Here is a 144179-nt window from a genome sequence, read left to right as displayed (position 1 = left end):
ATCCTATCTTTCTTCTGGCTCTGAATTGCTTCCTCATTAAAGGAGACCTGGGGCAAGATAAAAGACGCTATCTCCCCTCCCTAATAGCCCACTAAGCTCCCTCCTTTACCACAGCCAAGGGCACTATTTCTGGAGGCCCAGCAATTCCCACTGCCACCCAGAATCTGCCTCAGGAGTTCGGCTTCCTCTCCTGTTTCACACGGCTTCCATCTTTTAGTTGGAGAGCTAGAGACTGGAGAGGCATTGATGTTCTGGGGAGGGGGGCGCAGAAGGAATGCTGGCATGCGGTCAGGTCCCACTTCTGCATCTGGGCAAGTCACCAACTGTTAAGATAAACAAGTTGGACTGGAGCAGAATTCCCTAGATATGGTCAAACCCTGCTACATAGATACGTGTGTCCAAACGACAAAGACAGTTTCTTTTTGCTCGTCCTCCGGTTGTTTTCATTCTAGAAAGGGAGGAAATCCTTGTTTTTATGGGGATAAGTCTTTGCTGTTTCTAAATCTTCAAACCTCCCTTCTAACAAAGAAAGAACCCAAGACCCTAGGAATACAGGCGACATTGGGTGACTAAAACATAATAACACTATGTTCATGTTTGCTAACAATTTCAGTTTTCCTTTCAAACTAGTGATATAAATGAATAAAACACTTGACTTTAAAACTATTAAGCATTTGGTTAGATGGAGACAGACGCTGGGTTTGATGGGTAAAGGATGGTCCTGCTCCAGCGTCCCGGGGTCCAAGTTCCTCTCATGGAGACACCTAAGCCAGCTTCAAATTCTTGAATGTCTCTCTGCCCGTTCTGAAGCAGAGCTGCCTTGACATTTCCTTCTCACCATCATCTGTCCATTTACTCAAGGAAGAAGGCATTCACCAAGAGCACACAAAAGGCCGCTGTGCTCTGTGTATGAAACACTGGAGATTTTGTGTGGCACTGTATCATTCATAGAACATCACTTCTAAAAGTCACCGTAAACGCTGGAAATTGTTATTTCAGCGTTTAAAATCATCATTTACAAAGAATATAAGAAATGGCAACAATCCATTTGATGTAATTGTATCGTAGGTTGTATATACTTGATAATATTTCCCTATGATTGGCTGGCTATGAAGAAAAGGAAGAGCTATATAATTCATGTTCCCATCAGACCATTTAAAACTTGTCAGCTTTGGAAGATAGGTTGAAGATGACGGTTTGAAAAAACAGCAATTAAAGAATTTGAATGAAAATAAGGAAAAACCGTATCTTAGAAATCGGTCTTAGCGTTGCCGGGTAGAACTAGACAATAACTGAGTGCCACACAACAGGCTGGCAGGCAGGCGGGTGTGCAGGCTTGCTTGTGTCTTTCTAGGTTTCTCTATAACTAGAGTGAGAAGCACAACCATGTTCAAAGTATTTTTACAAAACTTTAATTTCATTAGATTTAAATGAAGCAAAGAGTACTGCAAGAAATTCATTTTGTTCATTTGTTCAGTTGAGAAATATGTTCTGAAATATTTGGCCTGGTCAATATGTATCAGGACTCCTGAGGCCTCCCACTCAGATCTGCCCTTGACGTGGGTTGGGAATGGCCGCATCCTACCTGCCAGCTGTGCACACAGGAAACCAAGGCTTTAGGCCTCAGCTACTAGAGACCGGGGCACTGTGCTGGACAGTCAGCACCTGGGTTTTTTGGTATGAGTGGGGTTGTGTTTGAATCAAAGATCAGAACACAAAATGCACCTGTATATCTTACTTCTTTTCTAATGACAAAAAATGAACCTAGTATCTCGCTGGCCTAACAGCACAACCTTGCCCTGTCCTACGTTGGTATGGCCTCTGCTGGCATGGCTCTAAGGTTCCATACATGCTGCTTTTGTGGAACCTGGTAGTGCCCCCGTCCCCCTCCAAGACACACACACACACACACACACACACACACACGCTCATGATACAAACACACCACACACAAAGCTGCATACTACATAGTGACCCTCTGAGCTATTTTCGTAAATACTTAAGGCATCTCCTTACAAATGAACACCACGCCAGTTGTCTGTGGAGCTCGGAGAAGCCCTGCCAGTCGAAAGATCTATAAGCAAACACGGCAGAAGCCAGAGTGGCAGTTTCCCTCACCTCCACTGGCATTGTTATGTTTTTCTAGAACATTCCCCAAATGTTAACTGAACTTACATCATTCTTGTCCTTCGGTTATAAAAAAAGCAGGAATTGGAAGGTAGGTGGGTGGCTGTGGAGCTAAAGTGAGCTCATGACCTGTAACCAACCTTGAAATTACCGAACTATGCATAGTTTCATTGTGAAGTCTGAGAAAATGAGTTAGGTGTTCTCTCTCTCTCTCTCTCTCTCTCTCTCTCTCTCTCTCTCTCTCTCTCTCTCTCTCTCTCTCTCTCTCTCTCTCTCTCATCTCTGACCCCATACAGGCCCCTGAAGCTCAGCCCGAAGGTCAGAACTCTCTGAGATAGATTAGGCTGACGTGAGCCAGGAAAAACAGCAAGGGTAGGTACTTGCAAGGTGGCCTTTGAAGCCCTGACCTAGGTTCTTTTTTTAGGTCCCAACCTCCTCTTCCCACGCCTAAGAGTCTCAGTGACTTCTAACTGTTTGTCTGTTTGGTCATTGCCCCCTGTACTCTCTTTAATGCCTGGAAAATGTTAATCTCTCAGGGCCCAGTGGGACAACCAATTAATTTGATCAACTCATTCACTTTAGCAAAGGTCCATTTAGAAACCTTGGACTTGACTCAAAGTTGAGCGTCTTTAATAATACGATGGAAAGTAGATTGATAAAGGGGATAGCTGGGGGGCAAGGCAGACATTTCAGTTCTTAACAGTATCGGGTAATAAATCCCCGACATCCACACTCCAGGCAGGGCAATGCAGCCGACTTTTTGGAGAAAGATCTTGGTCTCATCATAAGGCGATCTGTAGGCAATAGAGTCTGCATTTCTTCTTGTGCTCAGCTCACTGCTGCGCCCTACAGACAGATCCTGGATATCTCGTTCTTTACTCCTTCCAGTGGCAGATTGGAGGAAACTTAAGAAAGGCAATGCTTTTAAAGGATGCGTGATCATAAAGTAAGAAGTTAAAGTGTGGATTTCCTTCTTTCCACTCTTATCTTCAAAAACCCATTTTCTCTGGCCAGGAATGACACTCTGTAGCAAAATGACTACCTACCATGTGTATGTCACTAGGTTTAATCTCCAGCCTACCAAAAATTTGAAGAAAACAAAACAAAAATGTAAAATGCCCTGTTGTAAAATGAATTGTGGCAACACCATTGTTTTAACTTTCGGAAAGATATTACCAGAATCTGGGAAAGAAACTCCAACATTAGTGTAAAGAGAAGGAAAGGAAGTCCCAGGTACGTGTTCAGTATGGAAGACATAAATCCTAGACAAATCCGCACTAGGCAAATAAAGTGAGGAGTACCAGGAGGTGACAGGGGATGTCTATACTTTCTCAGGCTTACCCCTCACCAAAGCCCTTTAAACTACACAATCAAGTCCTCGTTTTACAAGTGAAGAGACTCAGGTTGGGCATCCTGTTCTTGATTGGAGCCCACATAGCGTTCTCAAGCTGAGCCAAGATAGAAAATATGAGATGCTACTGTTTTAAGAGAAAACAGTTGGGTTTGCTGGTACGCTGTAATCCCTGCACTCGGACGCTAGCCTCAAGAGAAAGGAGGGAAGGATGGACCTGGAGAAGACTGACTTCAGGGAGCCCCCACTGTCAAGTAGGAAGGGCAGTGCCACCAGAGGTATCTTCTTTACCTGCATTGCCGCATTGCCGTTGCCCAGCCCTGTAAATACTATATCCTCAGGCCCCATGTTTTTCCTCCCGTTTTGGCCCCATCGTCCTTGCCATGAGATCAGACCAAAACCAGCATATAATAAATGGCCAAAGACACAGTCATTTGTCAAAGCAATGACAGTACTGGGCTAGGTTATCACAGGACCTTGATAGGGAGGTCATACGGTGGTCAGGAGGTGAGTTAAAAGGCATCTGATACAGGATTTTCTTATCATCTGTTTCAAGGAAAACTTTCAAAGCATTCAACGTGTGCATGCATGTTTAGCAGTGTGAACAGAGTATGTTTGTGGGGGTAGCTCCACTGTAGAGCATTTGACTGCAGAATGTGTTTCTGGAACAACCACCTAAGAGGAAATTCATTTATTTTGTTTCTCTCCCCCAGACTTTTGCATTTTGCATTTGTAGAAAGGGAGGTGAGGGTTCAACAATAAAAATATCGCAGCATAATAGTAATATATTGTTAGGCGCTCTTGTATTGAGTGCACTATGGTGTCATGGAAATTTTCCCAAGAATAGGAACAAAAGATTCCTGGCGTCTTATCAGTGAGTAGCATGCTGGGCATTATTTAATAATTCATCCCCACCCTGAGAAATGTCTGGTTCTTCTAGAAGGGTCACTAGTCACTACTGAACAGGTTCTCTTAGTCATTAATTATTATTATTGAGCCTCGTTTTATGGAAGAGGAACCGAGGCAGAATGATTAACTTCTCAAGGTCATGCTGGAGGAGCCAGAACTTAGACCCAGCTCCTACTCCCTGTAATTCATACCCATGACCATGACACATTAGTGTTCCTCTTTTCTATTTATTCCTTTCAGGGTGATAACACATGACCAAAGCTAGGATGGCTGTTCCCACTCTGGACTCCAAAACCTGGCAGGCTTTGGTAGCGCTCTCAAGAGGCGCTACCTTGGATGCGGTCCCAGATCTTTTGCCTATTCACTTTAAATACTATCAGATTAGGGAGTGGCTGCCCTAACATACTTAATTTGACCTCAGTAAACTCCCATTGAATAAAAGAAGTTTTTATTATAAAACCTATGATAAATGGTACTTAACCCATGCTGGTTTTAAGACAGATCATATCTGGCTGAGTGTGGTGGCACTAGCTTTTTGATCCCAGCACAGAGAAGTAGATGCAAATGGATCTCTGTGAGTTCTAGACCAGCCTTGTCTACATAGTAAGACCCTCTAGCAAAACAATAAAAAAGACCATGTACCCCACTAGTGAACTTGACTAACATTTAGGACTCTTTATGTGATATGGATTAAAATAATGTGATGTAAAGTTGCTTTATGTGATTCACCTATTCTGTAAGATAGGATGTTTTTTAAAATTCATTTTAAGGTGGGGTATTTTTCAAACTGGAACTCAAAAATAGAACATACCACCTACAGCTCTCCAAAGCTGTAACCCAATGCCCCACTCCTTTTCAGATACACTGTAAAGCAAAATAAAGCACTTTCTATTTGCTTAAGAATGACTACAGTCAAGCAAAGGAAAATGGCTCTGGGCTCTGATTCTTCTTCATGGACGGGCTCTGTGGGAGCCTTCTCAGCTTGGTCGATCACCTTCCTGGACCTGGGGGGAGTTGGGAGGACCTTGGTCTTAGCATAGAGTGGGGAACCCTGATGGCTCCTTGGCCTTGAGAGGGAGGGAGGGGAGGTATGGGTGGAGGGGAGGGGAGGGAAGGGGGAGAAGGAGGGGAGAGAAAGGGGAGAAGGAGGGGAGGGAGGGGGGGAGGAGGAGGGAAGGAGATGGAAATTTTTAAATATAAAAAAAAATAAACCATGAGAAAAAAAAAAAAAAAAAAAAAAAAAAATAAAATGAAGTTACATAAAGATGAAAAAAAAAAAAAAAAAAAAAAAAAAAAAAAAAAAAAAAAAAGAATGACTACAGTCCTCTCTTTTATCACATTTCTTCCCTTCTTGAGAGGAAACATTTCCATGAAGTCAGTGAATGCCAGATCCATAAATTTTAAAATTTTTTTTTCCTACCAAAAATTTCAAATGACTTAGATGAAGAGTGTTCAACATGGCCGTCCCGTGTGACTGAGGAAGTGGAAAAGGGCCTCTTCTATTCAAAATAGGACCGTATTCCAAAGAACTGATACAAAAAGACATATATTTTTATTCTGATTACATGTTGAAATAACATATTAAATATGCAAAATTAAACAAAATAACTGATAAAGTTAATATCTTCCGTCTCTTTCTTTAAGCTAGAACATTTACATTATATATGAGATATCGTCATAGACAGAGGTGGTCTAGGAGAAGTTCAAATGCCTATGTTTTGATAAAAGGGGACACTGCCCTCTCGTTGATGGTTTTTGTTAACCTGGTTTCTCATTCGCCTAAATGGGGAGGTGTCTGCTCTGTGCTCACTCTTTGCCACAATCCTCTCACACTTTAGGTAAAAATTATATACGAACACCCTCTCAAAATAACTTTTATCTCTTTTTTTCTAGTCAGGGTTTCCTGTATCTCGGGCTGATTTAAACTTGACATATAGCCAAGTAAAACTTTTAATTTCTGAGCCTCCTGCTGCCACTTCCGGGAGCATGAATTATAGGCATGCATCATTGTGCCCAGTTTTCAAAAATACGTAAAATAGCATTCGTTGGATTTTAAAGGAAATTCATTATATTAGAGGATTCAAAAACAAAATGTTAAAACAGCTAATGCACGAAATGTCAATAGAAGTGCTTTTTTACTTACTAACACAGTGAATAAAATTAGATGTGGTATCAAGTCTATCAGAATTTCAAATTAGTGACAGGCAGTGATAATGGTTGCAAAGCTATAATGTGGAAAGATCTACAGGCAGTTCAAGAACAGCCTGGGCTACTGAAGTCCCCATCTTGAAGGGAAGGGGGACATCCTACTGCTGACAACATCACCAGTACAGGCTCACCTTGTGTCTGATCAAACATGGTAAAATGTTTAGAACTGGTACCCAAACTCCTTTACCCAGATCTCTCAGGAGGAATAGTATGAGTTGAATTTTTCCTTTCACTACCCCCTGGGTGTGGAAATCCTGGGCTATTTTAGCTGAAGAAGCCTATTAGATCTGTGGAGTCATTGTTTGGTCCAGTGCTGCTGAGGGTGCATCAACAAGGTCTCCTAAGAGACCAATTTCTTTTCCTGGAAAAGGGACTCTTTTTTAAATACAATTCAAAGACCCCCTATATGTTCAATCAGTAATAGTTTAATGACTTCTGTCTACAATAGGCCAATGCAGAGAGATCAAGTAAGCAGAAAGCTATTTTCATTTTAATTTTATCTCATGTCTCTGAGAAAACCAATTTTATTCACAAGAAAACTTGAAAATTATACACTGTTCAGCGCTGGTGGTCATGGGGTGTGGGTGTGTTACACATTTACATTACTACATAGGTAGTAGGTGGATTTTCCAGACCATCCCATACCTTTCTCTATAAGAGAATGAGACAGCATAAGAAAAAGCTGCCCTGAAGGTAAGATTTCCCTCCCCATGCTGAGCATGCTACCCATTCCTAGAGTTGAACTAGCTGTGTGCAAACTGAATGGTGACTTTGCTGGAGGTGGCAGGGGATGCTGCAAAATCAGAAAATAAGCTGCTTAAGTGAGTTCCCATGTACCCAGCATGTTCTCATAGGGGTTCACAAAAAACTCACAGGATTCAGTAAGAACCATAAATATCTCAAGAAAGAGGAAAACAGAGTACAGAATTGCCTCTTATTTTCCCAAAAACCAGAATAAAGGCTCCAACAAAACCACCTACCAACATTAATACCCAAACATGTACTTATATACACACAGTTAACACATTTATATATACATCGTGTTGTAGAAAACAAATTTAAGAACCTTTTAGCTGGAATGTTTATCGCAGCCACTTATTTTTAAATGTACTCGTGTTTCTTCGGTATTGGTGGTTTAGTTGCTATATGTACTCTGCACCACTAAGAGATTAAAGTCTCTTTCATGTCAGTTTGGACACACGTACTTCCCTTTATTTTGAAAGAGGGCTTCTCTGTGTAACTCTGAATGACCCGCAGCTGACAGCACAGAGCAGGCTGGTCTTCAACTCCCAAAGATCTGTCTGCCTCTGCCTCTGCCTCTGCCTCTGAGTTGAGTGCTGAGATTAAAGGTGTGACCCCTCCCACACTCAGCCCATGCTATTTCTAATTACTATTTGGAATAGAGATTGTAGAAGTTCTACATATTTCTAATCCTAAACATTTTGTCTGTAAACAGGAGATAGCAATCCTCCAGGATGGCTTCTACCATTTGCATTCTAAATTCAATTTTGATATTACTACTGAAAAACCATCTCATCCGATCTATATTACCAATTATTCTCGTCACATAAAACTATCTTGAAGCTGGGCAGTGGTGGTTCACGCCTTTAATCCCAGCACTCAAGAGGCAGGTGGATCTCTGTAAGTTTGAGGCCAGCCTGGTCTACAAGAGCTAGTTCCTGGACAGTCTCCAAAGCTACAGAGAAACCCTGTCTTGAAAAACACAAACAAACAAACAAACAAATCTTGAACTGGAATTGTTGAGATTGTTTAACGTAAAAGAGAAAGCTTCCAACGGGTGAAGAGCTGTCGAGTCCGTCTTCAGATAATTTAAGAGCCGCCATCATAGATAAGTAAGATAGTTTTACATCTTTTTGTCCACAGGGAGTGTACCTAGAGCCAGAGTGGAGACCCTCTCGACTTCTAGTCTCCAGCAGCATAAGCAGGATCTGTGTGCCACATAGTACACTTGGCCAGAAAAATTAACCCAAGATGCTTTTCTTCTGTAACAGATTGGCCTTACATATTGATCCTGTAAATTTTATTCCTTTTTCATTTTTTTTGAAACAGGGTTTCCCAGCAGCTATGGAGCCAGTCCTAGACCTCGCTCTATAGACCAGACTGGCCTTGAATTTACAGAGATCTACCTGCCCCTGACTCCTGAATGCTGGGGTTAAAGGCATACACCACCACCACCTGGAAATTATGTGTGTGTGTGTAAATATGCATATACATTCAAACCTATATATTTAGACTTTTATATAAATATATTCAGACATATATTTATATAGATTCACATGAGTGTATAATGTGAAGGTACAGACAGTGTTGCGTTCTTCAATCACTGAATAAGTGAAAAGACAGGAGTGGAGTAACGTGAGTCACAAAGCTTCATCTCAGAGAGCTGTAGGTCCCATCTGTAATTACAAATGATTCCTACCCTATGGTCGTCATGTTTAGCATCAGGCTGGGCAGGTTTGCTGGGTGGTGTAACTGAGCATGAATAATCTCCACACGGTCTAAGAACTTTCTTGTCTCTCCTCCCTTTCAGATGTTCACCTCCACATTGTTTGCTGTGATTGGATTCTTGGGTGCCGGGTACTCATTTGTCGTCTCAGCTGTCTCCATCAACAAGGGGCCTAAATGCTTGATGTCCAATAATACGTGGGGATACCCCTTTCACAACGGGTAAGGCTCGCTGTACAATGCACACAATGTCATGGCCTCTTCAGTATGTACTCGCAAAATGTCGCCCCTCAAGGCAAAGCTGACTCTGTGGTTAGGAGCAGTTGCATAACCCTCACTTCTAGGTCATTTTTGACAAACACAGGAGAAACAACTAGAAGAGGATGCCTTAGTTGTCCAGAGAAAATTAGTTGTATCACAGCTCACATCCAAACATTAGCAGATTATAGTTAATATTTTTGTCCTCAAAGGGTGTACCTAGGACCAGAGTGTAGAACCTCTAGATTCCTAGTCTTCAGTAACATGAGCAGAATTCTCCTGCCACATAGAACACCATAGCGACAGCCCCAGCTGAATAAATGAATTCTACAATATTTGATTTAATTCCACAATTTCACTAGCCATATTTCGAGTACTCACTAGATGCTTGTGGCTTGCAGCTACTGTGCTGAATAGTGAAGATATAGAACATTCTCATTGTAGTAGATGCTCTATTAGATAACTACACTCTCCTCTGAGAAGCTTGGACCATTTCTCATTTGTTCATTATCTCAGACCCTCTATTTTGCACAGTGGCAGAACGTCCTTGGAGATCAGAAAGTATGACTGTTGGATCTTCTAGCACATAGAGAATGGGTCCGTTAAAAAAAAAACTAAGCAGTATACTAATAAAGAGTTGTCCTTCCTCATCCACGGAGGCTCCAGGACATCTGTAGTTATTGATGCACAAGTACCCTGCACAGACTTGCAACAGTATTTGCATATTGCTTATAATACTTGACGCAATGTAAATGCTATGCAAACAGCTGATACACTGTTTTGCTTAGAGAACAATGACATGTTCATTACGGATGCAATTGTAGCAGTTATTTATGATCAAATTTACGTATGTGATACCTGAACACGCAGAGGGATGGCTGTACTAACTTGTTTGTTCATTTACAATAAGATCCTTAGAAACTTCAAGAACTTCAGACTGGGGAGGTGGGAGGCACTGGCTCTGATCTGATGGTCTTGGTGTGTTCACAGGCACCAAGTACCCCAACCCAATTCTCATAACTAAACAAGCATAGATCTGTCATCTTTGCATCATATAGAGTGACTCCAAGATGTTTCTTTTACTATGGAAAACCCTCATACCTTGCAGTGAACTGTTGAGGCTCCATCACCATGGGGTTGGATTGAGGAACATAGAATTCAGAAACCAACACGTTGAGTCTTCTCTAGAGATGTTCTGTTAGTGGTTCAGTTTCTCCCACAGTAAGAGTCAGGAAAGCAGTGGGTAATGTCTTTCTGAAAAACTCTTCTGCTATTCCTTCCGTCAACAGCATCCATGCAGTGTTAGCTATGGCTTATTGTTGTGTTGTGCTGTGTGATGAACATTGCCTTCCATGACTTAACGTCAATTAGCCTAAATGCTGTGTCAAAAACGAATGAGAGAGAGGGAAGGGAACACAATAGGGGCTGTACCACTCCAAAGCAATACAACAGCCAGTGGTTGTGACAGGGAAGGCCTCTCACACTCCCCTGGAATAGGTAAGCTCATGCCCTGATTGGGATGGCAGGGAATCAATGGCCGAGGTAAGGAGAGTGACCATTGCACCTGTAGATAACACCAGAAATGCTGACTAAGATAAAAGCCGGAAAACAGAAAACCACGTTTCAGAGGGCTGTGTACTCGGGCTTTGGATGAGGCCTGTTTCCCTCACAGTTGCTTCTGGTGTGTTACTCTCACACATGCTCCCATCTTATGTCTTGCTATCCGTTCCTCACAGTGACCACTCATCTACCAATAGTGTCAGGTGATAGCTTCACAGTGAGAACAACATAGAGTCTTTATTGGAAGGATCAAGATTTCATGAATTCTCCCATCTCTGTTCACTGTACATTAAGAAATTACCCAGGATTAGGAGTGAAGAGAAAAGGCAAATGGTACCAAGCTGGCCTCTAAGATTCCAGCTTGTCCCATGCAAGCTCCCTGGTTGTCAGTTTAGTCTCTGTGAGCCCCGATAAGCCCAGGTTAGTTGATTCTGTGGGTTTTCTTGTGGTGTCCTTGACCCCTCTGACTCCTACAATCTTTCCTCCTCCTCTTCCTCAGGATTCCTTGAGCTTCACCTCATGTTTGTCTGTGGGTCTCTACATCGGTTTCCATCAGTTGCTGAATGAAGCCTCTCTAATGACAATTTGGGCTAGGCACCAATCTATGAATATAGCAGAATATTTTTAGGCAACATTACATTGACATTTTTTTCCCAGTTGTGTTTGGTTCTCTCCTAGGTCTCTGGGCTATCTGTCCTCTGGGTCCTGGCCCTCCAGGCAGGGCCAGGGGTGGGCTCCCTCTCCTGGCATGGGTCTCAGGCTGGACCAGTCATTGGTTGGCCACTCCCACAATTTCTGTACCACCCCGGCACATCTTGTAGGCAAGACAAATTGTAGATTGAAGGTTATATGGCTGGGCTGGTGTCCCAGTCCCTCCTCTGGAAGTCTTGCCTAGACACAGGAGATAGCCAGTTCAAGCTATATATCCCCTATTGCTAGCAGTCTTAGCTTGGATCACAAGTCTTAGCTTGTAGATTCCTGGAAGTTTCCATGACACTCAGTTTCTACCTCACCCTGAAATGTTCCCCTTTTCCAGTTATCTCTTCCAGTACTCTCCCCCTCCACCTCCTGATCCCTCCTGTTTCCATCTCCACACCCCCCATCCACCCACGAAATCTATTCTATTTCCCCTTCCCAGGGAGACCCACCTTGATACTTAGCTTCTCTGGGTCTGTGAATTGTAACATGCTTATACTTTACAGTTAATACCCACTAATGAGTAAATACATCCCATGTTTGTCTTTCTGAGTCTGGGTTACCACAGTCAGAATGATTCTAGTTCCATTCATTTGCCAGCAAATTTCCTATTGTCATTGTTTTTAACAGCTGAGTAATACTCGATTGTGTAAGTGTACCACATTTTCTTTATCCATCTTTATCTTTGGTTGAGAAACATCTAGGTTGTTTCCAGCTTCTGGCAATTACAAATAAAGCTACTATGAACATAACTGAACAAGGTCCTTGTAGTATGACAGAACATCCTTTAGGTTTATGCCCAAGAGTGGCATAGCTGGATCTTGAGGTAAATCGATTCCCAATTTTCTAAGAAACTGCCATATTGATTTCCAAAGTGGCTCCCACCAGCAATGGAGGACTGTTCCCCTTGCTCCACACCCTAACAAAAATGAGCTATTGCTTATGTTTTTTTTTTTAATCTCAGCCATCCTGACAGGTGTAAGATAGAATCTTAGAGCCATTTTGATTTGCATTTCCCTGATGGCTAAGGATGTTGAACAGTTCTTTAAGTGTTTCTTAACTATTTGAGATTCCTTTACTGAGAATTCTCTGTTTAAATCTATACCTCATTTTTAAATTGGATTATTTGGGGGTTTTGATATCTAGTTTCTTGAATTCTGTATATATTTTGGACATGAGCCTTCTGTTAGATGTGGGGTTGGTGAAAATCTTTTCCCATTTTGTGAAGTGCTGTTTTGTCTTATTGATAGTGTCCTTTGCCTTACAGAAGCTTTTTGGTTTCATGAGGTCTCACTTAGCAATTGTCCATCTTAGTGCCTGTGCTGTTGGTATTCTGCTCAGGAAGCAGTCTCATGCTATTTGTTTGGTTTTAAGACAGGCTATCACACTATATCTTTGGACTTGCCTCAAACTAAAGGCATTCCTCCTGCCTCAGCCTCCCAAGTGCTGAGATTACATATGTCAGTCATCACACTTGGCTGACAGACTTCTTTTTAGTCATGTGACATGACCTATTTTATGCAGTTGTGGATGGCCACTTGATAAGTTGTGACAATTGAACTGGTCTCTAACAATTATAACTAGGGCAAAGGCCATCAACATGCATGTAGTGCTGCCCTGGTGCAGCCCCAGATTCCCCTTCTTTATAAATGTCTGTGTGCTTATTTGTCCTCTTGGCCAGCCCACAAAAATCTCTCTGTCACTTAGTAGTTTATGACTGGGACAAAGCACATAAATTCTCTGAGCCTCAGCATCCTTGTTTGCGGAAAGGAAAAAGCCCTGGGTTTCTGTGGGAAATTGACGGATGAAGACATGAAATGTCTGGGATGACAGCCTGCATGGGAGATGCAGAAGAACCTGGGGTGTTGCGGGAGCTCCTTCTGCTCCTTCAGCCAATAGCCTTTAAGATACCAGCCCACTTAGGCATGGTCTCTTTTGCTTTAAAAAGCAGCGGTAGCCCTGCCCCCCCTCCTCTCTCTCTCTCCCGGCTACTAGACTCTGTTCCTGGTCGCATAGAGGGCTGTTGTCTAGGATAGTGATCCATAAGTTTTCCCCTTAAATAAACAACCCTTTTATTAATTATAATTCCAAACTGGTGTGGGATTGTTTTGTGACTTACACCTACACCGGGGAGATGTGCTTGGGTTCTTTCTACTGATATTACCGGGTGTTTCATTATAGGGCTTGTTTTGCACAAGAGAACTGGTAATGGCTACTTGCTAGAGTAGAGGTTCATGCACGTTTGACAAATGTCGCCTTCCTGCCTGTTTCCCTGTCACCCGCAGTGATTATCTTAATGACCAAGCCTTGTGGAACAAGTGCACAGAGCCCAAGGATGTGGTCCCCTGGAACCTGACCCTCTTCTCCATTCTGCTGGTCATTGGAGGCATCCAGATGGTTCTCTGTGCCATCCAGGTGGTCAATGGCCTCCTGGGAACCCTCTGTGGGGACTGTCAGTGCTGCGGCTGCTGCGGGGTAAGTTAGGATCCTGCTGTTTCTTCTCAGAGCAGAGGAGGCCAAGTTAGGCCGCCGTCACCATGAGATGATGGCAGTGAGTATGGCCACCTGGGAGAAACCTGGCCACTCGAGGGTTCCGCCCAGCTCATATGAACAGCACCATTGTCTTATTGTGTTTGTAGTGAGCAGTGTGCCCAGACTGAAGCTGACCACACTCCCCAGCCCCACAGCCAGCTACACATGGAGATACAGAACTATAGCATTAATAGAAGGGCTTCAGGAAGTGTTTGCCAGATGGGCATGTTCCTAGCAACCATACATCACATCCGGCCGAGAATTCTCACTGCCTCCGATGAAGAGGATCAGTGCAAAGCCTAGACAGTTTCTGATACAAGAAGAGAAAGAAGGGAAATTAGTCAAGATGGCTTTTCAAAGTCCACCATAAAATATCAATAACAAAATACAAAAAGTAAGAACAAATCTATAGGTAATAAAACAGTCTGATGACTTCAGCACATAACCAATTAGATCAGGCAACTATACATCCACACACATTTATTATAAACAGATTGAAACATGAATAAAACAGTAACATTTTTACATTTCAAATAAGCAATATACATATGAAAATATATGCGAAGACCCCAGTAACATGGTTCAGAAAGAGCCCACTTCCACATCCACTAGTCACGGGATGTGAGCAAGTTGATTGATTTCTCAGCATCCTGCTGTCCCAGCGGCCTGTGGTCTCGCCTATGTAAAGCTGTGCAGGTCAACTTCTGTCCACGCAAGCTGAGAGCCTCCAGAGTCTGGCGTGGTTCTTAAATAAAGTGTCAGAAGGGAAGTCTCCTTAATATCCAAGCTGTGAGAACTGGGTGGGTGGCCAACGGGTGGCCAGGTGCCCTGAGTTGTTTACCTATGAAGTAGGAGCATTAACTCCACTGCTAATATTACGGGCTCAGGGTCTACTACAGGGTAATAGCTACACATCGATTTTTGCACACTCATGAGATTCGGCAAATGGTGCCTGTAATTGTCCCCTCGCCGTATGGCATAGGCTCAGTGGATGGAGCACTACATGGGTTCTGGATTCATTGTAGCTTTCAAAAAAAACCACTCTTTTCACCACAAGTGGCTTTACTAATCAATAATAATAATTAAAAAGAAAGAAGTTTCCATGCCATTAACTGAAAACAAATAAGTCACAGAATAAAGTCTGAAACTTAAGTCAACAGCTGAAGAAAGCATTTAGTAGGAAACCATTCGTGCATGGACAAGAGAAGTCAAAAGGAAGAAGTTAGGGGAGGGTGAGATAGAGCAGCGAGACAGATGAAAAACAAAGCAGGCATCTTAATTAATTTTCTTTTCCTCCCCTCTAGGGCAATGGAACAGTCTAACAGGTGTGGCCAGCTCCTCCAACCTTACAGCACTTCCTGTGGGAAGATAGACGTGCCACGGACACGCCCCAGACCCAGCCTTGCTAATTCTTGCCTGCTTCCTCCCAGGCAGAGCTTGGGAGGCAGGAGGGATTCTTTTCTCTCTCCGCATAACTTTGCTCAACCTAGAAATTTGGTGGGTTGTTTTGTTTTTTCAAAAAAAAATTAATAATAATTGGGTAACTTTACAAATTAGCCCCCCTTTTAGAAATCCAGAAGAAGTTAAAAGCAGATTTTTCATGACTTCCTTTAAATAATGTAACCAGAACGAAGTCATTTCTCCTACCGCGCCGCTTCTTTGTATATAAAGATGTTCCTATTTTTGGAAGATCTGCATAACTCAAAGGGAAAAAACATTAACGTGAAAACCAGTTTTCCAGGATGCATGGATAAGGAGTAATTGCTGTATGATACATAATTTTTATGGGAAGCCTGTTTTGGCTAACTTGTCTGGACTGCTTGTGACTAGTTTTATGAGGCTGTCATCATTAGCCAGGGCTCCCACATGTATATTAAATTAAATTATTTAAATTCAGAATTAAAATAATAAACACGGTGTGTGTGTGCCAGGGAGGAAGAAGAAAGAGAATGAATCATATCTGTTTGTCCTTTCTTTTTTTCTTTTCTTTTTTTTGGGGGGGGGGTGTTGTTTTGTTTTGTTTTGTTTGTTTCTTTTTTTTTTCTGAGACAGGGCTTCTCTGTGTAACAGCCCTAGCTGTACTGGAACTGGCTCTGTAGACTTTGAACTTACAGAGATCCTCTTGCCTCTGCCTCCTGAGTGCTGGGATTAAAGATGTACGCCACCCTCACCTGGCTTCTGCTTGTCTCTTTTTATAAATACATTCTTTTTTTTTCCATTTCTCCATTCCTTCTTTGCTTTTTGTTTGTTTATTGTTTGACTTTTTCAGCTTTTTTTCTCCCCCAGCTCTTAAAGACTTGCTATGTAACCTAAGCTGCTAGAGAAATCCTGACCTTCCCACACCCACTCTCTCAGGGTGGGCATTACAAACATATGCCACCATGCCTGGCCAACTATGTTGTTTGCTCAAGCATTTAAAAAGTCACAAGAAGCTGATTGGATAATATTTTCTCAGCCTATTAGGCAAGACTGATTTAAGAGGTCATGCTAATTCCACACGCTGTGATGTTAATAAGTTAATTTTGGCTTCATTGGTCAGGCACTGATGTGAAATCAAATTCGTTTGGCTTCTAATTTCACTTCTTCAATACACCAGCTTAGAGGGCCTGAAAGTGGATTTGTAAGCCTCAGTTTCCCCATCTTAAAGAAGCGTTGAAGCACATTCATCTGGGGTGATCTGAAGTTAAGTTTGAAACAAAGGCAACACTGTCAGTGTAACTTGTGCGCCAAACAGGAACTCAGAGGGAATCACCATCCCATCCTACTTCCCTACCCACCAACCAGGTGTACGGCACCGCGTGGGTTAGGTACTCACCACCTGTCTTAGCCAGGGTTTCTATTGCTGCAACCAAACACCATGACCAAAAGTCAAGTTGGGGAGAAAAGAGTTTACTTGGCTTCCAGTTCCATATTGTAGTTCATCATTGAAGGAAGTCAGGACAGAAACTCAAACAGGGCAGGATCTAGGATACAGGAGCTGATGCAGAAGCCATGGAGGGGTGCTGCTTACTGATTTGCTTCCCCTGGCTTGCTGAGCCCGCTTTCTTAAAGAACCCAGGACCACCAGCCCAGGGATGGCACCACCCACAATGGCCTGGGTCCTCCTCTAATTGAGAAAATGCCTGACAGCTGGATCTCATGGAGGCGATTCCTCTACTAAGGCTCCTTCCTCTCTAATGACTCTAGCTTATGTCAATTGACACAGAACCAACCAGTACACACCTATTGTGTGCTAGCCACCTAGAGATCGGGCACTGAAGATGCAAAGTACCATGGGCTATTTTTGCTCTTATCGTAGTATTGCAATAAACTCTGTGAGCAAAGTGATTATATCCAAGACCTGAAATTCAGTTGACAGAAGGAATATGGCCCATTTGGCCAGGCAGATGGGTCCCTGGGGTCTTCTGGGAGATTTAACACACACACACACACGTTCACACACACACACACACACACACACACACTTCAATTCAGTTTATACCATTGGTTCTGAAAGGTGGTTGAATATCAAATTTACCCAGGAAATCCTCTATAATTGCATGTTTCCAAACCCTACTTAAGTTGAACACTCAGGTGATGCTGGGACCAACCACATTGCGCCACCATTGTCTTAGATGATAGCCTGTCAACCAGGATAAAGTGCCATCAGGCCAAATCAACACTACTAGGAGCTCCACCTGCTTGGAGCGCATGCACATCAGCCCGGTCTAATGACTGCGCTCAGGACAGCGCCTGTCCATCATAGCAAATTCACAAGGTCTTTGATAGGAAAATGAAAACGGGCATCCAAGAACCAGTTATGTGGGGCTTTCACTGACTCTGTCTTAGAAGAACAACGGACTCATGTAGTCATCATCATATCTGGTCTCATTGCTTTACACATGAAGAACTGAAACAAGTATTTGGCAAGCTCTCATCTAGGACATGCTTCCAATCCTGTTTCCACAAGATCAGATAAGTAGACTTAGAAGTGGGAGCTAGAAGATGATGAGAGGAATTGTCCCTGGAGAGATCCCTCTCCACACACGTGTACATGTTTCTGACCTTCCCTTTCTTCCTCTCTCCTTCCCTCCCTCCTTCTACCTCTGGCTCTTTGTGGGGGGCGCGGAGGGGTATTCAGAGACTCCAGAAACTTTCCTTCTCATAGCAGCAAACTTGGTGTTGCTTACTCGAGTGCCTGAGTCTGCTACACTTAGTATTCAAGTGGAGACTGTCCTAGGTATTTTTCTATTGCCCTAACCAAAAACCATGACCAAGACAGCTTTAGAAAATGTTCAGTTTGGACTCACAGTCGCAGAGGGTTAGAGTCTGTTGCCATCATGGCGGGGAGCCTGGCAACGTTCACACAGGCGTGGCACTAGAGCAGTAACTGAGATTTACATCCTTATCTGCAGGTAGGCGGCAGAGAGAGAGAGAGAGAGAGAGAGAGAGAGGGAGGGAGGGAGGGAGGGAGGGAGGGAGGGAGGGAGGGAGGGAGGGAGGGAGGGAGGGAGGGAGGGAGGGAGGGAGGGAGAGAAAGAGAGACCAGGAAAGGTGTGGCTTTTGAAAGCTCAAAGCCCACCCCCAGTGACACACCACTCTTCCTAATGCTTCCCAAGCAGTTCAACCAATGGGGGACCATATATTCAAGTTCATGAGCCTATGAGGGCCATTCTCATTCAAACCACCACGGAGGCAAGGACAGCATCTGACAAACACATGCTTGAGAGGCCACTGTGGGGTCTTGACACAATTGAAAGGACGACTTCATGAGCAGGGGTGCAGAGTTCCTGCTTTCCATTCTATCACATTCCTTGCGAGATGGAAACTGTGACCCTAAAGTAACACGTAGGGGGACTCCACAGATGAGTAGAAAGAACAGATGAGGATTAAGCATTCTTGTCACAATTAAGGCTGGAGTGATCTTAGTGTGCTGCACTACTGATATTAAAATGTAACATTTAGACATTCACAAAACTGTGCTCTCCAGCCTCATTTGGTTTCTAACCCTGAATACCACAGTATTCTTCTTTGCTGTGGGCTGTTCTTGGGGTTGTCTAGTGTGCCTTAGCATCATACTGTGCCAATGAGCATGAGATCAATTGCACAGGGGAAGGGAAATGTTAGGAGAGGGGATAAACTTAGTTAAAACATGCACTAGTGGCATCCACATAATCCGTGAAACCCAGACTATTGGTGGCAATGGAGGCAGAGAAGGGAATGGCTTTGGAGACTTCAGCCAATCAGACCAGACATACACTCCGCCATAGGCATGAGGTTGTCAAGAGGGGCTAAGTAAAGCAAATGTCAAGTATAGCGAATCTAGCTCCTCCTGCTGCTGTCCAAACCGTGGTGGTGTTTACCCAGGAGTGAGATCTGCTCTGCCCCGAACAACTCAAGGAGGACACGAAGGCTCCACGAGGTCTCAAGATGGGCAAAAAACAAATGCTCAGATAGAACACCTCAAGACAGACACCAGTCTTCAGTCTACCAAGACCCAGGTGGCAGCAAGAAAGGGCTGAAGGCTATGGGTTGAACATGTGGCACATTGCAAGTTATTCACCAAGTCATAGGATGCTTGGAACACAACCCTTGGGAAACAGGAAAGAAAATTCTAGGACATTGTGCAGTCTGTGGACGCTAACCATCCAAGAGGGAAGAGAGGGCACAAACTCACTATGGAGGCAGGGAAGGAAAGAAGGGAGACTAAGAAAGCACAGAGAATGGGAACTCGAGAGATAACTTGGTGGTTGAGACCACTGTTCAAGACAACCTTGATTCAATTCCCAGCACCCACACGACGGCTTCACAGCCATTTCTAACTCCAGTTCCAGAAGATCCAATGACCTTTTCCAGCTTCCAAGGGGCACCAGGCATGCATACAGTGCACAGACACACATCTATGCAAAACAGCTATACACATAAAAAGTAAATCTTTAAAAAGCTAACATTGTGCAGGAAAACAGAAGAGAGAGAAAGAGAATTCCTGACAATGTTGCTGAAGCAAAAATAAAACCTCCACAGAGGCTCATGCTGCTTCCTACTGCCTGCTGGAAAAACAAAATCCTGACAACAGCGGAATGGAGGACCACTTAGACAGCATTAATCAATACTTGTTCTTGTTCTTTTTTGTTGTTGTTGTTTAATGGTTTCTTTATTATTATGTATACAGTATTCTGCCTGCATGTACACCTGCAGGCCAGAAGAGGGTATCAGATCTCATTACAGATGGTTGTGAGCCACCATGTGGTTGCTGGGAATTGAACTCAGAACCTTTGGAAGAGCAGGCAGTGATCATTACCTCTGAGCCATCTCTCAAGCCCACTTGTTCTTGTTCTTGCCACTGTCCTCCAGATGCGATATGGAAAGTTGACATGTGATTTTAATATGGTGTTTGTGATTTTAATTCCTATGTTTATAAATGTTTTATAATAAATTCAATCATTTAGAACAGCCATAGCTGTGTATAAAGTTATAAACTAAACAGTAGGCAACCAAACATATGCATGTCTGGCCTCAGCAAGGATCATGGTTCTCAAACACAAGGGCAGTCCAGCTGGCTCACTAAATGCAGATTCCCAGCCCTTGGCCTCCTGCAGCCTCCTCAAGAAGTCTGAGAAAGTCTAAGCTTAGAGCTAACAAATTAAGATGTCTACGGTGGACCAGCCATTTGCTCTGCTATAAGCGACTCTTTTAATACCTTGAGTCCTTCCTAGTTTGTCTTTAATAACTTCATTATCACTAAAATCCCACAGATCTCTCCATCAAAGGATGCAGGATAAAAGCAAAGGAGGAAGCCGAAATGTCTGCCCTACACATCTTTCCTTTTTCCGCTTTTATGATGCCCTAGCCTGTGCTCTAAGCCGGAGCTGTCACCACACCCAGACAAACCATCTGCTGCCCTCTAGTGACAATTTGGCTCATCCACTATATAACGGGTGGCTGCAATTGTTTCCAGGCAGGGAGGGTTTGGTTAACCTTCCTGCAGAGTTCAACTTTTCTCCAATAGCTTCTCATGAAGAAACATTTTTCAAAAAGAAAACAAACAAACAAACAAACAAAAAACCCAACAACTTCAAAGTAAGCATCTAGCCTGGGATGAACGGGGAATATTCAAAAGGAAAGAGGGTGTGTATTGACCACCTGTCAATCACTTCTCTTCATCTTTCTCACGTTCTCATTGCCCACCCCCTTTTTAATAGACCAATTTTATATATAAAAAAACTAAACTTTAAGAAACCTAACTAAGACCCCCCACTGTAACAACTGCATGGCGCTGAATGTCTTAAAAAGCTATGTGATGCAGCCCAGGGGTGGTTACAAAGGAGCCGGCCTTTAAACGCCCTCTCTGTTAATTAGGGTTCTACTCCTGTGAAGAGACCTTGACCAAGGAAACCCTTACAAAGGAAAGGTTTAGTTGGGGCTGGCTTAGAGTTTCAGAGGTTTAATTCATTATCATCATGGTGGGAATCATGGCAGCATGCAGGCAGATGTGGTACTGGAGCAGATCCACGGGCAGCAGGAAGAGACCATGAGCCACCAGGCCTGGCTTGAGCTTCTGAAATCCCCCCCGCCAACGACACATTCTCCAATAAGATCATATCTACTCCAACAAGACCACACCGCCAATAATGCTAATCTGTGCGTCCATGGGGGCCATTTCCACTCAGACAACCACACCCTTCATTAAGACTTACACACCCACTCTCTACACAAATCCGCATGCTGCATGGAATGTTCTGGACCTCTCTTTTTCCCTTAATATTGAATGCTTGGGCCTCAGCTGGTAGAAATGTTTGGGAAGAATTAAGAGGTGTGGCCTTGTTGGAGGAGGTGTGTCACTGTGGGGTGGGTTTTGAGGTTTCAAAAGCCTACACCAGTTCCACTTAGGCACCTCCCCACCCCCAGCCAGGTGCTTGTGGATTAGATGTAAGCTCTCAGCCACTGCTCCGAAGTCATGCCTGTTTGCCAGCTTCCATGCTCCCCACCTTGATGGCTACGGACTAAGGAACCATGAGCCTCAAATTAAATGTGTGTGTGTGTGTGTGTGTGTGTGTGTGTGTGTGTTTTAATGAGTTGCCTTGGTCATGGTGTTTTGTCAGAGCTGGGACGTGGTGATTGACACAACAGAGTTGGTTGCCAGTTACATGGAAGTTACATATATAGTTCCTGTATCCACTTACACAGCCGCCAATGCTGCAGTGAGTATTCCTCTTTTCCCACATGCTAGCCAGCACCTAATGCTACTAGCCTTTGGAATTTTAAAGTTTATCAGAGGTGAAATAGTGAGTAATTCCTAAACTTCTGATTAGTAATCAGACTGTAAATGAATCATCACATCCAGTTTTTCCTTTCATGTATTATGGTTGGGCCATTTTTCTTATCGATTTGTAAGTACCCGTTGCACATTCTGGATATCATAGTTCTGGTTTCCAGAATCAATCACTGACACAGGACTCGTGCAGCATAAGTAGGAAAGGATTTCTCAAGGAAGATGGTGGGTTTAGCTATGGGCTATCTCCTCAAAGCTTTCCTGCTGAGGGCTTGTTCTCTGGCTGTAGGTATTGTTGCTAAGTGTTAAGATACTGATAGCACTATTTTCATGGATCCACTATGAGTTCAGAGTTTCCTGGACTGTTAGGCAGTGGGACCTAGACGGATAGTGATTAGGAGGATGTCTTGGGAGGGTAGATCTTGTCCCTGAACCCTTCCTTTCTCTGTTTTCTGGCCACCAGAAGATAAACAACATTCCCCGACTATGTCTTTTGCCCATGTTTCAGCCTGTCAATAGAACCAGCCAAACCATGGAAATAAAACTGTTGTGGGATATTATTTTAAGATGTGTTACATTTGTTTATGCTGTGGAACATTTGTTTTAATGATGCAAAGATGTGTTCATTCTTTTATGCTACATTTGTTTAATTCTGTGAAGCTGTGTTATTTTGCCTGTCTAAAACACCTGATTGTTCTAATAGAGCTGAACAGCCAATAGCAAGACAGGAAAAAGGATAAGTGGGGCTGGCAGGCAGAGAATAAATAGGGGGAGAAATCTAGGAAGAGAGAGGAAGAAACAAGACAGAACAAAAAGAGGAGGACATCGGAGACCAGCTGCCCAGCTACACAGTAAGCCATGGAGAAAGAAGTAAAGAAAGATAAAAGCCCAGAGACAAAAGATAGACAGGATAATTTAACATAAGAAAAGCTGGCTAGAAACAAGTCATGCTAAAGCCAGATATTTATAAGAAAGAATAAGACTCCATGTATGATTTATTTCTGAGCTGGGTGGCAGGTCCCCGTAAAAGAGTAAAACAACCAACCATATAAAAATTCCTTAGTCAAACTAATTTTTCCCACTTCTCTCCTCTAAACATATCTCTATCACTTTGTCACAGCAAGAAAAGTTAATACAGGGGCTGGAGAGATGGCTCAGTGGTTAAGAGCACTGGCTGCTCTTCCAGAGGTCCTGAGTTCAATTTCCAGCAACCACATGGTGGCTCACAACCATCTGTAATGAGATCTGGCGCCCTCTTCTGGCATGCAGGCATACATGGAGGCAGAATGTTGTATACATAATAAATAAATAAAATCTTTTTTAAAAAAAAAGTTAATACAGTGGGTAAGGAAGATGGGTAAGACAGTAGGAAAAGCAGGAAAGGAAACTGCGTGGTTTGAGGCTGTGTCCCCATAGTCTAGGGTATTTAAATATGTGGCCCCCAATTAATAGTGCGGTTTGGAAAGTTTTAAGTGTGGCCTTGAGAACAAGCTGTGATTCAGATCGTGTGCCCTCAGCTTCCTGCTCCTGCCAGCATGCCTACTTCCATGCCTTCCTGCTAAAACAGACGGATTCATGCTTCTCAAACAGTAAACCCAAATGTAAAAACAGTAAACTTCTATAAGTTGCATTGGTCATGCTGCTTTAACCCAGCAATAAAAAAGTAACTATTACAGGAAGAAACAAAGCCAGGGCATGCTCTCAGGCAGAAGTCCAAAGGAGGGTTCTACTGGATCCCCAATGAACTCTGCATAGGAGTTACACACCCCGTTAGCGGCTAAGGGCATTTCTAGCTCTTGGCTTGTGAGGAGTCCAATGAACTTGCGGGAGAGGCTAAGGCAGGATTTAGGTGAGCTGGGAAACTGACATCATGCACTAAAGAAACAGTATGTATCCTGTTGTCAGTAGTAATACAAGAAACACACTGCATATGGGTAAAATACTTTGCATCTGTCATATCTGCAAAGATTTAAGAGGTACACAATGCCAAATTCTAGACCAGCTATGGTGACAAGCGTTTTGTTGTTTGTTTGTTTTTACAAGACAAGAGTTTCTCTGTGTAAGGGTCCTGAAGTTCAATTTGTAAGCCAGGCTGGCCTCGAACTCACAGAGATCTACCTGCCTCTGCCTCCCGAGTGCTGGGATTAAAGGTGTGCGCCACCACCTCCCTGCAATGACAAGGGTTTTTGCATACATGTAGTGTGTTGTAGGCTGGCAGCCATTTTTAAGAAAAACAGTAGAATCTATCAATACATACATTTTGAAGGATTCTGTCCCAGGAACTTTCTCCTGGCCACAAGCTGACAGTTCACTGCAGCACAGAAAACAATGAGGGACACCCCTACAAAAATACGTATTTAAAATACCAAAGCACGGCAGGGAGAGCGGCTCCTGAGACACTGGCTGTGTACTGCATGACCCTGTGTGAATTAACTGCTTCACACAGTGACACCTTCATCTGCAGCCATGTGAGAAAAGTGGCATTGCTGGAAAGGGACTTAGATGGCACTGGACAATCCGCTTTAGTGCTTTGCAAATGGTCAGTGTGTAGCGCATGCTCAATATGCTTTAGCAATGCCATGCTAATGCTAAGCAAGAAGTTGGAACTGTTTTTGTTTTAAAAAGGCCTTATAACCTTAAAAGTAAGGGGGCTGGCTGGAGGGAACAGCTTGGCGGTAGAGCATCTACCTAACACGTGCAAAGACTCTGACTTCATCCTCGGCACAGCACAGAAAACACGTGAAGAAACATGACAGTAAAGCTCTGTTTAAAACTGGCACATAAGACCAGTTCTGGGGTGATGGTAAGTTAGCTGCTCCCCCCTGCCCCGCCCCATACAGCGAGCAGGTAGGTAGGGGAAACCACAGTATCCACGGGAAGCAAAGCCAGAGCCCAGATTCGGAATTAATGACAGCATGTCGCAGTGTGTTTACTTATAGCAGCGGGAAAAGGCACACCCTGTTGTTAAAAACATAATTCTGCTGAGGGTATAGGAAGGCTGAGGGTTTGGCTGTTGTTGTTTGTTTTTTAAATACACACCTTTAAAAGGATATTTGCCTACAGAATCTGTCTTCCTGCCTCTCTCACTGACTGCCAGGGGTTATGGAAGCCTCTCTACTTCTACCCAAAGCCCCCAGTAAACAACCAAACCACATGACAGAGACAAAGGCCCAAGTGGAAGTTCAATCGTATTTATTTTTTTATACAGAATTGAGAATTAAAACCTGTAACAAACTCCAGATAAAATGGCTTGATTTGATGGATTTGGCTGCATGTTTCCCATATGCAGAACACACTGGGTTAGAAATCAACAACACAGGTCTCATTTGATAAAATGTAGAAGTTAAAAAAAAATTAAGTTAAAGTATTAGCACGTGTATAATACAGTATCAGGGAAATGGTCTCTGTCAATCACCCTTTTCCCATTAAATTAATCTATAGCTTTCCTTTTTTTCCTTTTTTTTTTAATGGCTTGTTTCCCACCCCCCATTTTTTCCCAAAAGTTGTACTTTCAGAAGTTGCTTCTAATTACATTGTAAGAACACAGCACTCAGTGACTCCGTCAGCCACTTCACGTCACCTCCTGCAAATTCCTTTCTGCTGAGCAGTGCCCAGGGGGCTAAAGCTAGTTCTGTTTTATGTGCTTCTCACACACTGGGAAATCACTGAAAGAAATACATCTTACATCCTAGATACTACAGTTAAACACTGCCTGAAAGAGAAATCCCCAATGCTAACAAAATGGCAGGATTCTTTCACTATCGAAATGCTCCAATAAAGTGTATCATATCGGGAAAAGCTTCTTCTTCTTCTTAAATCCAACTTTTAAAGTTGCCTATTTTATGACAAAATTTGAAGATGATATGGTAAAAAATGTATTGATTTAGGACAAAGAAAGACTATCTAGTCTGACAGTTTGTCTTATAGTATGAGATAGTATACGAATAGCACCTTATTATGAATTCTTAGAGAGTATTAATACTTACAGTAATACTAAAGAACCACTGAGAGATTGTTCTTAGGGCTGGGGATGGAGCTCAGCGGCAAGGCACTTGCCTAACACACATGGAGTCTTGAGTTCAATCAGAACTAGAAAGAAAAAAAAGTCTGACTTCTGATTTCTAGGTTTAGCTCTCTTTAAAAAGCCATATTTTATAGTCTTAAAAACAACAGAAATTATATCTGGCTTTATCTATTAGTAAACAGTCAGGGACCATATTTTATTCTAGAAAAATACTATATTCATTAAAAAGGTTTAAGCTAATTTACTAAAAAAATTACTCTAATATTTCATAATGCCACAAGCTTATTATAAAATGGCTTCTAAAACTTGGCAACATAAACCATCAATGATTTAACTATTTTTTTTTAAAAAGAGTATCTTTTTTTACATTTAATAGCCTAAAATGCATGTATAAAAATATTTTTAAATACAGTAACACTGTCGAGTTTTGTTAGGTCCCTTGTGTTTTGGTTTGTTTTTGATTTTCCTCAGAAAGAATGTACAACTCTTTTTGCAATTTTTGCTAACAAAAGAGAAAAAGAAAGAGTGCTCCCTTTCAACCTAGTAGCAACATAAATACCAACTCGCCTCTCTCAGAGTGCTCAGCGAGAGCAAGGAGTTAACTGGGCATTAATTGGGGCTCGTCCAAGAAAAGAGAAATCATTTCAGAGTGCTGGATGCAACAGCGGCCCATGCTCTTGTCTGCTGACGTGTTTAGCAAGCACAGAGACAGAGCATCAGAGTGCCACACCCTGCCCCTTCCTCCTCTCTGCCCCTCCCCAGTAAAGTGCACCCTAACCCTCTTCTCTCTGACAGCAGGGTCTTTTGGTATGAAGGCTGAGAGAAAATTGCTGCTTTGTTCTTTGAGGGCACTTCTCGCCCGTCTTGCTTGCCTCACTTTTGAGGGGTTCTGATGAGTCTGGCTCATTTCCCATCGACTGGCCTTTCTGGCATACTCCACAGCTTCATCTCTGACCCTTCACTTGCCTCTTCCCACCACGACCAAATGTACTCTGTGCATCTATATTCCAATGGACCAAAGGGATCTTATTAAAGATCCTCAACGATAAAGCCCTCACCCTCATGGACACTGAAAGTTTCCTCTCGGATTCTTGATGTCTTTCAAAAAAATAAAAATAAAAAAGGAGATTAAATTCATACACTATAAATAATGTCAGTTCAAAATAATAAAGAGCTAAGGACTTCATTGCTAGCGTGGGCAGCCCGCCTGCTAAACGAACATGATGCTCTCAGTCCTTAAGAGCTAATAAAAAAAAAGTTGGTTACATAAGAGGTATTGAGTACATATCTTATGCCTTTCTGTACCAACTTAGCAAAGGGGTTAGGATAACATACTTAGGGATCAGTTTTACTCTGCTCAGAAGCACAAATCTAGACGACATGCCCTGTCAAGGCCTTTCTGTGTACACAGTCAGACATCTGTTTTGTTCTTCAAACACTTCTACAGACAGGATCATTTTTAAGCGCTTGAAACCTCGAAAGCAGAATTGATAATGCCTCAAGAGTACAAAATGCAACAGCTACTTTGCGTGTCGTCAGGCTGAGATCTATGCTGGCCTGATGTTTTCAGAATAGGTCAAAAGACAAAAATAGTTGCCACTGATTCATCAAAAAACATTCGGCGGCCCTTTGTCATAAGCCACAAAATGACAGTGTTTCATAAAACAAACAGCAAATTCCAAGCTGCATTTTGCAAAGAATACAGGTTGCAATTTAAAAAAAAAAAATTGTTTGGCTTCATAATTGTTCATCTCAGTACCAAACTGGTCTCTTTCACATGACCTGTCATGCAAGACCTGTGACAAATACCGCAGTGGCCCTTCTGCACGCAGCACCGAGCCGCTGGGTGCTCCGCAGTCAAATGACAAAGAGTGGTGGCATTAGAGGACTCTGTGCCTTTGTAAATACAGAATGAGAGTAGACATCGGAGCCAGCATGGACTCCAAACTGCGTTGTATTCCACACAACAGAAATTTACTATCTATACAATGATTTTTTTTTTTTTTAAAGATCAAGTTAAATAAGTTTTAAAGCATTTGTTACTAGGGTTATCAGTACAGTTTTTGAAACTGTAAATTGGTTCTTGGTGCACATTTCTTGGACCAAGCTGCCAGTCAGAATTCACTGCCTGGGGTCAGCTTTTATGGCTTAGAATCAATGGACATATGAATTTTAGCTAATACCTATAAAGCTAAGCCACTGGGTAGCAGGGATTTTTAAGAAGTTATTCTGCATGATCAATTCTGTACTATCTGTCATGGAAATGCAGGCTGGCAGAAAAATGAAGAGAACGTTTATTTATGTGTAACTTAAGTTCTTGTAAGTCAAACCCAGGCAATGATTAGCTGGCTGCATGGACCGGGAGTGTGGGTATGGAGGCCGAGAGCAGTACACCGGTGGACCTGCTTCGCTCCGTCGCTTGTTCCATGAGGCCCAGGATAGGTCGGGTCACAGCTGCAACACATGACCATGGGAGTGATCACAGCCAGGTTAGAAAGGGCTCGCTTTTGTTCAGAGCGGACTCGACATCATTGAAGAGGGGGATCAGATCTTCAGACTCCAAAGTCCCTAGGTCAACGTTGGTTCCTGGAAGGCAGTCAAGGAAATCAGGGAAGCGGGTCTGCTGGGGATTGACCGCCATGGGTGTCTGACCTGCATTTTCTCCTGTAATAGAAGGAAGGACAGTTGTTATTTCCTTCTTAAATTTTTAAAATTTTGTTTGTTTCTTTGCTGTTATTTTTGAGAAAGGGTCTCACTATGTAGCTCTGGCTTTCCTGGAATTCACTATGTAGACCATGCTGGTCTCATACTCACAGAGATCCACCTGCCTCTGCCTCCTAAGTACTGGGATTAAAGGTGTGTGCCACTATGCCTGGCTACATTTTCTTTTATATGGGTATTGGGCCTGCATGTTTTGTCTGTGCAACACGTGCGTGCCTGAGAGGACCAGGAGAGGGCATAAGTGTATCCACAGGACTAGAGAAACAGACAGTGGCGAGCAATCATGTAGGCAGTGAGACTCAAGCCTATGTCCTCTAGAGGAGCAGCCAGGGCTCGTAAGCACTGAGCCATCTCTCCAGCCTTTTCTCATAAGTTCTTGACAAGAGGGCAGAATAGTTCAAGTGCTAACATAACCCACATTTCCATGCCCACGGACACCACATTAGCGACCTCAACCTGTTTTGGAAGACTGTTTACCCCAGGAACGCTCGAGTTCTGCAGAACATGGTGGAGGAAAATGCTAGAAAGGTAAGCACCTGGAATTTGACTGGGAATACGTGCTTTACGTAACAGTATTATGGGAACCACATGGAGACCTGATATCATTCGACAGGTCCTTTACGATATGGCCGTAGGCATGCTTAATTTGTCTCATTCCCATTTGACCTCCTGGGTCTCCTGCACATGTTAGGAAGAAGCAACATAGGTGCCCTACTTAAGGCTATGCCATCTGTCCACTAAAGTTATCATTATAGATGCTGGAGGGATGGCTCAGTGGTCGGTCAGCAGAGGTCCTGAGCTCAAGTTCCAGCACCCGCACTGTGGCCCACAAACCCCTGTAACATCAACTTCAAAAAATCCGATGCCCTCTGGCCTCAAGACTCCTGCTCACGTGGTACACGTAAACTCACACGGGCACACACAGGCACAAAAATTTAAAAGTTCAAAATATCATTACAATCTTCCAATTCTTGAAAATACGTATTTTAGCCAAACAAAATCTCTCTTTTTTAAAAAGAATTCTTCAAATTCTTTCTCACCGGAAATGAAAGCATGGGTTGACGTTTCTTCATCAAGGTTAACAATCTCAAAGCATTTCTCTTGGCAGTAGCTCTATAATGTCCTTGTGGTCTTTTTAGCCTTTGTCATTTAGCTACTGAAGTTCACCACTTAAGCTACTTTAGGATTAAAGGGGAAGGGGGGCCGTCAATTCTTCCAGGGGTGTCGTTTTCATGGAACATTCTGGAAGGAGGAATGACTGCGTAGCCTTTACTTATCATGTTAATATCCCTTGGTTCCATCTTCACACAAGTCCAGCTGTGTGTGCTCGTTGCAAAGGGAGAGGGTTCTCAGCCAGCTTGCTCCTGGCAAGTGGTCAATGTGATTGGCAGACTGAACAATCTTTTCCAGCCACCAATGAGCTCTGCCTGCCCCTCAGCCCCTCCTCAGCTAATGACTAAGTATTACTAAATATTACATGACTGACTCTCTTTAACAATGTATGCCCGTTTCCTACAAACACCTCACAGGAGCGACCCTAAACTCAATGAGATGACACGCATTTAAGCAGATTACTAAAAACACAGTGTTTATCAAATCCGTGTTTATCAAACCCACTTCATCGGTATCCTTCTTCAGGGGAGGAGCAGAGGTGGTGACACTCACTATTCTCCTTTCACCAGTGAGAGGTTGAGGCCCACAGAGCTCCCTAGAGAACACTGTTACCAGGGACTGAGAAACAAAGATTCAACTCGGGCTGAACGTTGCCACTGTTCTTTTCAAGACACCTCCCACCCCCATTTACCCAGTGGACTTAAAAAGCCCACACCTATATGAAGCCATCTATTTGCATAAACTCTGAGAAGTCTGCTATGTAGTAGCAGTGCCTGTGGATTGAGTGGGCTTTTAGCTGGTATTTTGTGTCCAGGGTTTGTTTCCCATTGGATTTTCGGATTGCAATAACCAAGGAGACAATCTAAAAATGGAAACACACTGCAGATATTCCAAGGCTGGGTGCCCACCTGTTTCCATCTCGTCCATGTTGCTGAGGAAGTCCTCTGGAGTTGTGGGGACACTGTAGCACCCCAACCCCAGGCCACTGTCTGTACTCTGCTCCCTTGAATGATAGGGTCCCCTGCAGAGGAGAAGGAAAGAAAGGAAAATAAGTGAAGACCTTAACATGAGTCCAGTAAATAAACATCACAGTTAGAACGCAGTCACAGGACTCAGGCGGTGAGAGAGACAAATGCTACCAGGCCTTTTAACTTTGAAAGGTATAACTGATCTTAAGTAATTATATGCAAATTATATTAATCATATGCAAATAAAATCATATGCAAATAAAACTGGCTGCTCACCATATACATGGGGGCTGATTTCCTTGCCTCAAAATAACCATTTGAGCCCTATTCTATGTTCAGATTAGGCTACCTGATACTACTTATGTGAAAATTGAAAACCCAGGAAAATAGTGCTGAATAACGCTTATAGAGATACACATTAATGATAAAAGAAGTATGTATATAGCCAGTCATGGTGGTCCATGCCTACAGTCCCAACACTCAAGAGGCTGGGGGAAAGGGTTCCAGAAAACTAGCTAAGTTCCCTGGGACGGCCACACACCACTTTCCGAGGAGGGGCTGTGCCTGGGGAAAGAATGGAGGGAAGGAAGCAACCTAGTGGTGGTAGAGATGGGGCTCAAACAGTGCTTGGCATACAGCAAGCCTGGATGGCGGGTACCTTGGTTTTCTTTCTACTTTTCTAGTCTTTAAAATACAGCACAGGAGAAAATTAACACTATTAGCTAAACTTTGAAACCTTACTTACCTTTCCCCATAAATACCTCTGAATTTTCTTGTCCTTTTTGCCATGATATGCTTTTAACCTCATCCTTCCTCCCAGGACCATCAAAACTCTTGCAAGTGATTACCAAATCTCACTGTCCTGTTTAAATTTGAAGCTCATCCTCGTATGCAAATCACTGGCTGAATAAACTCCATGGCACGTGACTAGGTTTTGGAACTGAGATGCTTTCTAAAAGCTTCCTTTTCCTCTCTTCTCTCAGCTCTCCCCCTCCTCTCCCCATCCCTGAAAGAACCCTGCCCCTTCTCCATGCAAACGAACCACCCACACATCCTAAACCATAGGTAAGAAGGCAAAAGCCAGCGGTCCCCAGTGTGGACTTACCCATTGAGGAAAGGATCTGAGCTGTTGTTGGTGATGGACCGCATATCCGTGGTCATGGCAGGCGGGTTGACAGAGGCCATGGTCTCCTCCATGGGGAGCTGTCTGCAGAGGGCAGCTTCCTACAGAGTCAGAGGGAAAGGGGGTCAGTCAGTTGTCACAAAGGGTTGCATCGTAATACAGTTCATATGAAGACTGTTCACCAAACACAAAAAGAACTTTGTGCCTATTTTAGTAGGTCAAGGCCATCGGGAGGTTAGTATTCTTTCTCCCCAGACAGCCCTGGCTGGACTAGCGTACACACGCTAGTCTCTTCAGTTTACACGCCAGTGTGAATGGGAGGTTTAGACCCTTAAATAAAATTACACTTAGCAGCTGCTGTTAATCACCAGATGAATAAGACAACCAGTTAAACCATTTGCTGATAGATAGATAGATAGATAGATAGATAGATAGATAGATAGATAGATAGATAGATAGGTAGATAGGTAGGTAGATAGATAGGTAGGTAGGTAGGTAGGTAGGTAGGTAGGTAGGTAGGTAGGTAGGTTGCTCTGTTGGTATAGGCTTTTACGCATTTACCACCAAGCTTGACAACCCAAGTTCTTTTCCCAGGATCTGCACAGTGGAAGAACCAACTTCTACAAGTTGTTCTCTGACTGCCATCTGAATGCTCATCATGGATGCACATGTACAGAATAAATAAATATCGTATCAGAGCCGGTGAGATGGCTCAGTGGGTAAAGGTGCTTACTGCATAAGCTTAGCATCTTGAATTAAATCTCCAGGGGGTAACACATAAGAGTGGACGGGGAGAGCTGACTCCACAAAATGGTCCTCTAACCTCTACATACAAGTCTTGGCACAAGCATTCCTGCACTTATGTACAGACATCATACACACTCACATGTACACATGATAATAATAATGTTGAGTTGACTACAGCTGGGGGAAACTGGAGTTCCAAACCAAATCCCACAGACAACTAGATGTTTGATGGGTTATGGATTTTTTTAATTTATTTATTAATTATGTATACAGTTTTCCCTGCATGTATGCTGCAGGCCAGAAGAGGGCACCAGATCTCATTACAGATGGTTGTGAGCCACCATATGGTTGCTGGGAATTGAACTCAGGACCTCTGGAAGAACAGTCAGTGCTCTTAACCTCTGAGCCATCTCTCCAGCCCCTGGGTTATGGATTTTTTTAAGGCTAGCAGTAATAGCAAGAAGAATAAATTCAAAATGTTATGAACCTGACTTCAGTGACACACTCCGGCATCAGACTTATTTCAAGCTGATGGCAATTTCCAGAAGAATACTCTCAGACGTTTCTGCTTATACCTAAAACCAAGGCTGGGTCCTGGACATATTTATGCCTATTGGTTTTTCATTTCCAAGCTGAAGTCATTGATCTCATAGCCTTAAAATCCCTAAACCATGGCTGCAATGACGAACAGAACATTCCAGCAGTGTGAGCTGCAAGATGCTGGTTAGATCTCTTTCAGCCCTTCACGTGATGGATCAAAGTACTGCAGTCTGGGCAGTGACCCTGGAAAACTGTTGGTTACTGCGCTCACTGTGTGGTTACTTGCCACACCAACTCCAGTGTCGTCTGTGTGACATGACATATGTCATTATGCCGGACGGGAGCTACGTGTCCTATGGGACTAGGCTTCCTGGAGGTCAATGGCAGACGGCCGGGTATTAGCCACCGCTGAGGCATAGACAGGTTTCTCGAGTAGCTGGCTATGCGGGATATGAGCTTTGCACAATTTCTTTCATAATAATGATTGTCTTTATATATACAAGACAAGGATCATTCTCTTCAGGAACAGCTCTGAGATAGGGAATCACAGTATGGGAATGTATAAGACTACAGCAGAACCTTTGTCATACAGAGTCTCAATACATAGCCTAGGCCAGTCCTGAACTTGTGATTCTTCTGCCTCAGCCTCCTGAGAGCTGGGATCACAGATGGCGCCACTCTGTACAGTAATCAATACCCTTTTATAAACACAAAAGGTTACAGCAGGGGCTGAGGACATGGCTTAAAAGTACCTGCCACACAAGCACAGAGACCTACCTGAGTTCAGCTTACTACTGCCTATGTAGAGCTGAGCCAGCAGTGCACACATGTAACACAGAGCTAGGGGAGGAGGGGGAACAGACAGGTGATCCCTGGAGTCCCCTGGCTAGTCAGGCAGAATCAGTGAGCTCCAGTCCAGTGAGAGAGATTCTGTGTCAAACACCAAGGCAGAAAGCAACTGAGGAAGCCACTTGGCATCAAGCGCTGGCCTGGACACACATGCACACACAGGCATGTCTACCTGCGCGCGCGCACACACACACACACATCCAAGTTTACAAGGTAACTGCATTTCTTACAGTTCCATGAGATGTTCATTTTTATTTAACTTGCTTACCCATAGAATATCTCAAAAATAAATTTTTTTAAAAAATGTGATTGTTTGTGGCAGAATAAAATTTAAAAACCTTCATATGTCATGAAAGGAGGGGGCAGCAAGGCAGCTCCGTGGGTACAAACACTTCCATAAAAGCCTGATGAGGTCTTGAACCCACATTTAAAAAAAAAAATAAAAAAGCAGGTGAAGTGGTGTGCATGGGAGGCAGAGACAGGAGAGTTGCCTGGAACACAGAGCACTGCAGAAATATCGAGAAACTCTACCTCAGCACAGTGGAGATAATCAAATCCTGATCGCTGCCCTCCATGTGTGCACCATGGCACAAGTGTGCTCGCACACGCAAAAAAATAAAAAAAAAAAAATTTAAAAAGTAAAAACGCTTTTAAAATCGGGAAAGGGAACTATGTGGAGGGAAGGAAGAGACAATTATAAGGGGAAGAAGAAAGATGGTGGAGGATGGTGACTGGTGAATAAGAAAAAAGCATAACAATATATATGTATGAAAACTTCACAGTGAAATCTGTTTCTTTGTATGCTAACCGAGGACAAAATTAAAGACTATATGATGAAGGATATGTAGCACGCTAAGGGAAATGCTCACTGCCGTTTCCTGTCTATTCTCTGGATTTCAGAGCCAAGAGGAGTGCCCACTCCAGCACTGCATCCTAACTGAAGCCAATCTCCAAATCACCAAAAGAGGAAATGCTGCATTCTGCCGGTAGAGGGCACACAGGACCACGTTTTCCACCTCCTTCAAATGACTCAGAAAATTCAAGAGACCACAAGGGGTGTTTTAGCCCTAATGGCTTTAAAAAATAAATCGGATCATTTAGTATTAACAATGCAATGACCTGTTTAAGATTCCTGTAGGACCATTCTTGGGTCGGAGATCATTTCAAAGAGCAGCGAAATACAAGGTAGACTTCTACTTCCTCCCCAGCTCCACGGGAATGGACAGTGGAGGGAGTTATATCCCTGTAGCCCAGGCATCTACCCACAACTCCAGTCTGACAACTCATGGTCTTCCAGGCTTAGCGTCCGCCTCTGCGGTTGCTTCCACCTCCTGAATCTGTACAACTGGTCCCTCTGTCTGGAACACAATCCTGAGACCTTCCCCCAAGCGTCCATTTCCTTCACTTACTAACCTACAAATGCTACTTCTCAGAGACAATCCCCCTGCCACTGTCTAAAGGAGCACCCCCAACCCATCACCACCCAACTATTTATGTGTTTGTTTTCTTTGTTTGTTTGTTTTTATGTGCATTGGTGTTTGGCCTGCAGGTGTGTCTGTGTGAGGGTGTCGGAACTTTGAGTTACAAAGAGTTGTGAGTTGACATGTGGGGATGCTGGGAATTGAACCTGGGTCCTGTGGAAGAGCAGTCGGTGCTCCTAACTATTGAGCCATCTCTCCGCCCCTACTGTTTGTCTCTTAACCTTCATTTTTTTTTCTTCACAGCAACTTTTTAAAAAAATATTTATTTATTTATTATGTATACAATATTCTGTCTACATGTGTGTCTACAGGCCAGAAGAGGGCATCAGACCTCATTACAGATGGTTGTGAGCCACCATGTGGTTGCTGGGAATTGAACTCAGGACCTCTGGAAGAACAGGCAATGCTCTTAACCACTGAGCCATCTCTCCAGCCCCCCTTCACAGCAACTTTTATGTTTTATCTTGTCCTCCCCAATGGAATGTTAAATTCCACAAAGGAAGGAACCTTCTTTACTGTGTTCATGCCTATATTCCCACTCCCCGTAACCACACTAACTATGCAGTAGATACTCGAAGAAAAAATACTAAGTAAATGAGAAATAGTACATACTCAAATAGAAACATTTTAAATTATGCTAGTAACAAAAAATAAGAAAAAAATCACACCTTTAACCACAAATGAGTCTATATACATCTTTTTTGCTTTTGTTTTTCAGGAAACTCCTGGAGGCTGTCCTGGAACTTGCTCTATAGACCAGGCTGGCCTCGAATTCACAGAGTTCCACCCGCCTCTGCCTCCTGAGTGCTGGGATTAAAGGTGTGTGCTACCACTGCCTGCCTTAAATGAGTCTATATGCATCTTAACCAGCCAGACACATGCTTCCCTTAGTTAACCTGAATCCTCTTCCTGTGTCCTAACACAAAATGAACAGAGCTAAAGGGCCAGTAGCAGAAACAGGGGCACCAAATACTAGGAACTGAATCCCAGCCCTGCTGTCTCCCAGTGGGTTATTTCACAATTTTGCCATTTCCCAGTGAGGATAATAAAACCACGTGTGCAAGGGACGGCGGTGATGACAAAGATGCTCAGAAGAGCGCCTCCTCCAGAAGTCACCGCGTAGACGGCTAGCTGTCACTGCACCGTGTGTGCCTGTACCAATCTCAAAAGCACACGTTAAAAGTCCAAATACGCACATTAGCGGTAGAGCAGTCCCCTAACAAGCCAAGGCCCTGGGCCCCATCCCCAGGACCACAAGAATCAATGTAATAAAGAGACAGCTTTAAAAATCTTCTGTTATGTGGAAGTGATCCACTTTGACACCTAGAAATTTCTTCCTAGTCAACTTGGACCTTTTAACTATAGAACGGTTGAGAGTTACATTTTATAATATAATAGTTCTACATTGACAACGTTAAAAATTCCACCTGCCGGGTTTTCTGTTGTGCTCTGCTTTGGTTTTCTTTCCACTTTGGTGCATGGTAAATTATCTGAAAAGAGGAATCTCACTGGAGAAAATGCCCCCATCAGACAGCTTATAAGCAAGACTGGAGGGAATTTTCTTAATTGATAATTGATGTGGGAGAGCCCAGCTCACTGGGGACGACGCTACCCCCAGATGGTCCTAGGTTGTACAAGAAAGCAGGCTGGGTGAGCCAATAAACAGCATTCCTCCAGTTCCTGCCTGTGGGCTCCTGCCTGTGGGCTCCTGCCCTGACTGCCTTCAGGAATGGACATTAGAAGATGAACTAAACCCTGTCCTTCCCGAATTGCTTTTGGTGCATGGTGTTTTATCCTAGCAACAGAAACCCAAGTAAGACACTACCGCTTTGAAAATTAAAAAAAAAAAATCTCCCCGTATCTGCCCACAGATTTGGGAGTGGGCAAATACAACACCAAAGGCTAAAAGCAGCTTGTCACCAGCCTGTCCTTATCAAAGCAGGAGGATGTGAAACTCTGTAGTTAATTGATGTTGTCTTTTAATAAATTTAGACGTAAAATTAAAGTTTAGATCAGTATGACTGACAGTCATGTGACACCCATGACCTTTCTTTAAGCACCAAGGCAAACATCCAACTTTACCTAGACCAAGAAAAGCACTGATTATCAGCTTCTCTAGTCTAAGCAGGTGTGCCGGTCAGCTTATGTCAACTTGACACAAACCACAGTCACCTGGGAAGAGGAGACTGCCTCCACGAGACTGGCCTACGGGCACACCCTCCGGGCATTTTCTTGATTCATGACAGATGTGGCAGTGCCATCCCTGGGTTGGTGGTCCTGGGTTATATAAGAAAACAAGCTGACGGAGGCAAGTGGAGCTTAGGTTCCTACCGTGAGTTCCAGCTACAGCCTCCCTAAATGACGGTCAGCAGCTGGGAAGACACTCTCCGTCCTCGAGTTGCTTTTGGTCCACGTTTCATTACAACAGAAAAGCAAACTAGCCCAGGTGGACAGCTGGTGAGAGCTGCGGGCAACACTACAACCTACGGTTGTTTTACTTCCCGCTTCCATTCTAGAGGAGCAGGCCTACTCACAGGCCCTACCAGTCCTGTCACTTCCCTCCCGGGCCTCTAAGACAGGCCTTTGATTTCTCCACAACTCTGTATCAGGTTTCTCTTCCCCAAAACACATCCTACCCAGCTTTAACAGCCATATTACACAGCCACATTCCAGATGTTCCTCCTGACCATCACAGCCACATCAGGTCAAGACATTCCCAGACTCTGCGCTTCAAACACACCTAACCGATTGCGCCTAGTTGGTCCTCAAAAGTACACATGCCTAATATTGGCTGGGCTCAGAACAGCTCCCCCTAGCATCTTCAGGGTTTCCTAATGTTATTACCCCTCCAGCTTCCAACCTAACTGGGACTGTCAATTGGACAGGATTTAGAATGCCCTGGAGACAGGCCTCTTGTCAGAGGGAAGAATCACCTACAGTTAAATTAGCCTCTGGGCTGTGAGAATGATCTAGGTTAAGGGAGGTGGAGAGATGTACCCTGAAGGTGGGCAGTACCAATTCATGGGCTGGGATCCTCGACTACACAGAAAACGAGAAGCCAGCTGTGCTCCACCCACCTCTCTCCACTTCCTGAAGAGACACAATGGGACCGGGTGCCTTCTGCCACCATGCCTTCCATACTGTGATGAGCTGTACTGTATCACCTGGACCCAAAATAAACCCAACACATCAGGTACTTATTCTCAGCAACAGTTGCTAAGACCCTCCCCCATCTTCCCGCGAGTCTGGAGAGGGGCAGGCAGACCATCACAGGGAACAGACAATGGCTAGGTTCTGTGCTGTTCGTCTAACCCCCACGTTACTGTCCTCCAATCTTACACCCATCTCAAGTACCAGGTCATCATTACATCTGTAGGTACTCCAACCGACTCCCCTGTCATGCCATCAACCCATGTGTATCAGGCTTTGGGGCAGGTTTCAAGTCACACAGAGCGTGACCACTGAAGAAAACAGGGTCTGGGAAGAGTCAGGATATCATAAAACTCAAAGCCTCACAATGGCTCTTAAACTACTAATACCCAAAAGATCCCTCCAGTCACAGATCTGGGGCCAGAGGGGAAGAACTGTCTAGTCTGTGACCAGTTCAATTAAGGTACTGCCTGCTTCTCAGTTCGCTGGGCTACTGGCCAACGGAACTCTCAAGAAGTAGGCAAGGATTCAATGCTGTTGGATCTGCCCTGAGCTTGGCGCAGAGAGAGAGAGAGGAAGAGAGGAAGAGAGGAGAGAGAGAGAGAGAGAGAGAGAGAGAGAGAGAGAGAGAGAGAGAGAGAGAGAGAGAGAGAGAGAGAGAGAACAATGCAGTGCAGGGTAGTGATGTTAAAATAAGAATGACGAGTTCAAATCAGTTCGGTAGCAATATAGCTATGAAAATTTGGATGACATTCTCTTATTTATTATTATGTGCATGTGTGTTTTCCCCAAATGTATGTCTATGCACCAAGTGTATGCTGTGCCTAAGACGTCCAAAGGAGGGCATGGAATCTCCCCGGGAACTAGGATTCTAGATGGTTGCGAACCACCATGTGGGTGCTGAGATTTGAGCTCTGGGTTTTTTGGAAAAGCAGTCAGTACTCTTAGTCATCTCTCCAGCCCCTTGGACTAAATTTTCGACAGTTCATTAAAATGGTTTATAAAACCTATCTTGTTGGGCAGGCTGGAGAGATCAAAAAGCAGAGCGGGACATGCATTCAAAGGAGTGTCCGATGGCATGAAAGACTGGAGGAGGAGAGACGGAAGTATTAGCCCAGACTTTGCATTTTGCTTTCTACATGGAAAGCCTGAACACAGGACCCAATTAATTTATTTTACTAATGAAACTGGGGGACCAAGAGAATACGTGACTTTCCCAGGGCCCTACAGCTGACAATAGGGAGAGCCGGGATCCACATCCAGGCCAGTTGACTTCTGAGTCTATTCTGGGACGGTCCACAGCATAGCAGAGAGAAGGAAGTGAGGGCTGAAGTTGGCAGAGCTCAAATTCAGACCCTTTCACCTAGTCCTGGCCATGAGACTTGGGCAAGTTTCTTCATTTCTCTGATCCTGTTTTCCCAGCTATAAAATGGAAATACCAACCCCATGACCTCATTCAGCCTGTTTAGAAAAAAAAAATTTTAATGAACTAGCCTATTCAACAGTACTGAGCGCAGCTTTCCCTCCACGAATGGGAGGAAGATGGCACTGGAAATGTTTTAGGATCCGTTTCAATGTATATGGGTGGGGCTAGAGTCCTGGGAATTCACACCACATTTCGAGAAGTTTCAAGTTCAGATCTTAAAGGCTAGTTTCACAAAGTCCTGAAAAGCTGCCGCGGCAGGCCTGCTCCAGCTCTCCCCCTGCCCACCAGCTTTCGTTTCTGTTTTTTGTTTTTTGTTTTTTTCTCCACATAAAAGTTGGGAATGGAAAACCTCTGTCCAACAGGGGCTCTGGAATCTCTGTGAGTTTGTGGTCATCTGTCAGTTCCCTGAGACAACAACAAAAATCGTTTGTGGATTTGAAATGGCTGGGAGGCTGTGTGGTGGAAGGCCTAACTGGAGGGGATAATGAAAGACACCCGAGGAGTGAGGGCGTTCTGGAAGACAGCCTCAAGCTTCCTTCCCCACTAGCCTGCAGTTCTCCTGTGGAATAAATCAACAGAAGAGGCAAGAAAGTAAACAGCGGTAGAAAGCATCCCTGTGTTGGCGGCTCCCAGGGCTCCTCCCTCCAGCCAGCCCCTGCCCTCGCTGGAATGTACTTCAAAGGGAACGGAACGATAATAACCCCTTCTGAAGGTGCTCAGCTTGACTGAAGTGTGTAGCCAGGATTCTACAAAAATGGAAGACTGGATTGTTTTAATTATAAAGGGTGGGGTGAGTAGGGGAAAAGAAAAGAACAATGAAAACAATATTTTAAAATCCTACCATTAAACAGTTATTTTAGTGCAGAGATGCAGCTCAGTCTCTCACTGTCAAAACGGGGGGGGGGAGGGAGTGTTATTTCAGAAGCAGAATGCTTTGGGGGTTCTGATGGCAATCTCTTTTAAAGCCCGAGCCAAGAGATTCTAGAAATTCCCTGCCACACTTCCTGGGGCTTCTCTCTGAAACACCTTATCACACTCAGCTGCCAGGCTGTCTCTATAAAAGTGCAGACTCGAAACTCTGAGACTTGGGAGAAAACATTTGTGCGAGTCCGTAATTATTATCCACGGCCCTCTGCTGCTCCTTTGATTCAAGATGCACGCAGCAGTCTCGTGTTAGCCCACCGTCTGTTTCTGTTCTCGCCTAGAATCACATAAAGGAAGACAGGATTGAGACATTCTTTTTACTGAACGCAAAAAGGTGAGGTGGATTTCTGAAACGGGAGTACTTCCTCATACCTCTGCGGTCTAGCTTTCCTTAGTGAAAAGCGAGCCTCCATTTTAAAACAATGCCCAATTTATTTCCAAAAGGACGTTTTTATTACGTGTGTATTTATTTAAAGGGACAAATAAATACTGTACTTATGACGAGGGGTGGGGGAGTCCTTTATAAAAGATTTGAACCGGAACTCTTTCTTTTCTCCTCATTTCCCTACCCCACCCCCAAAGTCTCACTATGTAGCCCTGGCTGGCCTAAAACTTGCTGTGGAGACCAAGCTGCCCTGAAGCTGGCAGTGGTCCTTTGCTTCCTAAGGGCTGACACAGATCACAGGTATATGCCATCACACCCTGTGGTACCGGTCAATAAAGGAAGACAGCAGATGCCCTCAACTCCTACACAATCCAACACTTGCTAGAAACTGAGATGGAAGCTGCAGTCTCACTCCCTGCCAAACATGTGTGATGAGAACATTGAGCATAAATAAAAGAATGAATTTAAACAGCCATTTCTCTATAGATGATTTAGGTGCGTGGTGAATGTCGGATGGCAGGAGCCCGTCAAACGCCTTAGTCAACTCTGAAACCTAACTCTACACCGTGGGTTCTGAAAAGTTAGAACCTGTGTTCCAGAGGCTGCGAACTGGCCACTGTTTACCTACCCTACACGCTTTGCTAAGTATGTTTTTAACTTTCCTAAAAAGCTCTTAAAATACTCAAGACATAAAGCAGCCCTCAAGCAGCACTCTGAATTCTGTGTCCCTATCCAAGGAACCGTGGATCAGGAATGGCCTTGTGAAGCTGGTCAGCTTGGCCTGCCCTCCCCCCCCCGCCCCCGACAGTGCCTGTCAAGCTTGACCAAAATCTGTAAGACCAGCTAAAAGAATTCTGAGCCTGCCTCCCTCCGTCTGTGTCCCTGTGTCACCCTGGAAACCAAAGGCTAAGCTTAGTCAGCATCTTTGTTCACAAGCTATATTCTCCTACTCACCCCCCTCCCCGACGTTCCAATTAAAGAGAGGCTAGAGGTAAAACAGTATGGAATTCGCTTGGAAATAGTAACAGTCTCTCCACAGTGCAGGCCCTGACAAGTTCAATTCTGCTGCTTCAGCAGACAATGCTAAATTTAGGGACCACATTTAAGGAAATTTTCCCAGCTCGGGGGAGGGAGTGATACAGAGGTTAAACCTAAGGTCATGCATGCCAGGCAAATCATCTACCACGATTCCATATCCTGAGTCCTTTTAAAGAATGTGTAGCCGGGCGGTGGTGGCGCACGCCTTTAATCCCAGCACTTGGGAGGCAGAGGCAGGCGGATCTCTGTGAGTTCGAGGTCAGCCTGATCTACAAGAGCTAGTTCCAGGACAGGTTCCAAAGCTACAGAGAAACCCTGCCTCGAAAAACCGAAAAAAAAAAAAAAAAAAAAAAAAAGAATGTGTAATACATGGCTATATGCATAAGTGTATATGTGCATGGTGTGTGTGCATCCCACCTACGCATGCATGCACACCACTGCACATGCAGGAAGATCAGGAGAACTTGTAGTAGATGCTTCTTTCTGCCTTGTGATTTCTGGCAGACTTGAGGGCGAGTGCCTGTTCTCCCTCTCCCACGTCCCTCTTTTTATGTTCTTATTTTGAGAAAACTAACCCAGGCTGGCTTTGAACTCCCGTTGGTAGCTCACCCTTACCTACCTCTCAATTGTCCTGCCTTAGCCTCCCAAGCAGTTAGGATTAGAGGCCTGCTACCGTCAGGCCTCACCTAGTTAGGACGCTGAATCTGTGGAGATGTTGCCACTTTGTTCCAGTCTAGTAGTTGGTGGGCAGCTTGCTGGCCAGGAGGCATAGTGAACGGAAAGAGATAAAGGAAAATACTATATTCTCACAGAAAGTGAATTTATGTGGGCTCAGGGACAATAATAAAGGTCAAAGAGGTAACCACTAGGACCCCAAGGAGGTAACGGTGTTAATGTTCCCTTTGACCCACAACTTGGAAGTAATTATTTCGTCTTCTCTGCGACCACAGAAGCTATATAAAGCCAGCCATGCTCTTTTTATCTTTCTATTACTTCCAATTCCATAAATATTGGCTAGGGGAATCAATGAGGAGATAAAGGAAGAAAGGGGGAAATCAAGTTTCTACCCTGAATCAATGCAAACTCACATTAGAACTGCAATCACACTGTCCCTAAATTGATTTTGTTAATGCCCTGAGTGACTTTAGCACCAATGAGCTAACACAGGACAACACAGGGACAGCGGTCAGAGAGTACAGGCCAGGTGGTCATGCAGTACAGTTGAGGAGTGGCTTCCCTGTTGGGGCAACATCAAACTGTACATTAATAAAAAGAATAACAGAAGGAGACAAGCTGTACCATTAGAGATCTCCTGCAGACAGGAGAGGCAGGCTGGCTACAGAACTCCCAGTGAGCAAGGGATATTCAGGCTGGTGACTGAGACTGAGAAAACCAATAGAAGTTACAGAAATATGACACATCTCATCTGGAAACACCAGCCCTTTCTCACCACAAATTCCTGTTTGGTGCTAGAAAATACCTGAACAGGTGGATGGAAGACCTGATTTACTTTGAATCTTTTCCTGCCCCTACCCTGGCTAAGACTCAAATAACAAAGTGAGAAATCACCAGAAGAAGCCAAAAAGGCTACCAGGGACAGGCAGTGTGGCTCAGTGGGTAAGGGTGCATGTTGAGCAAGCCTGGCCACCTGCAGTCAATCCCCAGCTCCTGTAGGGGAAGGAGAAAACTGACTCCTGATGATGGTACTCAGAGCAACATGTGTGCACATACATAGTAATAACAAAAGCCTGCCAAGGGGCTGGAACAATAACTTAGCAAGTAAGAGCATTTGCTGTTCTCACAGACGGTACAGGCTCAGTTCCCAGGACCCGCCTGGTGGTTCACAACCATCCTGAATTCCAGTTCCAGGGGATCCAATGACCTCTTCTGACTTTTCAAGGAGCCAGGCATGCCTCTGGTGCACATGCATACATGCATGCAAAACATTCACAACACATGTAAAATAAGATATGTCTTTAAAAAAATTGAAGCCCATCAAAATGATATTCAAGACATCCTGGAAATGCTCCCAGAAAACACTCCCATGCCATTATCATATGGCCTTATTACGTATGACTAGGGAACATGATGGTTGGTGGGGGGAGGGAGATCAAACTTCCATGATTATTAGATCTCTTCAGACATTTTGCCCCTACACTCCAGTGTCAAAATAATAATTAAAAAAGCCATCAAAACCATCCATCCTGTCTCCTAACTGGACACACACACACACACACACACACAGAGTCAGAGCTGAGCCACATTGCCAGCCTTTCGCCTTGCTGTGCCCTGTGAAGGACTGTACACTGGGGCTGCCCTAGAATGCACCAAGCTCCCCAGCTGCCGGGGATCAGCACTGAAGGAACTATGCTGGCATTTCTGTAATATGAACCATCAAAAGTATCTGTGGCTCAAAGGCACCTACAGTGAGCCTCAAGGAAGCAATCCCGGGCACTTTTCCCCACCCTTTTGAGAAATTCCTTCTGTGGGAAAGGAGGAGACGGGACAAAAGAAAGAGTTATATAAGAGGAAGAAACAGAAACACATCATTCCTAGCAGAAGAGCTATTAAAAAAAAAACAAACAAACAAAATAACACCATTTAAGATCACTGAAATACAAAACTGGGGAGAACTTATAAATGAGACCATAATACTGTATAATTCACATTATATTTCCAAATAAGAAATTGGTCAATTCCAAGTAGAAATATCCTAGGCAGTGGTGGTGCTCGCCTTTAATCCCAGCACTTGGGAGGCAGACAGATCTCTGTAAATTTGAGGCCAGTCTGATCTACACAGTAGTTCCAGGGACAGCCAGGGCTACACAGAGACACACTGACTCAAAAAATAAAAAAAAAAAAACAAGAAGAGGAGAGGAGGAGGAGGGGAAAGAAGAGGATGGGGAGGAGGAGGAGGAGGAGGAAGGAACCGAGGAGAAGATAGCCTTTTGCTTCTTTTTGCTTATTTTCTTCGGCTTCTTCTCCCTCCTCCTCCTGCCTCCTCCTCCTCCTCAATGCTCACCCTCCCTCCTCCTCGAGAAAGAAGAAGAGAAGAAGAAGAACTTGCTCACTAAATAGAATATCCAAAACATTGACAAACAACAATATTTTGCCAAGAAACATTATTATGGTGCATCCAAGAAAGCAGAGATTTAGGTTGTAAGAGAAGAAGCCACCACTATAGTTCTCTAATTGCTGTCTTCCTTAACTTAATATTCATCTCTTTTACATCTGAGATGTATTTGATGAGCACGACATTATCGTTGATAGAATGATGTATAGAGTTTAAAATAACAACTGTAACTTGGGGAAAGTATTTACCCAATAACACTCCCACGCTTCCTTCCAAAAACACTCTTTGACAGTTGAAACCATTTTTTTAAAGTGGCAAAATGACTCAAACTCAGTCAGGTGGCTCCCTTTCTCCCTCCCTCTCTCCCCCTCCTCTTATCCTCCTCCTTCCTCCAGTCCCCCCCCCCCCATTTCTCTGTGCTAAGGACTAGTACATGCTAGGCAAGTACTCCACCACTGAGACACGCCCCCAGCTCTAGGGCCTCAAACTCTCAAGCACTCTGAGTCAGTCTTCCAAGTTCTGGGTTGAAGGTGTGCATCACCATGCCTGGCTTTTTTCCTTTGTTTCTAAAGAACAACACTGAGCCCCCAGAAGACACACAGCAGTGTCCTGTCGACCAAATGAATGTACATAGTATGGCGCACATTAACCAGACTGAGCCAGACAAAGAGGCACATCCCTATCCCAGGACTCAGGAGCTGAGGCAGGAAGATAGCAAGTTTGATACCAATCTGGGATTCACAGCAGGACAATTTTTTTTTTCTTTTGATGCAGGGTCTCTGGCTGTCCTGGAACTCACTTTGTAGGCCAGGCTGGTTTTTGAACTCACATGGATTCACCTACTTTTCTCTCAAGTGCTGGGATTAAAGGCTTGTGCCACTATGCCCAGATATAACAAGATATAGTCCTAAAACAAAAGTCTGATACCCATGCAGCTCTGTAGAACATTCTGACTAAATCCATATCCAGACCAGTTTCCTTTCCATTCTGCTCTGTCTGCATCCTTTTTCATGCTCGACAGTAGAACAAGATGGTTGGCCACAGAGGACATGTTTTATGGAATACCTCTCTGCTGTCTCCTTAAGGGAAAGGGGACAAAGTTGACTTCATTTCTAGAGCCAGGCCCTAAGACACTGGCAGCTTCTAACCCCCATGGCTTCCAATATTTTCTCTTGGAGGATTGCTGCTATCTGTCCTGGTATACTTGAGACTGCCATGCTTAATGTGATCCCAACTAAGCTAAACCTGCCAGCAATCCTCGCCATGAGCTTACATTGTTCCGAACCTTGCAAACCACCTGCCAGATGACTACCACGGAGTGGCCTTAAGGACACAGAAACCCTTTCTAAATTCTTGACCTACAAAACTGCAATTAAATTAAATGATTACTTCAAATCCCTGAGTTTGGAGAATAATCTGTTACAGAGTAATAGCTAGCTAATTGGAGTGTGTTCTTAATTTTTTTCTTTCTCTTCTCTTAAACATTATCAGTGGAAGCGAAGGCAGCCATGCCAAAAGACATGTCCTGGAACTCCTAAGTTTAGCCCTGAAGATAGTTCAGGATGAGAGAGTTGGGAGAAGAGCCTGAACAGGAGGCTTTGACCTCATCCTGAAGGCAAATAGCCACCCAAGGCCACAGGGCCTCCACAGGGTACCACAGAAGACCATACCTGCCTCAGGAGCTCCTCTTGACGCATCCTGATCCTCTCTCTCTCCATCTGGATCCTCTGGAGTCGCAGTTTCTGCTGCTGCTGCTGCTGAGTGGTCAGCGCATTGGGCACGCTCATGAGCCCCGTGGGTGGGTTCGGGGCTGGGTGGTTCTGTGGACTCAGGTTACTGGGCACGACTTGTTGCTGGTGCTGGTGATTCATCACTACAGGGGGGAAGAACACACAGATCAATGACCAGGGCCTAGGATTCCTTATCATAAAAGGATCAGAACGCTTTGTGCTTTGGAGTATAGATTCTGAATTCCTTCTGAGTACTTTATTATTAATCATTACTATTTTAAAATTATGCCCTTAGTTCTACTCACAACGGTACAAGTATTAGCCCCACACCTAAGTCATCTAGTCTTAGCTTTCTGTGCTCCTAAAAATTTTATTTCAGCCACGCAGTGGTGGTGCACACCTTTAACCCCAGCACTCAGGAGGCAGAGGTAGGAGGATCTCTGTGAGTTCAAGGCCAGCTTGATCTACAGAGTGAGTTCCAGAACAGCCAGGACTGTTTCACAGAGAAACCTTGTCTCAAAAAACCAAAAGCAAACAAACGAAAAAATTATTTCACATTTCCTGTGCCTAAGATACATTTTTATTACACTTACTTATTTTTTTTTGGGGGGGGGGTGCATATTGGTACGCGCAAGCCACAGCATACAAGCATAGGTCATAGCTGGTTCTCTGCTTCCACCACGTGGGTCCCAGAGTTGCACCCAAGTTGTTAGGCATATAGCGAATACCCTTACCCACTGAGCCATCTCTCACAAGCCCCATTCTAGGATATATACTAACAGTAAGATAAAACAAAATGGTAAAAAAATAAGTCCTATAGAGACTGTCGCAGCTTAAAAGGGATTTTTCTCCAGGACACCTGGGAGTGTGTGCATGTTTTCGGATGCCCTGAATATCTATCTGCACAGCAGCATCACAGAAGGCCTGCCATCAGTGCTCAATAACCAGTGGGTAGACACGAACACTCAGGATGCATGAGCGAACTGAGAACAACGGGAAAAACCAGGCCTCAATCCTAAGAGGGGGACTGGTCACACTTTGTTAAAGAGGAATAACTCCTGGGAATGGAAGTGTAGCTCGGTGAACAGAGCACCTGCTGAGCATCCAGGAGGCCCTGGGTACCATCCCCAGCGTCTTGTTCACCCTTATAGGAGACATCTGCGTCTGTGCCTACAGATGTTCACGCTTTCGGGAGACATCTGCTCCTAAAGGTGTTGTTCACTCTTTCGGGAGATGTCCGTGGAAGTAAAGGTAGAGCTGTTGAGTCTGGGAAAGCCTGGTCTTTAGACAATGGTTTTGTTTTCAAGACGGAAAGGAGGGGTGGGTTATGCATACACAGCTGTTGTGCTGGAATGGCCCTGAAACTGGTGACAACAGTACCCCTGGGGAGGAGCCTGGGTGTCACATATGGGGGACCCTCTTCCTACTCCGCATCATGCAAATTCTTCAAATGTGCCCACACAACTTATGTGGAACAAGGGTGAATAGTTTTTAATTAGAAATTCAAATAAGAGGGGCTGGGGAGATGGCTCAGCAGTGAAGAGCCACCGGTGCTCTTGCAGAGGTAGGGTCCCCAACACTGGCACAGCAACTTACAGCCCTCCGTAGCTCCAGTCCCAGGGGACCCAGGGCATTCTCCTGGCTTCCGTGGGCACCAGGTGTGCACGCTGTGCATACACACACACACACACACACACACACACACACACACACACACACACATGCATGCAAGCAAAACACTCACATACATAAAACCAATCTTTCTTCAAAAGTGAAAAAAGTGAACAGCATGGTCCTGCGAGTGTCAAACTCAGTATTTTTCTGGTGTGGTGAATTAAAATGACACGTTTGAAAAACAACAAATAAGGCTGAGAAAATCAGATCAGAACAAAGAGTCCACTTGATGCAATTGCTCATTACAGAAATGAGGAAAACAAGAGCAATAGAAAGCAGCCTAGAAGGCAGGGGTCAGTGATCCACTATCCAACTCCGCTTAATTAATTTGCAAGAGCTACTGAGCGGCATCAAGACTGGAGCTCATGACCTTCGTCTGGGCCTCCTTAAAGTCACTGCCTTTGGGTGTTGGGGGAACACAAGATGGTTACGGCAGAAAGGTCGCCAGGAAAACAAAGTCAAAAATCTGACTTTGCAACAGACAAAATATTCCTTGGGATGATATTCTAGAACATTCCTGAGAGGAGACGATGATCCCATTGTTAAAAAGCATACCACGGTGCAGTGTGAGACATAACTACCATGAACTGCCTCAGACAGACTGAAGACTTTGTGGGCTCAAGACCTTTGCCACCCCTAAAGAAAGAAATAATCCAAGTATATAATTTCTCTACTGACAGAAGAACGCAGCAAGTTCAAGTCGAGACATCTGTTTTTCCGCCTCCAAGAAAGTAAAATTATCTTTTTCATGCTTCGCTCTATTTTCACGTTGTTTCTGTTTTGTTCTATTTATTTATTTGCTTTTAATTGGTGCTACTCAATATAAAAGAAAACACCAGGGCAAACTCCACAGCCTGTGATATGTGATAACGATCGCAGTGTCCTTGACGAAGTGCTGGGGACGAGGGTTATTGAGGACGGACCCAGTCCTCTGACCACTGCTGCCCCGAGATGATGTACAAATGACACTCCATCACCCTTCCTAGCAAACACTCTTGATCATTTCTGCAAAGCCTTATGTGCAGAAATGAGCTCAAAGTGGAGAGGGTTCCTGAATTCAGTTCTATCTACGTGGGGGAAAGTCTTTAGTCTTGAAGTATTGCTTTGTGCGGTACCAGGAGGCGGACAGCATAGACAAAGTGTACAGGCAGCTTCCACAGTCCAAGAGCTGAGGAACGGGGGTGGGGGGAGGTTGCGGGAGGTGTGGCTGAGAACCAAAGGCTAGGAAGTGCAGGGCTCAAATGTTTGACAAATGCAGCCTCAGAGACATCCAGTGGCTTACTCTTCTGTAAGTAAACCTAGAGGTTTGCTTTCCTCCTGTCCAACAGCTTTTGGTTCAACATACACAAAAGGCCTAGTGGAGAAAACCAAACCATAAGGCAAGCAATAAGGTTAGGTGGATAATCAAAAGCCCTCCTAGGCAGGCACGGAGCTAGCAGACTTGCAAAGGGAAACAAACCAGTGCTCCAGTGGCCAGGAGCTACATGGAAGCCGAAGAAAGACACAGACGTGACTTTACACCCATCAGATCCTTCTCTACAAGTCCCACTTAATGTGAGAGAAAGCGCGGCGGGGCGCACATCCGTGGCCAGCAATGTCTCTTGGCAAGTTCTCGGCCTCTTCTCCCCTGCACACACCTGGAGTTTGAAGCTGAATTTTCCACCTCTCAGCAGCACAGTTCTGCTTGAGCGGGCGAGGCCGTCCTAAACTCTGAGACTTCCGGTCTGTGGTACCTGCTTCCTTTTGTACCCCCATGCCACCAAAAATGCAGACTTTCACCCTGAAAGTCACTGTGGCTCGTCGACTTAATAAAAAACACAATACCCATGGCACCTATACTGGTATAAAGAGATAGCTCGATGAATAAAGGGGCGAAGAGATGACTGTCTGGAACAGACATGCAGATAGTTCTTGAAAAAAGACAAGAGTCCCACAGAGGAAGGAGAAAGCTTTACTGTACAGAAACCTGAAAAACCTGTCCCTGGCCAGGTGACCAAGGTCGGCACTAAGTGACGAGATGCAGTAATGGTATATAACTTGACCTAACATGGGGAGAATGCTGCTCGTTGGCTTTTTTATTATTATTCTTTTTAATCTCATGGTCTTCTTTCCCAAAACCATTATGAAGTCTAACAGTGAAAGGGGGGGGGTCCATTTCTAATTCAGGGGGATTATATAAAACACCTTAAGTAGGGCTGGAGAGATGGCTCAGTGGTTAAGAGCATTGCCTGCTCTTCCAAAGGTCCTGAGTTCAATCCCCAGCAACCACATGGTGGCTCACAACCATCTGTAATGAGGTCTGGTGCCCTGGCCTGCAGGCATACACGCAGACAGAATATTGTATACATAATAAATAAATATTTTTAAAAAAATACCTAAGTAATACTTCTCAAAACCCTTGAGGTCATGTAGAAGAAGGGAACCTAGGGAACAGTGACAGCCAAACATGACAGACGCGGGTGCTATCTATGTGCTGTGTGAGGTGTGGAGCAGAGAAGGACATCGGATAGAAGCTAACGAAATCCAAATGAAGTGTGCACGTTTCTTATTTTTTCAATCCTTATTTAATTGTTTCTTTGGTCTTTTGAGACAGGATCTAACTGTGTATCTCTGGTATATAACCAGGGCTGGCCTCAAGGTTACAGTACCCATCCAACTTTGGGCCTCCTAAGTACATGAGTTACCACACCAGCTTAAAGCGTGGATTCTAATTAGTAATAATGAGCCAATGCTGTTCATTAGTTCTCACAAACATAGCACGTGAATGTGACATTTTACAGCGGGTCAAACTGGGTGTAGAGGTATATAGGAATCCTACAAATTTTTTTATAAGACTACAATTTCTAATTAGTGAGTATAATTAATACACAGACAGACACAGGAAAGGGCAAGTCTCTAACAAACTCCATGAAAGTAAACAGATACAAAGGAGCTGTTTCCAGGTGTGTTATGTTGTCCGTCAAGACTGTAAACTGTTGAACTAGAAGAACATATTTTACTACTGGATTTCTGTCTTGAATACACTCAAGGGTACCCTTTCCCTTTCGGAGAGGGACATAAAAGCACAAACACATCTATCTATCTTGCAGGACTCTCCCTCCTGAGTAGGAAAAACTAAGAAATGCCGGTCAACTACAATTTAGTAAATGTCTTGGCAAAGCACTGAATGATGAACAGGACTAAACATGAACCAACAATTAAGTTCCTACTACGCGCTTAGCTCTTTGAGGTTTAACAAGTTGCTTCTAACTCAAAGCCAGAGAAGGGAAGCAGCAGCCAATGATGTTGAACAAATAATTTCATGTGTCTAACGGCTGTGTGTCTGTCTAGCTGTTGAGCAAGACACAAAGTCACAGAAGAACAAAGCAAAACAAAATACATAAGTCTTGATGGGGGACAGGCTGAGGCAGGAGAATGACCTATGCCAAGCTAGAGCTCGAGACCACCTAGAATACTGCAAGACAGTCTGAAAAACAAAAACAAAAGAAACAAGAAAACAGGACAGGGGCTACAGAACATAAAAGTCGATCTATTCAGAGTCTCCACACACAAAATGTGGAGGAGTTGTGGAATCACCTAGATTGAAAACTCTACCCACAATCCTATTCTTTCTTCTCTTCACAAACATTGAAACTGAGGTCTGACCAGTCATCCTGACTTCCCTAGCAGTGAGGGGTTTCCTGGGACACAGGGCTAATTCAGGCAGCGCCTCTACCAGAGGTAATGGCTTGGGATGCTGGGCCTGTGACTCTCAGTAGCCCCAGGGCTTCCTCTTAACGACAGAATTCTTAGAGAACTAGATGTCATACCCTGTTGATATTTAAGACTAAGGCCAGCAATCCAGGATGGCAGTCAGTGTAGACCACAACACCCAGTCTTGGTAGAGGGCATATATTGTATTTACTCTGTGTGATGGGGTCTTAGTCCACTTAGACTGGTGCTTCTCAAATTTTTAGTGAAAGGTTTTTTCCCAGGAGCCCCTATCTAGCTTGGAGCCAGGGTGCCCTTTGTCGAGGGATCAGTCAGCAGTTTGTTAGGTGCCTGGGCTGCTGTCGATAGGGCAGCAGAACTCTACTCTCTAAATTCTCTTGGGATCACTTTCACCCTACAGGCATTTCCCAACCACCATGTTAAAACTTCACACTTAGGTTTAGAGACCATACACACTTTAGCTACTGCACGCATCCCTTAGGGTTCTAGTATTGGCCTTTGTACACACTTTAAAATGGATGATTTCCAACAATTCACTGATTTTTTGGAGCCGAAGGTTCCAAAATTTGGAAGGTTAAACGACTCAGCACAAATCACACACGCGTGCGCACACAGACCCCAACAAACCCAGGAAACCTGACCGTGCACGATGCACCAGAATGCTGCATAGGCATTGGCTGAGCACCCTCTATTTCTACTCTGTCCAAACCCAGAAGTCCGAAATAAGTGATACACTAACTTGAAGAGGATAGCTGGTTTCCCTTGTCCTGCCTCATAAAGAAGTCTCTTGCAGACTCATTTAGGGGGGAGAAAAAAAAGAACTTAATCACATTTTGATGGTGCCCTATTTGCGTGATCTAATTTTATACACGCAAACGTTACAACACTTTGTTCTGGAATAATAATACAAAACACACACACACACAAAAGCAAAAAAGCAAAAGCAGACATACTTTTGAAAGACTCTATTTCATGATTCACGTCACAGCTATAATAGTAGGCCTTCTGGCCATGTAATGATATGGAACTCCAAGAAGCCATGCCAAAACATACAGGTGTAGGTCGTTTCTGACTTCCATACGGATCCAGTGCACCAAGCCTGCAAAATATTCCAGCAGGAAGCTGGTCTGCGTGCAGCTGCAGGCCTTTCCCCAAACTCTGTTTGTGTGCTATGCATGGCTGAACTCGGGAACCAGCCGACCCCAGGTGTCACGCAGCCCAGTCTGATGGGAAACACGTGTCCACAGAGGAGGAAAGAAAACCCAGCCACAGGGCAGCCTTGACTCAGTCATGATCCAGTGACTGCAGACACATCGCTTGCCTTCCTGTGTGTCTCTTGGCTTCTGCCAACAAGGAGCCTCTTGTTTCTCTTATTTCCCAGAAACAGTATTAACCGGCCAACAAGGTCAGCAAAAATAAATAAATAAATGGGGTGGGGGGGGGCAGTTTTTCACTTCCAGGTGTGCTCAGCTCTAAACCTCTGTAAGTTTTAAGCCAAGAAGTTTCTCCATGCCAATTTCACACTGAAGCCTTTCTTCTAATTCTGGGTAAGAATACTATAAAGAAAATTCTCAACTGGCTCAGCTGATAAGCACGGAGCTCCGGGTCAATGTATACACGCCTAAACTTTTCTTGATTATCTATCTGTTCAAGCCTTCAAAGCATTTGCAGGAGTTCCAAGGGCCGACGACACAGGATTGCAAAGGTTCTCCAAAGGTTCCAGTTCCTTCTAGTAAAAGGGCTTGCAACCCAACCTGCATTTACTTCCCAGGCACCCTTGAAATTTTGGCATCAAGAAATTACTTTCCTGCTTGTAATCCCGCCTGGCCATTTAGGCAGTAATCTTGTCCATAGACCAGTATACAACAAGTAACTGGGCACATTTTCTCTGTTCAGGACGAAGACAAATGCTCGCTGGCTTTTATGTTCTCCTAGTGAGCAGGCTCTCTGGGTATATAAGTTATTAACTGTCAAAAGATCTGACTATAGGATCTAGACACTGGGTCTCATCATTGTAACATATCCAGAAAGATGTGAGCGTGGGCATGTGTGGAGGGGAGGGGAGCAACCCTCACATTTTCCTGCCATGTTAATTTCTCAATCCTTTGTGAGTGTGTCTGAGTGAGTGCGTGTGTGTGCGTGTGTGTGTGTGTGTGTGTGCGCGCGCGCGCGCACGTGTTCACCTAAAATGGTATTAGAATGTGCAACCCTAATTCCATCTAATTACTGGACTATCTCAAAATTTATCCAAACTGGTGTGTGTCAGGAAGCTCAGCTACAGACACCGCATTGAGCAAACAGTGTCTTATAGGGGACAGTAGAAATAAGAGCTTTTACTGGGCTGCCCCCCACAAGACATCTTTCTGACTTTAAATTTGTTTCCATGGCTGGACACTGTCAGAGAACATTGTTCTACTACCCTCAGAAAGCCAGCACACCTTTATCCCATCAGGAACCGGAAACTCTGATTTGTGTCATTTCTATTCGTTAACTGAGAAAGGTTATGATCACGTTGTAGTCGCCAGCTTTGCCAAACGGGCTTGCAAACGATTCCAGGTGCACGTCATTGCAGCCCAAGCTGAAGAGCAGAAAACGGGCACCCACACGGAGAAAATAAGATGCAGCCAGTGTGCTAGGTTTAATCTCCTTTTGGGATATTATTTATTCTAGTAAATACCCTTATTATTTAAAGAGGTCACACCATAGACCCCAAGACTGACGAGGTGGTCCAAGCATCTGGCCAGTTTATGAACAGGGGTTCAGGTAACAATCAAACACTGGAAATTATTGGCTCTGTGAAAAATCACAGACATTATGATGAGGCCTTAGCAAAGATAGCAATGGGACACGGGTGCTTTTCAGTTTAGAACCACGGTGGGGCGGGGCGGGGGACCAAACACAGGATTAGCAAACTATAATTCAACGCAGGGTATCAAGATGGAAAAAGCTGCTCAACCCTGTGGCTAGGCAGATGTGTGCATTTCACAGAAGACTGTACTTAGCTCTTAAGAGGACGTTGAGTAAAAGTCAACTGCATTGGAAATAAAAAGGATCAATACGAAGAGTGATGGCTCGGGGGTGTTAAGCTACCCCGATCCTTTCATCATTGTCTATGGTTTGGTTTGGTTTCCAGCTCGGTGATGGAAAAGACAGCTGGATCCCTTCCCCTCAGGAGACTCTAGTCTAGAGGGCAGACACACAAACAGCAAGTAAATGGTATCTATGCCTTGACTCAGGGACCACAGTCCAGGAGGGGATGTGAGAGGCCAGGGAGGACACCAGCCAACAGTGTGTGCCTCACGTGACAGGATGCTGCAATCAGGAACTCGGAGCCGCTGGAGCTGCCTGCACAAGCCAGATATCAGGCTGGCATGGAGTGGAAGGGGTTCCTGAGTTCCCACCCGAACTTAGGAGCTACAGGTAGTTGATGGCTTCCGTTTTCTTTAAGGGTGTAGCTCCTGGTAGGCTGATGGTCCACTGGACGGCCCCACAGAGGAGTATATGAACACACAAATTGGACTTGATGGGTTATTAAATTAAACCAAAGAAAAAGATACAAAATTGAGGGAGATAAGGAGATGGATAGAGGTAAATCTGGGAAGAGTTAAAGGAAGACGATGGTGGAGAATATGATCAAAATCCATTGTATGAGGTTCTCAAAGATTTAACAAACATACTTTTAAGGGGGGAATATTCCAGACCTATGTCCTTAGTACGTGTGCAAAAAGAGCAGTCCCTGTGTTCCAAGGCAGAGGGCAAGGGGCAACAGACAATTCTGTGTGGCCCAGAGCCTATGGAAGGCACCATGCTAGCCTCAATTCCAGAGGCATAGGAATCTCCCTTCAGGCAGAAAATTGCCAAGTGGTTCACCTGCTGAGACCAAATAAAAAATTCTGGAGAAAAAAAAAATCCAGATACGGAGAAATTAAGGTATCCACTGTGAAGTTGCATGAAGGTCAGAATTAATGTCTCTCAACTGCCTCTCTTGGCCCCGTGAGGAGATTCTGGATCACAGCTGGAGAGAAAAGTAACATGGTTTTGCCAGGAATGGGAGGGACAAAGCAGCTTTTAATACACAGCCAAGTCTGGCCCCCAGTAAAACAAAACAAAGGCCCGGAGCTCTGCATTTTACTGGGAATGGCGTGCCAATAAAAAAGTTGTATTCTTAACAGAAACCACACAAAATGTCTAACAGAAGAACTGTGGCTCCCAATTTTCTAAGTTTCTAAGGTTCCGGAACCTCCCGAACTGCGGAGGTTCTGAGATCAGGCCCGCATGCCTATCTGGAAGGTTGTAGAAAACCTCTTGAGAACTCCCACTATCCCTGCTTGTTGAAGTTACTCTATAGAGTGTCCAGACAATGTTGAGGAATAAAATAAAGCTTAGTGCTTTATCCCCAGAAAAAAAGCTTATTTATCCTCAAAATCACGTGGGTCTCTCCCTCATGAATGACCTGACTCCTAATGGAGACTGTCCCGCCAAGCCCAGGATCTTTGCGGTCCATGCTCTGACGGGGCGCCCTGGTGCTCGGGTATTCACTCTCTTCATTGGTTTGGTTCCCTGTCCCTTTTGCAGTCATGGATTCCTTTTAGTTCAATTTAATTTTTATTCTTTTGAATGATGCGTATTATAAAAAAGGAAGAAATAAATGTATAAAAATATCAGATTTTCTTTTTTTCTTTTTTAAAGAATTTGTGTTTTGAGTAAGACTGGCTATATATTTGTATGCTTAGTCACCAGAGAGTGGAACTGTTAAAAAGAATTAGAAGGATTAGGAGATGTGGCCTTGTTGGGTGAAGTGTGTCAATGGGGGTGGGCTTTGGGGTTTCAAAAGCCCACGTCAAGGTCAGGATCTCTCTCTCTCTCTCTCTCTCTCTCTCTCTCTCTCTCTCTCTCTCTCTCTCTCTCTCTCTCTCCCTCCCTCCCTCCCTCCCTCCCTCCCTCCCTCTCTCTCTGCCTAACTGCAGACTAAGATGTAAAGTTCTCGGCTACTTCTCTCCAGAACCATGCCTGCCAATTTTCCTGCCATGATGACGTCGAACTCATTTCTGAAACTGTAAGCAAGCCCCCAACTAAATGCTTTTTTTTTCCTAAGAGCTGCCTTGGTCAAAGTGTCTCTTCACAGCAATAAAACAGTGACCAAGACAATTAGCGTAGTTTAATTAAGAAACAAATATCCTGAAAGCTACACAGAAAGTCATTATAATTAAAAGGCCACATCAAGAGATACATGCATACACTATTTCTCAAATGCCCTGATGAATGGAGGAGGCATATTTGCTAAATAAACTCATGAAATATGCCCAAAGCTCCCATGCTTTGAGAAATAAAAATAAATAGCACAAAAATATCCAGACTCATGTTTAAGAATGAATTAAAATATGCATGCAGAAACACTCAAAATGATAGTAACTAAACTCCTGAGGTTACATGTAAAAACAGGGCAGGAAAATAAGCAAAGTCAGGTGACATTTCTGGTTTCAATAGGCTAAAATTAAACTATGTAGACAGCCACACAAAAGTAGTGTTTGTCAGGTAAATAATACCCATGAAGCTGAACAACACTGGAGAATATCATTGGATGAACATCCATCACAAGGAATTCTCCATGTCTTTGAGCACACCTCATTGACTAAAGATAGAAACACTTTCCTCATAGATTATTTTTCTCTGCACGGAGTATTGAAGCAGCCTGTGACCCAGCAACTCTGCCTGCACCCCCAGTTCCTTCAACTGATGATCAAAATGAATATCCTCCATCCTGTGGTATATCAACACTGGGGGCCTCTTGAGGTGACATGATAACAAGAACAAATCATTTCTGTGGTATTCCTACCAAAGAAATATAACCAAAATCTAAGCCATAGGAGGCATGAGACTAATCCAAATTTAAAGACTCACTTACCAAGCAATTAGACCATAGTTTTAAAAACCAAATAGTCAAGGTCCAGAAAAACTAGAATTGGGGAATCACTCCAAAGGACAAACTTGGGATACAGCTCAATGGTAAAGCATTTGTGCAGAATGACTGAGGGCCTGGGTTTGATTCCCCAGGACCAAGAAAGAACAGAAAAGGAGAGGGGAAGTAGACTAAATGCAACACATGTTCCATTAGATTCCATTAGGAGCTGCATCGGTGTTAAATTTCCCTACCTGTGACGCCTGTTCTGTGCTCAGAAAACAAGCTCTACAAATATTTAGGGGTACAGATCATGATGTCTCCAGCTTTACCTTCAGTAATTAAGGAAAAGGGCTAGAGCTGCAGCAAAGTGGTAGAATAACTATAGAATGTTCCAGGCCCTGGGTTTCATCCTCAGCAACAGAAACAAAACTTTGTTACAGTGATATGTGGTGGTACTGTGTTCCAAATACTAGGGGGGCTGAGACGGCCACTAGTTTGGGGATAGCCAGATGAGACCTTGCCTCAAAAAAATAAAGGGAGGGGGGGAAAAAAGTAAGGAAAGAGGAAGGAATGCATACACACAGATAATCAAACCAAGCTGCATTGACAAGCAAATTACCAACAACAAAAGTAAAAGTCACAAAGGATAAATACAGCAATTCCTTGTACTAGACTTGAAACTTTTCTGAACTTAAAGATTATTTCAAAATTAAATTCAGATTTTTCTTTTTCCTAAATAAAACCTATGTGACCATACCCCAAACTCTGCAGAGACATAATAGTTTTTGCCTGGTAGGGTACAGAAAAGCTGTGTTTGTACTTGGGCAATGGTTTCTGTTAAATTCTTGGGCTTTGAGGACACCCCTATTAAACAATGAGTTTTGTTAAGCAATTTCAGTTTGTGAGGAAGAACAGAACCCTGGATGTGAAATGCAGTGCATCGTGCTGATATGTGTACATGGGTGTGTGTGTGTGTGTGTCTGTGTGTGTGTTTGTGTGTACGTGTGTGTGTGTGTGTGTGTGTGCGTGTTATATTCACTGTTCCTCCCAGCTCCCAACCCAACTGTGACTTAAATAATAGTAAAAGCCGCTTAGTAAGGCAAGACACAGATTTCACAACCAGCTAGCCTTTCTGAAGAAACCCTCTGAGGACAGGACACCCAGGACGGGAAATTATAGGTTTTCATAGGAGGAATCTGGGGCACCAAGAATTTTCATGGTCAACAGTGGAGCCCTGACATGAAAGCCTTAACTTTTCCAAGCTCAGAACTGTAACACTGTGCTACTGTGGCCTTCAGACAGGGAGAAAATAAACACCTCAAAAAGGGGCCCAGTGGGAGATGGAGAAGAGACCAAACTGTCAACACGTGGAGTAAGGGATGACTTAGCCAAAGCCATTTTGTTATCCATATAATTTAGGCCTCAAAATTTCCTTAGATTGCAAGAAATGTACTGTGTGTTTAAGAGAAGACTTGCTACAAAGAGAGTGCAAGCATTCAATGATGCACGCTGGGGATCTAAGAAGAGAGACCTTTTGGGAACATCCCTAACTCTTGCGGCCAGGCAGCAGCAATAGAAACACAGTAAAAATGACGTGATGTGGGTAGGAGCAGCATCCACAGGCCTTCAGAACGGAACATGCTCTAATTAGCATTGACAATGCTAGACAAACTGGACAACTGTTTCTCTTGATATCTTGAGGAGGATGTTTGGAACAGCTAAGTGAAACTAAGCCGGCTTCCCTTTCTCGCTTTCTTTTCCAACTTTATTCTTTCCAGCTCTGCAAATATTTAAGTCTTGGCAAAGTTCAAAACTCACAACTCGCTCTTCTCCGCTGTCTGAGAAATATAATACTGAAAGGAGAAAGGAAGAAAATAATATGGAATGAAATACACGGCCTGTGCTGGAAAGCAAACTAACTCCCACTAAGATTTCCATTATGGCTTAGATGAAAACATCTAGATAGACAGGTCGAACGCATCTGGATATAAGGGGAGAATGCATATGGATACACAAATAGGAAGCCTAGGAATACATAGGAAGAACAGGGACATACAGAAAGAAACATGAAGAGGTAGGATGCATCTGGATACCCAAGTTGATAAACAGAGCCAGAGAGAGAGAGAGCTAGGTGCCTAGAGAAAACATACTCCTACAGCTATTGGAAATGGTTTTATTAAAAGACCAATAGCCCAGGGCCTGGAGAGGTGCTTCAGTGGTAAAAAGCACCTGGTCTTACAGAAGACCTGAGTTTACAGAACTTACACGGTGGCTCACAACTAAACATAACTCCAGTTCTAGGAGATCCAATGCCCTTAATGACCTCCATGGGAACCAAGCATGCACATGGTGTACAAGACATAATGGGTGAGCAAGGCACTCATACACATATAAAATAAAATAGATCAGAGAGAGAATAAATGAGAATACAACATTCCAAACAAATCTCCCTTCACCATGGTCGGTCTTCAAACAATACTCGTAACTGCGTATGATCAAACCATGTCAAAGCTATATTATAAATACAATATTTATGGATTTACTCCCAAACTATATCCAAAGAAACTGGAAAAAAGAGTAAAGGGGGCCCAAACTGCACTAGAATATGTATTGCAGCAACATTTATAATGGTGAAAAGTAGAATGAACCTTTATGTCTATCAACAGGAGATTGTTTAAAGAAACTATAAAAATTGGGCAGAGCAACACGAAACTTTAATCCCAACTACTGGGAGGACTGACAATCTGAGAGGAGATTAAGTGAAACCCTGCCTCAAAAAAAAATCAATAAATAGGCTAGGATCTGGCTTCATGGTAAAATATTTGCCCAGACCTGCATACAATCTCCACCACTCTAAAAAGGAAAAAAACAAAACATATTAATTAATTGATTGAAAAACTAATGACCTCACTAGTTAAATAATTCGTGCAAGGATTACTGTGCAGTCCATAAACATGATACAGTGATTTGTAAGCTAGAGAAACATGCCCAAGTTCATTTATAACTTAAAATTATAAACACGTAGCTTCTTATTTATCAAAATTACATGGAGGGGCTGGAGAGATGGCAGAGGCAGGTGGATCTCTGTGAGTTCAAGGCCAGCCTGGTCTACAGAGTGAATTCTAGGACAGGCAGAGCTACACAGAAAAACCCTGTCTCAAAAAAAAAAAAAAAGTATGGGGGCTACAGAGTGGGCTCAGTAGTTAAAAGCATTTGTTGCTCTTACAGAGGACCAAGATTCAATTCCCAGCACACACATGGTGGTTCACAACCATCTGATCCAGGGGATTCGATGCCTTCTTCTGACCCCTGAGGCACCAGGCACACAGGTGGTGTACACACACACACACACACACACACGGGCGGGGGGGGGGGGGGGGAGCAAAACGACCATACATGTAAAAAATTGTTACAAAATTATTCGGACAAAAGAGTTTGATAACAGACATCACTGGCCAGCATATGGGAAAAGAAAGTCTTTACTGGTTTACCCTTTTATGAAAGAAATTAAAGAAGAATCACTAAAGTTATAAACGCAGATACTCCTCTCTCTACTTGAGCAAGCTTACCCTGCACATAAACACTGCCTGGCTCTAGAAGGATGCACGTTGCAGCACTGAATAAGCTAAGTATCAGCACGAGAAGCTGCCTAAACAAAGCACTCATGTAGACTGTGCCAGCTATATGCTGTTGGAAAGACTGAGTCCTTTAGGATGCTCTCTAACACATGCTAAAGTTATTAAAAAGATACATGCAGCCCAGCAAGGATGTGTGCACAGAGTAACACCAGCAGAATGCCTAGGGAGCTGCTAGTGGCGGTGTCTATGGGGAGAGGACAGACAGAGGTCATGGAGACAGGACACTTACTGTTCATGTTCAAGACTTTAAGCTGTTGTGCCATATGCTAGTGTTTTATTAATGAAAACACCTCATCAAAAGGGATTACAAGTGGGACTAGAGAAAGGGTTCAGAGGTTAAGAGACCTCGCTGCTCCTGTAGAGGACCTGGATTTGATTCCCAACACCAGCAGCTCACAATCATGTGTAACGAGTTCCAACGCCCTCCCCTGGCCTCTGTAGCATCAGGCACAAAAGCAGTGCACAGACATTTGGTGTGGGAAGTCCTTCTGTATAAGTGTTGCCTTTGTTGGTTAATGAATAAAGAAACTGCCTTGCTCTGCGATAGGGTAGAGTAGAGCTAGGTGGAGAAAACTAAACTGAATGCTGGGAGAAAGAAGGCGGAGCCAGGAGAAGCCATGTAGCCCTGCCAGAGACAAACACCAGATGGAACCTTGCTGGTAAGCCACAGCCATGAGGCATTACACAGATTAATAGAAATGGGTTAAATTAAGATGTAAGAGCTGGCCAATAAGAAGTTAGAGCTAATGGGCCAAGCACTGATTTAATTAATACAGTTTATTTCAGGGCTGAGCAGCCAGGGACAAACAAGCGGCCTCCTACAACAGACATCCATGCATCCAAAACTCCCATTCACAAAACAAAAAGATATTATACAGGGAAAAAAAACTGAAATTTAAAGATATTTATGACTTATTAAAATTTTGAAACAGACCACAAAAAAAGAATGTAGAGAATTTCTAGCATGCGCGCGCGTGCGCGCGCGCACACACACACACACACACACACACACACACACACACACACAATTAAATCACTGTATGTTTGTGTGTCTAAGGTGCACACGTATAAGTCAAAGGACAACTCCAAGCACTGGTTCTCTCCTCTACCTTACGGGCTCCAGGGATCCAGCTTTGAGACTAGCGTCTGTTCCACTGAGCCAAGGCAAGACAAATATGTAGGGAAACACAGAACGATTTTGAATAGCAAAATTACAGTAGCTCTTTATTCTCTTTGCTATTGATGTTAAGCATTAGCTATAGTGACCAAATAGCTATTATTTCCTGAAGGCAGGCCTTCTTAAATCTCACTGACTCAAATATCTAAGGCCTTATTTTTGTTGTTGCCTTTTTTTTTTTTTTAATTAGGAAGAGAGAGTTTTCTCTCTTTAGTTCTTAAATAAGGAGGAGTACCAACCAAGGCTTTTTGTTTTCCAGGCCTCTCATATGGTATTATTTTGCTGACTTCATCATGGAAAACTGTTCAGACAAAGCACAGAAGAACAGCTGTCCCTGACCACCACCAACTGCAAACCATCCAGGGAATAAATTTAGACTTCTAGAAAAGAAAAAGAAATCAATCAGTTGATACCAGTTTTGGGGTGGTTGCGGTGTATGAAGATCACACACACGAAGAGACAATATCACCAAAGACCCAAAGCTGAGATCAGAGAGGAGAGTCCAAGTGTCATTCAACACTACCCAATCTGGAGCAAGTGCCTGAATATCCATTCCAGAATTATATTGGTGCGGAGGCGGAAGGATGGGATGGAGGTAAGGCTCCAAATTTGTGTGGCTGAAATCTTCCTCAGCAGGGGATGTTGCCAAGGAAGACAGGTGACAGACAGGACTTAAACTATCAAATTCTTCTCAAAACTCCCAACAGAGGCACTTACTATTTGAAGAACAAACTCATTCAACTATGTATTTTTAAAATGTTAATTTCCTTTATGGTTAGGACTTTGGATTTTGTATTATCTATCCATATTTTCTCTCCGAGTAGGTTATGTTTCTCTTATTGAGTGAAAAGTTTGGTGGTGGTTGTTGTTGTTGTTGTTGTTGTTGTTGTTGTTGTTAAGAAAACCACTTGATATTTTGAGATTTCTCTGGTGGAAAAGAAGATGGGGTGTTGAGAAGGAAGTTGAGTAAAGTGCAAGTAAAATCAGGAATGTTCTACTGGTGCCAAACCAAGTCTTGACTAGACTCTAAGATCAGTGTGGCCTAGGATGGTTACTACTTGCTTTCTTTGTAGTAGTTGTTGGACAAATCTTCAGAATCAAGTTTCCTCCTTGTTCCCAAAGAAGCATCCTGGGTCACTCTTGCTGCTAGGAGGACCACTGCCTGGAAGTCATAACTGGCTGCGACTGCTTTCAAAGCACTGAGAATGGCAAATGCTCCCAGGCCAGCCCTACATCTCAGGACCTCAGGACTGCTGGGGCTGGGAAAAAGAACTGCATGTCACAGTCTCTTTGTAACAAAGAAATACTTTCACATTGTTGAATGGTTTTAGTATTTATGTCTGAGAAATGTCACAACGTGCAGAAGGGGAAATTTTCCCCAGCTGCAGCTCACAGCGCAAATGCCATCCCTGAATTTCTCTGCCCATGGCCTGACAACAATGGAACTGGGGCGAGCTTTGTTTCTTGGTACAACCGGTAAAAGCACAATTTACTAACAAAAGTGCCTCGCTGACATAGGCTGCCACAACCAGCTGCAACCAGCATGGTGGTATATTCTTGTAATCTCAGCGCTCAGAAGGCTTAAGGTGTGGAAGCAGGAGGGTGGAGAATTTGAAGCCAGCTGGGTTACACAGTGAGTTCCAGGCAAGCCTTAGCTACATAGCGAGACCCTGTTCGAAAACAAAAAAAAAACAAACAAACAAAAAAAAAAAAAAAAAACCAAAAAAAAAAAAAAAAAAAAAAAAAAAAACTGTGTGCTAGGTTGGGGACCCCTGAAGGAAGAACAACATAAGCTTTCTTCTACTAGAGTCCTGAAGAGGCTCGCCCTGTGAGGGTGCAGGGACCAGGAAAACCTAGCTCTCCAGCTCACAACAATGCATTTCCTTGTACACTTGCTGCTCAGGACTGTCTCATTCCTCAGATCAACTCTACTTGAGGATCCAATCATTAGTTCCACTTTGCAGGCTCGGAAGTTAACGAGTCAACAACAACAACAAAGTCTAACACAAGAGAAGCTCAGTTATGACCTCATGTTACCTTCTATACGAAACAGTCCCCCAGGAATCCCACATCCTAGCAAAGGACTGAGCATGGGAGCTGGCTGCATTTTCCCCACGCCCATTGCTCTATATACTATAACACTACTTAATATAAGCATCATTTCTTTGGATCCATATTTTTTCCTTCCTACCATAAAAAAATTTAGGGGTGGAGCTGGGTTTCTCTGTGTAGCCCTGACTGGCCTGGAATTGAACTCAAAAGAGATCTGACTGCTTCTGCCTTCCAGTTGCTAGGATGATAGCTATGTGTCACTTTCACATAACTGCTTCACTAAAAAAGAAAAAAAGGAAAGGATATTAATAATAATTAAAGTCAACAGCCTACTTCAAACATGAAATTTTATCTGATTTATGTTATGGGTGGGGATGATCAACTTCCAAATGTTTAGTCCCCTTTCCTCCTTCCCCAAACAACAGTATTCACAGGGCTCCTGCCTAGAAATGTCTTTTTTTTTTTTTAACTTTATTTTATGTGCATTGGTGTGATGGTGTGTCGGAGTCTCTGAAACTGGAGTTACAGACAGTTGTGAGCTGCCATGTGGGTGCTGGGAATTGAACCCAGGTCCTCTAGAAGGGCAGCAAGTGCTCTCAGCTGCTGAGCCGTCATCTCTCCAACTCCCTTATTTCTTATCTAAAACCTTCCAGCATTTTCCTTTCTCGGATGTCTGGTAATCCAGACTAAAAGCCACCAATCTACTCAGATAAAAATGAAACAGCAAAACCTTCCAGTCAACCAAATGTGGAAAATATCAAAACTAAAACTTAGGTTGGAAATTATACCATGCTGGGAGTGAGTATTTGGATTAAAGGAGAAGAAATTTGGTTTTTTGCAAATTTCCCCTTCAGAGGCAATTTCCCCGATAGAAATTCCAAGATAGAGAGATAAGCAATGGGCTTATATGGTAATCTCCCCTCACACAGCTAAAACATGATTAGATATACAGGCTAAACTTTAGAAGATACCCAAAGCACTTGGAACTCATTTGATATCTGGCTAAGAAGCACCTTAGAAGCCAGGGGCAGAGGCACAACCTAAGTCACAACCTAACACTTAGGAGGCCTAAGCAGGAAGATAAGAAGTTCAAGGTCACCCTCCAAGTCAAACCAGGGCCCAGCAAGAAGTGTGGTGGTTCACACCTTTAATCCCAGCACTGCCAGGACTTGGCAATGGAGGAAGGAGTTCTAGGCTACCCTAGTTTTCATGAACTCCAGGCTAGGCAGGTCTACCAAGGAGCTCTTGTCTCAAATACAAAACAAAGAAGAGAGGGAGAAAGTGCCCCATCACCCTGGGGCATGGCCAAATTGGTTTCATCCAAACCACACAAGGTGGCTCAACATATGCGAATAAATGTAATATAATATACACAAACAGACTTGAGGACAGAAACTATTTAAGCTTCTCCATGGACGCAGAAAAGACCTTTGACAAGTTCAACATCCTTCAGGTAGCCTTGGAGAAGACGACAGTAAACGTTATAAAAAACGGCACAAAACTGACAAAATTTCTTTAAAATCAAAAATGAGATAATGGTGCCGCTCTCCCCTCGCCTGCTGAAAACAGCACTTGAAGACTCACAAGAGGAGGAAAGAAAATAGATACAAATAGGAGAAGGCAGTGTCAAAGTATCAGTATTTGTAGATGGCAGGATCCTGTACTTAACAGATCCTAAGGAATCAACCAGGGTTTCTCTGTATAGTTCTGGCTGTTCTGGAACTCACTCTGTAGAACAGGCTGACCACCTGCCCCTGTCTCCTACATGCTGGGATTAAAGGCATGCACCACCATTACCAGGTCGCAGGATATAAAATTAACATACAAAAATCAGTGGCCTTTATGTATATACCAATAGTAAACTTGACAAGTTAATTTAAAAAAAATCTTAAAATTAACACCCTAGGAAGTGTTAGGAGGTGTTCATTTCACCAAGAGGGTGAATGATCCCTATAATGAAAACCTTAAAACATTAAAGAAATTGAAAATAGCTGGGCAGTGGTGTATACACCTTTAATCCCAGCACTCAGTTAAAAGCGACAGGTAGATTTCTGTGAGTTCGAGGTTAGCCTGGACTACAGAACAAGTTCAAAAGACTTTCTATCTTTATGGATAGACAAAATTACATACTGTAAAAAATGACTATATTATCTTAAATAGTCTAAAAGGTTTAATGCAACCTCATCAAAATTTCAGCTGAATTCTTCACAGGACTAGAAAAACAAACGAACAAAAAATAACCCAAAAGCCACAGTGTAGTAGAAAGGACCATGAAGAGCCAGTGGAATTCAAAGCAGAAAGAGCAATGCTGGGCTATCATAACACTTGCTCTCAAATTATACTATGGGACCACAGTCACAAAAACTGTAAGGAACAAGTACAAAACCAGGCACGGATAACAATGGAACAGAAGAACCAGAAATAACCCCCTCCCCCAGCTATAGACACCTGGGTTTCTTTGTATTTGCACTTTTTAAATTATTGTTTGGAGCCAGGCAGTGGTGGTGCACGCCTTTTATCCAAGCACTTGAGAGGCAGAGGCAGGCGGATCTCTGAGTTCGAGGACAGCCTGGTCTACAAGAGCTAGTTCCAGGACAAGACTCCAAAGCCACACAGAAACCCTGTCTCGAAAAAAACTAATTAAATAGACGATAGATAGATAGATAGATAGATAGATAGATAGATAGATAGATAGATAGATAGATGATAGAATTTTGTTTGATCATGTGTGTATGTGTGTAGGTATGGTATATCGAGGGCAGATGTCAAAGGAGGTCAGAGGCACTAGATTCCTCTGGATCTGGAGTTCCAGGTGGACAAGAGTACTTGCTGATCTCACAGACCGTGGCTTAGTTTCCAGCAACCACAAGGCAGCTGCCTCAATTCAATCCTACGGGTTCTGGCACCCTCTTCTGGCCTCCAAAGGTACCACATACACACATGATATGCACACAAACATGTAGGCAAACGCATCAAAGTTTTACTTAAAAAGAATCTTGGGTCCTCGGCTCCTCACTGCCTGCCTTTTCTTCTCTTCTTCCCCTCTCACTTCTCTCCCATCTCCTTCCAGGGGCCTCTGGCAGAACGCTCGCTCCTGCCCTCGAGGTCACTCAGACACTTCCTTCAGCTAGGAGTCAAAGGCTGGGGCTTACCAAGATTCGGCTGGGACACAGCCATGGACCTCTGCGGCACCGACGTGGAAGTGATGGCAGGGTGGAGGTTCACATGATTCAGGGGCTGATTCATCGCCTTCCGAGGGTCTTGCCATGTGGTGATCTTTTCTATGTGACTAAAGGAAGGAAGAGAATGAATGACTTGTTAAAAACTATCGGCACCAGCACACCAGGGACACTGGCTCTTCCCCTTGTGTCGGCTTACAAGTGGCTGACACACTGCTTCTGGTTTTACCCAAGGACTCCCTAGCCCTTTTGGCCACGCGTTCTGGTTGAGCTACGGCAGAGAGGGCTGCGTACAACTTAACTCACGGAGCCTACACACTTCGGCACCGCGGCTGCTTCCCGGCCCCCTCCGGTTCCACATTCACAGATAACCCTGGAAGGCAGCCCTCCAAAAGCTGGTCCCATACTCCGCCCCGAAACCACATCACAGATCATTGTGGTTACTTTTCAGCACCTGCCCCACTCCATCAAGCTCAATCTTAAGCGTGTGGGTGTGGGTGTGGGTGGGTGGGTGTGTGTATTTTAAAGATGAGTAAATTGACGCAGTGCCCCTACTTTGCTTTATAAATATAATCAGATCTTTCTATATCCATTAAAAACAATAAACCATGATTTTTTCAAAACCTGAATATTATCCCTTTGTTCTGGTCTTATAACCAGGTTTGCCTCTTCCTGGCAAGCCCTACTTAGACACTTCCTGAGATGCAAAAGGAAAGTGATTGCTGCTAAACACACCTGAATTTTGAATAACAAAGGTGTTCTTATCTTCAGTGTTAAGAAACTACAATAGCTATCTCTCTGGATTTATGCTAGGTCTAGAAATTTCCTTTCTGTAAACTTGTTTTTAGTTTGCCCCCCCCCCCTTTGGTTTTGTTTCTTCTTACTTCCCAGTTAAATGCTTCTTCCGAGACTGGGATGTGTTACCATGGGAAATCTTTCATTGCCTAGAAGAGTGAAGACACGGACATTCTTCTAAGAGTTTCAAATTGGCTATGATTTTTAAAAAATAAATAAACAATAAACCAAGGGCCAAGGGCCGGACATGGGGAGGGTTGGGGCCGGGGTTAAGTTTGATTACTGAATGTCAACCCCAGCAGATGTCATCTCAATCTTCAAAAAATGCAGCAGTGAAATCCTTCAGTCAGCCTCTGGGTATGAGGAGACTCACGTAGCCCCAAAGGGTCTTCTTCACAAGCCATCAGAGTAAGCAACTAACGAGCAGAAATGAAGTAGATGTCAAAATGAAGTAAATTCCCTTTAGCAAAGTAATCAGAACTAAAGAAACTATGACTGTTCTTACGGGGCCAATCCTACTATTTCCAGACTAGGAAGAAGACAGCTTGGGGGGGGGGGGGGGAGAGAAGCACTCAGCACATAAGGACCTCAAAGCTCCAGAACCCATGCAAAAACCCATGCAAGAACCCATGCAAGGCCTGACACAGTACTGTGTGTCTATTGTCACAGTGCTGGGAGGCAAGCTAGGAAGCAGAGATTGGCCTGTCATCTGGCTAAATTGGCCTATAGGGCAGCAAACAACCATGAGACCCAGTCTAAAGCAAAATAAAACAGCCTAAACCTCAAAACACCTGAGGTGGTCCTCTGATCACCACATGCTCTCAGACAGCAAAAGTAAAACCATCTCTCTCTCTCTCTCTCTCTCTCTCTCTCTCTCTCTCTCTCTCTCTCTCTCTCTCTCTCACACACACACACACACACACACACACACAAGGAAGGCTTATCTTAGATAAGTACTTTCTGCTCTGGTACCACAAATCCTTCTCTGAGACTTGCTCTAAGATACCACCATCATAAATACTGATGCTATCTGAGAACCCTCACCAGAGCCCAGTGCATCGTAAATACTGATGCTATCTGAGAACCCGCACCAGAGCACCAGAGCCCAGTGCATTGTAAATACTGATGCTATCTGAGAACCCGCACCAGAGCCCAGTGCATCGTAAATACTGATGCTATCTGAGAACCCGCACCAGAGCACCAGAGCCCAGTGCATTGTAAATACTGATGCTATCTGAGAACCCGCACCAGAGCCCAGTCTGCCCCTGATAGGGAGATATACCAATGTACTGGATGTGTTGACAGAGATAGGTCATTGACGTCGACATATAGGGGCAAAGTTGAAGGATTACCATAGCAACTGGAATGCTCCATTCCCAGATGCTGAGCCCCACTCTCCCCACTTCTAAACAAGCAGCTGATGGCTCATAAATGTGATGGGATGTAGTGGGGCCCTGTGTACAAAGCTGTAATGCAAAGTGGTGGCTAAACCCTGGATGCCTAAAGACCGTCAACAACGCTTTCCAGCTTTCCTTCCTTTGGACATTCTATCCGGACATTCTGCCGCGTCCTGATAGGTCTGACTCCAAAGACAAAAAAAAAAAAAAAAAAAAAAAAAAAAGGACTTACCCCAGGGCTTGAAGTCCTAGAATTCCCACAGTATCCTGGTAGCCACCACAGCCTGCCCTCCCAAATCTACAACCAGCCAATCACTTTTTAAAGAGCTTTGTTCCCAGCTCTGCTGATTGTGTCCTCCAAGGCCTTCCATGACTTCAATAAAAGAGGAGCCTTGCTTGGGTGCGAGACAGGAAAGCTGAGCTGGTATCGGGGAGACCGCTGTACAGGGGTTATGAATGAATGGCTTTCTCCTCAAATGACAAAACTATTCATTTGTAAAAACACCTCAGGATTCTATGAGTGGAGACGACATGTTTGTAAACCACATTCTGTCCCAGTGTCAAAAGGCTAGACACCACTCTCACCTACATGCAAACTCAGGGGCGCCTGTACTGGTTACTGGTTAAAGGTAGTGCCCCAGGTTAGACTTGACTAATTGTTCCCCTGGCTTAAGCCATTTAGAGCCTTCAGTTTTGGTCCCCTCACCCACTCCCCAAACCCAAAGGATGTCGTTCACTCTTTCATTGCCCTGCCTCATCTCAGGCCCCTCTATATGGCTGAGTCACTTCCTTTCTCCTGTTTCTCAGTGTGAGCCTGCTATCTGCCAGGACTAAGAGTTAGCTAGACTAATCCCCACTTCCCCACTACTCCCACACCTCCTTCCTGGCTGTATTCCCTGGCCAGCTCTACTTTAAGAAAGGGCCTTCTATTTTAAAAGTATAATCTCTTGTGGAAGTTAACATCAACACATCTATATATTCATATATTGAATTTTCCTATACTTTAAATAGTCTATAAATACATGACGCCTTATTTTCAAATATGAAAAGGGAATAAAAACGGGGGAAACTAACCATATATGGTGATATAATCAGGTAATGGATTGACTGGTAGGGATTTTTGTTTGGTTTTTGTTTTGCTGTGTTTTTCCTATCGAAATACTTTTAACAGTGGCTCTGAATTGTTTTCATAACCAGCCAAGGCTGAAATACTCATTGAAGGCACAAAAAAGGAACAAAAGGAAATTCATGTGCAAATATGTACAAGACCTGGAAGATAAATTTCGGGAGATTTAAGGGCCAGTCGCACTCATTGTTAGATGCTCCCCCCTCTAACCTCTTCCTTTACTCCCTCTCAGTCTAGGGGACAGTCAGATTTTTAGAATATAAGCTCTTTTCAGAATATAATGATATTAAAAATAGGAGTGATTACAGGCACTTCATTTCGAAAGAATTTAGAAATCCTCATAGCATCTTCAAATATATAATCTTGGAGCTGGGTGGAGTGGTACACGCCTTTAATTCCCACACTCCAGGAAGAGTCAAGCAGATCTCTTTAAAGACAAGGCCAGCCCAGGCTGGTGGTGGCGGTGGTGGTGGCGGCGGCGCACGCCTTTAGCCTTTCCTAATCCCAGCACTCAGGAGGCAGAGGCAAACAGATCTCTGTGAGTTTGAGGCCAACCTGGTCTATAAGAGCTAGTTCCAGGACAAGCTCCAAAGCTACAGAGAAACCCTGTCTCAAAAAAACCAAGATATAGATAGATAGATAGATAGATAGATAGATAGATAGATAGATAGATAGACAGACAGATTCAAGGCTACACAGAGAGACCTTGTCTCAAACAAAACAAGGCAAAAGCAAAACAAAAAAAAACACAACAAACAACAAAAAGTTTCCCGCCCATCTTCATGCAGTCCAAAAAGGGGGTAAATGGAACCGGTCTCTTGGCCCCATGCTTCTTACAAAGAATAACAGTTCTGAAGAGGAAGGAAAACTTTTCTTCACAACCAAAAACTTTTCCATAGCCTTAAAATCCCTACAAAGGTTTCCCATGAAGGGCCTTGAATAGCATGTGACAGGGAGGTGGTCACAATAAATACAAAGGAGTGGCCTTTCTCCTTCCTTTGAAGACCAACTCCAGTAGCAGGCTTCAAACTCCAGCAGACGTTTGCTCCACAACTGGCCAGCCCTGAGTGAGCAGCAGCTCCAGGGACCTGGGGTTTGCCAACAGACCGGAAAGGCCAGCTCACTGGCCTCTGAGAAGATTCTTGACTGGAAAGGATGGCTTCTGGAAAACTAATGTATCAAATAATCTTTTTCCGTGGATTAATACTTTCTGCCATAAAGACGAATGTCGTTTTAATTACTCGATAAATTCTGTGGGGTAAAGAGTAACTGTAACAGAGAGAGGAGGCACGCTACTCTCACCGTCAGATCACCCCTCGGGTGCAAGCCTAGCCCTCCCTATCAGCAGCCTGGGGCACTGCCACTACCTCTGCTTTTCTCCTCTCAAGCACTGCTTTGTCCTTTAAGAGCCTTTTGTCTTGTTAGCCTCTATAAGTCAGTGTTTTCTTTCTCTCATGTATAGTGTGACTGTGTGTGTGTGTGTGTGTGTGTGTGTGTTCGTTTATTCACATGTGTGGGCATGTATGTGCAAGTCCAAATGCACATGTACATGCAGAAGGAGGCCTTGGATTGACTTCAGACGTCTTCCTCATTAACGTTCCACTCTTCATTTCACCCAGAGCAGTTCAGTTAGTCTAGGGAGCCAGCCTAACTAGGCAGCTTGCTCTGGAGCTCCCTTTCCTTCTTCCCAGTGCATCAGTTCTTCTCCTCCAAAGGAGGCAAGGCTGTGGGTCCCGTCCATATTCTTGCTGGCTTAACTTCTCCCCTTCTATCCACTTCCTTGAACAAAACTCATCCTCTACCCCGCTTAGACTCATATCCCAAGTACATACGGCATCCAAGTCACCCTTGGGGACAGGTCTCCAAAGCCACCCTCATACAGCCCTCTCCAAAGCCACTGCTGCCACTTTAACCTATTATCAGGCTCTCAACGAGCCAAAAAGATCAGTCTTGAAATCACAATATACCTGGGAACCTGAACTTTAATACTAACACAGATCCTGTGTCACTGAACAGGATAAGTCTTGAACCCACCCACGACTTGGCTTTCACAGACAAGGAGAAACACAAAACAAACAAGCAAAACCCCTATCTCAAATATGCAAGCACAAGTAAAGCAGGTCAGTTCTCAGCATCTGAGACTATCAAAGTCACTTAACAGGTTTCATGATTTCATGACCAGGATTCCCAAGTTCCCTTCCTTAGTGAGCACAGGAAAAGCAAGCAGCTCCTGCCTCAAGCTCAAGGCTGACAAAATTTACTCAACCAACCATAGATTATACACCTATTATGCATGATGCATGCACTGGGCAGGATAAAAATAAAAAGGTATTTTAGAAATATACAACCTTGACGAGGGGAGAGAGAGAGAGAGAGAGAGAGAGAGAGAGAGAGAGAGAGAGAGAGAGAGAGAGAGAGAGAGAGAGAGAGAATCATCCAGCTTCTTACTGGCTGGAGCTTTTGGAAGAATTGACCTACCAATCCTTGCCCTAGTATACACTTAACTTGTTGGAAGGAAGTCAGACAACAAAGACTTTTTGAAGTAGAGAAAGCTGTGTGGTATGTTTTGTATTGCTGGAAGCATATAATAATATAAAAATAGGAATGACCACAAGTGCCCTTGTCTTTTTACTGCCCTATTCCTGGGCCCCCCTCTCTTTATTATATCAGAGTTTCCTACTACAGTCAGTACCAGAGCTCCACCACCACGGGGTTTAGAGGGACTTTTCCCTGCCTCTTTACCCACCTCAACTGAGTGAAGCACATACATAGAGCTGTGCCAATGAGATGGGAGTTTAAAGGGAAACTGAGGCTCAGAAGTCAATCGTAACTGTTGTTCCTCTTTAACCTCTTCCTTGACTCCCCTCTTATTTGGGGGAGATCTCTTGTTTCTCTTCCAGTGAAATGCTAGCTTTTCTAATGACCACGGAACAAACTGCATGGCACACGGAAGGCATTAAAAAAAAAAAATCTTGCAATCCCCATGACATTATAAAACCAATCTGAAGTATAGATAAATTTGATTCCCTGGGGCCAGTTCACCACCCCCTTAATACTATACAACACGTATGTATTAAAGGCGATTACCACCATGCCTGGAGGTGCACACCTGTAATCCCAGCTCTTGGGAGGCAGAGACTGGTGGTTCTCAGTGAGTTCGAGGCCAGCCTGGTCTATGAAGTGAGTTCCTGGACAACCAGGGCTCATAATGAAATCCTGTCTCAAAATAAATAAACAAACAAAGGTAATAACTTTAAACACTGCTAAGTAAAACAGCTTTGCAAACTGCTTTCTGTGAACAGATACAGTTAGACTCTGTCTCAGTAAGTGTTCAAAATGAAAATTGAAACATTTGAATAAGGCATATAAATTCTCAGAAAGCGTTTGCCAAGTGAATTGTACTCATTAGAAGCAGGCAACAGATTCTATCCATGTCAATTTTTAAGCAGATAGCAAGGCATGACCAAGACTTGAAGTTTAGAGAGTCTTCCTAATTACAGTTTCTAGTTTACTTTTCAGAGACAAACATTACCCATCTTCCAAACTAATTCAACATTCTCGAAAAGCATTCTGACTTAAATTTCAAGACTTGAAAAACAGCAAAACATTCTATATCTTTTACTCAGTTCTGGCACATCTGTTTACTATCTTTTGTTTTGCTTTCTGGAGATGAGATTTCCTTCTTCTGACACCAAAGACCGTGCCTTAAACCTTAAGAGAAAAGGTGGCGGCCATGATCATTTACTAATTTTCCCAGGCCCAAGCACATACTTCCTCCTCTGCTTGCCATCTAAAACCAGAATGCCATAGAATTAGATGACAGTGGGAGCCCATGGCAGAAGCCGCCACCACTATGGAGATACTCAGCTCACGGCTCAGGCTCAGCCTCAGCTGGTTCAGTCCTGTTCACAATAGGAGACCAGATGCCTGCCCTGTGCTTGTGCATTGCCTTCTTCACTGGTGAGGAGCTCACTTTTGAGGTTCAACACACTGACCACCAGAAAGCGAGCATTGCTACCTCACAGGATGAACAAACAGGTGCACAGCTCATGTGTATTTCTCAAGTAACCACTCTCCCTCCTCCGTTTATTCTTCTTGTTTTCACACCCATTGATCCTTTGTCCCTGAGCAGCTTTCATTAACTATAACCAGTGACAGTTCTCCTGCCAACCTCCCAAATCCGATGGCCACCGCCCTGGCTAACCTAGGATACAAAATGGAGACAAAAAACTAACCTAGGATACACATGGAGACAAAAACTCAACTTCAGATGCACACAGCTGACCAATCCAGTATCGAAACAGTCCCCATCCAAATCCCAAAGCTATAAAAATTGACTTTGGGCCATACATTAAACTGTTCTGTTCACACCACAGAAACACGTGGGCATTCACCTCCTGAAACCACAAGGAACTTGCGGTTCAAAGGTACCAGCCCAATTTTCACTACAGCAGACGGCTGTAGGCTATGACACAGGGGTGCCGGCTCATTCATTGATAGGGGGATTTTTAAGATCTTCTAACAAAAGATGATGATATAAAACCAGACGCATTGTTTTGGCGCCTGCTTCCGGTCTCCACTGCTTACTTTCCACTTCCAAAAATGTCAGGGTTGTCTGGAATTCTAAATGGCAGGGATTGTATTTTTAACCACCGTGGCTCTAATCCTCGACTTCCATCCCAGCCTTGCCAAGAAGCTAGTGGTTTAACTTAGTAGCATCAGGTGCGAACAGGCCTTGCACTGGGGCCAGCTGTGCTGATCTGTCTACCTCAATTTTTTTTTTTTTTTCCCAGAGCTCCACTTACTTTCAATTCACTCCCTCTGAAGCTACTCGGCAGGGGCAGAAGTGAGTCAGAAGTGAGACACAGTGGCTGTCAGCACAGGAAAGCAGTGAGAGCCAACTGGGGGCCATGCTAGCTTAATATCTGTGGTTCCTGAAAGGGTTTATTTACCAGTGTTTTGTGCTCAGGACAGGAAAGAAAAACACGATGAATGTGTTTGTCTCGGTCAAAAAAACTACTTTGGGAAATGGCTCATCAATCCTGCCCTACAGTGTGACTCATGGCCCTGTCTTTAGAGGATAAGGGGTTCAGCCACAGTGGAGAGATAGGCCATCACCTGTTCTAGCCCTCAGTATCACCAAGGACAGACAAATCTGACTTTGTAAAGTAAGTAGAGCCAAATTCTTGCTTGATCTCATTTTCCCAAACCCCCAAGAGGACAAGGAAAAGCCTGGTGGTGTTTTTTTTTTTTTTTTTTTTTTTTCTGTTTGACTCAAGCCACAAAGCCCATGGAAGAAGCTTGGCTACATAAACAACTTCATTATAAACAACCTGGTGATGGTGGCACAGCCTGTCTATAATCCCAGCACTAGGGAGGCAGAGGCAGACATAGACAGACAGGACAGATACAGACAGACAGACAGACAGACAGATGAAATAAATAGCCACCATTTTCCTTCTCTTCTCATGTTGAGATTAATAATGTTATTAAAAGATGCACCAAGCACTGTTAGGCTCTACTGTTGGGACTCAATCAGAATGTAGAAAGTTATTTCACCCCATTTTCTTATTTCTAGATGTCTAAAAAGACAATTATAAAATACATATTGGGTATTTGTGTTCTCACAGACAAAAACATGGAATGAAAAAGTGTTGGAAAATATTTTAAGGTGTGTTGCTTTTGTTTATGTTACATTTGTTTAACTCTATGAAGCTATTGTTCTTTGCCTGTCTAAAACACCCGAAGGCCTAATAAAGAGCTGAATGGCCAATAGCGAGGCAGGAGCAAGGATAGGTGGGGCAGGCAGGCAGAGAGAATAAATATGAAAGATGAGAAAGAGAACAAGGAGAGGAGAACATCAGGGGCCAGCCACCCAGCTACACAGCAAGTCATAGAGAAAGAAGTAAAGAAAGGTATAGAGAAATAGAGGAAAATAAAAGCCCAGAGGCAAAAGATAGTCAGGATAACTTAAGAAAAGCTGGCAAGAAACAAGCCAAGCTAAGGCCGGGTATTCCTAACTAAGAATAAGCTGGTGTGTGATGTATTTGAGAGCTGGGTAGTGGATCCCTCAAAAGGCAAAAGAGTAAAACATCACATAACAAAAAAGACAAGTGGAGAAAAAAGAAGTTCATTATCTATAGGAACTGGAAAGTTTTCATCCCTTTATTTACTCAAGAACATTTACAGTAATGCTATGTCTTCTTGTAGGGATTCAACTGCAGAATCAGTGTGGGAATGGAGACAAAGACACAGCGCTGTGTTTCTGAGCTATGTCCCCACCCATGTTGTGAACACGCAGAGTATGTTTACCACTGAAAATTCTACTAAGGTTTAGTGCATAGCATATGCAGTAAGTTCAATGCAACCAGCTCCTCTACTGCAGCCAGCTCCTCCACTGCAGCCAGCATGGAGCAGTGCATGTGTGCCATTTGAATGTCTACATGCTGCTGAGTGCCTCCAGTGTGTGGGCCTGCAAAAGGTTGGTAAGCCAAGGGTGGGGATGTGGTAGGAGGAAAAACAAGAGATCATAGGGGGCTAAGAGCTGTTGTTTTTAATTACAATGGTGCGGAGCCTGACATTCTGTCTCAATAGCTTCTTGTTTGACAAACCAACCACACTGCCTACATCCGACATCTGCAAAGCAGCTCAGTGTGTTTTAAAGCCACTTGACTACGATAAATGCTCAAATACTTTGAAAACTGTTTTTCCAGGCTCTCTGTGTCTGACACATGTTTCTCCGTGCTGTTTTTCCAGTTGTTCTTAAATGGGACATCCACTGACCCAAGGCTTGGCTGCTCTCAAGTCACTCCAGATATCCAATGTCTCCAGGCTGGGCTGCGCCTACCCTTCTCTCCCTTCTACTGGGCCAAAAGAAGTAAATGCCACTTGGCCAGAAGATGAGGGCAAAGCTATTTCCAGGCAGGAGGACAGGACTTAATGGAGAATTAATGTTCTAGAGATTAACATAGGGAAAACAACAACTGAAGACTGGCAGCCCTTAGACGGCCTGGGCTTCATTCAGGCAACGGAACATGCTCTGAAAAGCCCAAGTTACATTTCAGGAGCTGGGTACTGAACTAATGACCCCACAGAAAGTCCCTGCCCCTTCTTGTCCTTCCTGCTCTCCAGGAAGCAGGCCACAGAGAGACACACCTCTACCTCCTCTGTACCGTTCCGCATAACAAACACACTCCTTTGTTGGGGCACAGGACCCTGGAAGCTTCAGGATCTGCCCTCTGAACTCACATCTGCACAAGCAATGATTTTCCATTAGTGAGCCCGTCATCAACTCACGTGGGGAGAGCCGGTCCCTTTGTGTTAGCTTTGGTTTCTTTCCTCCTTTAATTCTAGGAAGATGAGCCACAGCTCTGGCTGTCTGACCCACTTTCTCCTCCCGTTTTCAAGGCACAAGACAACAAGAACCAACAACAAAGGGGCTGGCACGAACCCCAGAGTCTGGAGGGAGGCTCAAAGGGCTTTTTACTGCCACGAGACCGTTTTGTAAGGAGCAACTAGAAGGGGAAAAGACAAATGCCAACATACTGAAACGAAGATGCTAGACTTCTGAGGCAAGGGATCATGCCACAAGGGTCTTGAAAGCGACTGGAAGTACATGGGCCAAACCCAGGCCGTGTGCGTGCCTGGCAAACATATGCTTCATGACTCAACTCATGTTTGAGTTTTTGTTTTGTTATTATTTTCCAGTATTTGGAGACAGGATTTCTCTGTGTAGTTCTGGCTGTCCTGGAAGTCACTCTGTAGAACAAACAGGCTTTGAACTCACAGAGATCTGCCTGTCTCTGCCTCCTGAGTACTGGGATAAAAGGCCTGTGCCGCCGCCGCCACCCAGCCCACGGTGATTTTTAACACATGCTTTGGCATCTTTGGTGGAAAGCAGTAAAATGAGCTGTCGCTAATTAGGAGGCCACTGCCACTTTACCTATCACCTCCAAGCCTTAGTCTCCTCCAACAGGGCACAAGAGCATCTATTGAGTAGTTCTGTGTTGAGTATTTCTCATTTAACAGAAACAGTAATGCCAGGAACCAATACATGCTAAAACTATTATTTCTCATCCTTTCCCTTATAAAAACCTATCTACACTGTCTACTTAAACAAATCTAAGTAATACAATGCAAAAAGAATACAGAAACGAGGGAGAAGAAAAGAAAGAAGAAATCTGCAAATACTCTAGATTAGATTACCAAAGAATCTGAGAAAATAAAGGTGGGCATTGATTTACTGTAAAACCTATAGATTTCAATAGTCAGGGTATCTAATAGCTGACCTGGAGACAGTTAATAATTAAGCCTTTAAAATTAGCATACCAGATGTTAGATATCATTATGGCATTTCCCAACAAAGTACATTTTAGGGACTTCTCCCTCACTTCTCCATCTACCTTAGATCTGAGCCCCCCAACACCCCTCGAGTCTTTTTTCTTCTCTCATTTTCCATGCATCCTTGGCATCATTTTTCAAACACCCCTTTACATATACATTTACACACTGCTGGCTAGGATCTGCGTATGAAAGAAAACGTAACTCCTGTCATTTGTTTTTTTTTGTTTGTTTGTTTTTTGTTTTTTGTTTTTCGAGACAGGGTTTCTCTGCAGCTTTAGAGCCTGTCCTGGAACTAGCTCTTGTAGACCAGGCTGGTCTCGAACTCACAGAGATCCGCCTGCCTCTGCCTCCCGAGTGCTGGGATTAAAGGCGTGCGCCACCACCGCCCGGCAACTCCTGTCATTTGGATTTGGGTTCCATCTCCTAACGTAATTATTTTCCAGATGCATCTGTTTTCCCGCCAATTCCATGGTCTTAGTTTTCTTTACACATGAACACCTGTTGACGGACATTTGGACTGGCTCCTCTGGAATTGAAGTTAGACATGGATTGAGCAACGACCTGGCTGCTGAGAACGAACGCAGGTCCTCTGCAAGAGAAAAAGTGTTCTTGATCACTGAGTCATCTTTCTAGCCCCTAGTCAGATTCTAAGTAGGGTAAAGTGGCTTTAAATTCTATTTCTCTGATACCAATAGTGTGGCATATTCTTAAATGTCTATTATCAATTTTTATTTCATCTTTGCAGAACTGTCCATTCATTTCATTATGCCTGCCCTTAATTCCAACATTCAGGAGGCAGAGGGAGGTGGATCTCTGTGAGTTTGATGCCAGCCTGGGGTAGATAGTTGAGTTCCAGGACTGCACAGAGAGACCCTATCTCGAAAGACATTAGCCCACTTGTTAACTGATAGGCTTGTATGTATGTATGTATGCATGTGTTTCAATTTAGTGGCTCTTTGTAAATTTTGAATATTAGCCCACTATCTACAAATACCCTATATTAATAAAGAACCTGAAAAATGTGAGAAAATAAGGCCAGGCATTAATTTACTGCAAAACCTCATTTTTTTTTCTTATCCAGTAGGCTGTCTGCTCTACTGACAGTTTCTTTCGGGGTGGGGAACCTTTTTACTTTTATAGGACCCCTTCTCTTGATTCGCAGGGCAAGATCTATGCTGCTGGAGCACTGTTGGGCAAAGTTCTTGCCAATGCATGTCTTGAAAAGCACCGCTACCAGGCTGGCAGTGAATTTCATCACAGCAACCGAAACCAAACTGGCATAGTCAAACCCCAAGGGCTCACATGAACCTGATTGTCAGCTGGTGAGAAGCACAAGGAAAAGCCGAGTGTTTAGCATCAGTAACTGGAGAGAGAGGGACAGTCTTGGGGACTGGGACGTTATCCTGTGAGAGGTGACTATCTCTAATACGATGGTGTTGGACATCGCTTGCTTGCTTTGTGGAGCTAGGATGACCTACAAGGCCTCTCAAGGACCTGAGAAAGTGATAGGACACCGAGCTACACACTCTCAGAACTGAGTTAAATTATAGGATACCTGGGTGGCATGCTGGAGAATCTGGCATCAGAAGCGCTGGGCAAACAAAAAGTGTGCAAAGTGCATCTAAGAAGACAGACTCTGTAGTCTTATTTCTATGCTAAATGTATGTTTATGCAATGGGTAAATAAATTATAGTATAGTGTGGGCAATGGAAACCCGAAGAGCTATTATAAATGACACAGATCTATATTTTGTTTAATGGAGGGATGTCTGTGATACATTGCTGAGAAAACATAATCCCATTTAGGGTAATAGGATACATATGAATGAGGAGGAAGCAGGCTTTAGATTTCTTTGAATTTTCTTCATTAAAGCATTATTCTTCTAATTTGGGGAAGAAAAGCTACTCTTCATTTCCTCCCCCACAACAGAATTCACTTCCTTCTTTAAAAACAAGGCTGTTTTCCACATTTAAACTTATATATTATAATATAATATTATAATATAAACTTATATGTTTATATTATATATATTAAACTAATTACAATGTCACAAAAAATAATTTCACAGCTATGGGGCTGAGAGATGGTTCGGCAGTTTCAAAGTACATACTGTTCTTGCCGCTTACTTGAGTTTCCCAACACCTACACCAGGTGGCTCACATCCACCAGTAACTACAGCCTTTGGGAGATTTGAGCTCCCCGCATCCCTCCACCCCACCCCATGTAGACATCTGCACTCATGTGCATACATACAAAATTAAAAATAAAGCAATTCTTGGGGCTGGAGAGATAGCTCAATGGTTAAGAGTACAGGCTGCTCCTCCAGAGGACCCAGGTAGGACCCCCCAGCCATCACCATGATGACTCACAACCATCTGTAACTCCAGTTCCAGAGGATCATGTGCCCTCTTCTGGCCTCTGTAGGTACTACACACACGTAGTGTATAGACATCCAAGAGGGCAAAACACTCATACATATATCCAATCAAAAACAAACAAAATTATTTCACAGCTGGAGATTAGAGTCAGCAGTCTAGCTAGTTGCTTAGCTACCATCTGTAAACGCAACACTGTAATACTTCCCTTACTGCTCAGCCTGAAGGTACCTAGACTCCCAGAGAGTCACGAAAGGGAGACCACACAAAGAAAGGATAAAGAGAGTCAGGCAAATTCTGTAAGCAGTGTCTGGCAGCTGCCTATGGCAACTGCTTGACTGCAATGGGAAATCTGAAGGAGGTGTCAGCGGACGTGAGATCAAGCGGGGACTACATTCTCTGCGACACTCTGGCATCTATCCAGCACCTGTCAGCCTCGAGCCTGCCAGCTGTAAGATTTCTATTACTGGCATCTGCCTGGTCCAAGAAGGAGCAGCACATACTGAATCGAGAAAAATTAGAATTAAAAATACTTCTATATGTATTGGTGTTCTGGCCACCTGTATGTCTATGTACCATGAGATATATATGCCTGGTGCCTGCCAAAAAGCGGACACTGGATCTCCATCGGCCTTACAGATGGCTACGAGCTGCCAGTGGGGGTGGGTGCTGGGAACTGAGCTCAGGCCCTCTGAAATAGCAGCAAGGACTCAACCACAGAACCACTGCCCCAGCCCCTCCTTTGACTGTCCCTATTAAAGAGAATACACATAGCTTGTTTAACTGTGTTTTCCTCTTTTCCCATCAACTCTTTTTTTTTCCTTTTCCTTCCTTCCTTTTTTTATTTAGAAAAAAGAAACCTACTCTGGTTTCTTTGTTTATTTGTTTTATTAGAGGAAGAAACTTACTTTGGTTGCTCATTTCTCACCATTAACCCATGTTAATTATATACTCACTACAAATAACAGTTTAAATTTAGTCTCCTGACTCGCTCCCGGGTTCCTTCTCATCCCACCATGAGGCATATCCGGCCGCGCATTCCTTATACAATTTCCACTGACTTGAGAGGAACTCTGAGCTGGGATAAAGACCACGGTATCTGGAGAGGAAACGTTATTTTCTATACAGGATACATTTGGGCCTTTCCTTTCCATGAGCTTTTGGTTTTATGGGACAGGATGTCATTATGTCGTCCAGGCTGACTTTAAACACCGGAGCCTCTTCCTCGGCCTCCCGAGGGCTGGGATTATAGCCAACCACCCCCAGGCTTGAAACCAAAGACTCTAAAATTTCTCAACTTCAGAGCAGCCCCAACCATGGATTGAGAGGACTGAAGGCCTGACATACAGCAGGGATTAAACTCTACTAGGAATACACAAATAAAGCAATGGCTGTACATTGACAAGCTAGTCAATGAATGAGCACATTTAATGAGTTTAGTCCAACAAACCATTTTACTCTCAGCGTGACAGAGTCACCAGATGTGGTGGCACAGGCCTGCAATCTTAGCAGCTAAGAGGCAGAGGCAGGAGGATTAGGAGGTCGAGGCCATCTTTGGATAGATACATGAGACCCTGTCTTTTAAAGAAAAAAATTTCCAAATGTATCAAAGGAATATTATTCATCCCAAAAACATCCCAAAAAACAAGTACTCATAAAACTCATTCAGGAGGATTTTTATTCTATCAAGGACATAAAAACTAGAGAATGAAACAATACCATTTGGCCAGCCTAGCTGCCGAATGGGTAGGGTCTCATCAGTAAGTGGGTCTGTCTAAGCGCAGTAAGAGCAAGAGATGAAGAGATCCAGCATTCTCCTCCAGCATCCTTATGCACGCCCACCAGCACACATGCTGTCACACGCAAGCACCATGCACACAGGTATCGCACACAAGAACGGAAGAATGGAAGGGATGAGAGATAGAAAGACTGATTCCATTTTGGGTAAGGATCTCAAGTCATTCCAAATGACTCGTTCTTAAAAGAGGTTCATGTTTGCCTAGTCATAGACATAATAAATGTGAAACATATGGAAATATATATATATATAACATTCATTGTAACATATGATGTCTAATGTGCAGTCTGTCATCACACTGACATGAAATGAAAAAAATGATAAAAACCCTGAATTCACATTGACATGTCACATCTTTCTTTGCCCCAAATATCTCTGGAACAATAAATTTTGTTAAGCCAAGAAACTGAGCTTTAGCCTGGAAAATTCCCATTAAAATTATGATCATTTTAACAAGAAAGACAGGGAGGGAGAGAGGGAGAAAGGGAGAGAGGGAGGGAGGGAGGGAGGGAGGACAGGTAGGCAATGAAAATGGGGACCAGTCAATCCAAAGGTGCCTGTGTGGCCATGGGGAACACTGACTCAAGGGCGTCATGGAACCAAATGGACTTCTATGCTTCTCAGGTAATGAAAACTGTCAGACTTAGTCAGGGTGTCCCTGGCCCAGAGCAATTTCAAGTATGTTCTTGTATGAGATTTTTAGAAGGTAATCCTGGCCCTGTAAAGGTTTCCTTCAAATAGTGTAGAAGTCATGAGACAGTACAGTTACCCCTAAAATGTATAGGACCTTTATGCATATATAAAGCTTTCATTTTAAATGTATTCGAGTGACTTTCTTTACACTTACCAATGTCCTATCACATACATGTGCGCAAACATGCCTGCTAACCACAGCATTCAAGTACAGTGAGGATGAGGATGGGCGGAGATACATTGTAAGACACGGTCTTAATGGCAGTGTGTACGGATTAAATTCCAAAATCCACTACTAATGCTACTGATGCCAAGCATGACAATTCTAGTTGGCAGCACTGTCTGAGCACTCACAATATTTCATAGATTATATAATTAATTATTTTCACCCCCAACTAACCAGAATTTACAAACCTCAGGCAGTTCCTAGGCATACTGGGTATGGTGGCGCACACCTTGAACCCCAGCATTTGAGAGGCAGAGGCAGGTGGATCTCTTGTGGGTCTAAAACCAATACGGCCTATAGAGTGAGTTCTAGGCCAGCGAAGACTACAAAGGGAGACCCTATATCAAAAACAAACAAAAACAAAAGACAACCAATCAACAACAAAAAGAGCCCCTGAGCAAATGTAAGCAGGATGCTATGTAGTTCTGGCTCTGAAGCAAGCCAATACCAACTTCCCCCAAAGCAGAACCAGATCAGATCAGACAGAAGAATGGACAGTAAGAACATTAGAGAATAATAACCTCTGTGTGTGAGTGTGTACATACATGTGTGTGTGCATGTGTGTGAGGTCAAATCTATAAATGTGCATATATAAACATATTTATAGTTTGAAACCAAACTTGTGTGTTTTAAAAAGTGATCTGCACTATTTGTGTTCAGGAAACTTTTTAATCTTCTTCTTTACTTTAAAACCAAGAGCCTATTCTTAGGTGCTTTCAAAACAAAACTCCGCTTAGTTTGAAGTCACAGCTGCTAGAGGACACTCTGGGTGGCTCTTCCTCCATCCCTTTGAGACAACTGGTGGGAACCAAGCAACAAGCCATCAACCCAGCTGTTCAATCTTATTTTCTATTTTAGCAAGTCACTTTCCACTAGTGTCCCTAGGACATGCCACACTGAAAACCCACACCACTGACTTCTACACTATCCCAGAAAACGTCAGGCACAGAGCAAAGTCACTGTTATGTGCCAACCACATTACTAGGCGGAGGCCATTCCCAGAATACACGCAGCCTAATACATGCAGAGCTTACCAGGGACCAACGGGGACTTCACCAGACAACACAAACTAGCCTGTCACCATTGATCCGCAGTCCAGCTCACTGGAAAGTCACCAAAGTCCCATAGCGCGGTTCAGGAGACTAAAGACCAACTTCAGATTCCATGTGCTGTGCTAGCTGCTGGCTACTGGCTTAGCATCATGTGGGCCACAAGCTTTTCCACAGTAAATGTACTGCACACAAAGCCCTCAGGATTCGGTGAGAGCACTTAAAAGAAAGCACACACTCCTACCCTAGTTTCCTCTTATTTAGCTACATTCATTGTAATTACCCCAAGCCAGGAGACTTCAGAATTATTTCCTGACTATTTGAGACTGACAATTTCTTTCTTACCGCCCACTCTTAGATGTTTCTTTGTTTGTTTAAGACAGGGTCTCAGCCCAGTGATGATGGTGTACCAGAAACTAGGGGCCTTGAACCTGACCACAATGGACATTTGAAAGTAAGGCTGGTTGGACAAAGGGATATACTGTGTGAGACACACCTCGACTCCCGATGCCACAGAGATGAATGAAGAGGTATTGCGGAGACAGGAAAGAAAGAACGAAGAGATTGTTTTGTTTGTTCAGTTGGTTTGGTTTTAATATTTTTTAATTTTCTTGGGTGGGGGTGTTGCAAGGGTGGGGGCGGATATAGAGGGATTGGGGTTCATGATGTGAAATTCTCAAAGAAACAATCAAGAGATTATGCTGTCAAAAGAGGGGCGTGTCTCATTATTAAGTACAAACTGACCTCGGACTAATGGCAACTGTCCTGCCTCAGCTTCTAAGTGCCAGGATGATGGTATGAGCCACCAAGTCCAAATGAGCTTGCTCTTTGGGGGACTTATTATTTTCACTTCACGTGTATGAGTGTTTTGCCTGCACTGTACGCATGCCTGGTACCTACTGAAGCCAGATGAGAGTGCAGGATCCCTTGGACCTTGAGTTAAGGATGAGCTACCGTGTGGGTGGTGGGAACTGAACCTGGGTCCTCTGGGAGAACACCCAGACAGTGCTCTTCACCGCTGAGCCATCGCTCCAGGTGCCTCCCTTATCCCCTTTTAGTTTTGCTTTTTAGAGAAGTCCTTTTCCTGACTTGCCTCAACCTTGCCCTCAGGATTGAAAACTCCACAAAAGCCTTGCCCAGAGCCCACCTAACTGACTACCTCCATTGTTAACACGGACAGAGACTTGAAAACTTTGAAACACTCACACAGATGGAAACAAACGCGCTTTGAGTTCTATAACTTATCCTTTAGAGTTTTGTTGATGAAATCCTAATTCTCAGGAATTAGGAAGAGAGGCTGAAAGAAACCATTATGTCAAGCTTCGCCGTGGGAAATATGTCGTGGGAAGATATATACAGTATATCATTTAAAAATGTCTTTGAAGGTAGGCTTTCATAATCCACAGCTGTCTTAGCATTCTCTTGCCGTGAAGAGATACCATGGGCACAGCAACTCTAATAAAAGGAAGTATTTAATTAGGGCTGGCTTACAGCTTCATAGGTTTAGCTCATTATCATCATGGTGGGGACCATGGTGGCATTTACACAGACATGGTGCTGGAGAAGTAGCTGAGAATTCTACATCAGGATTCACGGGCAGCACAAAGACATTGAAACCTCAAAGCCCATCTCCAGTGTCACACTTCCTCCAACAAGGCCACACCTCCTCATTTTTCTCAAGTACTGCCACCCTCTGATCACTAAAAGCATTAAAAACATGAGTCTATGAGGGCTATTTTTATCCAAACCATCACAATAGCTAAAACATACACGCCTTTCAATGGCTCCTCTACTTCGTGGTTTCTCTGAGAAATGAAAGTAATTTTCAATACGCAAAGGACCTCATGGCTGTAATTGTCAGGGTCACTCTTGGGGCCAAAGGATCTGAAAAGAAGCAGAAAGGGACCTAGGAAATGGCCTATTTCTTAATACAAAAGCCACTTATGTGTTCAGTCTGTGAAAAATGTATTAAGTACCATGTTTGTGACTTATGTATTTCCCTGTAAAACTTATACTTCATTTTTGCTAAAGCAGAATGTGACTTCCCCAGAAAGACTCCATTTTAGATACAGTAAGGAATGCGAAGGCAAATCTCCCCAGACTGTCCCAGGAACCTCTGCTTGACCAGGCTCTGCACTGTTTATTTAAATTACACAGTTCGCCCATCTACCCATTCATCCATTTGTTGGCTCTTTCCTCTTCCCTTTTCTCTAGAGCCTCCAAGGAACCTCGGCTCCTACAGTACTTCCTCCAGACGACCTCCAACAGTAATGGGACCCATCTTCAGGACGGGTCTTTACAACAGCTTCTTTGCCTCTCAAAGCCTCTTTGAAACCTCCTTGAACTCTTCTAGGTACCATGGAAACCTTCACATGGATGGACAGACAGACGGGACAATCAGTCAGACGGCGGGATGGATGGATGGATGGATGGATGGATGGATGGATGGATGGATGGATGATAGGTTTGCTCTGTAATATGTAATTGTGATCCAAGAGTTAATAATACTAATTAAGATCGGAATAAGAGAATCTATTCTGTAGCATTATTAAGTAGATTGCTACCAAGAAAAGGACTTATTGTCATTCAAAAAAATCTGGCTCTGTTGAAAGACACAAATTTCATTCTAAGTCAGTTCATGATAACTGTTCAAATTAATTCAGAGAAACTCTCTTTTTTCAAGTAAGTTTCTTAAGCAGGCTTCAAACTCATGAAACCGACACGTTACCAATTTGGGATCCTCCTGCCATGGCCTCTAGAATACTTGGCATACAGTTGTGTGCCATGACACCTAACTTGTATGGTGGTTTGAATGAATGTGGTCCCCGTCGGCCCCATTGGGTTTGGTACTATTAGGAGGTGAGGCCTTGTTGGACTAGGTGTAGTCACGCCAGAAAAAGTGGGTCACTGAGGGTTGGCTTTGAGGTTTCAAATGCTCGAGCCAGACCCAGTGTCTCCCTTTTCCCGCCACTTGCTAATCCAGATGTAGAACTCTCAGCTCCTTCGCCAGCATGGCGTCTGCCTGTTCACTGCCATGCTTCCGACTATAAGGATAACGGACTAAGACTTTGAACCTCTAAGCCAGCCCCAATTAAATGTTTTTCTTTACTAGAGTTATTACAGTCATGGTGCTTCACAGCCATAAAAACCCTAACCAGGACACGAGGAAAATGTCATTACGGTTAATTTATTATCCTATTTTATTTTTTGCACACGAGTATTTTTCGTACATGTATATATGTGCACCATGTGCGTGACTGATGCCCTTAGCAGTCAGAAACTAGTTAGAGGGTTGAGCTACAAATGAGTCCTCCACTAAACCAACAGTGTTTCTAACCACGAATAAATCTCTCCAGCCCTGCATGATTTTTAAGAGATACTTTCTTAAGTGTTTAGGGATAAAATAGTTGTTGATTGCTTTTTTCTTTTTTCTTTTTTTTTTTTTTTTCTTCTGAGACAAGATTCTCTGTATAACAGCCCGGGCTGTCCTGGAACTCTGTTGGCCAGGCTGGAACTCCTGCCTCTGCCTGCTAGGATTAAAGGTGTGTGCCACCACCACCGGCTTATTGATTGCTTAAAAGTACTTCCCATAAAGAGGCTGAAGAGAAGGTACATACATAAAGAGACATATAAGTAAAATAAATCTTTTCTAAGAATGCAAGAGGCCATGAATTTGAAAAACAGCAAAGGTGGGGGTGGATGTTACGTGGGAAAGTCTTGAGGGTGGAAAAGGCAGGGAAGAATGTTACATTATAACCTCAAAAGACTTTTTAAATAAAAAAAAATACATCTTCCAACAAAGAATATATTCCTCATTTAATCTACTTTCTCAGCTTTTACAACCCATTTAAAGCCTTAATTCTCCCCAGGTACGGTGCTACACACCTTTAATACCAACACTCTAGGCCAGCCTTGTCTACACAGTGAGCTGAAGGCCTGTCAGGATTACAGTGAGAACCTGTCTATAAACAAACAAAAACAAACAAACAAATAAATAATCCTTGATTTCTGCTTCTGGGTATGAAAGCCTGTTTACCATCATGAAGCAAAACTTTGTTACCCTGAGCATTCAACTAGCTACATAAACACGGTTCCTGTTACCAGGCATTTTTTAAAAGATTATATGAAACATATATGACAGATGCTGACGAAATCCTAATCCAGGCAAGGCAGACACAGCAGGTCATCCATATCTTCTGAAATCGTACTTAAAAATAACACATCTTATATTTTTTTTCCCTTATGAACAATGAAAGTCTTCAAATCTTTCTGGTCCCAGATTTAAGATAAATTTCATCAGACTTACTCTACAATTAATATTGATGTTCTGGTCCAAAGTACTCTGTCTATAGGCTGGTCCAGTCTGAGGAAACACCTTTAGCTATCAGGAACCCCCACCCCCACGTTCCTCCATTTCTGGCAATTAAGGGAAGAGACGGAAGGTGACCTGAGACATTCCGAGGTCTACTCTGAAATCTGGAAACTCTTGGGACCTGCCAGTAAAAACTGAGGGCAGCTTCAGGAATTCATTTTTTGTTCTGGGTCATTCTCCACTGGGGAACTAGACCTGGTACTTCTAAGGCCCCTGCTGCCACATTAGGGCACTGATTAACTTTAAAAAAGAGCCAGTCCCCTGTGACTGCCTAACCTTAGGAAGAAAGAAACAATAGATTTGGGGATGAAGGACATGGGATTGAGTACAAGGCTTTACGCAGATGAAGCACACATACGACCAAGCCCCAAAGAACCGCAGATTTTAATATACGGGCTCCGGCTTTATAGATGGTCTTATAAGACTTACTTCTGTACATGTTTTGTGAGTTTTTGTGTTGTTTTATTTTGTTTGTTTGTTTTTACAACAAAGGGCAAAAAGCCTTCAGAATATCTTAGCCTTTGACACTACATTGCATGACAGGCAATGATGGTGACAGCTGGGTGGAAGAATCTTGCCCGACGGACAGCTCTGCCACTGACTAGCTATATGTATGACCTTGTTAGTTCCTCAGCTTCTCTGCATTTTCCAGTTTCTTCACCAACAAAACGGCACTAGTGAAGAGCGGTTCAAAATCTATAACAAGTCTGTGTGCCAATTCTACCTTCCTACACTTTCCAGCTACATAAGCTTGGGCAAATGGCTTAACCAGTTCCAGGACTTCAGTTGTTCTACAATAGCTACGATCTACAGACACCTTAAAGAAGCAAAGCCTGTCCAACAGAAAACCATCAATAAACGTCAGCTACCATTAGCAGGACAAAAGTATCCACACAAAAAGTTACCTTGAAATTAAATTGGGAAGGGGTACCAAGATTTTAACCTAGTGCCGGATACCCATATATCTGCCAAATGAACAATTATCTTATTCAGCTTCATAATAACTACTGGTCAATAAGGCCAATAAGCCGGGCGGTGGTGGCGCACGCCTTTAATCCCAGCACTCGGAGGCAGAGGCAGACGAATCTCTGTGAGTTCGAGGCCAGCCTGGTCTACAAGAGCTAGTTCCAGGACAGGCTCCAAAGCCACAGAGAAACTCTGTCTCGAAAAACCAAAAAAAAAAATAAAATAAAATAAAATAAGGCCAATAAGTATTGTATAGATGGAAACCAAGAACCAAGAAAGCTCAAAGACATTCCTTCTCCCCAAACGGGTAACAATGACTCCATTACTCTACAGCTTACCTAGTTTCATCTGTTCCCATGATAAAAAAAAAAAAAAAAGTGACTTTGGGGTGTGGGGGGCAGATAGTAGTTTTAAGGACATTCATCAACAAGTCTCAAATGCTTGGTCCCTAGTTGGTGACTGTTTGGGAAGGATTAGGAGGAGCGGCCCAGTTGGACCAGCAATCACTTAGGTCAGCTTAAAGTTACAAAAGCATCCCCCTATCTCCAATGCACTCTGCTTCCTGTGGTGTGGGCTAGCTCCACGCCGACCCGCCTGCTACCATGCTCCCCACAATGACAGCAATGAATCTCCTGCTCCTCTGGCACTGGAAACCCCAAATAAACCCTTTCTTTTTATAAGTTGCCTTGGTCATGTTGCTTAATCACAGCAACAGAAAAAAAAGTAACTAAGATAAAAGTTGGGTACCCAGAAGTGGGCTTTCTCCCGGGAACAACCGCCTGACTATGTGGTCTGTGGGGGAAATGTGAAAGACTTGGGGAATTTGGACTAGGAAAATAATCGAATACCACAAGCTAAACATGATGGGCCTTGGAAGACATCGCTGAGAGCTGTGTGGGCTGTGGAGGCTCAGCTCCACAGGCTTCAGGCCAAAGTAAGGACCTCACAGCAGCTGAGCTGGGGGCCCATTCCTGTGATATTTAAGTCAAGCATATGACCGCCTTCTACCCTTATCCTAAGAATTTGCCTACGGCTAAATTGAAAAGTAAGGAGCTGTCTCTTTGGTAGGAGATTTCGAGGCAGCCCAATGGTCAAGCCCATGGTCAAGTCGTTACCAGTAATCATTCTTAGGCAGATCTACAATGAAAGGGCAAGCGAAGCAAAGAGAACTACAAAGGTGTCAAGTTTGAGGAGAAAAAGCACACCAGGAAATGTAACGTTGTGTAAGAGCCAACATTTCAAGTTGTAATGACTATGCCTTGGAGATCCAGGAAACACAAATGCCTCTGATCTGCAAGCCCCTCGCCCAAGGACAGATGATTTCTGAAATGCTATTGTTTATGGGAGATAACAAGCCACGTGTTTTCACTCCCCTAAACAAGTTCGTTTAACCCATCTGCACCAGATCACTTAATCACATGTGGGCAGGAGGTTCACGGGCAGGAAATACATCAGGATATATGCTTGCCCCTCATTGGATGTAAGCAGGAAGTACATCAAGATGCACACTTGCCCCTGACTGAACCTGATGGGAAAAGCAATCAATGAATTCTGAGTTTCCCTTTTTAAGCCACTGCAAACCATGACTTGGCGCCGTTTCCCCGGAACCTGGGGATGGACCAGAGGCCAGTCACCTGACCAGTGTTTAATTAAAGCTTGCTTCAAATCTGACCCTAAACTGTAGCAGTTGTCCTATTCTCAATTGATGGGATTAACAGTAGAGCCAATGACTGTGCTGAAAGAGTGGGTGATTTGAGATGGAATAAAGGGAGGGGTGTCCTCGTGATAAAACCCCACCCACCTGAGATGCTAATTTGGAGAGGAAAAAGCCTAAGGAATTTCCTACTCATTGAAAGGGGAGGGGCATAAAAAAAAATCAAAGCTGATGCAAATGTGATTCAAGGGGGCCATCACAAGCAGGCAGCCGAACTTGGCCGTGTCGTGCAAGCGGTTCTGGCTTTAGAGTCATAAATAATACATGAGAAAGAGATCTGCTTGGAATTTCCCTCCATAGTTAAGGAAGAAAGCCTGTGGCAGGGGAGTCCCTGTTCGGAGGACCTCAGAGGACGAGGACTTTACGTAAAGCTGTGAAGGTGAAGCCTGAAATGGGGTGGAGACCCCAAGATGTTGGGAGGCATCTACCAAAGAGAGCTGCAGTCGGAGAGTAGAACTGGCTGGAGAGAGGAGTGTTGCGGTCAGCAAAGCTGGAAGGAAGAAGCCATCTAACCCTTCTGACATGAGACACAGAGCTACATAATTTAGAGTTTGTCCTGCTGGGTTTCAGTCTTAAGGCTTTGGTCCAGAATGTCCCCCCCTTTTGGAATGTTAATGTACATTCTCTGTCCCTGTGTGTGGGAACCAGTTTGCTTTTTGAGTTTACAGGGGAACTTGGACTTTAACGTGTTGATACTGAAGACTCCAGGTACTTTTAAAGTTGGGCTGAATATATTTTGAATTATGATATAGTCACAAGACTCTGGGGGTCAAAGGTAGAATATGACGGCTTGAATGATTCCTCCCTCCGCCCCATAAGTCTCTAGCATATACTTGGTCCCTATTTGGTGGCTGTTTGGGAAGGAGTAGGAGCTTTGGCTTTGTTGGAGGATACATGCCACGCCGGGTGAGCAGGTTTAGGTTTCAAAAGCATTTCACCTTCCCTGGTGCAGGCTGCTTCCTGCTTGTGGACTGGACGTGAGCCATCAGTTGCTGCTCCAGCATCACGCCTCCATGCCTGCTGTCAAGTTCCCTACCGTGATGGTGAGAACCCCTCATTTCAATTAACAAGACAGCCCCCCGCAGATGTACCCACAGGCCAATCTAATCTAGGCAATTTCGCAACTGTGGTTTTCCTCTCAGATGATCCAAAGCTGTGTCAAGTAAAAATTCAAGCTAACTAAGGATAATGCTGCTCCCAACCATCTCCATGCCCTAAGAACCCCTGCAAAGGACAGAAAATAGCTCAGCTCACTAACATCAGCATAAGCAGGCTGACACTAAGCCTAGTAAATAAGAGAAAAGCAACTACAGGATGCTCAACCTTGGTTCAAGTGTGTTTTGCTTTGAGTCCAACTTATTTTGGAGGGGGGGGGGTGAGATTAGGGAGAGAATAAGTATTTTTTGTTGTTTAGTTGATTGGCTTTAATCCCATTTAGATGCACAAAGAGTTCTCCCTGGTGCGCTGCTATAATTCCAGCACCAGGAAGGTGGAGACAGGAAATCCCCTGAGAGAACAAACTAGCTATACTAGCCAAAGCAGCATCCAAGCTCTGGGTTCAACCGAGAGATTCTATCTCAATGGATAAGAAGAGCATTTAATTCCAATGTCAGTCTTGGGTCTCTGCACAGACACACACTCACTTGCACACATCTTTCTAGATCAGTGAGCCTTGTTCTTTCACTTGCATGAGGATTGCAAAGTTTATTCCTAGAAGACAACAGTGTATGAACATTTACAAGTCTGAAAATGCTAACCTTAGCAGCAAACTCAGCTTCTTTGTTGATTTGGCCTCTATTTACTGTGTCACATTTTTAAGTGGCAGGGAGACCATTTCAACCCAAAGGAATGGAAAGAATCAAGTGATCATTATTCCAGACACAATTCCTATGCTATTTAAAATTCCTAAGAATCACACTTTACTTAACAAGCCCCTTGCTACTGGACATTTACATAGCTTTTCTTACATGTAATCATTAGTCCCAGGATCAGTACTATTGGGTGACAAGGCACAAATATGTTATCTGCTAATTATTTTTCTTCTTCATACTGAGAATCCACTGGATTGGTCTAAATAAAAAATGACCCTCAGAGGTCATGTGTGCGAATGCTCAGTCACCAAGGAATGGAACTATTTGAAAGAATTACAAGGATTAGGAGGTGTGGCCTTGTTGGAATGGATGTGACTTTGTTGGAGTTGGGCTTTGAGGTACCTAAAGTCCTCATCAGATCCAAGCTTCCCCCCGCCTCTCTCATCACAGTGTCTCTTCATAGGAGTAGAACAGTGACTAAGATCCACTGATGCTGAAATCCTGCAGTACTTATGTTGGTGGTCTAAGAATTTCAACATGAGAATGACCAAGATACCATAGGAGCCTTGTTTAGAAATTAACACTAACACTCTGCAAAGTACTCTTGTGCTGCTGTACAAAGTAGTATGTTTTATTATGGCATTTTCATACATAATCCATTTTTGTTGAGTCTCCCCCTCCCCCAATCCTCTAGTCATCCCCTCAACTGTACCTTTCTACCCCAAAAGTCCTCTTTTTCATTCTCTTCCCAAACTCCTTCCTCTAAACTCCTTTTGCCCTTCTTGTGGTCCCCTTCTTGCTTCATGCCTTCCCACATTCCCACCCACACATATACATATAGAAACATCAAAAGCTGGGATCTGCCTCTGAGAGAAATGTGTGGAATCTGTCTTTCTGAGACTGGGTGACCTCACATAATGTGATCACTTCTAGGTCCACCCTATTTCCCTGCAAATTTCATTTTTTTACACATAAATTCTTTACACATAAATAAAATTACACATAAAAAAGATTAATAAAACGCCACTATGTAGCTAGGCCATCTATGCATCTACCTCTACAGGTGGGCTTCCAGGCTGACTTTATGTCTTTGCTATTGTGACTAGAACAGCAGACATGAAAGTACAAGCATCTCTGAGGTAGGATGCAGACCTCTGGGGACAGACCCAGGAGTGGAGAGCCAAGTCTTACAGGGCTTCTGTTTCTAGGTTCTCAGAAACCGCCACACCGACTCCCACACTGCCCGTACCAGTTTACCCTCCCACTAACCATGAATCAACGTTCCTCTTCCCTTTGCCTTGCCAGTATTTGCTTTTGTTTGTTTTTCTTCTCTTTTTCTCTCCTTCATTTTAAATTAATTTTTTTTTAATGTTTGCCATTCTAACCAGGTGAGATGGATTCTCAAAACCATTTTAAATGCAGTTCTCTCATGGCTAATGAGGCTGAACAGTTTTTAATATTGTCATTTGTGTTTCTTCTTTTGAATTCCTTGAGCCATTTATTGATTGGTAGTTTGGGATTTGGGGCATAAAATTTTGAAGTTCTTTATATATTCTGCATATTAGCCCCCTGTCTGAAGTATAAGTAGTAACTTGCTTCCCAACTGGTGGCAGTGTTTGGAGGGAAACTTTAGAAGGTACAGCCTTGCTGAAAAGGTACATCACTGGAGGTGAATGCTGAGGGCTTGTAGCCTCACCCCAACTCCTGCCCACTCTCTCTGCTTCAGCCACCTTCTGCCATGTCTTCCCTGCCATCATGGTCACTCCCTCCAGAACCATAAGCCACATAAAATGTTTTCTTTTGGCAGTCTTAGTGGCACACCTTTAATCCCAGCACTCAGGAGGCAGAAGCAGTAGGTGCAAGTCATTCAGGGGTACATAGTGAGACTGTACCTCAAAAACACAAACACAGCAAAATAAAAACCTTTCTCTTCTGTGAGTTGCCTTTGGTCATGGTGTCACAGCAACAGGTAAGTAATCGATACATCTACCTTTGCTGTGCAGAGGTTCTGAAGTCCACGTAATCCAGTGTGTCAATTCTTGGGACAACTTTCTGTGCTACTGGGGGTCCCTTCAGCAAGGTCTGGCTTTGGTCTACACCATGAAGCATTTTCTCTCCGTGTTCCTTTTAGTCCTTTCAGCCTGTAAGGTTTTAAACTCTGGAACTAGTCTGTTTCAGGAAGCAATTACAGGTCAGGCTGCACTTTCTGCAGGTTGGGGTCCCGGCTCCCCCCAGCCGGCTGCTGGAAAGACCGGCCTTTCTTCTGGTGTCCACCTTTTTGATACGTTTGCCAAAAATCCGGAGCCACTGCTATGTGAGATATTTTTTTCCTAGTTCCCCCATTTTCCTCCACTAGTTCTCATGTCTGTTTTTAGGCCAGGACCACTGTCTTTGTTAATATGACTGTGGTATAATTTGAGGTCAAGCATTTTCTTACTCCCAGTGATGCCCCTTCTGCTTAAATAGCTTTGGCTACCCACGGTCTTCTGCTTCATATTAAGGTTTTTTTTTCTTTCCTTTTTCTATGAAGATGATCACTGGAATCTTGGTGGGAAATGCATTAACTTTGTAGGTGAATTTTGGTAGAACAGGCATTCTCGCAGTCCAGGAGCATGGAAGATTTTTCCCTCATCTTATGTCTTCAACTTTTTGTGTGTATCTTCAAGTTTTCGGGATAGCTTCCTTGCTTAGGTATGCTTTTGTTTTGAGGTTTTGTTTTGTTTTCTTAATTTCTCTCTCGGCAAGTTCTTTTGTTCTTTTTTGGTTTTTCAAGACAAGGTTTCTTTCTTTCTATAACAGTCCTGGCTGTCCTGGAACTCGTTTTGCAGACCAGGCTGCTCTCAAACTCATAGAGATTGACCTGCCTCTCCGCCTCCCAAGCACTGGGATCAAAGGTGTGTGCCACCACTGCCCAGCTGCGAGTTCATGCTTGACGTACCTGCATGTATGTATGTGCATGTGGTCATACATACCTGGCTCCCAAACAGACATCGAACCCCAGAACTTACAGAAGTTACAGAAGACTGTTAGCTGCCATAGCTACACCTATGATATGTCTGTCACCCAGCAAACTTCAGTCTTGCCCCTAGCACATCAGGAACCACACAGTCCAAATGGAGAGGCTTAGGCTCTGAAGAGATATGGAATGTGGGCCCAAGTACCTCTGTGTGCTGGCAGAATGCTGCACCGGGCTCCACAGTGTAAACCCAGTGATACACATAGCTCGTCCCCTCACCCCCAGCAATGGCGAGGGAAGGACAGTCATCTTCCCTGTGTGGCTCTCAGACATGAGTTTCCTGGCCACAAATACTCTGCATACCCTTGAGCTCTTTCCTGTTCCTGGTCACCCTCCAGTACCTTCTCTTTCGGTTACTTCAAGGGTCAAGGGCCGTGAGATGTTCACAGGCAGATGACTAACACCTCTGAGTGGGGTGGCCCTGGTGGTGGCAGCAGTGGTGGGTGTCTGGGTCCATTTGTGGGAACTCTCCGGCATGGGCAGCAAATGCTGGGTGGCCAGTACGGAAACTGGTGAGAACAGCTTGGTGCAATAACCCAAGACCCCCAGAGCTCTTCCTTCTTTCCTTCTCTTAACTAGATTTACCCAGTCCCTCGGGTTCGGCTTCTAATTTTCAGTCTTCCCCAGATCTCTGCAGAGTGCTGCTGACTGAGATTACTGACCTAAATATCGAAAAGGGAGGGGTATTTTATCTTTTGTTTTTTTCTACAGTGTCTTGCCATACAGCCCAAGCTAACCTTGAACTCACTATGTAGCCCTGGCTGACCTAAACTTTAGAGCAATCTTTCTGCCTCAGCCTCCCGAGTGCTTGCATCCCAGGTTGGTACCACCGTACCTAGCAGAAGGGAGGTTTGCCTAAGCCAAGTTAACAGGCTGAGGTTCTTGACTAACAGCAGATGGTTCTTGACCCTTTGCTGTCCCAGAAGGATATGCTTATTGGTTCCCATGGAAGAAAGCACGGACCAAACAGTCAACTACAACAGAGAGGTTCAAGAAGCAGGCCAGTACCCGGTAGGGGCCCTGTGCCCGGGAAAGCCTGCCTCCAGACAGACACTGTCTGAAAACAGCTGGGAAGTGTGGTCCGTTGCCATGAAAAACAGACGAGAAGCAGGATTTGGTTAAGTATTTGTCCAGGAAAAAAAAAAAAATAACTTAGCCAAAATAGAAAAGGTGTTCACCGGCTGCCAACTGACCTCGGTTGAAAAGAGAGGACTGTCCGTTGTAGCCAATCCCCAAACTATTTAAAGGGTGCTAAGTGGAGCTAAGCCTTCACATTCTGCCAGCTCTAACAATGTACTGACTTGCTAAATAAAAATCTCAACATTATCATTACGTCGGAGTTCAGTTTAAAAGTAAAACACACCAAGATAATGTATGTATTCTAGAGATACCAGAAACCACAACTGGGAAGCCTCGTTTGTTTAAAAACATCAAAACTTCAAGCATTGTGAAGATTAAAAAAGCAACAAGATAATATTGCCACACGGTAATAAAACAGGCAAGGGATAAAATAGCGACATCTTTAAACATTAATATCACTAAGAATCAACAGTAATAACTAAGACTTTACACATACCATAGTCTATGTAAATAAAACTGAGTGCTTAGACCGTGGTCAACCCTTCATTAACTAAGCTGACAAAATCAAAAGGTCAAAAGGGAAACACGGAGCCTGTCACCCATCCCCACCCCACACCCCAGCCAGCCCAAACTGGGATCCCAGGCCCCTAACCTTGACCTTTCACTTCCTTGAACGGGCACAGTGAAAAGGACACAGGCCTCCCATGTTCCCTCTCTTCTTAGTGGAAATGAGGTCAATTTTCCCAAAGCAGGTGCCATTGGGGTTACTCATCTGGTACCTAAATGAAATCTCAATAAAATACTGCTCCAAGTCATGAAACTGCCTATTTAATATGTACACTGTAGGCATGCATGATCAAGAAACATCAGGCTACATACAGGAAAACAGTGAGCGTAGCTCCAAGTTTGTGCTATTCATGTGTCTTGGATAACATCACTACAGAAGTGGCTTCCAGAAACTGATAGATAACCAATGACCACATTGGGAATAGCTGGATCATGACATCAGCACCTTCCAGTTGGAACACGGGCTCTTGTGGACAAGAGCTGTGGCCTGCCTAAGTAATCATGGCATTTATACAGCTTTTATTTTATTTTGTTTCATTTTGTTTTGTTTAAAGGCAGATAGTCCACACTGCTCCAGAACTCACCTCCAGTCTCTACTCCCAAGAGCTGGCATGACAGATTACAGACACACACCTCCAAACCCAGCTGTAAACTCTATTTCCTATCTCTGCGCATGCTTACCTTTGACACCCAATCGCCATGCCATAAGGAAGCCCAAGCCACCCTGAGGAAGGCCCAGAGGAGAAAGCAATGAACCCAGCTGACAGGCACCTTGAAAGCAGCAACTCACGATACGGGGAGCAACAGCATCTGGGCAGAAAGCTGGTTTGTGAGAGCGAACTTAACCATCATCTTAAAGCAACACCCCTGTCTTTACAGACCGAGGAAAACAGAACGGTGTTCAGGTTCTGACAAATCAACACTCCTAAGTCCAAAATGACACAGACGTTCAGAAGTAGGCACATATTTCAAAGGAAACAACTCAAATGGCCTGGCGTGACCATTTCTCCTTTTCTTGTGACTGTGTGATCACGTCCTCCTCAAAACTTTCCAGTAGCAAACACCTAGTACTTCATTAGTCCACCATCAGCCCACATACTTCCAAAACCGGTATGCCCCAGTTCTCCATCCTATAAAATCCTGTAAACGTAGGGTGTGAAAAAAAATAGACTTAAAAAAAATCTTCAGATCGATTCCTCACCCCCTCTAAAAGACTCTGTTGTACTTGAGAAACAGTAGGTCGGTGCTCACAACACCCATTGGCATCCATCCCAGATTACCTGCAGACTATAATCTAGGATATGGAGTGGCTGTCTGGGGCAAAGGAAATTCAAAACAAGCAAGATGTGGAAGATGGAGTTCATGATGCTTCAAGTTGCATGGATGCAGTTTACGTTGGTGGCTGCAGTAAGCAGTATTCCCGGCTGACTTTGAAGTCCTTCAGAGGAAGGACCCCGCACAATCTTCACGTTCACCACTGACAGCCACACACCAGATCTCACTAGAAAAGCTACCAATATGCACTTGCAGGCATCCAATAGTCTAGGAGGAGGGGACAAGAAAACAATAAAGCTTTCTCATGGGGGGGAACTGTGTGAGAAGCTCTGGGACACCCCCAGAGGCAGAGCTCGGCAGGTTTGCGACCTCAGCCACGGTGTAAGAGGACATTTAACATCTCCGTGAGCTCTGACCGTGCACTCGCGTGTCCTTCGGCTCTCTGGGGCAAGCTGAGTGTTTAAACAGAAGAGCAGCTAAAGAGCAGAGACAACCGATGTGCTTTCTGCCTGGTGTCCCTTCAGCATGAATCTGGAGTGGCCCTAAGTGACTGGAGACATTACATTAGAAAACCCGAGACCCAAACAGGAGCTGAAAGTACAGGTACTATTACCATAATACAAATGTGTTTTAGATAGGGTAGCTCCCTGTGTAGACCAGGATGGCCTCAAACTCTCAGATCCACCTGCCTGTGCCTCCCAAGCAAGCACCTGGCTGCCACAAAACCCCTCTTCAGGGATCACTAAACCCTTCAGCCGGTTGACGGGCTCACCGCTGTCCAAGGTAACTGGACTGATGCTCAAGTATTTTCCTAAGAAGAGCTTAATTTTAAAGCCCAAAAATAAATAAGCAGGTTCCTTTCTACTCTGGACTTCACGCGTAAAAACATTCCTACAAACTTCAGAAGATGCTGATTTTGGGCTACAGTGTTAAAAATCGGTAAAGAAACTGTGGAGGCATCTGAGGCTCTCCAGGGAAGGGTGGGTTAGTGGTGGCCAGTCTGTCTTTGTCTCCACCCACCCTGGGCTGTGAGTACTTGTCACTCAGACCCTCTGGCTCCCCCGCCCCCCCAAGGCCTTGAGAACTGATTTACAAAGTCAGTCAAGAAACCAGATTCTACGGACTAATAAAGGAAAATGGAGTTCATGACTGCAACCAAGCTGGGCAGAGACACAAAGGGTCTTTTGTTACTAACTGGACAAGGGAACACACATGAGTTCAAGCTTCACAAGGAATTCTGACATCTTAATCAAGATTTATGTCAGCGCATGTTTCAAATACAAGGGTAAGTTCACATAAAAATACTGTCTTATTAACTTCTTTAGCTAAAAAAAATAATTCAAGAGACAGCTACTTCCTAATAATGCTAATAATTATAAAGCTGGAGGTTCGCCCCCCTCCTCGTCGTAATCATAGTCCAGCCCCAGCCCCCATTCCACTCCCATCTCTGGGTAACTCTGAAGTAGAGCCATAAACTACCCCACTGACGAAATCAGGAAAGCAATGACATTTTTCTACTCCACACAGAAAGTTTTGTGTCACACGGTTTTCTTTGTCCACTTCCTTCCTGATGCAAAATATCAACTTGGCTTTTTCTCCTTATAATGATTAAATTATGAGATAATGTCAGCGGAAAAAAAAATGCTATCGTGGTAAAGGCTTCTCTGGTGCTAGTGCATGCCATATTCAAGCAGGCAGCTAAGGGGCTGGCTACAGGAAGGGATACGTCCTCCACATTCGAGGTCAGTGTGGGCTACTGCTACACCTATCTGCAGCTTCATTCAGGACGCAGTCACGACACACAAAGAGCTGCTGAGTACACACTTTATTAAGTGCTGATGGTATTAACAATACCAATACATGCAAAATCTTCACGTTTTATAACATGGAAGGCATTTGTTTGAGATTCTCCTAACATTTGTTCCACGTTCTGGTATAATTGTCCTGCTTTATAGGTGAGGAAATGGAGGACCAGAAGCTCTGTCTTTGCCTGAAATTTTGCTGCTAGATCAATACCAGAGCCGAACGCCCTGTGGCAAGGCTGCCTTACTGCAGCTCTCTGCGTCCAAGCTCTCCCCGCTAACTGAGCTTGTACGTGCACACAGACCCAGAGGGCTTGACAGCGGATTTTAGGGTTCCTAAACTAGCTTCAGTCACTGCTCAACATCTAGAGGATCTCCTCAACTGACATAGGGAATAATTTCAGGAACCCGACCTGCTCCACATCTCTGGGTCTATTTCGGCATGCTGCTGTAATTCAGAGAATGCCGGAAATGAAGGGAAGAGGTCAGAGACAGAGCCCCCGGACTTCCAGGAGGGCCAGGTGTTCCCAGGACCACAGCTGCTGCTACAGGGCTGCCTTAATCCCAGTCCCTAGCCCAGCCCCATTCCTCCCAGCCCACAGGATGGCCAGCTGCTCAGTGCTTCACTGTGGGGTTGGGAGTGGTGGGGGCAGATGTCAGTCCAACCCGGGGCTCCTAACCTTGGGCCCTCAAGTCCCGTCCTTCCTGTGGAAGGGGAACTGACCCATCTTCACACCACCCTCCACTCCACACACTCTGAAAGACCGGAAGGCAGGCACCAGGAGGGGATGAGGGTGGGGGGTGGGGGGCAGCGAGAAATCAAGCCTGCCCAGAAAATGAAAATGTTGACTTCTACATTCTCATTCACAGAGACCAGGGGCAGAAGTGTCTGTGGAGGACTTGAGTGGTGGCTTTTTAGGTCTGTGCACTAAAAAAAAAGGGGGGGGGGCGGGGGAGACACAGGGAAGAGCAGTGAGAAGGCCCAGGGCCTGAGGGCAACTCGGTGTACAGGAAGAAAGTGAAGTTCAGTAAGGCTGGGGACTAGGGGTCTAGTCACAATGGAGGGCTGACGGAGCACCATGAGGTAGATGGACTTCATCCTAAACGGCAAATGAAGTACTTTAAATCATACAGCACATGTTAAGACATCCATCCTATTAGAAAACATTCCTGTCATCGCGTGATTAAAAAGGAAATCAAAGAGAAAACTAAAACCAGTCATAGGAGGGTGGCCAGTCAGATACTCCTACAGAGGTCCCAAGCGGAGATAGTGACGACCCAGTCCTAAACTAGGAAACATGGGGGTATACAGAGGGAAGGTTACAGTCAGATGAACAGAATTGCTTTAGGTGAGGAAGAAACGGTGTGTGAGGTCCCAGCTTGAGGAAAATTAACTGAGCACCAACTTAGTACCTTTAAGGGGGCCTATCCAAAGGCCAGAGGACAGAAGGGGCTAACACCCAAAGATTTACACTGTTTAGACCAGAAGTTTGCATAAGTAGAGTAACGGAGATTTTTCTCCCACTTATCGAAATGTGGTCTAAGTTTCACATGCACACACACACACACACACACACCAATTGCCAGCTGTTCCCATAAGGGACTAACAGTTCCCACTCTGAACTTTCCTGACCCTAAAAGACTGTTCACAGAAGTCCAGGGAACAAAAAGAAGGGAAGACAGGAATATGAGCAGATACCGTTATTGGTTGTATCCTTATTAAATTCATCCACTGAAATACAAACTCGGAAAATGGAGTCTCTTTGAAAGGATCAGATCCTAAGGATCATGAATGAGACTAGTTAGTGTCCTGCCATAAAGGCCTGACATGTCCCTTTGGTGAAAGGACTCAGAAAGAAAGCACCATATGAGGTCAGACACCAACATTTATCACCATCATCTTGAATTTCCCAGCATTCAGAACTGTGGAAAATAAATGCTTATTATTCATAAGTCACCCACTTTATTGTATTATAGAATACTAAGACCCATATTAATTAGTTCATGCATATGTATTTTCCCAAACCACCCAGGTTGAAGTTTCTTTAAAGATTTGATGTGTATGTGTGAGTGCCTGTGTGTATGTCCATCCATCCTGTGCCTACAGGTACCCACAGAGGCCAGAAGAGGGCATCCCATCCCCTGGCGTTGGAAGTGATAGGTAGTTGTAAGCCACCTGATTTGGGTGCTGGGAACCAAACCTGTATCCTCTGTAAGGGCAGTAAGTATGCTTACCTCTGAGCCATTTCCCTAGCCCTAAAGTCCTCAGAGGTACATGCCTCAAGATAGCGTTGGTTCAAAACAGTGCAGTCTAATTTATATTTCTAAAAAGTTTCAACAATAGTGAAGACCAAATCTAGTCAGTAACTTTAAAATAAAACATACAGGTTATAAAAGGCCAAGGCCACAAAAGATATAGAACTATGAGATGAGAAAGAATCGTTTCTCTAATCAGACTCCCCAAAAGAGAGTAAAACACAGTCGCATAAACCTGCCTTGGCATCATCCCAGCCCACATTATGGATAAGGAGGTGATGAAGTAAGCTACTCAACCCCTGTGCACATCAACAGCTGCTTTGGTGGGAGAGGGGATGGTAAAGAAGCTCAACAGGTTTGTCCATACCAAGTGCTGAGCAATACAGACTCCACCTTCCTACAGCTCACTGTCGGATAATGACATAAACTCCTACATGTAATTACAGTTGCTCCAGGACAGCAGGATCCCGACAGGGGAACTGTAAGTCCCCAAGTCCCTAGGAAGGTTAGGGAAAGACTCCAAGAGGGAAGAGTTTTTTTGCTCTTGGTTGTTTGGGAAAGGGTTCTGGCGGGGGTTCTGTTGTCGTGGTCAAGGTTTGTTGTGGAATATTAGTTAAAGATGTGTTACATTCTTTTACACTGTGAACATTTGTTTAATGATACAAAGATGTGTTGCATTCTTTTATGCTGCATTTGTTTAACTCTGTGAAGCTGTGTTACTTTGCCTGCCTAAAACACCTGATTGGTCTAATGGAGAGCTGATTAGCAAATAGTGAGGCAAATGGAGAGAATGAACAGAAGAAGACTATAAAGGGGAGCAAGAAAAGGGAAGAGGAGGAGGACATCTGGGGCCAGGCACCGAGGCACGCAGAAGCCGCAGAGTAAGTGAAGGTATCTAGAAAGGTAAAAGCCCAGAGGCAAAGGATAGATGAGATGATTGAAGAAAAGCTGGCTAGAAATAAACCAAGCTTAGGCCAGGCATTTATTAAAAAAAAAAAAGTCTGTGTGTGATTATTTAGGAGCTGGGTGGCGAGCCCCCTAATGAGCAAAGAGAAAAAGGAACAAGCAAACAAGAAGCAACTACAGCTGCTCACTTCACAGATAGCTCAACTGCAATTGTGTGAAAGATCTGAGGCCAGGTTTAATTTGATTTGATTTCAAATAACTGGTAAGTCCCCACTGACTAAAAGTGAGGCAGAGAGGCGTGGCAGGAAATGTCAGCTTTCCTGTTGTGGGTTATTACTGTTACAGTTTTATTATAACAGCCTAATACCATCCCCATATTTAAAACAAACAAACAAATGTGGTATCAAGGCCAAGCCATGAGGCAAATTTGTCTTCAGTAGGGCCAAAGCTGGCCTCCAACTCTTGAACCTCATGGTCCTTCCTTCTGCCTCAGGCATTCAAGAGCTAGGATTACAGACCTGCCCCCACACGGCAGCTTTAACAGCCATTACAAAGTATGTAAGGATTCTCAGTTTTCTTTTTCTTACCACTTTTTGTTTTGTTCTGTTTCAGACATGATTTCACTCTGTACCTCTGGTTGTCTTGGAACTTATTATATAATATAGGCTAGGCTGACCCCAAACTCAGAGATCCATCAGCCTCAGCCTCCCAAGCGCTGATGTTGAAGGCATGCGTCACCACACCTGGCCTTTCTAAACACTTTTTGGTATCCATTGAATAAACGCACATTGTTCTAGCTTGCTTTCTGTTGCTATGGTAAACATCATGACCAAAAAAACTCAGAAGAGGACAGAGTTTATGGCTTAAGGGTTCCAGTTCATCATCTAGAGAAGCCAAGGCGGGCCCTGAAGCGAGACCATGAAGGAATGCTGCTTCCCCTAGATCAATGAGCTGCCCTTCCTATACAGCCCAGGCCCACCTGCCTAGGGATGGTACTAGCCACAGACGGCTGGACCATTTTATACCAAGAAACACTCCACAGGCTTCATCAGGACAATCTGATGGACGAAATTCTTCAGTCATGGCTCCTTTTCCCCAGGTATGTCAAGTTGACAACCAAGATTAGCTATCATGTCAATGAAAAGTTTTTTTCTAATAAAGAACCATATACAACATGAATATGAACTCGCTATCATTACACAGAAGGCTGACAGCACGGATTCTGTGTCCTTTGTGAATCTGGCATAGTAATTTTCAGGTTGGTTGTCTGCTGGAAGGAGGATGTCTCTATGTAACCCAGGCTAGCTTTGAACTTTCAGCAGTCCTGACTAAGCCCCCCAACCCCCAAATGCTAAGAGCACAGGTGGACCACACCGTGTGAGGCTGTTGTAGCAAGTTCCTAAGACTCACTTGCTTGCCCTTCCCCAAAACCTTAATGGCGGCATTTTCCAAATTAACTAATGCAACCAAAACTAGTGACTTCATTCCGTGAGTGAGCAGTCAGCATAACCTTCGGTGATTAACAACTCAGGAGACTTGTAGGAAAGTCAACAAGGACCTGTGAGGCTCAACTGTTTCCGCTGATAATTCGAAAGCATCACACAGAATTTTGCCAAGAAGTAGCTGAAACAAGCCAGTGAGCAAATAGGGGATGGTGGGGGAATGGAAGGTAGGGGATTCAGCCCCAAAGTGTAGACTAGTGCCTGGCACACAGTGGATGTTCAAGAAATACCTGCTGCATGAATAACGGAGTAATGTGTAAAGTAGAAACAAAAGCCAGTATCTGAGAGGCTGGAGAGAGAGCTCAGTGGTTAGAGCACCCGCTCCTCTTCTGAGGACCCAAGTTCAATTCTGAGCACCCACATGACAGCTTTTAACAGTCTATAACTTCAGTTCCAAGGGATTCAATGCCCTCTTCGGGCCTCTATAGCACTAGGCACAGATATGGTACACACAAACACACACAGGCAAAACACTTACACACATGAAATAAAACAAATAAACATTTTCATTGCTATCTGATTTTTTCTGAAGCCTGAATTCTTTATAATTATCTTATTATTTTGCTTTAATGCATATTAATTACCCATCATGTTGCTTTTAACAGTAAGAAAGTCTACACAACATAAAAAAATGAAGCTAGGCTACTGAATTACAGTTTTTCTGACAACCCCTTTTCCCCAAAACACAAAGCTATTGTTATCAAGACCCAAACAACTAGCAAATATTAACTTTCTCAGCAGATAGCTTAAATAATGTTTGGTAAGATAAATGTTTAGTAAGATAAAGTAATGCTTAGTAAAGATAAATCAAAGAGAGCTAATTCATGTAATAAAGATAAGATCCACAGGGAGCCTAGAAGGTCAGGTGGTTTATTGTAATCAGTGCAGCTAACAGGGTGAGTTGCAAGAATGGAGTTCGAGGCCAGCTTAGCAAACATCTCAAAAGAAAACCAAGACTTGCGGTCTAATAAGCCAGATGGGTGACCAACATCCACCCTTCAACTTCCCATTAGCAGTCAAAGAGAACAGATTATTCAAGTGTCATCCAGACCCCTGAGCCTTCCCCAGTATGGGTCACCTGACTACAAATTACCTAATATAATAAAATACACAGCCCATGCTCCACAACCCCCCTTCTGGAAATTATTTGGCTAATTCATTAGCGTAGGTAAGGAGATTATGACATGCAGCCCAATCTCATCCCCCTCCAGTTTCTGTGGGGCCAACGATCTGAGAATGGTTTTTACATTTTTAAGTAGCTGCAGCGAGCTACAAGAATAATTCTTCGTTACACTTGAGACTGCAAAATGGTGAGTTAAATTAAGCATAGGTACACTCACTTGTTCATCGATTGAGACTGGGCATTTTTCACACTGGGGCAGCAGAGGTGGGCGCCTCCAACAGAGAACATACGGCTTTGTGGTATCTGGGCCTTTACAGAAAGTGGAAATAGCCAACTAGATGTGTTAAACCTCATCTTCCAAAAAGGCAGCCTTATCCGGGTCAACGAACTTGCAGTCACTCGCATGCTATTTCCTCCTGGATTACTGAAAGCCCACAGCAACCTATTGTTTTCTCCCAGTCACCAAAAAAAAACCAAAGATAAAGGTTTTCACAGAGGAAATAACAGCCTTCCTCTTCCAAAAGCCTCATCAGCCTTACTTCCAGGGAAGTTAAAGCAACACTTCATGTACACGGGTCTGTCCGTGTCATTTTCCCTGAACGAATTCCGAGGATTCCATCAGTTCACTTCTACAGGCAAGAAAAAAAAGGTACTAGGCTAACTGAGCCTATGTGGGGAGAGACTTTTAACACTACGTGTCAAAGAAGGTCATTTTCTCTTCCTTTGAGATGCTGTTCTAATATCAAAATATGCAAGCTGCCCATCTTCTAACACTGAAAAAGGATGACATACAACGGAAACCAAAATACAAAATCCATACACGCTTAAAATGATTTTAAAATGAAACAAACTTTTTTGTTTGATTTTTCTTTAGATTAGTTTCCTACACCAATATGCCTTGTGATTCATGAACTAGTAAAACCTTATTCCTGGGGCTTTTGGAAAGAACTCAGGGGTGTCTGTCTGTGCTCACTTACATCATGAATCCAGCTCTTGTGCCCCCAAAGTTACAAATGGCTACTTTTCGTTTTAATTGGGCATTTAAAGAAACCGAATGTTAATTAACAAGGTAAACAGTTTCTAACACAATATAAATAATTATTTGGGTTGTACATGGTAATGACTCAAAGGGAAGGGAGGGTGTCTTCTTGCCTCCCTTTCTAGCCAGGCAAGAAAGGGAAGGGGGCAGAACTGGAAGAGCTCAGCCACTCGGAGGGCAACGAGGTTGCCAACTCCCAAACACAGACTCTAGTCATTGGCTGGCCACTCATTTGTCAACATCAGCTGAATACTTTCCTACCTGTACAACACCCGGAGAATTACAGAACGAAAAAGACTTGAGACTGTCCTTAAAAATCTATTAACATAAGCTAAGGCAAGATATGTGCAAAACCAGGAAAGCGACCTTCCCCAAGGATAGTCCCTAGTTCTTCTAGCCTCTTTGATATTCATGGAAAAATCCCACTGGGACATGGTAAACTTTCAAAGAACACTTTCATTTGCCTGACTGCTCAGACTTGCGGCCGCAGTCCTGGGGGTCATTATTTCCTTTGGCAAATGAGAAGAACTTGGTGACTCATCTCGTGTTTCATACAGAGTTAGGCCAAAAGACTGGTTTTTCTACCCCACCTTACAACGTAACAAAGAAGAGACTAAGACTGAGTTTGATTCTAAACCAGAATGTCTGATTTCAAAAAACAAACAACAGCCGGGCAGTGGTGGCGCACGCCTTTAATTCCAGCACTCGGGAGGCAGAGGCAGGCAGATCTCTGTGAGTTCGAGACCAGCCTGGTCTACAAGAGCTAGTTCCAGGACAGGCTCTAAAGCTGCAGAGAAACCCTGTCTCGAAAAAAACCAAAAAAAAAAAAAAAAAAAAAAAAAAAAAAAAAAAAAAAAAAAAAAAAAAAAACAAACAACAACAAAAAAAAACAGATACTCTAACAGGAATATTGTTCTCACACAACCCTGTCAAACCTCAACTGTGGCCTGATACTTGGAATAGCTAAAACTGGCGCTACATAAAGTCTAGCCCAAAGACCAAGATGACGTAAACGTATTCCCTGCTTTAACCAAATCTGCCCGGTTCACACCATTTTGTTAGCATGAGCACATGCACTGGCCTCAATTCATCAGAAAGGAAAAAAACAGAAACCCCAAACTGAAACCTCCACCTACCGATGTGGTGCCCCTGGGCAACTGGATGTCACTCACTCTTTGGCAATAGAAAACAGAATCTGTAAGAGAAAGACATCCTTTGCGATTTGTTTCTCTTTCCCTTGCTCCCTAAGAGCACACAATAAACGACACTTGGATGGGTGCCTTAGGAACTTCTGTTTCCTGTCAGTTCAGCGATATCTCCTTTCCAGGGCAGCTCCATCAGGAGACGCCAACACCTTGGGCCACACTGGCTTCCAGGGTTGTGACACTGTATTTCTCCACAAGCAGAGCATGGAGCATAATGGAGATTAGCATGGAAACCAGGAGCTGTTCCTTCCACCGTCGGCAAAGTCCACACTTCTAAATTACATAAAATAGTTCCTTTCACCACGCACTTGGTCCTCTCATCCCTAACCCACATCCCTCCACTGTTTTCTCTTCTCTTACTAGTGTTTAGTGTTTTGTGCTTCCGCCTGCTTGCAGAGTTCTGGCTAAGTTACCACCATCGTGATGAATTTTTCAAAACAGACTGTGGTTGTTGTGATAGGTCTCGAAAAACCAAAAAAAAATAAATAAATAAATAAAAATAAAAATAAAAACCATTGGGAAATACTTCACAATTCTCTCTCCAAAGTAGAGGTAGCTTGCTGGTCCTTATGCTTTCGGGATGAGAAGAGGGACTCCACCTCCCCTCTCCAGGGTCTGATGCACTCAGTCAGTACCCTGACTACGAGCATCCTAGAAAGAGGCAGAAGGCAGATCGAGAAATACTAGGGCAGTGAACAGGGCAGAATCAAGGATGAAACAGCTTGAAGGACTGACCCAGGAATCCCTAAAGATCCTCTCAGCTGCCTGATGAGATGGTTTGAAAGTGAACGTGCTGTCGCCAGCGATGAGAAAGCAGAGGAGGGAGCAAAGAGACCTGAGGCATGGCTATTTGCTTTAAAAATAATTGGCTAACAATCATATGAATGTTAAAGCATGGATAAAAAGTTGAATTAAGGCTAGAGAGATGGCTCAGTGGTTAAGAACACTTATGTTCTTGCAGAGGACCCAGGTTTGAGCCCCAGGACCCATATGGTGGCTCACAACCACCCTAACTCCAGTTCCAGGGAATCCAGTGCTCTCTTCTTACCTCCATGGACACCAAGCACACACGTGTGCACCTACATGCATGTGCATGCAGGCAAAACGCTCACACAAAATAAAATGAATAGATTTAATTGTTCTAAAGGGACTAAGGAACAAGAACGAAAGAACACAGCTGCTTCAATGGAACAAGGAGAGAAACTTCTGTTCTCTTTGCAAAGTTTTTAATGTGCCTGTGAGTGAGTCAACTCTTTTGTAACCAGCATAAGGATAATCAAGCTTTACTGGAGCGGCCAATTACTGAGTGCCCGTAACTGTTCACAGTGTGCCTGCTTCATGAGGAAACTGAGATCCAAAGGAAGAAGCAAGTTGGCCAAGGACTCAGGGCAAGCCCGGGGAGGGAGAAGGGCCACACCACGGAGGCGTCTGCCGGGCATGCTGTTTGGTTCCTTTATAAATATTATTGTGTGTGAGCACGCCTGTTTCATTCATTGTCACTTGCCGTATTTTACTGTATCCTGTTTTTCTAGAAAAATGAATCAGCCTCTCTCTGTTTATTCGAGATAACAAAACCAAACAGAAAAGGCCTGAGAACAATATTGGTCGGACCGAGGCCATCCTGGCTGCAAAAGGAAACATCCCTGCGTCAATATCCTCAGTGAGAGAGACATCCCTTCCTAACACACACCAGGGATATTCCAGGAGGGCTCAAATGAGCATTCGCATCCAAACAGTACAGTGTAAGTTCTCCCGTGCTCAGCAACTGGCATTCTCAGTGTCCCCAAAGACACTCCCTGTCTCATCTCAGACTTGGCTCTGCAAACTGGATCGGTCCTCACATGCCCGCAGAGCCTCCGTGGGACCTCTTATTTCCCCCTTAACTAGACGGGCTGCTTCCTGGACCTTTCTTTCCTGTCTTTAAAGTCTCAGTCCTGCCATGGCTTCCTCCTGATCTCATGTAATCAAATCCCCTGGCAGGCACAAAGTATTTCTTCCTCTGTCCTTCCCTAGGCTAATAAATCTCTCCCATTTTGCCATGAATCATGAGAAGCCATTTTCAGGCTTCTAAAGATAAATGCCAGTTCCTTAAGACATGCATTAATTAACACACTCCAGAGTTGTTCTTTGTTGGTGTGTTCATTGGGGGGACGGGGTTGGGGGAGTTGTTTTGTTTTTTGAGAGATAGGATTTCTCTGTGGTGACTATGTATGGCCTCAAACTTGTCCCTACTCCCCTTTCCCCAGCTACCACCTGGACTCCTGGGTGGGGGCAGAATAAATGCAGGGGACAATACCGCCTCCACCTCACTGATATCCTCAAGATACTCAGGGACAGTCAACCCAGATATTCAGGCTGCTGACTAAACAAGCAAATCTAAGATAAACCCCCCACTGTAGTGACCTCACTGGACTGGAAGATTAAAAACAATGGGGAAAGAGGAACAGTCACGCTTGTTTCCAGTACAACTTTCGAGGAGAGGTGACAGTCACCATCGGTCAACACCTCTAGATTATGCCATGTGTCCACAGAGGCCCATGAAAGGAAGCAGGGACCAGGCTCGCTCCTGCTTATGCCCCTGCAATGTCTCTTTCTCTCTTCTGAGCAGAGAGCTGCACTGCGTCCCCCAAAGTTGCTAACTGAGGCAGTGCCTGTCAGCAGGGTTACTGAAAGAGAAACCAGGTAGGGCACTCCTCTGACTCCTCCAACCCCCACACACCCCTGGACACAACAAATACCAAGACTTCCTTTCCTCCTGATTGACGGCATCAAGCCCCTTAGTTTACCAGTATTGCCCAAAAACTTGACCACACCAGAAATACTGACTGTGCTGGCTGCTACTCACCCTCCCACTCCCCGAACCCCCATGACCACAATTCTTCCAATGGTATGAATCTTTCAGGACCACAAAAGATGATTTCTACATTTTGTTCTCAAAACCAAGAGATTTTATAAGCATCTAAGATCTTATCATTACACCACTGAGGAATGTGGCTCTGGTTAACACCTACACACTGATACACGTCTTAGTCCTAGATTCTACCCTCTGGCACTCTCGTGTGCTTTGACATGAACTGGCTCTCTCAAGCGCATTAACAGCCTAGTTTCCTGGATGCTTATCATGTCCATTTTGACATGAGGAAACGAGACACAGAGCTGAGGACTGAAGCCAAACACAGTGAGACCAGAACCCATACCCTTAACCACTACGCTAGGCTACTTCCCGTACAGCGGGTTTTGAGCACCTAGTCTCTTTTTTACTATATTCTATTCCCCAAGGGAAACCCTGCACACGGGACATGCACAGGTCACAAGAATAGTGTGAAAGTTGAAAATATCATGGAACTTTCTTGAAACCTGTTTGATCAGCTGAGGCAACTACAGAATTCAGCCACTAAGATGAAGAGCACCTGGCTGAAAAGATCACCTTCTCTTACAGCTGCCCTGTAAAATACCACCACCACACACATACACAGACAGACAGACGAGAAAGAGGTACAGGCAAAGACAGACAGGCAACTACTCAACAGAGGTCATTTTTATCAGAACTAAAATAAATGGTCTCTCTCCTTTGCCTCCACTTCCTGTCTAGTTTATAACCACAGGACCCAGTTCAGATCGCTAGGAGTCCCACTAACAATATTGTCACCGGAGGGGGAAAAAGTGACAACTGTGTCTGTTCACATGCAGGAACAAATCATACTTCTGGGGTCACAAAGCTGGAAGACCACACACATGAGAATCTAGAACTTTCCACTGTTACACTTTGGGATGTTCTGTTTTCTTATGATGACTAGGATAGAAGGGATGCAAAGAAACTACCAGAATTCCAAAGATCATGAAAGAATTCACGCCCCTTTCGGTAGGAACAATTCTACACCAGAACTCAATTTTTCCTGAAAGAGTAACAAATCTCTGAAACAAACTTGTTGCCAATCCTACTTTATTGTTCTGAAAATGTCATAGAATGAGAAGATTTCTCTACCTTAGTGTTTTGCTTGAATGGATTTGAAGTTCATTGAACATGGTATTTTTTTTGAAGAGCAAAACTCACTAATCCCAATGGTTTTTGAACCTCCTTTATAAAGAAATGGTTCTTGTATTTAAACTACACAGCTCTTTAATTTCACCTCTTTGCTGTCTACTTTTTAAAATTCCAGACAGTAATTCTAATCACTGAACTCTTTGTGAAACTGTATTTCTGTAATTTTTTTTCTTAAATCCCAGTAATGTTATTGGAAGGAAGCATAAAGCCGCAGTTCTCAAACAGAAGTGACGAATTCGAGGACGGAGGGCTGGAATAAATAGGACACTCTGAAGGAGGAGGCCGCTGTCCCACAGTGGCCTGTTGTATGGGGCCAAGCCCAGGGCTGTCTGGAGACCAGCAACCAGACTTTCCAGTCCTCTCGATGTGCTCAGAGTAACCAGGTACAACTAGAAAATGTTTGCCAGATAATAGCGAAATTATGGAAGAAACAAAAAAAAAGTGTGAAATCCAAAGATACTCAGCAGAAGTCACAGTAGCATGGCCTATGTTAGAGATTATGTTAGAAATTAATTTTTAAAATTTTTACATCTTTTGCATACAATAGCATTATGTATGTCTACTTTTTAAAATTCCAGATAGTAGTTAGGTTTTTTTTTTTTTTTTTTTTTTGGTTTTTCAAGACTATTTTTCTGTGCTACAGTCCTAACTGTTCTGGGATTTGCTCTGTAGACCAGTTTGGCCTTAAACTCACAGAGATCTGCTGGCCTCTGCCTCCTGAATGCTGGGGTTAAAGGCGTGTACCACCACCGCCCAGCGACAGTAGAAATTTTACTCACTGAAGTCTATGTATAGCTATATTTCCATAACTTTTTTCTTAAATCCAAGAAATGTTATTGTCTCAGAGAGGTTTACGTGCAACACAGCACAGTGACATACCATTGAACTGCTTCTCCACTCCACTTTGGCACAAGGTTGGCAGTTTCTAGATGAATACATAGCTTCTCCCCAGCTCCCAGAGGATATCTGGGCAGGTCCCAAGGACCCTAAATATCTCAGCCAATCACTGTACCTTCCTCATCATTACTATTCCCACTCCTACTCACTCACTTTCACCTAAAAAATAACTTGGAAGATAGAATGAATCCATTATCTCACATCCTATCCCTGCAAAAATAATGCTTACCCTATCTACACATAACACTAAACATAACACACCCATGGCACGATTATTAATAATTATTCCTTCTTTAATTTAACAGGGGCTTATTGTAGCCCCTCAAGATGTACCTCTGACAATGATGCTTCATGGAGTCAGGGTTATCACGGCAATCGGGTGCTTGTTATTGTTTCCCCAAGTGGTAACTTTCTCTCAAGCTTATTTCAGAAACTACAAAAATATTAGAGCCATTCAATAATGAATTTATACTAATAATATAATGCCATATAAGGAATATAGTTATGATAAGATATTTTTATAGTTAAAATTAAACTCAATATTCCAAGCAGCAAAAGAAGACAAAGAACCGGAGCTGGAGAAATGGCTCAGTGGTTGTGGTTAAGAGCACTGGCTGCTCTTCCAGGGGACCTGAGTTTAATTCCCAGCACATACATGGTGGCGCAGAACAGCCTGTAACCCTCTTCTGGTCTCTCTGGGCAGCCTCATACATGTGGCACACACACACATAAATAAACACAAAATATCCCTTTCAAAGGAAGAGAATTGAATAGACTTGAGCCAGTATCTAAGTGCTTCTGGATTGACTGACTCCTTTTCCCATCATCCCTATTTCCATGGCAACAACAGCTTTACATCCGGTAAGTCTAGTTTTAAGTACCATTCCTAATAAATCGATGTGGATATACCACTTTAAAACTATGTTTATTATCCTACGCATATTTAGTATGAAGCTGAAAAACTGAACAACTCGCATCTGGCTAAAAGTGGAATGCTGATTAGTCACTAAAAATCCATACCAAGGTGCCTCCCCCAGATAATTTTTACAAAATAGGCTGGCTTTGGTTTTGTGAGCCAAAGCCTTATCTACTGAATAACAACATCACTTTCTATGAATTCCATGAAACTACGTTCTGACATACCTATTTTGAATGAGTGAGAAATGCTTTCTGTGGGTAAACATAGATTTGTAAAAGCAGAAGTTGATTGCTGCCTTCAGAACTAATAATCTGCTAAGTGACCACAGACGAGAGAAGTGCAATCACAATAAAGTTACCACAGATGGGAAACCGTGTATAATAACAAAACCTCACAATCGTCTCTGAATGACTAAGGTTCATCACGAATTTCCTCTTTACCTCTATGGTGTTGGGTAATACCACATCCTCTTGGTTTGTTTCTGTTCTTCCCAGCTTGCATACAGGGTAAGGCTAAGTTCCTCATTTCCTGCATGACTTGCATCATTCTAAATATGTGGTTATTATCGAGCCAGAAGATGCCTTCTTCTGGCCACAGAACTTTCTACCCTGACCTCCCACCAACAAGGCCATTTCCATTGAGAAGCTGCTCTTCCTTCATGGGAACTGTGATTCTCGCTTGGTGACTAAGCCAATACCTGGCTCAGCTGAGGCACGGGGAACGTACATAAGCAGATACTGACATTCATGGCATCTGGGGGAAAACCTGCTCGTCCCTTCTGAGATTGCTCACCTAGGATGTGGAATCCACATGCCCATCAGCTGGAAGAGAGAAAGTGGCCACGGGGCAGAGAAAGAGAGAAGCCAAGGAAACAGCAGAAGGGTCCAAAGGACACAAATCAAGTTCATGGATACGGAGTCAACTTGGGCCTCACACGGTACAGGCATTGTACAGCCAACAGTTCCAGCAGGAACAGTCCTGACTTGTTGAACTCAAACGGTCTGATTCTTGATCAGGCAGAAACAGAACACTATTAAGTTCTGGCCAAAGGCCCAAGCTCTGTCTCCAAGTCCTACAGACTAGGTTATTACTTGAGAAGTAGTCCCACTCCAGAGAATGACAACCAAATTGCTGCATCTTTCTATAATACCAGGCTGGGGAGATAGCTCAAAAGTCAAGCGAATGTGTTCAGCATGCAAAGGACCTAAGTTCAAATCCCGGTCCATCAGGCAGCTCACAACTGTGTGTAACTCCAGTTCAAAGGAATCTGATGCCTCTGGTCTCACATATACATACCCACACAGAAACACACATATATACACAGAATTTAAAATAAAGTAAATATTAAAAAAAAGAAAGTAGGGTGGTGGTGGCACAAGCCTTTTTTAACCTAGCACTCAGGAGGCAGAGGCAGAAGGGAGCTCTGTGAGTTCAAGGCAAACCTGGTCTATAGAGTGAGGTTTCAGGACAGTCAGGGCTATGCAGAGAAACCCTGTCTCAAAGAAATCCAGAAACACAATAGTTTAAAAAAAAACTGGAGGGGCTGGAGAGATGGCTCAGAGGTTAAGAGCATTGCCTGCTCTTCCAAAGGTCCTGAGTTCAATTCCCAGCAACCGCATGGTGGCTCACAACCATCTGTAATGAGATCTGGTGCCCTCTTCTGGCCTGCAGGCATACACACAGACAGAATATTGTATACATAATAAATAAATAAATATTAAAAAACTGGGTTGTTTCTTTAAAAAAAAAAAAAAACTGGAATAAAGCACCAGAGCTTTGCTAAGGGTATGTTTGCTGTGTTTCTTACAAAATTGGAGAAGCAAATCAAAGCAATGAAATAGAATTTGATGAAGCAGACTACCCTGTGCTTCTTGATTCATGAGTTACAGTGACTCCAATGTTGTTTTTGTCTTAATGAAGCAGAAATCAAGACTACAAGCAAACAAGTGTTTTCTCATAAGGAAACAAGGTCTAGCCCTTAATCCCTGACTCAAGCCAGATGTCGCCTCCTTAATCATCCGGACACCTCCAGTCAGCACCTTGCGCTTCCCATGGAAGCTTCTACCAAGCCCCACCCTAGGTGTGTGACACCCCACTGAGCTCATGGGTCTAGGTGACACTCACACTCCATTCACAGTGATGAATATGTCACAACCACACAATAATGACAGCAAAGTTAATTGTCACTCATGACACAGGAGTTTTGCTGCAGGGCTAAGAGAAATAAAAACACCTCGGATGGCCTTCTCAGCCAAAGGAAGCTAAAGGGGGCAGGACTTAAACTGGAGGAACTGTGCATGAAGTAACTGAATATAAATTAATTCTACTCTGCCTGCCTGTACTATGGAATCCTACTAAATAGTAATTGAGATCCCAGAAAGCCTCGCAGATGGTCAGTAATATGGAGTAGACCCCCTCAGATCAACATCTTACACCTCAGCCTAGTTCACGGGGATTTCCCTCCCCTAAAATCCTAAAACCGGTACTAAAAAAAAAGCTAAGAACTTGACAAGCCATGTAGTGGTACACAGCTTTAATCACAGCACTAGGGAGGCAGAGGCAAGTACTATATCTCTACGAGCTTGAGACCAGCCTGGTCTAGACAGAGAGTTCCAGAACATCCAGGGCCACGTAGAGAGACTGTCTCAAAAAACAACAACAAAACCCACTTACCTTGTATGAGCCAGAATTTAAAGAGAATGCATGCATGCATACGTACATACACACATATACATATTCGGTAGTACAGTAAAAGAAAAAACTGACCAGAACCAACAAATTTAGTATGCAAATAAAAATGACCCTTACTTTACTGATACATGCATTAACCACCACCCCCAACCTGACTCTCTATTCTTGTTGAGACTCCTTTTTTAATACATTCCAAGGAAAGATCCAGAAGGTGCTTGTCCTTGTAGACTACAAAAGGGCATCGGCTGGAAAGCTGCCCATACTGAATGTGTGCGTGATGAGGTCATGAAACACATGCAATATAGGGGAACATCCAAAAATAGCATCCAAAACAAGGTGTTGCCCAATCCAGGGATAGAGTGAACAGGTAGTTGAACACCCACTCTGTCCCGAGGCCACCAAGCAGCTGCTTGGCCAATACTTTATGTATGCCCTGCCCTTTTTTTAATTCACGCTAATGTAATAGCCTGCCCATTGGGCCACTCCCCATCACCTCTCCACAGAAAAGAAATCTCGGGCCACATAAGCTAGAGACGAACAATAACAAAACAAAAAAGAAGTAAGTAACCTGAGGGATATAAAGTAGCCAGAGCTGGCAAATACAACTGGGCATGGGGGCACATGCCTGCAATCCCACGCTCGGGCTGGGCACAGAGGCAGGAGGATTTTGAGTTCAAGGCCATCTTGAAGCCCAGCTTGGGCTACATGAAACTAGCCTGGACTACATGAAACCCTGAACGAAAAAAATAAAAAAAGTAATGCCCACTTAAATATAAATTTCAGATAAACAACAAACTATTTTTATGAGTAGGTCCCATGCAAAATTTGGGTTGTGCCTGCACTAAAAATTTATCCAGTGTTTATGAGAAACTCACATGTAACTGGACATCAGTGCTTTATCTGGCAAAAATTCTTGTTGCATAGTCCTTATCTAGTCCCCTTCTTTCTTGGCTACAACACAAATTCAGAGAACACCCTCTTTTCAGTCATGGGGTAGAGGGATTATGTGGGGAAGTTAACTCCATATTTATGCCAAACAATAAAATGCAGTCAGCAAATGAACACCGAATCTTGATGGCAATACCATACTCTTCATGCCCCTAAAGGTGAAGGCTTGAAAGGGGGACATATGCCAGATGCATGTATCTAAGCCAGGACAAAAAAATAAAGAAGAAAAAAAAAGCTTAAGGAGCCGTGCTGTGGCTAGAAAGGGCAGTCTCAGACCATAAGGGTCAAATGTGATGTCAAGCCAAGAGGGAGACATCCATGTTGTGTAGCCCATGGAAGCCACATGAGCTTCTCATTGATGAGATTCCCAAAGCGGGCAGGTCAGGTTCTCTCTGCTTTTTTGATATAGCATAGCCCACGAGTAGTGTGTTTGGTTGTTGACAAAGCTGAAGAAAAACCACCATTATTAAGGCACTTTGGAGAACGTTAGGAGCTGCACCCTTAACAGCAAAGAGAAGCACGTGAACAAATTCTCAGCAACTGCCGCTGAGGTGAACCTCGGCCCCTGGGATGCTTCAGGGCTCCAGGTAAGAGAGGCTAACTCTTGCCAAGCAGTGTGTCTTTTCCCAGCTGCTGGAATGTGTGTAGCCCTAACAAGAGAAAAGACTGTGAGTTTTCAGAGGTTTGGGAAAATGGTTATTTAGCAGGAGTCTGGCTATTTCAAACAGTACCACGAAAAATTCCAATCAGATGACACAAGCCTTGCCATTATCTCTGCCGAATAGTTCAAAGCACAACTCAAAGAGAAGAAAAGGTGTTTCCCAACTCCCACCCCATTATCTATCGAGTCGGAGGGCAGGACTCAGGACTCCGTTTCTCTTTTCATTCTGTGCTTTGAGACCAGAGTCTCTTCTCACTAGGTAACCCAAACTGGCCTCAAACTATGAATTCTCCTGCCTCAGGCTTCAGAGTGCCACCCTACCTGCCCTTATTTAAATCAGTGTTGCTATTTACATTTCAAAGGTGGTCTCCCTTCTTTCACCAACTAACCTGTGTGCCTTTGATCTTTCTGCAGAGTTCCTCAGGCTACAGAGGTGAGCGCGGTCAAGTACACACACTGTTTCCCCGTCTACTTACTAAGGCTACTTACAGCCTCGTAGAAAAGGATCTTTAAGTTCGCCATCTGAGAACCAGTTCAGGATTTGCTGGGCGAACAGCATCTGCCCACCTGACTACCTTAACCCCACCTAGAACTTGAACGCCAGAACCTCCAGCAGCATCCTGCCCGTAGTTTTTTGTCCAGAGTTCTGTCACCTGGTATCTTGGGAAGGAAGAACCAAAGCCACGTTGGCATAGATACGTTCTGGCATAACAACCCTTGACAGTTGTGGCTCCAGATATCATTGGCACACGACTGCACAAGAAAGCCCCTGTGAGTTTTAGATCAAAAACCAGAACACATCAGGAAGAAAAACAAACCAAACCCACAAAAGCGCCAATCTAGCTACTATCTAAGATCTAGTTATGGAAACCTGTAACCCAATGAGAAGCTCTCATGCAAACATCTAGGGAAACCCTTGAACGACACTAACATGAGATTTTCAGTGAGGTTTTCCTATATTGGGAAAACAAACTTCCAGGCTTCACTAGTGAAACACTCACCTAACACATGACAGGATTCAAAAAAAAAAGTTTTATTTTAAATCCCATTTCATAATATTTGAGGAAAGGATAATTCTAAAGAGTAGCCTCCAAATAACATATAAAATCAATCTCTAATTTTGTTTCTTCCTCCAGCTCTGAAAATGAGCATTTGTAATATAAAGACTGATAATACCACCCAGAACTTGGGAGGCAGAGGCAGGTGGATCTCTGTGAGTTTTAGGATAGCCTGGTCTACAGAGTGAGTTCCAGGACAGCCAGGGCTACACAGAGAAATCCTATCTTAAAACAACAAAAAAAAAAAAAGGAAGAAAGAAAGAAAGAAAGGAGAGAGGAGGAGAGGGAGGGAGAGGGGAGAGAAGGAAGGAGGGAAGGAAAAAAAAAAACAGCCACTTAGGTCAATAGCAAAAAAAAAAATTCTAAAAACGTTCTACTCCCGTTTTGTACTGATGGGCTGCCTATGCCTTCATTTAGGGACAAAATAACAGGATACTAAGAATCCCCTCTTGCACTCCAACAGGAGTTGGAGTGGTCCTGCTAGGCTCTATGTGAGCCAGAAATGCAGGGCCAAGAATTAGCACTCTGGGTGATGCCCAGGTCACATGCCTGACCCCTCTTGGTCAGGTGAACAGGAGTTTACATGTAAATCAGGAAATCCCTGGAGCGGAACAATGGGAAGCTGACTCATGGTGCCTAAGCCCAAGGTAATAAGAATGGCTAAGGACTCCATGACTAAGCCTTCCTTTTGCAGGGCCAAGACAGAGACCAATTGGCCCAAAAGTCGCCCTGTAATGATGTCCTTTCTCACCTCAGCCACTTTGTTTGGACACACTTTGCATTAAGAGATAGCAAAATGAAATAAATGCCCCTTACTAATTCCTTCCTTGTCTCTAAGCTCAATAATTCCACAGGGTCACAATCCAGTGGTGGGAAGGGTACTCCTGTTGGCATCTCCTCCACAAAGTATGGACGGCCAGAAAACAACCTTCTCACAGGAGCTGAGGCAGGACCCATGCCACGAGCCTGGGAACAGGACAGAAGGAACTCAAGACTCGCAGACACAACTGAGCTGTTTATCGGCCTCCAAGAGTGTGGTGGTAGAAGCTATTTGATTTAATAAAAAAATAAATAAATAAAACACTATTCTGTTTTTTTTCAAAAGACCTGTGACTATAAATATTAAAATTATACGCATCTAAATGCATCTAAAACCTTACTGTAAAATAATTTTTAAAAATAGTTGACTGTGTATTGGGGCAGGTCTTCCCTAAAGTCTAAATTGCAATCTCAAGGAGTCCTTACAATTCCCTCAATTTACTAACAACTCTACCCAGAGTGGTTGTTATGAATATCAGGCTATAAATAAAGCTGGGTTCAAAATAACACTTCATCTTTCATTCCACCAATTATGGGGTCGGGGGCGGCGGTGTTGCCAGCTTTATGTACAGACCTCAAATACACAGCAAGCATGGTGGCCAACACCTTCAATCCCACAATCCCAGCCCTCTGGAGGCAAACGCAGGCAGATTTCTGTGACTTAGTTTGAGGCCAGTCTGACCTATGAAGCAAGTTCCAGGCCAGCTAGTAGGTCTTACTACACAGTAAGACTTTGTCCTTTTTTTAAAAAAGACAAGATTTATAAATACATGCGCACAATTTTTTTAAGTACATGAATTTGAAAGAGAGAAGGTGAGGGGGGTACATGGGAGGGTTTGGAGGGATGAATGGGGAGGGAGAATGATGGAACTATATTACAATCTCAGAAGGCACAAAAATTATTTAGTCGCATAATCAGTAAGCTAAGGATGACCAGCACTCTATAAAACAACCTTTATGCAATGGAAGCAGCCCATCTTGTCCCCAGAGAGAATAAAGCACACATCTTCTGTATCTTTTCAAAGAGCAGGAGATAGCTCAGCCATGATAGGCTTTCTCAAATGCCCTGATGCAGTGGCCAGACTAGACACAGCTGAAGAAGGGCTATGAGGGGGCTGGGCAGACAACTCTGTGGTTAAGAGCCTATTATGATGCTCTTGCAAAGGACCCTGGTTTGGTTCCCAACACCTACAGGACAAGCTCACAGTGGCTTCTAACTCCAGTTCCAGCAGGCGTCACATCCTCTTGTGGCCTCCACAGGCACCTGCACGCATGTCATGCATATAACATGGCGCACACATACACCCATAAATAAAAAATAAACAAACAAATAAATAAGAAAGTCCGACCTGCCCCCTGCAGTTGTTCAGGAGGGAAGGCTGAAGGCGCTATATTAAACACAACTTGAAGAACTCATTTTAGAACTTGGATGCATTGACTTACATACATACTTACTTGTTTTTCCAGCCATAATAAGGTCCTTCCGGTCTCTTTGGCCTCCGCGGCAGAAGCAAGATGAGGAAAGGAACATCATCCTTCGGAGCAACAAGATGCACACGTGGTGCCGCCGCTGTGGCTCTAAGGCCTACCACCTTCAGAAGTCTACCTGTGCAAATGAGGCTACCCTGCCAAGCGCCAGAGAAAATGTAACTGGAGTGTCAAGGCTGAGAGACAAAACACTACCGGGACCGGGCGGAGGAGGCACCTAAAAATTGTCTACCGAAGATTCAGTCATGGATTCCGTGAAGGGACAACCCCTAAACCCAAGATGGCAGCTGTTGCAGCATCCAGTTCATCTTAAGGATTTCAATCTGTCATAAAATAAATGTTCTGGTTTCCAAAATGAATAAAAAAAAAATAAGGTCCTTCTGCACTGGCTGAGCTCTAGGCCCTGTCTAGCATAGGCTCTGACTCTAAGGGAATGAAGTCGATTCCATTTTACAAACAAGGAAATGAGAGCTTGCTGGTTATGTAACCTCATTCAGTGATTCAAACCAGAATGTCTAACAACAGAACTCATGAGTACTCCCTGACTGTCCTCTGTTGCTGCCGCAGCTGCTGGCCAAGTATCGGACCTGTCTCTCCACACTGTGCACACACCGCCACTAGGCCCAGAGTTCCATGTCTGAAGCAATGTCTGAAGCAAACTGCCATTGGCAACCATAGAAACCACTGAAGAGAAGGAAGAGGCCACTTTTCTCTCAACAACAGAAGAAACTGCCAAGAGAAACAACCCAAATATTCAGCAGCAGATCAGCAGACGAATGCATTAGCAACATCCATCTGCTTACAATAAACCAGTAGGAGACGACATCATTTAGCTTCAAGGGGAATGAAGCGCCGTGCTTGCGTGCTACGTGGAGGAGCTTTGAAAACGCTGTGCCAGGTCAAAGCAGCCTGTCATCAAAGCCCACGATTGCACGCTTCCATTTATACGTTGGCCAGAATATGTAAGCAAATGTAGGGAAACAGAGAACACATGAGGGCTTGCTAAAGCCAGGAGGGATAAACAAATGGGGTGGGAATGGGGCTGGAAAAGGGTGGGAGCTAATAGTTGTCCAGTTAGTAGGAGTTTGCTTTGTAGTAATGAAGATGTTCTAAGACTGAGAGCGGCAAGTATCTATGAGTACACTAAAAATATTGAATTACACACTTTACATAAATTATGTTTTACTTAAATCATGTCCCAATAATAAATCTTTTCTTTTTAAATCCACCAATGAAATAAAAGGAAACCTTGGCTAATATCTCCTTCAAGTTCCTCACTCAAGGATGAGGAAATCAAGCAACAGACCTAATGTTCAGGTCCAAATCAGTGTCCTAATGTACGGTGCCTACTGATTCCATTACTCAGTGCCCTCCCTGGGGGGTCCACCTCAGTGCCAGATCAGGCATGAGCCCACCACAGCATATAAACCTAGTTAGACTTTCAAATCTGAGATACTGAAATTATGCCCAACGACCTTTACCGTTAGACTTGGTGAGGCAAAGACCCTAAAAACTGAGCAGCCAGGAAAGAAAGAAAGCCTAGATGAACCTACATGGGAGAATGCACTGGGTAAAAGGTCAGACAAGAGCCAGGTGATGGTGGCACATGCCTTTAAATCCCAACAATCGGGAGGCAGAGACAGGCAGATCTCCCTGAGTTTGAGACCAGCCTGGCCTACAAAGCAAGTGCCAGGACAGACTCCAAAGCTACACACAGAAACCCTGTCTTGAAAAACAAAAACAAGGGCTGGAGAGATGGCTCAGAGGTTAAGAGCACTGACTGTGCTTCCAGAGGTCCTGAGTTCAATTCCCAGCAACCACATGGTGGCTCACAGCCATCTATAATGAGATCTGGTGCCCTCTTCTGACATGCAAGCAAACATGGAAGGAATGTTGTATACATAATAAATAAATAAATCTTAAAAAAAAAAAAAACAAAAACAAAAACAAACAAACAAAAAAGATCAGACAAGAGATGGAGATACTCTGGGAAGAAGGCAAGTACCACTCAGAGGCCAGCAAACAGTGAGCCTAAATAAGTAGGGCAGGGGGTTCACACCGGAAAGGATGAGAAGCCTGTCGGAAGGTCAGCCCTGACAGGACAAGACTTCCTGGACAGTGCTAGAGTGGAGAACAATGGGATGGGAGTGTCTCGTGATGATGTACCCGGGACAAGGTCCAGAATAGGTTACTACAGCCTACAAAGGAACAATCAAGTCACACTAGGGTGGAGACAACAGGAATGAAGAAGCAGGAAGGAAAGACGAGATCCTGACGGAGAGACAGTGAAGAGCCAATCAGGCCCAGGCCTATAGGAAAGGGCAGCCAGGGCCAGGGTTTGACTGGCATATGACTCTGGCCAACTTAAAGATTCTCTGTCTTGATTTCTTGCCTAAAATAGGGATAAAGTCAGTCATACCATTCTTGGGATGATTAAACATGGAATGTATTAAAAAGAATGTGTAAAAACATAGTAGCTCATACCTTTAATACCAGCACTCAGGAGGCAGAGGCAAGAGGATTTCTGTGAGGTCAAGGCTGGCCTGATCTTGCTGTCTAAACGCAAGTTTGTGTGTGTGTGTGTGTGTGTGTGTGTGTGTGTGTGTGTGTGTGTGTGCGCATAGCATAGAGTGTGGCTTCTGTTTGATAAACCGATGCGCATGTATATCAGGAACTAGATGATCCAGCTCCTGCAGACAACAGGTGAAGCAAGGGAAAGCCTCACTGCCTCCCATCAAAATATCGCTTTTCAGTCTCTAGTCTGGGTTCTAGAAAGAATAAGACTGGCTGGCCCCTGATCTTTGAGGGCGGGCCTTCTGAGAAAAAAAGATCAACACACACACACACACACACACACAGAAGAATGACTTCCTTACCAAAGTCCATCCACCATGAATACCTGAATGTTTGTGCACATGCACACAAACACACATTTAAAAAAAAACTGGACTGGAGAGATGGCTCAGTGGTTAAGAGCACTAGCTGCTCTTCCAGAGGTCCTGAGTTCAATTCCCAGAAACCATATGGTGGCTCACAACCATCTGTAATGAGATCTGGCACCCTCTTCTGTCCCACAGGCAAACATGCAAACAGAACACTGTATACAAAATAAAATAAATCTTTAAAAAAAAAGAACTGAAAATAAATAAATGTAAATTATCAAGCAAATGCAATGTATATTTAGCAACTAAACGTGTTGAGTCTCTTGTTTTTGGATAATCAAATTTTTCCTTAAAAAATGAAGAGGAGCAGCAAGGTAGCCCAAGGGGTAAAGGCACTCTTGGGCCAGTCTACTGATCTTCAATGTCAGAAATAAACATCAAGGTCATCTCTACATGAAAATAGTAATCATAAACATATGATTTAGAATGGGGTGTCCCCAGGAGTACAGTCTCTCCTGGGTTTATCTGACGAAATTTCCTTTCAAGTTTATTTATGGGTGATGGTGGCCCACCAATAATGAACCTGAGTCTATGTTGAATATTCAAGACTGACTAGCTTCTCTGTATATGTGTATATGCCCACTATTGACAAAGTTAACCTGCTTAATTACAGCAAAGACCCCAAATTCCCATTTACTTTACACCCAGGGGGAGGGAGAAAAAATCTCTTGAAACAAAAACAGCCTTCTCCAGCTCCGCTGGGAAAGTTTCAATCTCAAGAACTTGTCAAAGCCGCAGTGTTAGGGCAGTAAATTTCCGAAGCCAAAGAGAAAGGGGAAAATAATCTGGGAATGGAGGCAGACAGTGTGCTATTCACAGCACCGTTTTCTCTCTTGGGTCGGCATTGTTCTGTCTGAGGAGCTCTTAGAATGTACGGTCAGACAAGAAAATAAATACTAAGAACAGTAACAGTAGAACATATTACAGAATGCAATCTACCATAGACAGATAGATAGATAGATAGATAGATAGATAGATAGATAGATAGATAGATAGATAGATAGATAGAAATGTATATATCTACTATTCTAAACATGATGGGACACAAAATGAGCCCAACAAATATCAATTGGAAAATTATCAAATGAACCAATGAGTAGAAGTGAAAAATCAGTTGTATTTATTTCAAGAACCATTAATTGAATTTTTAAGGTAGGTACTCAGGAAACACAAAGTAGTCAACATTTGGTTTATCCACAGGAACTTACTTATAAAGAATGAAAATAAAGCAGAGGTCCCCTCCACCAGGGCAGGCAAGGGGAATCTGCTGTGACCAAGCCAACTGCAAATCAGACTTGTACTATTGTATCAAATCTGAACGTGTTCATTTTCACCTCTGACCACCCAGTGATGTAGTGATGATTTCAAAAGCATGTTCGAGGGTTAGAAAGATGGCTTGGTTAAAAGCTCTTCTGAAGGACCTGAGTTCAATTCCCAGCACCCACAGGGGACAATTTAAAACCAGTTATAACTCCAGCTCCAGGGATCCAATGCCTCTGCCTTCCTCCTTGGGCACTACAGTCATGTGTACACACACACACACACACCTCCTTGGGCCTTGGGCACTACAGTCATGTACACACACATACACACACACACAACACACACCTAAAAAAAAATTAAAACATAGTTCTATGTCAACACCGTATTTCCCTGCATCGATGTGCATAAAGCTAAAACTAACACAACACCGAGTCCATATTTTCAGAGGCCAAGTCAGGGAAATGAATTTAAGTCCATTCTTTTGACAATTAGCATTACACAACATTTTAATGGTCAAATACTGCATGGTACAGATTAAATTACTATGGGAATTTGGAAGAGGCGGAGAGACTTTCTACTTGTTTGGTCCTCTAGGGTGTTAGGGAGAAGATGGAGTTGGCTAAGTCTTAAAAAAGCCAAGCACGGAAGCAGAGGACATCCCATGCGAGGAGAGAAATGCACGGCTCTTGCCCAGAAATCTAAAGAGGGGCCCCTCTGTATAAAACTTGGGGCATTCCTATGAAGAAAATGGAGCAAAACTGGAGAAACAGGCATCAGTTACATGGCTTCCTCCAAGCCTGCCTGGTAACATAAAAAACCCACTCCCCTGATGGACACACAGATATGTGGAGATAAGACACTTGGCTGGGAAGAGGCTCAAGCTCCCCAGCACAGCGAGTTCCCCGGCATCTGGACTCAAGGGTTCATATGAAGGGCAATGGCATTCACATAATACCCGCTCCCGATTTCAGATTTTAACCAGCAGAGACGGGCGGAGCCTGATCCCCGTATCTGCTTCCCTAATTCTCTGAACCTTTATTTTTCTCTTTCCGTCCTTCTTGGTATAAGTTTAAGAAAGAAAGGGAAAAAAAAAATCAATGCCACAAAGTCTGTACATTTAAATTCAGCCCACATGACATTTCCTTCACATTTAATTACTTCCATACAATTTACATCCGCTAGTCACGCTAGACCCCAGAGTATTAAACGTGCTCCTTGACAAAGACACTCTTGTCTGATAATAACCCCCATAATCAAAGTTCGGGAATTATGGGTAAGGCCTAGTTGGCTGATGGGTGAAACAAACAGGTTTTAAAAGCCATCCAAGCAGGCTCCAGACAAGAAGCAAACCAAAGTTGACCACTCTCATGCTTAAGAACAAAGCCTGGCAAAACCACAAAAGGAGCGGTCTTCGCTTGCCATCATCTGCGTCACGGAGCTTGTCAGGAAGAAGAACACCGCTCGATGCTACCTGAAGACACACGGTCATGGTTCTGTTGTCAAGGTGTGTAGGTCTGGACAATGAGCTGGAGTTTAAATGTGTTTAAAGAAGCAAGCCATGCTTCAAGGAAGCTCTTTTATCCCGCCGCAAACCCAGGCAACAATGATGATCTATCCTGTAACGAAGGCATCTGTCTACAAAACACCTCAAGACTTTCCTAAGTATTCCTGAGTCCACACACTTGTCTAACCTTATCGTACTTGCCCACCCTTTCCCAAAAATTTTGCTTTGAAAACCCATGACAAGAGGCAGGCAGATCTCTGTGAGTTCAAGGCCAACCTGGTCTACAAGAGCTAGTTCTAGGACAGGCTCCAAAGCTACAGAAGAAACCCTGTCTCGAAAAACCAAAAAAAAAAGAAAACCCATGACAGCACAAGGGTCCTAGCACAGCTTCTTGGGTCCCCCTCAGTCACAAAGACCATGCCTATTTTCACAAGAATCACGCCTATTTTCTTACAACATCCCCTTTTAAAAGATCAACCATTTGTAGCTTCACGCAGCCTCTCCTTATGCGCAAAGCTCATTGAGACTGATGAGCGCAAACAGCCAGACCGGTTTCTCGGATTCAGTCACAGCTCACGTTTCTGCCGCTTGCCCCCAGCTCATCTTCGCGAACCACAGCTTTGTGCATGAAGGTTAGAATCCACCACTTATACCACTGTGGTCTTAGAGGCTGACAAGTTTCCCTTCTAGCCAAAGAACTTTTGGCCTAATAATCTGGTTCTAATAAAAAAGGAACTGAGCTAGACATGGTAACACACAGCTTTAATCTCACCATTCAAGAGCTGTGAGTTCAAGGACAGCCTGGTTTACATATATAGTGACAGCCGGCCATATAAAGAGACTCTGTCTCATTTATTAAATAAATAAATAAATAAATAAATAAATAATCAATCAATCAATCTCTGGGAGCCAGCAAGATGTCCTTGCTGCCAAGGATCTGAATTTGATTCCCTTCCATTCCCTTTAACCTCAGCAATCTCAGAAGGCAGAAGCAGGTGAATTCCATAAATTTGAGATTAGCCCTGTTGACACAGTGAGTCCTAGGCCAGCCAGCAGGACACAGTGAGACCTGGGAGCAGGAAATAGAATAGATGTTATGGGCTGACTGGGAGCAGATAGGAATGGCAGCCAAGGGACCAGGTGGGAGAGAGGGGTTTGGGGTGGAGGGAGAGAGTGCAGGGAGACACTGGAATTGGGTGGGCATTTGGGGGATGGGGTGGGAACCTAGTGCAGCGGAAATCCGAAGGTGATCCTAACAAGGACTCCTAGCCTAGGGATATGGAGTCTTAACTGACCATCTCTTGTGGCCAGGTGAGGCGTCCAATGGGACTCAGATGCATGCAATGGAGTTGTTGGCCAAGGGGTTTCCATGGAAACCAAGAAAACAACCCAGGCTGTTGTTAAGACAAAGGGTTGCTCTCAGCAGCTGACAGTGGGGGTGGAGGGCATTGTTGGGAACAACACTCACACAACTCCCTGAACAAGGAAAAGTCAAATTGGTGCCTAGAGCCCTCACCCCTTTAGTCTCTTCGATGCGAAAAGGTACTCTGCAAGCTGCCGAGACAGAAATGTGAACATCAACGCAGCCACAAAACCTTCGACCTACAATCTGTCCTGCCTGCAAAATATACTAGGGTGACGGTGGCACAGAACTTGTGGGAGTGACCACCCAATGTCTGATTTGATTTACGACCCCCCTCCACCAGAAGACACCCATACATAACACTGCTTGGGTATCCAAGAACCAGAGTCTAGCCCAGAGACCTAGAGCAAAGCCAAACCTACAGGTCTTAAAAAAAAAAAAAAAAAAAATCAATAAAATGATTCCTAATGATTTTCTGGTATATTCATATCAATCTTATCCATTCATCATCAGAGAGGCTTCCTCCAGATGGGAACAGATGCAGAGACCCACAACCAGACAATATGTGACAGTCTGAGCTCACAGAGACTGAAGCAGCAGGCACAGGGCCTACACGGGTCTGCACCAGGTCCTCTGTGTATGCATTATAGCTGTTAGCTTAGTATTTTTATGGGACTCTTGACTGTGAGAAGGAGTGGGTCTCTGACTCTCATGCCTGCTCTTGGGACCCTTGCCACTTCCTCCAGTTGCCATGACCAATTTCGATATGACAGTTTTTGTTTCGTCCTACTATATTTTATTTTGTCATGTTTGCTTGTTCTCTTTTAGAAGCCTGATCTTTTCTAATGAAAGACAGAAAGGGAGCAGATCCTGAGGGGATCTAGTACCTCGGCTCCAGTCTTTGCCACAGTCCACGAAAGAGTGGACTCAGTGGGGAATATGTTCCCTGAACCTGTCTAGGTTCGCGGTGCTAACCATTCCTCCTTGACACTCTTTCCCGGCTTTCAGGCGTCTTCTTTTGTCCTCCTGCTTTTCTGACTACTGTTCCCCTTCCCGTCTGTCACAGGATCTCTAAGGACTTCTCTATCTGAAGCCTGTAGACCTCATCCATACATGAATTCAATCTTGACACAACACAACCGTTATATAATTATAACAGTGGAAGAGCCCAGAAGGACTGGACAGAGCATGGAATATGTCCTAGACCATAAGGGCAAAGAATACACTAAAAGTTACTTAGATACACTAAGCAAAAATTATTTTAGAAAATCATGGTCCACCTTCCCTGAGTATTTAAAGGAAGTCACCAGTTGCTAGAGGGTGGAGCTCCTGAGGGCCAGTCTCTCCCTGAGGGAATTCTACTGGTTGCTGGGGAGGGAGAGCCATTTTCTTCAGTGTCGTCAAGACTAGGAAGTAGGAAGGTCCTCCTGCCGTGTATAAATAAATAGCCCCTTTCCATGTAAACCATCCCAATTAAATTCACTGGGTCTCAAAATGAAAAAGACATGAAAGTAGATGAGATACTGATGGGGGAGGAGAAAGAGGATCAGGAGAATGGAAGTCAGGAGAGGTAATGGGGGTGCATATGACCACATGACAGTCATGTATGAAAATGTCATAATAATAAACTATTTTTACATAGAATTCATATATAGTAATTAAATAGGAAATAGAAAGTGTTCCCTCAGGAAGAAAGAGACTCATGATCAGAAACCCAGAAGTTATAATCCAAGTTCTCAGGGACTGAATGGGAGGATCATGATGGATCTGAGGCCAACTTGGGCTACAGAATGAGACCATGTCTCAAAAAAGGTCAAAATATGAAGGAATGGGGGTGTGTAAATTTAATCAATGAAGAGTAAGAAAAAATGCATTTCATTGTGGGTCGGATATATTCACTCTTGTTTGGTTAAGGGTTTATAATGTCAGACACAAGTGCGAAGCTAAAATTCAATCTGTTCCACAAAATGGTGAGCACCTCTTCAATCTCAGTTCTCAAGGTCAGAAACGGGTGGATCCCTGAGCTCAAAGCCAGCCTGGTCTACTACACGGACTGTGTTCTCAGCTAGCAAAAGCTGCACAGTGAGAGACTGTCTCAAAAACCCAAACCAATAAATATATCAAACCCAATTCTGATTAATATATTAGGGAATGAGTCGTTTTATAGAATTGAAATCATAGAAATGTTGACTGTGGATTTCCAACTCTAAAAATTAGGAAGGGCTGCAGAGATGGCTCGGTGGGGACGAGCACGCGTCGCTCCTCCAGGCGGCCCAAGTTCAGTTCCTATCTCAGAACTCACAACTGCCACTAACTCACGACACCTGACACCCTGCTCTGTCTGCCCTCTGAGAACCAGCACACAGGGCAGTCACACAGACACACACAATAAATTTAAAAAAATAGGAACAATGAAACTTAAAAAAAAAAAGATTTTATGAGATTAATGGTATACATACCGCTTTATTCCTAGCAATAAGGAGACAGAGGCAGGTGGAGTTCTGTGAGTTCAAGACTAGCCTGACCTAAAGAAAAAGCTCCAGGACCATCAGGGCTACACAGTGGGATCCTGTCTCAACATTTAGACAAAGCACAAATTCGGGTTAGAGGTTCCTGGCTCCAGTAATGTGGGCGGCAACCTTTAAGAACCAGCAGCCGGCCAAACGCCACTGACTTCCGGAATGGGACACTACCCAAAGTGACAAAATGTCCGGTTCTACGGTACAGCTGATAGAGTGCTTGCCTAGCATGCGTGAAACCATGGCTTCAAGAATATGCACTAAGCATGGTAGGCCGCACATGCCTGAAGTCCCAGCAGCACTCGGGAAGGAAAAGCTGGAATACCAATCACTAGTTCAAGGGAATTCTCAGCCTTTGAAAACAGCTTGGGACACACGAGACCCTTACATAAAATAAATAAATAAAAAGTTGAGAAAAAAGCAAAGCAATAACAAAGATGACTAGCAGGCAAGCAACATGCAAACAACAAACTCAAACAAAAAACAAACAAACTAGTGTAGGAACTCGGCTCCCCCTATCTTATCAGGGGATCACTGAGGGTTAAAGAGAAAACCTAAGCTAAATATAGATGTAATTTTTTAAAAGTTTAAAGTTCTTATCTATGAGCACTGAGGATTGAAGGAAACCACTGTTGTTCAACCAAAGACATCTATACTACTAGATCTGTTACCAATGTGAAGATGCTTGATTTAAAAATTATATTTCATGAGTTCAAGACCAGCCTGGTCTACAGAGTGAGTTTCAGGACAGTCAGAGCTACACAGAGAAATCTTGTCTTGAAAAACCAATAAATAAACACCACACACACACACACACACACACACACATATAAACATAAATAAATTTCAGAAAAAGCAAAACAGCAGGGTGTGGTAACCACGACTTTAATCCCAACCCTTAGGAGGCAGTGGCAGACAGGAGTTCCAGGCCAGCCACAGCTACATCATGTGACCCAGTCTTTTTTTAAAAAAAAAAAAAAAAAAGGAAAGCCAGGCGGTGGTGGCGCACGCCTTTAATCCCAGCACTCGGGAGGCAGAGGCAGGCGGATCTCTGAGTTCGAGGTCAGCCTGGTCTACAAGAGCTAGTTCCAGGACAGGCTCTAGAAACTACAGGGAAACCCTGTCTCAAAAAAACCAAAAAAAAAAAAAAAAAAAAAAAAAAAAAAAAAAAAAAAAAAAAAAAAAAAAAAAGGAAAGAAAACACAACTATTATTAAAGATTATTAATAATGGTCAATGTCATTGCATGTATGAGCAGGGGAAAGTTTTTTTTTGCAGAATTGTTATTTATTTTCTATAATAACATTTATAGAATAAAGTCTGAAAAAGTTGACTGAAGGCCATCATTTTCTTTAATAATTCTATTTTGCCGGGTGGTGGTGGATGGATCTCTGTGAGTTCAAGGCCAGCCTGGTCTACAAGGGCTAGTTCCAGGACAGGCTCCAAAAGTTACAAAGAAACCCTGTCTCGAAAAGCCAAAATAAAATAATAATAATAATAATAATAATAATAATAATTCTATTTTTTGGTTCATGCACAAAATCCATGTATTTCATGATAATCAGAAATTTAAAAATACATGATAACCTCAGTAGGGGGGCTAAAGAGATGGCTCAGTCATTAAGAGTACTTGCTGTCCTCCAAGAGCTCTAGCTTTCCCGGCACATTAGGCTGGGCTGACCACAACTGCATCTAACCTTCTCTGGCACTGAGAAAATAAGCTAAAAAACAGCCCTTGGTGGGTTCAGTCCCAGTGAGCCAGGCTGCACTTGGGTGGACTCAGAGGCATCAGAGAAACCACCCGGCCTCAGCTTTGCCTCTCGATCCGGTACCTTAAAGGTTGCCACAGCAGAGCAAAAGCATGAATACTCAGTCACCTTTAAGAAACAGAAAGGGCTGTCTTTAATCCCAGCACTCAGAGACACGGGAAAGCAAACCTGTGAGTTGGAGGCCAGCCAGGGTTACAGAGTGAGACCTTGCCCCCAAAAAATAAAAAAAAAAAAAAGTGATGACGTCATACACCTAGGACTAATCTAGCTTACCTAAGAAAATGACAAAAGATAGCTAAAAGCCTCTTAGAGGTCTAGGCTCCATTCCCCATAAACCCATGGTTCAGGTGTGTTAGTGACACAGGTAAAAGGGGGGAGAGTTGAAAGGACAAAGAACACCTGCTTCAAAATAGATGGAGTCCACTTCTGTCAGAGTCCAGTGTCAAATAACATGACTTCGGCCAAAATCATAAAACACCAAGGCCAAACCCTCAAACTGATCCTTATCAACTCTAAGTTCCTTTGGTTCCTGATAGATACAGCCCTCGGCTCCCCATAGTCACAAATAGGACTCCTCAGGTAACCCCACTTACAGATGATAAAGCTGAGGAACAAGGGTTCAAGAGAATTCAACCAGAGTCGACAGCTACCGTTTTCCTTAAGGCTGGGTAACAAAATGTGACACAGAACATTTACCTTACTCAAACGTCAAGCAAAACCCTCAAAAGACATCGAGAATTCTTGGCAGATAGCTTACTCTACAAGACAATATTCACAAAAAAAAAAAAAAAACATAATCCCTTAAATTCTCTTAATTACTTAGCTAAGAAATTTCCGGGGATGACATCAGGTCAGGCCAACCCCCTGTTTACACTCCATTGACAATTCAAAATGAAATAATGAAGCACCGTGGTTTAGCTGGAGGAGCGCCTGTAGATCAGGGCAACTTTTTCTACACCCAAGGCTAACTTCTATTTTTGCCCTAAATCACAAACACATCTGAGCAAATTTAACCATTAAGACATGTAGAAAAGAATTTGTTTTTACTTAGAGGTCATTTTTGTCTATGTTCCCACAGACATTAGGCAATCTCAGCACTTATTTCCTAGTTCAATAATTATATTTACGGGTACACTCATGAGAAGTTTAAAAGTCATCTGAGACCAAAAAGAACAATCTAAAATTATTGAGACTCTACTTATATTTATTACAAAGTCCTTGTTAGGGAAAGTCATGATGAAATATGATTTTTATATCATGAACATAGCTGCATTTACCTAAGTGAACTTTTTTTAAATATTTATTTATTTTATATATATATATATATATATATATATATATATATATAATATTCTGTCTATGTGTATGTCTGCAGGCCAGAAGAAGGCACTAGACCTCATTACAGATGGTTGTAAGCCACAATGTGGTTGCTGGGAATTGAACTCAGGACCTTTGGAAGAGCAGGCAATGCTCTTAACCACTGAGCCATCTCTCCAGCCATACCTAAGTGAACTTAATACACAATATTTTGAACACTAATATCTTCCTTTGTAAACTTAGAAAAATGCTATGCTATTACATCACATACCTGACTTCTACCACTATTTAGAGATCAAAGCACTGAGCACATGTCTACACCATGGCTCAATAATCCAGACACCAACTGGGATAAAAGGCCACTGCGCTGGCTTCAAAACAAAGATAAAAACAATAAAAAGTATTCCCAAGAGGCTGGAGAGATGGCTCAGTGGTTAAGACCACTTGATGCTCTTGCAGAGGACTGGGGTTCAGTTCCTAGCACCCTAATCCCAAATTAGGGGAGGGAGTTGCAGCTCACACTGCCAGTTCCTGGAAATTAGATATCCTCTTCTGGCCTGCATGGGCACTCCATGTATGTGATACATACACTATACACCCAGGCACACACACATACACATAAAATAAAACCTTTGCTGCTGTTGTTTCTGTTACTGGACACATTTTTTCTGGCTCTGGCTGTCCTGGCCTCCAAATTCATCAAGACCCGAGATCTTCCTGACTCTGCCTTCCGGGTGCTGGGATTAAAGGCGTGTGCCACCACCCGCCAGCAAAACAAATCTGAATATGCACAAGATGTCAATAGCTTTGGGATTGGGGAAGGAATAAATAAATCTCAGATTTGTGCATAATAAACCTCATTTACCACCACGTGCTCACTCTTAGGGCCTCAAATCAAAGTATCAGAGATGAAACGTCAAAGAAGAGTTTGGTTAACCTTGAAAATAGTACGAGTTGTCTTACACTTGAACCTTTGAAACAAGGCTCCTTCAACAAAGAAACAGGGCTCTAAAATGAACTTTAAGCCATGAGTTCTCCGGCATTTTCAAGCCGAAGTGATTCCGCAGCAAGTGGTTCAGCCACAATTTTCATCCAGATCTTTGCTAGCCTGACCCCTATGATGACCGCACTGGTTCTAAGAACCACTCAAGTTCCAGCTTGTTTTTTCCTCAGACATGCAAATCTCTTCTAGCATTTGAAAATACGCTTTTTTTTTTTTTTTTTTTTTTTTTTTTTTTTGGTTTTTTGAGACAGGGTTTCCCTGCAGTTTGTAGAGCCTGTCCTGGAGCTAGCTCTTGTAGACCAGGCTGGTCTCGAACTCACAGAGATCCGCCTGCCTCTGCCTCCCGAGTGCTGGGATTAAAGGCGTGCGCCACCACCGCCCGGCTTTGAAAATACACTTTTTTTCTGTAAAACCTATACGCAAAAACTGAATCTAATGTGCATCCAAAAGCTAGACCAATGTGACATGAAGGATGACAATGCACATTCCTGATGGGATGGTATTCCAGGTTACCAAGTGCAACATCATAAGACTCCTGACCCAATTTCCACACAATTTGTTGGTCCAACCCATAACTACTTTACAATGCAGTTGGTAATTACATCACTGTGCTGTGTGGCCATTACATCACCAGCTGGGAGAGGTAAACCCACTAGGCGCTGTGATCTTTTCCGGCTTGCTTTTCCTGAGTGGTTGAAGAACCCTGGCCACCTACTCACCGGCAGAACCTTCTCTTCCAAGGTCTCCCAACGTTCCTGTTATCTTATGCTAATAGACCTAGCTCTGAGCTCGGGAGCTAAGGGCCTAAAATCACGGAAACTGCTTTTAGTCAAGTTCAACTACTTTTCCAACTTTGCAGATCTCTTAAGAAACATGGAAGAGTCTCAATCAGGCTCTCTGTCTCTCCAACACACACACACACACACACACACACAGGCGCACACACACATCACGAACGCGATAGCGCCCTGGGCAACACAACTGTGCCCCTCTTGGCCGCGGCTGACTTACTTGAGAAAGTATCTCTGGCCAGTGGCGGTGAAGGTCATCTCCCACCCGGGGGGCAGTGGCAGCTCGTCGGTCACGTCATAGGACTGCTGCCGGAGGTGCGCGTGCTGCTGTGCAGGGCCTCCCGCGGCGCCCGCACCAGTGCCTAGCTGCAGGGATGCGGGCGACGAGTGCGAGCGGACGTGCTGCGCGCCGCCCGCCAGTCGAGGCCCGGAGTGGCCGCCCGACGAGTCGGTGCTGGACTGGCGTGAGTGCGAGCCAGAATCGGGCTCCTTGAAGAAAGACTCCGGCAGGATCTTTTTCCGCCAAGAGCTGGGCTTAGGGTTCATGACAGAGTTGAAGAGGGCTTCGAGGTCCGTGTCGAGGTCCTGCGTGACGTGGATGACTTGCTGCCCTGGCGGCGGGAGCGCAGGGGGCACCGAGGACGGATTCATCTTTCTGCAAGGGAAAAGAAAGATCAGTTCAGGCTTTTAGTTCGAATCAGAGGAGGGGGGTCTGGGAAGGACAGAGAGAACTCAGAGACAGTTAGGTACGGGTCGAGGGACCAGCGGTGGGGGAGGGGGCGCCCCGGCCTCCGAGATTATGCAACTTTTCCGGCAGCCAAGAAGCTACCCTGAGCAGGCAGCGGCTGGGGAAAGTAGGGGGGGGGGGGGGTGCCTGCATCAGGCCGGGTCGCAGCCTCCCCTGAGCAACACACCCACCGCCGACCCCAGGCGCCGGGACCGCGGATGCCGAAGAGCCGGGCTCCCGAGAGGGTGCGAGACCCGGAGGGCGCTACCTGGACACGCGGGGAAGCCGAGCCTGGGAGCCTCCCGAACTAGCAAGCTGGAACTCGGCCCCGGCTGGCAGATCCTGAGCGGATTCCCAGCAGCCGAAGGTTTGGACTCTTACATCCCCGGAGCCGGCCCCGAGTGCTCGCACTACGCGAGGAGGCGACAGAGAAGACACAGAGGAGCGCGGCCGCCAAGGCTCCCGGACTGTCCCATAAACAAAGTTTGCAGCAAACTCCCACCCCTAGGAAAGAGGCGGGCCGAAAGTGGAGCTGTTGAATTATGCATGACCTCCTGGCCAGAGCCAGCCTGCCCCACGCCCCTCCTCTTCCTCCTCCTCCCACCCAAGCCCGGCTGGCGGGGGTGGGCTGGGCACTTGGCTGCTCGAGAGAGACCGTGCCCCCGCCCCGCCGCGCCGACCTCTCCCGCCGAGCGCTCTATCTGCATTCCTTTGAGTTTACCACTGACTTGGGGCGGGATCAAAGAGAAAATGGCTCAAGCCTGTTAAATCAAGGGGTTATGGACAAAATCCAAGCCTGAGAATAACGGAGGGTATGCTGTTGAGGGGCCAGGGCCCAGAAAGGGTCGGTCCAGGACGCTGCGCCCCCGCCCCCGGCTCGCGGCACTGGGCGCGGAGCTGCCAGAGGTCGGGCCGGGGCGCACCCTGGCGCAGGGAGACACCCGCGAGGCCAGACTTTCCACGGAAGGCTGCTTAGCGCTTGTGACCATATTTGGTCTGGTGAGGAGGCAACTTGGCGGTTTGGCTTTCAATTGTCTGCAAAAGCGCAGACGGTGTCCCAAAAGCGCCGTTGTTGCTGAAGAAGCGTCTTCGCCAAAAAGTCGGTAGTAAACTACCAACCTTCAAGCCTTTCATCAATCGTTAGTTTCCTCTACGGGGTGAATCGGGATACTAGGGGTTGGAAGAAAAAAAAATATAGACCGAGACAAAGCTGGGTTCTAGAAGGGCCAAGCAATTGCGCCCCCTTCCCCTCTCCCGCGGCGTCTGAGAAGGTAGTGGGAGGATTGGAATGTCCCTGAGTCCCTCCAGGGAGCCTGGAACTGGGATGGAAGCGGGGCAGGTGGCAAGGAGAGAGAGGGTGTGCCAGTGACCCGGAAAAAGCCACCCAGCCTCCCACCGACTGGACCCGGGCCAGAGGTGGAGACCCCTGCCTGCCTTTGGGGGAAAGGAGGTCAGGCCTGGTACGACAGCTGCCGGGAAGAGGGAGGCGGCTTTGCCCTTCCCATTGCCAGCTGCTCAACTCTATTCCTTCTCTCCTAAGGACTCTCTCCAAGAAAGGGTGGCCGCGTTAAGTCAAATTCCAGGAAGCCCCTACCCGACCCGCAGATTCTAATAGACGGTTATTAGATAAGCTAAAAGAGGCAATACATGTAAAGCACTTTGCTTAGCCTGGGCTGGGTGCAAGTTTGTCAACAGAATTGTATTAAATTCAGGCTTTGTGCTTTACTTTGTTAAAGAGCAAAATAAAGTAAAAGTTGAATCCACAGTGGACGAACAGTGTCATAAAATGAAGAGGCCTGTGAAGTTGAAGGGACAACAAGGCCACTCCTTATTTTTTTCCTTTAAAAGATAGAAGAATGCACGGCACGGTGGGCCAACTGGTAAAGGCAGTTGAGGGCAATCCTGACGACCTGAGTTCGCTGTTCACACCACACACTGCGGAAGGAGAGAACCAACTATCTTAAGATGTCCTCTGGCTTCCACATGAGCCCCTCCCCAACACAATAATATATATATATATATATATATATATATATATATATATATATATATATATATATTTTAAATTTAGTCCACTCCTTGAATAACTGTATCCTGTCTCAAAGTGAGCTCCATGCCCAGTTATCCATACTTGAGCTGTGACTCCGGGTCCCTCAAAGACTGGACAAAAAGAGGGTAGCTCTGTATCAAGGCCTCTTGAATTTTCCCAATCATGGCCTCTTTTTGCCTGAAAAAAAAAATGTTTACCTGAGCCCTGCCTATATAGGTGTATAAAATGTGTACAAAGCACTTCTTGATAATCATAAATGGATTTTAAAACAATTCCTGGGTATATATAGAATTTTACCATTCATTAAAGACAATGAACTATGCTTCAGACTGTGACTGTAGCTCAGCGGCAGAACACTTGCCTCGGATCTTCCCCTATTAGTAAGAAGATGAATATGATTGTTTCTGTATAAAGAACTAAACAGTTTAATGCCGTAGGACAAGGACATTCTTCAGTATTTTTCACTTTTTTATTTTACAATTGCAAGATCTGAGACTGGTGTAGTACAAAATGGCAGAAGTATGCTCAGGGCCTTCTCAGAAACTGTTGGGAGTTCTGTCCTAGATCCAAGAGAAAATTTCATTTAATGATTTCTTCTTATGAAACTCAAGTCAGCAACTCAAACAGTCAAGTTTTAACACCAAACATTCTAACACAATATAACCCAAAGATATGCTAATATGATGCATACTGAGGAATGATGGTTAAAAAACATTGTCTGTGTTTTCCATAATTAAATCATTGTGTTTCTGTAGAAGCAGAACATCGTGTGCCCAGAAAGAAGACTGCAGTGCAAATCTGAGCAGTAGTGTTTCAAGTAGTGTTCCTTGGTGTTGTGTGCTGTGCCAGGGTGCACAGAGCAAAGTGTGCATGCTGTGTGCTCAAAACCAAGAGCACAGTGAAGTCACAAGATGCCACACAGGCAAGTGCTACCAGAAACACGATTCAGATTCGTGATGTTTGATTTGGGATTAATTTTTGGTCTTGTGTGTGTATATATCCAGAAACTTTAACTTAGTTTTTGGAGACAGGGTTTCTCTGTATAGCCCTGGCTGTCCTGGCAGGCTGGCCTCGAACTCAGTGATCTGCCTTATTCTCATTCCCAAGTGCTAGGTTTAAAGGCATTGGCCACATTGGCCACCACCTGGCATCAGAAACCTTTTACAGTTGCCAAATTGTTCATGACCCCCTGCTCCACAAGAAATTACACAACCCATATGAGATCATCACCAGAGTTAAAGAAGCTCCTGGATAGGCTCCCAAAAAAAGAAGGGCTGGCTGTTTGCATGCATCCAAAACTGCTGCTCTCCATACACCAAGTCCTCTCTCTACTTATAGGACTGGTAGGAAGGGGGAGAGCCTCTGAGGCTCACTCCATCAGAAGCGGAGTCTCTGCAAAAGGGAAGAAATTAACCGTGGAGCTGGAGGAAGTGCCTGCGATGGGAAGGTTACTAACTCGGAAGCTGCAGGACTGATGGGATGGTGCTTGAGGCCAGTCCCATTCCAGGAAGGTTCTTTGTTTGTTTGTTTTTTTAAACTTTTTTATGTGCATTGGTATTTTGCCATGGACGTCGAATCCCTTGGAACTGGAATTACAGACAGTTGTGAGCTGCCATGTGGGTGCTGGGAATTGAGCCTGGGTCCTCTGAAAGAGCACACAAGACTCTTAACCACTGGGCCGTCTTTTCATCCCCTCCAGGAAGGTTCCTTATAGATGATTCAATACGATTTGCCATTATCCCGACCCTCCCTATAATAATAGCTTCAATGACAGCTATCAGATCCAGGTACTGCCTATAAAAGGTAGCATGGCGTTGTGATGTGCTGGCTAGTTGTTTGTTTGTTTGTTTTAACTTGACACAATCTAGAGTTATTTTGGAAACTGGAACCTCGATTGGGAAAATGCCCCCACCGGATTGGTCTGAAGTCAAGACTGCAATGCATTTTCTTGATTGATGCTTGGTCTGGGTCCATCTCACCGCAGGCA

At 44.0% G+C, this 144179-nt stretch overlaps 2 protein-coding genes across 2 annotated transcripts in view; one reads left to right on the top strand and one right to left on the bottom strand.

The window, feature by feature from the left end:
* Window positions 1–16066, top strand: part of Tm4sf4 (transmembrane 4 L six family member 4) — a 17547-nt gene extending 1481 nt beyond the window's left edge. The window contains exons 3-5 of the mRNA XM_038347712.1: window positions 9147–9283; window positions 13861–14050; window positions 15412–16066. Coding sequence (XP_038203640.1) covers window positions 9147–9283; window positions 13861–14050; window positions 15412–15429 — 345 coding nt within the window. The 3' untranslated portion in view covers window positions 15430–16066. The remainder of the gene's footprint in view (window positions 1–9146; window positions 9284–13860; window positions 14051–15411) is intronic.
* A 9467-nt stretch (window positions 16067–25533) lies between these two features.
* On the bottom strand, window positions 25534–140653 carry Wwtr1 (WW domain containing transcription regulator 1). Its single transcript, XM_038348261.1, has 7 exons — window positions 140411–140653; window positions 139636–140070; window positions 68957–69093; window positions 47591–47793; window positions 32290–32408; window positions 31125–31237; window positions 25534–29046 (listed from the first exon to the last, which is right to left on the bottom strand). Exons 2-7 carry the CDS (start codon window positions 140064–140066, stop codon window positions 28862–28864), a joined length of 1188 nt encoding a protein of 395 aa, XP_038204189.1. The 5' UTR covers window positions 140067–140070; window positions 140411–140653; the 3' UTR covers window positions 25534–28861.
* Window positions 140654–144179: the final 3526 nt, after the last annotated feature.

This window comes from Arvicola amphibius, chromosome 11 (assembly GCF_903992535.2).
Source record: "Arvicola amphibius chromosome 11, mArvAmp1.2, whole genome shotgun sequence".
NCBI lineage: Eukaryota > Metazoa > Chordata > Mammalia > Rodentia > Cricetidae > Arvicola > Arvicola amphibius.
Note: the sequence above shows the minus strand (reverse complement) of the source record. Positions and strands in the feature narration are given on the sequence as shown.

Bases quoted from the DNA above. Each gene is read 5' to 3' on its own strand.
- Wwtr1 (XM_038348261.1), bottom strand. From the start codon at position 140,066: ATGAATCCGTCCTCGGTGCCCCCTGCGCTCCCGCCGCCAGGGCAGCAA. The intron at 69,094-139,635 runs GTAAGTCAGCCG...TCCTTCCTTTAG, and splicing joins GGCCAGAGATACTTTCTCAA to TCACATAGAAAAGATCACCA. The intron at 29,047-31,124 runs GTGGGCACCCAG...CTTCTATTACAG, and splicing joins CATGGACGAGATGGAAACAG to GAGAAAATGCAGGTCAGACA.